This window comes from Andrographis paniculata, unplaced genomic scaffold, assembly GCF_009805555.1.
Source record: "Andrographis paniculata isolate CXL003 unplaced genomic scaffold, ASM980555v1 Contig32END, whole genome shotgun sequence".
NCBI classification, from domain to species: domain Eukaryota; kingdom Viridiplantae; phylum Streptophyta; class Magnoliopsida; order Lamiales; family Acanthaceae; genus Andrographis; species Andrographis paniculata.
Window position 1 is genome coordinate 4,295,880 of NW_026137565.1, and position 141,348 is coordinate 4,437,227.

Sequence of the window (141,348 nt, forward strand, 5' to 3'; positions counted from 1 at the left end):
GGACGGATGAAGTATTATTTAGTTTATGAGATCCACTTGTGTTAATATAAGCTTTATACCAAATACTTAATTTTATCCAAAAGTAACATTTGAAAAATTATATTACTCCGTCCGGCTCTAAATGCCTCATTTACTTTTTGCGTATTGATTTTTGAATATTAATTCTTGTATCAAAACATAGTATAAATTAAGAAAAAAAATTATAAAAATACTTCTATTATTAAAAAATTTTAAAAATACTTCTATACTGACTATAATTATTGCAAAAAATTCTGATCCCATAACTTTAATAAATCATTTAAATAAATGTCCTGTGTATTGATTATAAAATTTGATTTTGGAGAGATATGTGAGTATGTTGAGGCGAGAGCTAACCGAATGAATAGAGCAAAAATTATTTTTGATCTCATACAATATCATAATTATTAATTTTAGTTTTATTTAAAAAAAATTATTGATTTTGGTCCAATTCAAATAAAAATTTATCAATTTTAATGCCAAGATGGTTGACTGGGACTGAATACACGGCCGTGTTAGATGACTTATAAGGGTGACTGAGCGTCCCAGGCAACCAACACGGCAGTGTAGATTACCTTGCATTTGTGAATACGGTCGTGTTCTTGTCCATGTTCACGCCATGTTCTGAACACAGTGATGTTCCTACCCATGTTTTAGTCCATGATCACGACTATTTTTTCAACACATCCATGTTTTAGGTCATGTTCACGACCATGTTTTCAATATAGTTATATTGTATGTCATATTTATTATTATTTCAACTTCTTGGTTAAAATGATTTGATATATATTTATAATTGAACAAAAATATTTTATACAATTATTTCATAATATAAAGAAAAATCAATTTTTAATATTTTAAAAAAATAATTGTAAAAAAAGTATAAAAAAATAATATATTAATATTATTTTAAATAATCATCATTATATAAATTAATTATTTTTATAAATTATAAATTAAATTTATTTTTAAAATAAAATTTTAGATTTTTTACTATAAAATTTTTAAAGATATATTTAATAATGATTATTAAAAATATATATTAATATATTATTTTTAATACTTTTTTTTGCAATTATTTTTTCAAAGTATTAAATTAATTATTTTTTATATTAAAAAATATTGTAAAAAATATTTTTGTTGAATTATAAATATATATCAGATAATTTAACAAAGAAGTGAAAATAATACTCCCTCCGTCCACTAAATAAGTATACATTTACTTTTTGCGCGGAGATTAAGGAATAATAGCATTTTAATTATAGTAGGTAGATAAAAGTAGTGAAATGACATTTTTGCCCTTACTTTTTTGGTATAAAAGTAATGATGTGATGTAAAGTAGGGGTATTTGTGAAAAAAATGGGGTATTTAATGAAATGATTACTTTGAAATTGGACGTCCCAAAATAAAAACATGTATACTTTCTAGCTGGACGGAGGGAGTAATAAATATTGAAAACATGGTCGTGAATATGGCATAAGACATGGTTGTGTTGATAACAGGGTCATGAACATGGGTAAAAATATAACTGTGTTCAGAACATGGACATGAACATGGGCAGGAACACGGCCGTGTTCAGGAGTGCAGGGTAATCAAAACGGTCCTGTTGGCTGTCTGGGACGTCCAGTCACCCTTCTGAGTCATCCGATACAGTTGTGTTCAAACCAACAATGTCGTGTTTTGTCTCAGTCAACCATCTTGGGACTAAAATTAATAAATTTTCATTTAAGTTGGACCAAATTTGAAAAATTTTTTGAATGAAACCAAAATTGATAATAACAATATTGAATGAGACCAAAAATAATGTTTGCTCAAATGAATACTTTTAAAAAGATTTTGTGATCTATACAAAAAATTACATGTTCAGTATTCGCATAACCTTCAATTGAATATTGTTGATGTATTTTTTCAACAAACAAAAAGTAAAATTCAAAGATATGGAAAATATCTTTCAACTTGATTAATTAGCGTTTGAGATTATGAATCTCTAAACACTGTACGGTACATAAAGAAATTAACTGGAAATTAAAATGCTGGAAATTTAAAGTGGTGATCCCCGAATCTGACTTTGCTTTGTTGAAGTTGATTGAAGATGATAAAAAATAAAAAATCTAAATCCTTAAATATTCCTTGAAAAGACATTTTGGAACCGTCGCCAGCAACCGCCGTCAACCGCTATGACGAAACGCTTTGAAACGTCGTCTGGTCGGTTACATCAACCGTCCATTAATTCCTCATTTATTGACACGTGTCTTGCACCGTCTCGCCAAACGCTTCCACCAGTTCCAGAACTCAACTGGCCCGACCGACCATTCCAGAGACCAATTGCTAGACCAGCCGACCTACTTTATCCGACCGCAGACCATCAGACTTGTCTGTCCGACTTGCTGACCATCAGACCTGTCTGTCCGACCTGCTGACCATCCGACCTGTCTGTCCGATCTGCTGACCATCAGACCTGAGGACCTCCCGACCTGAGAACCTTCCGACCTGCGGACTTTCCGACTTTAGGACCTCCTGACCTGAGGACCTTCCGACCTGCGGACTTTCCGTCTTGAGGACTTTCCGACCTGAGGACCTCCCGACCCGAGGACCTCCCGACCTGAGGACCTTCCGACCTGCGGACTTTCCGTCCTAAGGACTTTCCGACCTGAGGACCTCCCGACCTGACCTCCCGACCTGAGGACCTTCCGACCTGCGGACCTCCCGATCTGAGGACCTTCCGACCTGTGGACTTTCCGTCATGAGGACTTTCCAACCTGAGGACCTCCCGACCTGAGGACCTTCCGACCTGAGGACCTCCCGACCTGACCAACCGACCGAGGACCTCCCGACCTGACCAACCGACCGAGGACCAACCGACCTGAGCGCAAAATTTTTTCCTTTTCCACCCGACTTCGTGTCTAACTTCTTTTAAGATTCTGCTATCCTTATTTTTATTATTATTATTATTATTATGATTTGTACTTTTAAGATAATCATTAAATAAATTTAAATAGATAAGAAGTAAGAAGTTGAAGAAAATTCATTGGTATAAATTTTATAGAGAAATAAAGTAATATTTCTTAAGTCTCAATTTAAAGTATTATTTTTATTATTTTCATATGTCTTATTTCAAAATATATTTTTCTTATTTTAGAAGAAATATTTGTATATTAATTTCAAAATACTCTTAATTTTTACTTAAATTACAAATTTACTATTATATATAAAATTAATTTATGATAAAATCAAAGAGCAGAAATGTCAAAAAAAAATTTATGTACTCTAACTAACTAATAAAATACTAATATTATATTTTAATCTACTATAAAACTCCAACAGACCATTTGGTACGGAAAGAGTATTATATATCAAATTACTATGACTAAATTTATTGATTTGGTTAAATTTTAAAGTTTATAAATAAATATATATTATTTTTTAAATAAAATCAAATTAAAATGCTATTTAAACTAAAATCATAAACGCTAGTCTCCTCAAAGTATACCAAGGCTTCTTGAAATAGGGAGAGGGAGTATATAGTAGTAATAAGTTTGAATTCAAAAGTTGGACGTTGATTGATGTCAAAATCTGCATATAGGAAATTTAAGACAAATATATATATATACATGTTTTAATTATCATGTTAACAGAGTCAAATCAGTATAGCGTTAATTTGATTTAATGAGCACGTATTCATAAAAAAAGTAATATAAATTAATTTAACATATAAATATATTTTGATAGCATGTTATGCAATTATATATAGTATAATATATTATGATTTGCGTATAAGCGATATTTAACTCATACAATAAATTAAATATTAACACAAATGAATTTCATATAAGCAAAATGGACAAAAGAAGCATTGTAAATCTTTGTAGATATGTACAAGATGTCATCAACAACTAATAAAGTTTACTTGTTATGATGACTTTTAAACCTTAAAATATCGAAAACTACAATTACAACCGAATACTTGTATAAATTTAATTTTATCAGATTATGGTTGGTTTTAGTTATTATATTTGACGAAGATTAAAGCTCTAAATCTTGTTGTCTATTTATTAGAAAATTGAAGAGACATTATCACAAAATATACGGCTTCATCGGGAAATAATGAGAAATTAAAACTTCGACTCCATCGGTGAGGAAATTCACAAGAGATATAAGTTAGCAAAATTTAAGTCGATGAATCGAAGCAGCTGAAAAATGAGTTGAGTCATATCATACACTATAATTGTAAGAATTCTAGCATTAGCAAAAATAGTGCATTACCATTGAAGAAAATTATAACAAACAACAATTCACTCGATGTAACGATAAAAGATATAAAAATATGTTATTATTGTTAATGTGATTAATAATTTAGAGTCAATGATTTAAGGAAAATAAAATATTACAGCTTTGAAGATTTTAGAATTATTTATCTTACAATCATTAAAAATTATCAAAAAATAAAATATTTCGACCAAAACTTTGAATAGATGTAAGTGACAATTTAGCTATATGCTGGATGAAAACTGATTGACATCAAATGCATCATACAAATATTTTCCATCTATTGTTTTTTTTTTTTTTTTTCCATCTTAATTTAGCTATATGTTGATCAATTCTAAGGATGTCTTTAGGGATTTTTCTCCAAAAAAATTGAGTATGTATGATTTTAAATTAAATTTACTAATCAACATAAGATTTTTTTATTTTTTATTTTTTATCACAGTACATCATAAAATATATGAAACTTCTCAAGGTAATGTATTTTTATTATTAAAATCACACGAAAGTTCTATTGCATGGAATTAATTATAGTAATATATTTTTCGATTTCATAAAAAATAAATAAAAGTATTACAGCAGTTTCAAAAACAACGAATAAGAAATCTCAGTCTCAGAAAATAATTTAAGATCTATGTTATAATAGTTCATAAAAAATAATATGTTCTATTTGGTTTGTGGCGGAAGAATGGATAACTAAAAAGAATTTTAAAAAGAATAAAAATAAAAAAAAATAAAAATGAAATGATCACAATCTATTGAAGGGACCAAATGCAAGAAGATGGAAAATATTAATAAAAATGATAAATATATAAATATAATTAATAATAATGAAACATCCCAAATTGGGTTCATGCTCCAAGCCTGTACATGCTTATTTTATATGCCATTATTCATGGAACTAATTAATTAAATCCCCAACAGATAATTTATTTTAAGATTATTTAAAAAATAAAAAAATTAATCAGTGGGCCCAAAGCCACGTGAACACAGTTGGTCTTGCTTCACAGAAGTCAGCCCACCTACATATCCATCCCTCTCACTCCCTTTCACTTCTACTTTCTTATAATAATCAATTTATAAAAAATAAATAAATAATAATAATAATAATAATAATAATAATAATAATAATAATGATAATATAGAACGAGTCATGTATATTTATAGCATCAAAATTTCAAAGGCCCTAAATCAAATAGTCATAAATTTGAGACATTTCTAATAATAATAATCTAGAAATGTTGCATCCATCTATATATAGATACGTACACACACACTCCAAATTCCACCTCCACCATTATTATTTTTCCTAACTTGAATTAATACTACGGTTGGTTTCTCTGTTTCTATTTTTATTTATTTTTCTTTTCAAGAAATAAAAAATATATATAAAATATTTAAAAATGAGCCTTCCCCAAAGTGCGAAGAGCCAGCCGTCAAAATTCCACAAGAAACGGCTGAGCCAGGAGCAAGTGCGGCTCCTGGAGGCTTGTTTCGACGCCACCAAGAAGCTCGAGCCGGAGCGAAAGTTCCAGCTGGCGCGGGAGCTCGGCGTGCCGCCGCGCCAGATAGCCATTTGGTATCAGAACAAGCGAGCCCGGTGGAAGAACCAGGCTCTGGAAGTCGACTACGGCGCCCTCCAGCTGCGCCTCGAAGCCGCACTAGTCGAGAAGAAGCAGCTCGAGAGGGAAGTCGACGCCCTCCGGCTCGAGCTCAAGCGAGCCGAGGACATGCTGTTTGGGTCCTTCAGAGAAGCCGCTCAGCTGAGCCAGCCGAACCACGCCGGTCCGCAGGTTTCGTCTCTGTCGAGCTGCTGCGACGAGGGCGCCGCCAGCTCGAGCCTGAATGAGGACGTCGGCTGCTCAGTTAAATGGGGAGCTGCCGCCGCCGCCGGGGGGGAGACGTTGCAGTATGAGGAGCTTTATGCTTGTTTGATGCTGGGTGGGGCCAAAGGATCCAACGGCGGACAAATTCCCGAGGGGATGAACTACGAAAGAGATTTTTGGGTATAAAATTATTGAATTATTGAAATTAATTATCATGGTCGAGTGCAAAAATTAAAACTTGAATTATTAGTGTTATATATATACATACACATAATATATGTATTTGGGTGCATGAAGATCATCAAGGGTTGATCAATAAAGTGTTTAGTTTGATAATTTAATAAATTTTGTTGTAGCCTCATCACTTTTCATCATTTTATTCTTGTAATTTCATTATTTATTTATATAATTTTCTTCACAAATCACATATCATATATATAAATATATATGGGATATTTTTGGAATTATTAGAATTAAACTCATTTTTTTAAAATTACATATAACTGTTATTCTTTGTTTTTTAATGGGATTATGTATAGTTTTTATTCTTCATATTGAATTTTTCTTTTTTTTTCTTTTTTTTTTAAAGAAATTGAAGTAATAAGAGGAAACAATAATTATATTTAATTATAGTTGGAAAAAAGACGTATATGCTTGCATTTTCCAACCGTATGTAGGACATTAGATGAGCTTTAATCAAAGTAACACTACTAGAAAAAAGGTTAATAATTGCGAAAATTTGTCGCAAATTTTAATCCGTAACAATTAAAAGTCACGGAAAGTAATTTCGTGAATAATTTATGACACTATTTTTTGCTTTGACTATTCCGTAAGTAATATTTGCAGAAAAAGCTACAAACAACTTTCCGTGACTATTTAAAGTAATGGCTTATGTAACGAAAATGTCCAAGATATTTCTATTCCGTTCTTTTGACTATTTCGTCACAAAAATTGTCACAAAATTTTTTCTTGACTATTTTAAGTTGCGGAAAAAATAACCAAAATATTTCCAACATTTTAAATTATTACAGTTATCGTCATAATATAATTTTCGTGATTTTTTAAAATCAAATGTCACAACATAAGTAACGAAAACAACTATAAATTTTTCTTATTATTGTTCGTAGCTATTCAAAGTAATAACAAAATAATAAAATCATCTTCAATATCTTTATTCAATATCGTTCGTAGCTATTCAATTTTTTTGTTAAAAATTCATGATGATATATTAAATAAATATGTATATATTTTTAAAAGATAAATTTATAATCAATAATATTTATATAGTTAAAATATAATGACAAACAAAAAGTATTACTTTATAGTAGATAGCTAAGTTGGCATGGCAGGTCATAATTCCGAAAAAAATAATCGTGTGTGGTTGCATTGAACAAAAATTATAATATAATTATATTATTTTTCAAAAATATAAAATCACGGAATTGTTACAACTTTCGTTAACATAAAGTCACAGAGGTGTAATGGTATTATTTTGTAACTTATTGTCACGAAAATGTCACCATTATAAAATATTCACGAAATTTTGTTGCAGCTTCTGTTAGTATATAAAATCACGGACATATCATGGTATTATTCTATAACTTATTGTCACAGAAATGTCACAACCTAAAAAAAGTCACCAGCAAAATTCCACGGAAATGGTTCCGTATATTTTTCCGTGACTTTTTGGTAAAAAGTCACCAATTTGTATTAAAACCGTGACTTTTTTTACCGCAACTATAGCCTAATTTTCTGGTAGTGTAATTGGTCTAACCGACTAATATAGCATAATTAAATTGGATAATCCAATATTATTGATTTTTTTGTAGTAAGATTAGAATCTGATGTTGAACTAGAGTCTTCATCATCCTCCGTCACACTCCCTTCCTGGCTCAAGCGCAAGCTTGGATAAAAATTGACCGAATAAAGAGGGATCAAGAGCCATCGCAAAAGGCATCAGCAATTTGGAAAATGGTAAAAATATAATAAAGTGTAAAAATCCTTGAGTGAAATATTGATGAATAAAGTAACAATTAATGTCAATATGTTTTGATCCTTCATGTGAACCGAATTTTAAACTAAATAGATTGTAGAGAGGTTATCACAATGCAAAAGTATTGAATTGATAACTGACATGACATGTGAAAATTCTAAAATATATATGTAATTCAAAGAAGTTTAAAAACAAATACAACCAACACAGTAAATTCTCACTTTAGTGGAAGGGTAGAAGACACTTGATTACTCTTTTTTATTTTCATGAGATTAAATAATTATCCAAGATCCAATTAATGATATGTGAACATCTAGTCATCAATTTCAATCAACATTCCAATAAAAATATAAGGAGAAAGTAGAAGAAAAAAATAAGAATAGTTTAGCACCAATGGTACCTCAAAGATGTTTCAGAAATCGTTGGGTGGCATTCCAATATTGAGTTATGGGTTTAGCCATGAATTGCAAGATTTGTTGGATAAAAAATATAATGTTTAGCCCAGTCATTGTAAGATATAATAGTCAACCAATTAATATTCGAAAATGTGAATGTTGATAATATGATAGAGGAAAATTAACTTTAGTTTAAAGCTTAATCCCAAAATAATAGGTGTGAGAACAAGATTATAGTTAAATATTTCAAATTTCGTTAAATATATTAAAGAAAAATTTGGTATGAGTGAAAATTAAGCTATAACAAAAATGTTCACCCTATATTCCTCCCAAAAAAAATCTATTGTTTCTAAGTTTTCAATGATATAAGTTTTGTCAAGATTATCTGTTATTCTTTTTATTATGAGAAAGTGATCCTTTGTAATGAGTATATTATCAAAATATACTACAGAAAAGATAATGTGAGTATCAAATGTGAGAGTGAATTAAAATTTTGAATTAATCTAATTAAGCGAAAAAAGATCAATTTTAATGAAAATCTTTTATACCACCGACAAGGGCCTATTTAGGATATAGAAAGAGCGTTTAAGCTTTCAAAGTAAACATAGGGTGCTCAACAACCCAAAAGAGAAACAATGTCTAATTCTTTAGTCAATCATTTTGTAAAAATACATTATTCACATCAAGTTGGTGGATTCACTATCTTCTAGCATAAATAAATGTAAGTAAAATTTGAACATTTATTGTCTTTTCCAACGGAGCAAAAGAATCAGTATAATATTTCTCTCGAACTTGGAGGATATTGAAAAATGAGGCTAAACCAAATCTCTTTCTAACACTAAAAAATGGTTCAACTCTTCGAAGCGTGGTTAACTCACAGTTGTAACAACCAACTGTCTACCAATTAAATACTAAACTTCAAAGTAATAAATGAGACAATGATTTGTTAACTCAGTTCAGTTATAAATCAATTTACTTATGGGAGATTCCAATTTATGAGTAGTTCAATTACAATTAGTCTCGATTACATAATTGAAACAACCACAAACTCTCTTAACTCATTTTTTCTATAATGACTAACCTTGCAATTCATACACAAGTACTAGTAGTCACAAACGTGTACTGACACCAATGTTTACAATAACTACAGAAAAATGCAGTTCAGAGCTAGTCATCTTCTTCAATTGGACCTCTGAAAACTTCTTCTTCCGACAACTTTTCCGGTGAGTTTATGTGTCAAATACAAGTTCAAAATATAGAGATAGAGAGGAATAGGAATGAGAGCTCGATTGATTAATTTTTCTCTCTAGAATAATCTCTCAAATTGTGTTCACACTCAACCAAAGTTGTCCTAGCTGTGTATACAGCTTCTTTGTTTTGTGAGAAAAATTGATCAAATTAATTCTCTTAGCATAAATATGGAATATGGTGTTTCTTCATGTATCTGAAAATATGTTGACGGTCATCATTCATCCAATTTATCTTGTATATGTATTTGTAGATATGAGACAAAATGGACAAATACAAATTCACAGATGTTGCAATATGTGTTTGTCTACAGCTGCCAAAGTCAATTTTGTTATTTTTGGATTCTATCAATTACAAGAGCATAAAAAAGTGGTTTGTTCATATGCCGAAAAAAAAATAAGAAGATATTTCTATTTAACAAGGAAAAACCTTAGTTACTAGTCAGGCTATGCAACATTGAAATTGTCCATTATCATTGATTTTCATTTTATAAATCTACTTGCAATGTTATTCCTTATTAGTTTGAAAATATATTGGGAGTACTTGCAAACTAACATAAAGTACATCATACCATAAATATAAAAGAATAGTAGGTAAATGATTAAGTGAGGAGCAAATGTTATCATTCACTCATGTTGGTTTTCTGATTTATCTTATAAACCTATTGTAAAACTCTAAAGGAAAGAAATATTATACTCCCTCCGTCCTATTGAAAGGTTACCATTTTCCATTTTCGTCCGTCCCAAAACAAGGTTACCATTTCCTAATTTAGTAATTGTACTACCTACTTAACATAATAAATACCCTTTCAACTTACAATATATTACACAGATGTCATCATTTTTATATTACACCATACTAATAGGGATATTCTTGTCTTTTTTACTACAATCCAATATAATACTAATATTAAAAAATTTACGTGCAAAAAGCAAACGCTACATTTCCAACGGGATGGAGGGAGTATTAGAAATGATGTGTGGAATAATTAATAATGGAGACGGAAGAGTAAAACACAATTAGAGTTGACATCTCTAAACTAAGATCTGAATAAAATAGAAGAATTTGTATAGATCATAGAATGTGACTTATAATGCGCAGAGATATAAAATATAGTAGTATAAAAAATGAGATGAGAATTTGAGAGTATTGGTGATTGTGGAAGAATGGTAATAATTGATAAATAGAATTATACTTTCATTAAAATATATATCTTTAATAATGAACACTTACTGAATATCTGAATTGCATAATTTAAAGTTTTTAATCTCTAGTTGTACGCCAACAAATATACATTTAGTTGTTTTAGAAATATTAGTATTATATTGGAATGTAGTAGGAATAAAGTAGAAATGACTAAAATAACTTTATTAGTATTGTATGATATAAAGGTAATGACATTTGTGTAATATATTGTAGGTTGTAAGGGTATTTATAATGTTAAGTAGATAGTATAATTACTAAAAATAAAAAAAAAAAGAAAAAGAAATTGATACATTGTTATGAGACGGATTAAAATGAAAAAATAAATACTTTGTTATGAGACGGAGGGAACATAAAAAGTGAAAATAAAAGTTGATTTAGGAGTTAAGTTTATAATATAAAAATTGTTTCCGAATTGTCCAACATAAATAACCTCTTTAGATGTTAGATTTGATAGTGATATTTGAGATAGAATTCAAGTTTTAGATGGTTAAGGTCTGCTAACATTATGATAAAATTGAAGATTGTATTGGAATGTATAACATTATTATGATATGAAGTGTAGACAAACATAATTAGAATGTGAAGGATATAGAATAATGTTATTTGTAAGAATGATTTGAGGTCTATTAAGTACATGTTTAACATCAAATAAAGTGTGTAATATTTTAAAAACATGGAATGATATTCTACTGTCAATTAACTTGATAAAGTTATAAAAAATAATGGTATTAGGAGAAGATACATTAACTAGAGTATTTTAAAATATCTACTGACCCTTCAAATGTTGTGTTCTTCGCGATGAATAATTTCTTCATAGTAACTTTAATCACTGCCTCAAAATTTTTTTCATTAGCACTAGTTCTGAGTTTCCTCCCGATGAATTAGTTATTGTCACAATATTGATATCTTTTCTTTTAAAATTCTTTTGCCCAAATAGTAAAATCCATGAAGTTTAAAATATGCATTTTTAGTATGACATTTCTTATTGCAATAAGTTTATCTTCTCTATTGAATATGTTTTTTTTATACATTTTATATGTAAAAACAGTATTAGATACATGCATTCTTGTTAATATTAGCAACCAAGGCAACATAGAAGTTTATCTATTAAAAAAATTGTAATTTCTTATGTTTTTTCAAATTGTACAAGTATTGAATAGGCTTTTGTAGAAGGTAGAGATCCATAACAATAATTTGATTTCTTAAACCTTCGTAACTCTCGTTCAACCTCTTTAAAAATTGAATAAACTAATTCCTTTGTCCATTATACGATGATATAGGTAGCAAAAGCAATTAGTAAAAGCAATAAATAAATAAATATTTGTCAGCTCAATGCCAGCAAGTTCTTCCCACATTCTTTGATGATTTAATATAGCAGATTGACACTGAATAATCTCATGTTTTAAAATTTGAATAATTGTCTTCAATTGGTAAATCATAAAACCATTGCATAGCCCAAAATTTTTATTGTATGTTAGTCCCACATCATCTCTGTAGCAGATTTGGAATATACAAATGCTTTTTGTAACTTAATGTTATTAAATTTCAACAAAAGTACTAAATTAATCACTTTTTATTTTGTCAATTTTGGACAATTACAAGTGATAAGTAATTATGTCGGATAAAATAATATTATCCATCGTAATCAGAACTGGCGCATGGTTGTTCATTCGATCACCACTCCCCGTCGAGTTCGCTATCAGCTGGAATGGCGTCGACAGAAAGATTTCACTCTCTCCAGCCCTTCTTCCAAAGCTGATGGCTCCACGGCGAACGTGATCCGTAGCCAATTCTTGAGTCCCACAGCCAGTCCTGCTAAACATAGACAATGTAAATCAAGGATAACGATGGCAAAGCGTGCAAGAATGTCGACAAAACTCAGTAAATTGGACCTGGAAGAACTATTACAGATTCCTCTTTCGCCAACTTGAAGCAGAAGTCGATGTCGTCACTGATATCTTTTAGCTGGGAAACATTCAGCTTCACCTAAGTTCAGGCAGACACTCATCAGGCAAATCAAATTTAAACGATTTAGAAAGGGAACAAGAATCCACCAATATATATATATATATATATGTTTTACCATGCACGCCATCGATCCTTCGGGTTTCTGAGGACAACTGATGCAAGGGATTCCGTTGATCTTTTCATAACAAATATCCGAAGCCTGCTTCAGTGTGCTAAGTGTCTTCGTAAAGAAATTATTCTGCGTTTTGTTGATGATTTCCGGGACAGCAGCCTGGCAAATCAAACAAACACTCTGATTGAAAAACAGATTGCATCGTCTTTAATCCTAAGTGCATCGCAACAATCTAACATAATTCAAACTAGGTGCACCGACACAGTCATGTAAGTGTTTTATTTCTGTCGTCCAAACAGTTCGTACAATTGTCAAACAAATGATCACGATGGACTCGATGAAATAATTTATCTCAGTTTAACCCCACCTGAATAAACGTTGCTGGCCCTCCGGAGATGTTACTGTATTTCTTAAGGCGCTCGACAAACTGAAAAAGATAGAGCCGGTTAAAAATTGAAGGGTAAAGGAACTAACAAGTTTGGCAGTAAAGGGAAAAATTTTATTTCAGAGTTAAAAGATCGATAATAAACCTTTGGGGTCTTCATATACCCGTAGGGATCATTTGTGACCAACCAACCAAGACGCCAACCCGGCACTAGCCACCTCTTTGATAAAGATCCGAGAGTAAGAACAGGCGTAATTGAGCTAAAAACTCCCATAGGCACAAAAGGATTGGCCCCGAAAGATAGATGGCCGTATACTTCATCAGCAATGACAACTATACCGAGCCTGTTTGCAGTTTCCGCAATCTGATTGATCATTGCAAACCATTAAGGTCTACATGGATCGTATATATCTATTAGCCGTAAAGTAGCTGTGAGCAAGATCGAATGCTTACCTCTTTCAGGTGTCGATGCGAATAAACATTCCCACATGGATTCCCCGGATTTATGATAACCACAGCCACCGTGTTTTGATCTGACAGAGCTTCTACTGCTCGGAGATCAACCTCCCACCCATTCTCGGGTTGAAGATCGAAATAACGAACTTCAAGGTTTCGAAAAGCTGCGCAGAGTCCGTAGATTGGGAAACCAGGCCTCGGCAGCAAGATATTTGCACCAGGTGCAGCCAAAATAGACAGAGCAAATTCAATGGCTTGTGTACAACCAGCAGTTATATAGACATCGTCAGGCGACAAGGTGTAAGCAAGATCACGAGATAGATAGTCTGAAATCGCTCTGTTCCAGAAAAATCATGACAATCGAAGTCGAGCAATGATCAGTGATGAGGATGGTGATAAACCAGGTGAATTAGTATGGATTAACTTCAACACCAAATCTAATAATCTGATTTCGCTAAGAAGTACTAGTATGAACAATGATGTTAAACTTCAAACCCTAACTATTGCGATAAATTTCAACGAAATTGGAATTCAAAATCCCCAAGCAACAATCGAATGAACACCAAATCGTTCCGCACAGCAAACAAAAGCAGGAACACAGTGCATGCTCAGATTAAAATTGAAAAAATTAAAAGAGAAATCCAAAAGCAGCACGGATTCGATTAACAGAGAAGTTACTTTCTAGTTTGGGGAAGCCCAACGGTGGGGGCGTAGCCATTGAATTTGTTGGAGCGGAGGGTTTCAACAACGGCCTCCTGCGCAGCAGAAGTGGTGCAGAAGCAAGAGTAGGCAGTCGGATCCCCAATCCCCAACGAAATTACCTTTTTACTCTCACCGCCATTCTCGGCGCCTGTACTCGCCATCAAAAGCTCCAGTATTCCTTTGATGGTAATGGTGTTGGGCGTCTCAATTTCACGGCTGCCACTGTCGCCATTCCGAGCATCCATAGTTGAAGCGAGAATGGAGGACAAGGTTTCTGGTATGGGTTTGGTTATGGGTATGGGGACGGGGTAAAGAAGAGGGAAATCGATATTTTGGATTGTAGCAGGCGTCAGGGACGAAGGTATTTGAAGGCCACAAGAATCGCGATCCATAGCTGTCTGTGCTGTAATTCATACGTTGGCGTTTTTGTGAGGTGCCAAACCCAAACGAAATATGGCCTCATTAATTTATTTTTTTTTATTATTATTTTTTTTTATATATAATGAAAATCAAATGGTGATCTTCCGTGTAAACTCCAAATTTACTTCTTTTTGTAAATATGTTTGTTATTACACGTGGCAGTTATTTGATCTTATCTAACATGTGTGCATTATGCATATAAAATATTATTTTAATTTTATAAAATTTTGAATGATTTAATTTGGATAAGCTAAAAATCTGTTAATCCATAGTTATGATAAATTTTTATTTGACTGATTAAAATTATCTATGTTGAATTTATGCCTCCTTTTCAAGCACTTTTTGGATCTAAGATATTAAATCTTTATTGTAGATGAGATTTTCTTGTGATTCTGATATTTAAAGATCGAATTTTTATCAATATAGCCTATGATTTAATATCATTGATTGGCGAGATATTTTTGCAATTGTGTATATTAAAAATAGTTTCAGTTCAAATAACAAAAATATAAAAAAAAATTAACATATTTTCACGAATTAATAAAATACTATTATTTTTTAATTTATTGTAAAAACCTAAAAGATCCCATTAATTTGTGACAGAGGCAAAAAAAAAAAAAAATCGTCCAACTTATATAATTGTTTTGTCATTTTTGTTAATCCAACTCAAATATATTCACTTTTTACTTTAATAAAAAAAAAAAATCTCTTATACTTTACAAAATATTACAAATAATATCATTAAAAATAAATAAGTTTAACAACAAAATTGACTTTTTTATCTATCTATTGTACTATTTACTATAAAATATTAATATACTAAAATTTACGTGCAAAAAGCAAATTGATACATATGACTCGAGTGGTGGAGTAAAGATACGGCATATTTAAATCCCAAAATACCTCTAATTTTTGCAAAAATATTTATTTTATTTGTATTTCAAGAATATCAAAATAATCTTAAACATTTTTGCTGACCAATAAAATATTACTCCCTCCAACCAGCAACAAATGACCTCTTTTTTTTGTCAGTCTAAAAAAATGATATTTTTCTATTTTTAATAAATTTATTCATGTTAAACATACTTAATAAATATAAATTAATTTAATTAAATTTATAACATCTTGCAAATAAGACCTAAAAAAAACTCCTTTAATTCTATCACTCTTCTTAATAAACAATTTTTTGTATTTATAGTTAAAACTCTTTATTTTTTTATATTATTATTTTTACTAATATATTTTTTCATATCATCCAAAAACATTGCATGAACACAATCGTAGCATCATACTAATACAAATATAACAAATAAAGATAAGTAAATATACGTACGTGATTGAGTTGGTGTCAATCAATTATTTGTTTTCAATTTTGCCGGGAAACTGTTTGATAGTTGTTTTTACGCAATATCATAACTATATATATTGATTTATTTAGGTATCAAACTTTTATTCCTTAGACACTGTTTATTTAAAAAAATATACATATTATATTAAATATATTTTTTTAAAAAATAATATATTAAATTAAATACTAATATTATATTTTAAAAGAAAATTTAAAATTTCAAAAATCTCAGTCTAAACGGAGCTAGAGATATGATATTTTTGTTAGCACATCGTGTCTTGGGTAATTGTATTAATTCTGACTTTGAATCTTCAAAAATTAATCACCTTCTAATCTTTTGAATTTCTCCTAAATACAATATTTATGGATATATCAACACAAAATTAAATTAAATGTACTGACTTTTAATTAAAAAGTAAAAATTGATTCAATAATTTTTTATTGTAATTTATAAAAATAAACATATAAATAACTAAATATATAATTTAGTTATTATGTTTTGAATATAAAACCAATATAATATTAGGTTTTTTTTTTCTAAATACAAAAGTATCATTTTCAAACACTTATGTATATATAAATTATTTTGATCTATATAAACATATTATGTCCAACTATTCTTTTTATATCTAAAAATATCACAATCCAAACAAAACACATGATAATATAAAATTTGTTATAAAATTTGTTTGGTTGTTGTTTGAAATTAATTTGAAAAAATAGTACTTTTTCAGTCCGCTTCTAAGGATTACATTTACATTTTACGTCATTATATTAAACATTAAAAATATTCTTATATTTGTATAATTATTTTCTATAAATATCATTATATTAGTATTATATGACACTAATATAAGTATTTTTGTCATTTTTCCTTATTTGTACTACTTTTTGATATGATAATTAATATTCAAATATCAACACTAAAAAATAAATATGACCTTTAGAGACAATGAAAATAATATATTAATATAAATTTGTATTTAAATAGTATTGAATTTGATGTTTTATACAAATAAATAATACCTATTTTTAAGAAAAATATCTTCACTGGAGTTATGTGTAAACTAATCTAATTCAGGGCTTGCCTACCTTTTGAGTGTTACTCTCTCCGTCTCAGATACCGTGTCTGCTACACTGTAGACACGGTATTTTAGAAGGGGTGTAATTAGTAGATAATTAAGAATATATTAGGGAGAATAATTATTCTATAATATAAATAATTATAAATTAAGATTAAAATAATTAATTAGTTTAATTAAAATTAAAAAATTTAAAATGAAATTAAAGTGTGTAATCATTTTCCAAAAAAAGAAAGTGACATAGTATGTGAGACGAACAGAAACGACAACGTGGACATGATATCTGGGACGGAGTTAGTATTTATTTATTTTTTATGATTTTGCTCATTCAAGCTAGCAATGCCTAAAAGTTGCCACAACATAATGTGCTTTATGCCTAACCTAAACTAAAACAAATTAAATGGTTTGAATTTATGTAATGATAGTTTGCTGTGAAATTTTGTAAGAAAAAATAATTTTATATATATATATAAGAGTTATTGATGGTTCTCCAATGAATTTGTTAAAAAAAATAAATAAATATACAAATCTAAATTGATGTAGCAATGAATGCCATCTATATTAAATAAAAATTTCATTATGGTTACAATGCCATCTATGGACAATAGTTACAATGTCAACTTAAGTAACTAAATTCACCCACCCTATTTAAAAATTAATTGATATCTTATAGGGCAATTTCATAATATATTCAAACTTGAAATTATATAGGTGTGTTGACATTGTATTTTTGAATAAATATATATTTTTTTTATATTAGGTACGGAGACATATGAAGTAAATATGTTGCGTCCATTTTGTGTTTTTGGATAGATGTGATTTTCTTATTTTAGATCAGAATAAAAAAAATAATACTTTGTATTTAATTGTTTAAATTTTTGTGAGTGAATAATGTGGATATATTATATATAGTATTATTGTGTGTGTATATTTTACATTTTTATAATATTTATAAAGAATTGTATCGTAAAAAAAACACAAAGAGAACAAATCTATTTTTTTGTTCTTATTTTACTATCTAGTTTGCTCCTTTCAAGTTTATTATTATTATTATTATTATTATTATTATTATTTTAATAGTACTCCCTCCGTCTCAAATATCTTACAATATTTTTTTGTTGTCACAAATTCTTTGCAATATTTTTAAAATAAGAAATAATTAAATATATTTAATCTTTACTTCACACTTTATCATCACATTAATCAAATAAAAAGTAAAATTACAATTCTCTCTCTCATTACATCACTTAATTCTCAAATTATCTTAGTTAATACTACTCACCCAAATTACTGTACCGAAATCAAATATTGCACGGTGAGACAAATCGAGCTAATATAATATTTTGTGAATAATATGAGTATATTTTAGTCAAGGAGAATCATGATTCTTGTATAGCAAAAATTTCAAACTTCATTTAAAAAATAAATAAATAAATAAATAGAGCCTTTCAATCATCTAAGGGCTTGTTTGTTTGGGAATTGGATTTTCAATTCACTGTTTATCCCATTTTTTCATTTAAAAATATTAAATTAAACACCTATTTTTTATTTTTTATATTATACTAAAAATCAGTTTTATATTCAAAACATCAAATCAACACATATTTATATCACATCATACAATTATTCAAATTCAAAACTTTTACTATTCAAATCCCAACTCGAAATTCAAATCCCCAAACAAACACACCCTAACTATAAAGAAACGTTGATTTTATGTGATCATTATTTCAAAATAAGGGTGTATTTATATAGTGATTTTTTCTTTTTCTTTTTCATTGTTTATTTAATAGTGAATTGGATTTTGATGTTTGAGAAGATGAAAGTGTATATTTTTAATAAGAAATTGTTAGAATTATACTTCTTCCTCCGTTCCTTAATAATTTATCTATTTTTTATTTTGATTTTTTTTTTATAAAATATCCATTTTCTTTTTTAGTAATTGTATTTTATACTGACCTTATAAATTACCCTTACAACTTACAATATATTACACAAATATCATTATATTTATATTACACAATACTAATAAGATTATTTTAATCTTTTGTACTTTATTCATACCACACCTCAATATAATATTAATATTTTTAAAATTTCATACAAAAAACAAACGAATACAAGAGATGGAGCAAATAGATAATTTAAAAAGTTATTTAAATGTCCTATTTATTTTCAATATTTGATCTAATAGTATATATATCCACCAACTGAATTTTAACGTTGTAACATTTACAAATATTATTCAAAAATGTTATTTAATTAGTGTGATATATAAACTCATGACTATAAAATCACAGAATTACATATATAATTAAAACTTAAATACGTTAATTGAAACCCATATATTATAATTTCTAAATTCATTAGTAAGATACTAATAAAAAAAAAATATCAATAATGTACTTATTTTTTAAATGGAATTATATCACCATTAAATAAATATTTTTATTTTCAATTCACCTTCAAAGGAATTAATAATTTCATAAGATAAAGATAAAATAGAAAGAAGGTGCCCCGACGCCTCTCCCAATAATCAAAACAAACAAAAACCAATAGTGTCTTTATATTACTTTGGATGAGATTTTTTTTTTTGGGAAATATAATGTATTTGAATGATTGTAAAGACAAATAGAAACGTTGACATAATTAATTTGAATTATTGTAATTAATTTGTATTTTATTTACTTAACACTTTAAATATTGTCAATATGAAATTCGTGTTAATATAATATAAATAAAACATATAAATCGAATGCATATAACAATAATTTATAAAACAAATACGATTCATCGAATGAGATGTGTAAAAAAATACATATATAAAATGTGGACTCATAGCACATAGTTTCGATATATGATGTGTTTTATTTTTTATTTCAAATTAATTTTTTTTTTTTGTTTTCAGTCCATTTAGTTCTCTTAAAAATAAATTATTATTTCAAAATATCATATCAAAATACTGTTAAATAATAGTATCTTCTTACGCCCTAATAGTCTCATTTATTTTTTACGTGTTGATATTTGAATATTAATTATTACATCAAAATGTAAGTACAAATTAAAAAAAAAAAATTGCAAAAATACTTCCATCAGTATCTTATAATACTAATAGAAAAAAAAATTGTACAAAAACTTATACAAATATAAAGATATTTTTAATATTAAGTATAATTATTACCTTAGAGGCGCACGGATACAGTATCTATCAACAATAAGCATGTATTATAGCATAGAATTGAATAAATTAGCATTCCCCAATTTATACACTAAATTATAAAGGTTGTCTTTACATAAAAATTTTGGAAGTTCGGTCATTTTAAATAGTATTTATAGTATATATTTTTCAAATATTAAATTAAATATTTATTTACTTTTACAAAATATTAATATTCTATGGAACCTTCCAACTCTTAGCTAAGTGATGTATTTGCCTAATCCTATCTTCTAGTTCACTATATACACCAAATCCTATTCATTCATAATCATTTTATTATTATTATTATTATTATTATTATTATTATTATTATTATTATTATTATCTAATTAAGGCTCTAATTGCATATGTTTCAAAATTACTCTTTTCGCGATTTATAATAGTTTTATTTTAAAATATAATCACCCGATAACTACTTGGTTTTTATTTTAAATGCCAAAACAAAACAAAAAAATATATATCTTCTATATAAAACATATTTATATAATAGTAAATATGTATTTTTGTTCGATTTTTATAACGATCAGAATGTATATAGCAAGATGATTTGTTAATCCAATTCGGATCATGAATATCAATTCAAATTGAATTTATTGTTACAATTGAAACTACAAACATACCATAAATTTCCACTAAAATTTTCTCACGATCACTCAACTTAAGACTCACAAACTCCACACACAAACTCGTGTCTCATGATTGCTCGGAATTGTCAGTCGCAAGGCAACTCCTCAATGCCGCAACATATAAATCTTTGTCTCGATCGTTTGATTTAATTTGCAAATTAGAAATTCTAAACTTGATCTCCAATCTTGTTCAATCTAATTTTAAGTTCACTTTCAAGAACAAGTTATAAAATCGCTCTAATACCATATTTTTAATGAACTATTAGTCTCACATAATCTATCAATCAATAGATGAAATTTGTATAATCCGAAACTCTTCCTCTTAAACTCTATGAATATGACGGTAGTTACCATACTGACATATATATAAAAGACGGACAATGTATTTTTTATATAACATAATATAATGTTGTATCATACAGAAGCATGTGTTATATTATATATTGTACGGTGTTGTATAAATCCACATACGGTGTTGAAACCAATAATATATTGTACTATATGAAATTATATAATGTGTTACCAAATATGTATAATATATTAGATTTCAAAAAAAGAGCTTTAAATATTGTTATATTCGAAAAATATGACTTTTTAATAAAGTTTTGATAAAAAAAAAAAAAAAAAAAAAAACTGAGCTCTCAACAGAGTTAAAATTGAAAATATGACTCTCAATATTGTTATAATCACAAACAAGGTAACAATACTATTAGAGTCGGAAGACGGCTATGAACGGAATTACGACAAATGATTGAATTTCGAATATAAACTTTATTGAAATTTAAAAGTAAATTTAATAAACAGTCAGCTACAAACATAGTGGAGGATCTCAAAATTGAAAAACCTCTTATACATTCTAAATTGAATATACCCGTAGAATATGATTCTCAATAACATGTAATATTTTGAGGTATTTCAAAATTGAAAAAATTGATAATCATAACATGATTCTATATCATTGTAGCATTTTAAACTATTTATTACTAATGTAATCAAAAGCTTAGAAGTAAGTGTGATACAGACCTAATAAGCTCAAATAATAATAACAATATATTCTAAGATAATAGAATTCTAATGTAAATCATAGTCGAAATATATTCTAAGATAATAGAATTCTAATCTAAATCATAGACAAAATATCTAGACTTCGTTTAGGCATAGAATTTTGAAAATTTGAAAATATGAAAAAAAAAATTAATATTTAAAATGATATTTTATAAATATATATATATATAATGTGATATATTTTTAAATTATTGTAAATAAATAATGCTAAAAGTTCAATGTGTAATAAGAGTCCTACAACATCTCAGTACTTTTTGTATAATAGAAGAAAACAATGCTAAGAGAGCATAAGATTTCTTACTTTTTAAGGAAAAATATATTTTTAGTCTTATAATTGATTCTTTTATCATTTTATTTCGTAATTAAAATTGAATAAAAATTATTCCGTCAGTGATGTTTTTTGCACAGTTGGTTCTCTAACTTTGAAGATGCGCACTTTGCACATGTTTGGCAGGCTTGGAACACACGTATAGGTAAGATATGCGCGACCTAGCAAACACGTGGAATATTTTATTATTATTTTTTTTTTAATTTAATTTATTTTATTTTAATTTTAAAAAAAATAACAATTATAATAATCTACGTGTCCATAAGGTGATGTCTATCTGGCATATATATGTGCTCCGGCGTGTCATACGGATGTCACGTAAGCATCTTCAATGTCAGAAGATCAATTATGTAAAAAAAAAAAAAAAAAACCATTTCTATATAGACTTTAGTCAACAAAGCTAAAATGATAAAAATGAATTAATTATGAAACTAAAAAAAAAAAATCCTCTAATTTTTAATGTTTGGATTTGAGTTTAGTATTAAAAAATAATAAAAATTTAAATACTTAATCATATTAAGTCCTCGTTGATGCTATATTTTGAATAATATTTTTTTCTAAAATATCAAATAAAAAATATTTAATTTAATGATTCAAAAAACAAATTTTAATAAGTAATGAAATATCATAACCAATTTTTTAAATAAGAAAATAAAAAATAATATGGATCGGGAGAATGAAAATAGAGTTGCAGTTTTGTGGATCCAACGTGAATAATGAATTAAATGGCCCATTATGATGAAAACATTATTCTTTTGATAATTTATTTATTTTTTTATAACATGTTCTTTCAAATTTATCATTTTCGCTGGTGTTTGTTTCTTTTGCACTAAATTCACAAATTTTATTATTTAGATTCTATATATATTTTTAAAAAAAATAATATATATTTTTTTACAAAATATTTTATCATAATTTATTTTAATATCAAATTCAAATCAAAAGCTTTCAAATCACTTTTTTTTTTTCTCCAAATCAAATTAAAAGAAACACACTGAAAATAACGCCAAAAAATTCACAACTAAAAAATGAGTTGTTTATAGAACGTTTATCATATGTTTTGTATTTAAGATGAATTTTGGTATTTCAAGAAAATATTTAGAACAAAAAAATATATATATATTAAAACAGGATTAGGACACAATCAAAACAACCAAATTGAGTCCCTGTAATTCAATCTTAAATTAATAAAGTTCAACTCATTTTTCACTAAATAAAGTTATTTTATTGTATTTTTCTTTATTTATTTATTTTTTTTTTTTACAGGTAATAAGTAATTTTTATGTAATTCTTGTAATTGATTGAAAATATAAATATATATATATATATTTATACAATTTGATAAATAACACTATTTTTATTCGTCCATTTTGATAGTATTTATTTCTCTTTTTAAAAAAAATTGTAGATTTTACTATATACTATGAATATTTTAAAATTTATATTTATTTATATCAATATTATTATATTATTTTATATATTAAAAATAAAATCCTTTTTACTTGTAAAATTCACAATTATTTTCAAACAAGCAAAAATAATATTGTATTAAATCAATTTATAAGCTACACAAAAAGATAATTTTCCACCCATAAAAATTATTTGAGAGTGTGAGGGTTAACTTGTAACTTTTGTCTAATATGATTTTCCTTATCGAATATAATTTACTGGAATTTCCAATTATTAAAAAAAAAAAAAAACCCTTTATCTCTATGTTTAATTCTCTCTTTCTTTATAAATATATATTATTTTCATTTATTTTATTTTGTGATATTAACTCCCGTGACAATTATTAAGGTCAACGGATATGGATATTATCCTTCCTACAATAGTTTGAATTTTATATCATATAAGAGTGCTTCTATTTGTTGGAGTACTAATTTTTACTTTATCTTTATATTACTAAATTAGTAAATTAAATTATATATTTAAATATTACATTTAACATTATTTTTTATAAAATATTTTAGCCAACATATGATTTTTATTTAAAAACATCCATAATAATTTTAAACACACTATTCAATTATTTTTTACAAAAAAAAAAAGAAAAAAAAAAGAAAAACCATAATATAAAACACTTAAAATTAATAATTAAATATATAACTTTTTTGTTTTTTATTTAACTATATAATTGTTTAAATGAATATAAACCAGACTCAATAAAATTTCACTAATTAAATGTATGTATGGAAGCATACACATTTCGGTTTTGTTTACTTTACATATTTTCATTCATCTGATACTATTAATTTTTCAAAAAATATCACATCAAATATTAATTTTTACTTTTTTTTCAAAGCTTTCTAATTTAAAAAAAATAAAAAATAATAAAAAAAAATTCTAAAAATCTCTATTTAAACAAAAACCGAATTTGTAACATATTTAATATTTATAGCAAAAAACAAAGGCTGGTAGGGACATTGCACAGTTCAATGATTTGCTGTAAAAGCTGTACACATCCCTGAATCTGATCTATCCATCATAAATAAGACACATTCAATCTTTGAGGATGATCAAGAAATAATATAATTTGTAATAATTAGATCATGGTTTCAAATTCGATCGATATTTATAAAGCTTCAGGTTTATATATGTGCTTTTTTGATGAAGTATCATATTTCAATAAATTATTTTGAAAGTCAGAAAATCTAAAAATATTTAATGTAAATATAAATAAATACAAATTTACGCACGTATTTGCTCATATATATAAACATATAGTGGACCATTAATATGTGTATTATTGAATGTATATTGGTCCATGCAATTACGTACTTTGCAGCTTTTACTAATACACACTTTCATTATTAATAATAATAATAATAATAATAATAATAATAATAATAATAATAATAATAATAATAATTTATTATGTTTTTATATATTAGGAATTGCAATTATTATTTTTCAAGTAGATAAAATTTTAGGCTAAACATAGGTCCCAAAAGAGAAAAAAAATAATAATAAAAAAATTTAAAAAAAAAATAATAATAATAATAATTGAACATGTATAAAAAATAATATATCTATTACATAGATGAGCAATATATAATATTTTAATTTGTTACATATATATGAACATGTGTTTTGCATTGTCGGCCGTGTACTGCAAAAAGTAACTAATGGATTTGTATTATCTCTGCAGGGAATTACGTTCGGCCGAAAATTTACTCTATTTTTTTGGTAATAATTGCGGATTTTCACGTCATAAAAAAAAATATGAGACTATGGTTTTAAATACCGATGCCTCCTGATTTTTCTTATTATATACGGTTCGTCTAGTATGACTATTAGATTCGGCCAAGGTTTTATCCAAAGCATACTTGTCTAGTAGCGACTGTGAATTTCCATATTATAAAAAAATGTTACGGAAGCCGGTGAGTCTATCACACATAGTTTGTCTAGTATAATTTATTTTACTAACCTAATTTATCGGCTATTAAACTTGGCTGGAAATTTATCCAAAATACACTTGAATAATAATAATTACTGTTTCTATGTATATAAAAAAAAAAAACAAAAAAAAAAAAAAAAAAAAACAAAAGTGTAAATACTTTTGGGTACCAGTTTTTAGTGTAAATGAATAATAATTAGCATTTTTTATTTTTAATAATCAACTATATATCAATATATATTATAACTACCGCGAAACTAATATCTCTTCTTGCAAGACACATTCTAGTTTAGAACTCTCATTTTTTGTGCATATCAGACTTAACTTTAAATCGTAACTAATATTATCCTCCTTGCGTTTCCCGTTTCGTATGTATTTATCCATTTAATTTTTGCACGGAGTTTTAGAAATATTAGTATATTAGGATGTGGTAAAAATAAAAATGAAAAGACTAAACTAACTTATTAGTATTTAATGATATAAATGTAACGATATTTGTGCAATATATTGTAAATTAAAAGGGTATTTATAATGTTAGTGTGAATGAATAAACTGTTTTGTTATTTTTGGCATATTGACAAATATATATATATATTTTTTCTTGCAGCTAAGTTTTCTTTTTTCAAATAGTCTGATGTTGCAGTAAGGCTGTCACTGCAATCGTGCTGCAATCTGAATCTGTGAGCTTGGCATTATTCATTGTGTCCAAACTTTAAATGTCTGCAAAAGTCAAATATGGTATTTTGGGATGGTCAGACTCGTGTAAATTCGTTGAAGAACACTCCATTTATTTTTATACTAAGAAAAATTAATATGAGGATGATTCTTTTTCAAGGTTGCATGATATATACAACCAAATGAGAAAAAGTTTGGTGGTGAGTAAGGTTTGAGAGCCAAAATTTAGAGAAAAAAATTATTGTGTGTGTTTTCACCCTTCCCCAATTTTTTCCATATTTTGAACTGTTGTTTAACACTGAAACCTACCGGAGAGATCGACGGAGATCGAAGATAATTGAGTTCCAACAGGAGAGGATGATCAAACTCTGAGCTGCTTTGTTGTATGGTCGTTGTCAGTACGCGTTTGTGACAACGTGAACCTGTTGAGGTATTTTCTTAGGTTAACCATGATAGTTTTTTGGGTTGAAGGAGTTGTGGTTGTTTTTCTCTTTAATCAGCAGCGCTGATTAGTAGAATATCTCCTGGATTGTTATCCCCGGATGTAGATTGGTTAATAATCGAACCGGGTCAACAAACACCTTCTCTCATTGTTGTTTTATGTTCTGCGTTGTCTTTCGTTGTTAAAGCGTTGTTATATAACTGTGAATCGTCTAAGTTGGCCTTTTAAAATGTTCGAATATGTTTATTCGATAAATCATTTTTCCAACAGTTAGCTAGATAGTACTGTTATTGAAAAAGAAAATAAATAATAATTAGTTAAGGAGCGGAAAAAGTATTGGACAAAATTTCGAGAGCCTAAAAAATCTCGAACGGAAGTGCTCTTTTCTACAAAAGCCACGAATTTCAGATATATCAAATGAATTCGTTATTTTTAATGTCTTGTATTCGACGTTATCTCAATTACCCTATCATGTAGCATGCATATTATTCAAATGAGAATTGTCACTCACATAGATTTTCATATTAATTCATCAGAGTATATAACAATGATCAGTTTCCCACAAAGGAAATGAGAAGGCACATAAAGTTTTTATGCAAAATTTGTGAGTTACTTTCGTAGCTATCTAAATACAAAGGAATCCAAGAAGGTGGTGAATAGTCTACTTATAAAATATAAATATTTTTATTTCGAATTGTTCAATTATAAAATACTCATTTTAAAAATACTCTATTTTTTTCACAAATACATTTACTTTCTCATCTTACTCCAAAAAAGTAAAAGCAAAATTTTATTTACACTATTTTTTAAGTACCAACTACAATTAAAATATACTCCATAAATTTATTTCTTAAACTTCGCATAAAAAATAAATATATACTTTTTAGATAGGCGGATGGAACATTCAATAAGAAAATAATGTGTTGTAAAGTCCAAATTAAAACCAAAGAAATATTGTACATCTAACTTCCCGAGAAATTTTTGGGAATGTTTTATTGGACCATATGTTAATATTTTGATATATACTTGTATATATATTTGATACTATTTATATTTTTTCTAAAAATACTAATAAAAACATTTGGTTTGACCATCCTTAAACATAGATCTATCTTGATTGAATTAAATCAACAATTTTTTACATCCTCGTGTGATTTTTTTTGTTTTTTCTTAATCTCCAAAATTTTGAATACAAAAACTACAAAATTTACCATCGAAATGATGATAATGTTTTCACAATGAGATGCGATAAGGGTAAGCATTAAGTATCTTTAAAGTCATAAAGTAATAAATATGCATGAGTTATACATGAATTATTCCAAAAGGTTTGAGCATATTACACTATAAAAAAATATCAATTTTGTAACGAGATTTTTTCGTTCTTAAATCTACTTTTTTCGATACTAATAATATTAGAGACGAAATTAGTGATGGAATTATGTTAGCTACGTGAACTTTAGAAACGGAATTCCGTTACAAATATACTATTTTTTGTAGTGTTAGTATTGCAGGACACATTGAAATTCATGATTGCTTTTGAATTACATTGCATTCAAACAATGTAAATATAATTTATTTAGATAAGGATTTTTGCAGATTTTTGAAAATTTGAAAGTTTGAAAAAAAAAAAAAAAAAAAAAAAAGTAAAAAGTTAGTATTTGATTTAATGTTTTGTGAGAAAAAAAAATATATTTGATGTGAATTTTTTTTAAAACTAAACAGTGCCAAATAGTTGAAAGTAGGTTATGTAAACAGAGATATCCGAAAACGTAGTTTTGCTAATTTTTTTACTGACTTAGTTTGCAAGCTACGAGCACGGAAGATCAACAACAGGTTTCAACATTATACTATAATATATATATATATATTTTTATATATAAACAAAGAATTGAAACTTTTTTTTCTAGCCATTCTTTCCCTTTTCCAAAGAAATTACTCCTTTTGTAATTCGATTCCAGCAAGTAGAAACTATATCTATGGCTGATGCTTATTAAACTAATTAATCTAATTTCATGACATAATTATATTTTTATTAAATGAGCTGAATGATTTGAATATAATGAATGAACTGATTTGCAAATAACTCAGTGACGTAGCAAAAATATTTCTATGTTTAATTTATTTAGGGTTTTCTGTATATATGTATTTAATGAAAGTTCCCTTAATTAGTCTGAAGTTCAGTTTTCTTTCTCTCTCTCTCTCATGGTGATGATTGAATGAGGGAGAGAGCAGATGAGGTTGAGATTTTGGTGGGCTCAAGAAACAATTCCCTGTAGGGTACAGACAAATTGAAACCAGAAAGTTACCCATTAATTAAGTTCAGATTGGTACTACTATAACTATTGTAGTTAGAATTAATTAAATCGTAAAAAATTCAATATTATTGAAAAATACTACTTTAAAATTAAAAAGAAGCAAGCCTAACAACTACTTTCAGCTTTTACATACCATTACGTCCCTCGAACTATTTTAGTGTAAACTGTCGAAATCACAGTGCCACTGATGGATTGATGGCTTATGCAGTCTAAGTGTTAGGTCTGTTCACACTTAATAATTGATTAATAAAACTACATACACTGCCATTCACTCAGACTTGCTGTGATTGATTCTTTCTGCTGCTGCTGCTGCTTATGCTTACATTACATTCTAAGTGTGTGCATAATTGATCATCTTAATTTTATTTTTTTATTTAATTTAATTGACCATCGTGCAATGAAGAGAATTCTGATAGAAAAAAGAGTCTCTTGAATCGAAGGTATCATCGTCGCAGGAAGGAAATCTTTTGTTTTGTGTTCGAGGGAAAGGTAATGCCAATTTTTGGGTGTGGGAAATAATAATAATAATAATAATAATGATATATAATCTTATAATGTAAAAGTCAACACTGATTTAACTTCATGATGGACAATACCCCAAACCCCACCCCACCCCACCCCACCCCACCCTCACACCCACTACTGTCTCTATAGTTTTGTTGCTATCATGCTCTCACTTCAATTATTCAGAAATACATACAGAAATAGATACGTGTATATTCTTAATTAGCTTCTTGGTATGCGATATTAATTAGTTTGATTTATTTATAATTTTTAGGTTTTGTTTGGTGCCATTTTCTTGCTTTTCTCTACCTTTTGCCTGAACACATATATTTGTATTTAAGGTAAAAAATGAGTGTGTGTGGAAGCCTGAAAAAGCAAAAGAAAGGGGTAAGGCATGATGTCATTGTAATGAAGACAAGAGAAGGCAGCAGCAGCAAAGCAAAGCAAAGCAAACCCCGGGGTGGGTTGGGGTGGGGTGAGTAATGGATTTACCTTGTCTCTGTCCACACGATTAATATTTAATCTTGTACTCTGCTGACACCATGAGATATTATTCAGCAGCTTTATCGATCCACGGTGGAGAATTCATCAAGCCCACCCCTACCCACCCACCACACCCCACCCCCTCGACAGACTGCTTCTGCTTTCTTCTGTTCCTTCCCTTTCATTTTCTTCACTGACATAGGAATACCTGCACACTTCCTCACGCACGCACGCATACTCCAACATTATTATTATTATTATTATTATTATTAATTTATTACAACAAGTATGTTATAATTCAATATATAGATATATATAGATACAGATACATACATCATCCCTACCAGCTACCTCTAGCTACCTCATGTATTGGATTGATATGATAAGGGACGCAGCACAGTGCTGAAAAATCAGGTCAGATCAGATCAGATCAGCCTGCAGAAATGCAGATATTTTTTTTTAATAATTTTAATTAATTTCAATCTCCAAATAATATGGCCATGGAGTATTTCATCGCCTTTCCCCCACCCCCTGCCACAAACACTCTCGATTTATCAAATCCCCATGAGTTGCAAAACCCACCACTGCACTCAACCCCTCATTAAAAATAACAATACCCTAATTTCGACCCCTCTTCGATCTCATTGGTTTACTTTTAATTTAACTGTGCTGTCCTTTTATACTCCCCCAATACTGTTGATTGATTTTCTTTTTTTTTTATATATTGAAATTAAATTAATTTGTCTGAGTACCTGGGATTTCGCTTCCGTGCTTCTCTCTTCCTGAAAATCATAACTGAACTATATATATATATACATACGTTTCTGTAGTTATTAGGTCATTTGTAAGAGAGGGGTTTTGGTTCCTGAACTTGTCCATGGAGAATTATCATCATCACCACCATCATCATCATCAAAGCTACGAAAAGCATGAGGCATTGCCTCCAGGGTTCAGATTCCACCCAACTGACGAAGAACTCATCACTTACTACCTCTTGAAGAAGGTTCTGGACTGCAATTTCACCAGCAGAGCCATTGCTGAAGTTGATCTCAACAAATGCGAGCCATGGAATCTTCCAGGTCTCACGATATCAATTAATTTATACTACAATATATATATAATATAATTTAGGTCTTAATTAAATCAAAGGTGTGTTGTGTTGTGTTGTGTTGCAGGCAAAGCAAAGATGGGGGAGAAAGAGTGGTACTTCTTCAGCCTTCGCGACCGGAAGTACCCGACCGGGTTGAGGACGAACCGGGCGACTGAAGCCGGTTACTGGAAGGCGACCGGAAAAGACCGGGAGATCTACAGCTCCAAAACATGCTCCCTGGTAGGTATGAAGAAAACCCTAGTTTTTTACAGAGGAAGAGCTCCCAAAGGCGAGAAAAGCAACTGGGTCATGCACGAATATCGCCTCGAAGGAAAGTTTGCTTATCCCTACTTGTCTCGAGACTCCAAGGTACCCTACCAACCCTAACCCATGTTATTACAACATTGATTTACAAAATTCGATTCCATCAAGGTTTTAATTGATTTAATTTGGTGTTATCCAGGGCGAGTGGGTGATTTCCCGAGTGTTCCAGAAAAGCGGAATCGGCGGCGGCGCCGCCACCGCCGGCGGCGGGAAGAAACGCCACTCAGCCGGCTCGACCGCCATTGCCATTTCTGAAGTGGGTTCTCCTTCCTCCGTTTCGCAACTGCCGGCGCTTCTGGAACCTTCCACGGCCTCCACCGACCGCGAGAGCTGCTCCTATCACGTGAAGGAGCACGTGCCCTGTTTCTCCACGCCAGCTCCACCCAGTTTCAGCCACAGCTCTCTCTTCGACCTTCCCCCGCCGCCGCCGCCGCAGAATTCACCTCTGAGTGCGCTGATCTACGGGCAGCTGTCGTCTGATTATTCGCGCTGCTCGAGGAGCAACATGGGAGTGTCGGCATTCCCGAGCCTGAGGTCGCTCCAGGAGAATCTCCACCTACCTTTTCTGTTCCCATCAATGGCGGCGGCTCCGGCCGGCGACTCTTCCGCAGGCGGCGGCGATCAGATGGTGAACTCGATTGCGCCGTTGTTCGGGCAGTTTCCTCCGGCGGAGTATAATCAGAAAGTGAACGCCACAGAACTCGATTGCATGTGGAGCTACTATTAGTTAATTTTAAAAAAATCGATCAATTAATTATCACTGGCAGCTGTTGTGTGTATTATCGTCGAATGTTGCTGTGTTGTGTCTGAATTATTAGCTGTGAGTGGCTCTTGCATTCTGAGTAATTTATTAATTATTATTAATTGATGATATATAATATATATATATATGTTTGTATGTATGATCTTCCTCGATCGAGTTGGGATGTTGGTTATTCATGTCTTGCTAATTTTATATGTGTTTTGATGCGTCGCTTTTAATATTTTTTATTTTATCATATTCTGTGAAGCAGATATTCACTTCTCTAAAGCTAATGTTTTATTTTCTTTTCAACTATATATATTCTCTATATTATGGCTTTTTCAAAATATTAATATAACACAATTTTTAATACTTATTTATTATTTTTATATAATTAATAAATTTCAATGGAAATATATGTGCATGCATATATATATATATATATATTAAGCTCTTATAGTCATATTTTGAATTTCACTTGTGATATTAAGTTTTCATAACATATAATATGAGTTTGTTTGTTCATTGTTTTTGTTCGAAAGAATTATATCTCGTTAATATAAAAAATAGTATTTATAAATAATAAAAAAAAAAATTGTTTAAGCTATGTTGTTGATTTATGATATTTATATATTGTCTGTTCATATTGAATGCGATGCCAATACAATGTTCAATGTTAAATAAATGTGTGTTTTATTGTGTAAAAGTATTGATAAAAATTTGGAAAATTTTATGTGCAATTCAAATCTATGTGAATTTAATTGTGACATATATTTCACACGGATTATTATGAATTTTTAAATTAAAACAGATAGTTTTTATTCTTTTATTAATTTCATTTTTGTTCAGTTTAAGTTTAGAAATATGTGTACAGCCATTCAAAATTTTAAGTTAAGGGTGATTCACATATATGGCTACAAAATTGGATACATATTTTGCATACAAGCAATTATATATAGAAAATAAAATTCGACTGTCTCAAATATTTGAGTATGAAATTTAATAAAAATCTTTACTTTTTACTATTTATAATAAAAGATATAAAAAATAATATACTTTTTACTAAAAATAAAAAAAGAAATGAGAATTATTTTTTACTATAACTTAAAAAAGAAAATAAATATTCTCTCCGTCTCAACTCAAAGTCCATTATTTATCATTTTCGTCAGTCTCACTTCAAAGTATCACTTTCTTATTTTAGTAAAAGTAATTATACACCAGTACCAAAATACCCTTTATTTTTTACCTATATTATAAACATATCATTACATATACAATTATTTTTTACGTAAAGTAAAAATATCAAAATCTCTTACACACTTTTACTGATAAATAAAATACTATTATTTTTTAATCTACTATAAAATCGCAAAAGGACCTCTTTGGATCGGGAACGGAGGGAATATATATTATGTTTGCTTAGTTACAAGATTTTTATTTATAGGAGTATTTAACTACTGTCTCACTATAGTCTATATATTCCTTTGGGTTCGATGATTTGGTAGTGTGACGGTGAACTCGTGATCGTGAGTTATATATTTAAATTTTAGATGTCTTCAGATTTATCTGTCACACATGGTTAGGCCGATGTGATTTGTTTTGTCGAATTTAATTTGCAAAATATTAAATTTGATCGAAAGTTTATCCAAATCGCACTCAATGAGTAGCAGCTGTAGTTTCACATTAAAAAAAAAAAATGTAATGTAAGGTCCAGTGTCTATGCATTTAATCCCAGCCACTCATCGATTTTATATTAGGAGTGCATTTGGCAATTAGTTGATAGCTTTTAGTTGTTAACTTATTCAATTAGTTGTTAGCTGTTAGTTGATTTAATTAGATGGTTTGACTAGCTAATTTAATTAGCGGTTTGTATTAAAGTGTTTGGTATAACAACTATTTGACATTAGTTGTTTATACATAAAATGACTATTAAGGACATTGCAATGTTATTTTCTAAAATATTTAATTTTGTTCATTTTGATTTGAAATTTATGAGAATTTTTTTTATTGATTATTGAAAATTATAAAAATATTATAAAATGTTTATTTTTATTTTTATTATTTAGATTTGAGAAAATTATTTTTACTAAAAAATTATAATTTTTTATTGAAATTATATAAAATATAAAATAATAAATCTTTTGTATATATTTTTTTATTATGTTGATTATTGTTTTAATATATATAAATAAATTAATAACCTTTGTTTTTTCTATTTGATTTAGTTTTAAATTTTGCAAATAAAATAATTTATATGTAATAATTAATAATTATTATTATTTAAAATTTACAAAAATAAAAATATAATTTAATTAATTAAATATATTAAAAATAAATAATAAATACTGCTATAAAAATATATTTATATGTATAAAATAAATAATTAAGTTTTAAGGGTAAACGAGGAATAATCAAAATTAAAATGAAAAATTCTTTCAAAACGTTGGGTATATGAGCTTTTCAGAATTTTTTTTTTTTTTTTTGTCCAAAAAACTCATTCAAAAAAAACTAATTTACCGAACATCTAAATTAGTTTTTTAATTGGTCAAACAGCTAAAAATTGTTCAATAAGCTAAAAGTTTTTCAAAAAGCTATTTCCCAAACATCTTCTAGTTTTCCATGTACATCATGTTATCTTCGTTTAATTGTTGTTTTTCACAAAAGTTTACTTTTTAAGTTATTCAGCTATACATTTTTCTAAAGTTTTATATTTAATACTTCTATTTCATATGAAAATAAAATTATTTATGACTCACTTGTAATTCTAAAAGTTTGCACAATATTTTTTTATGGTTTAAGAATAGCATGAAATTTTTTTGTATTTTAAAACATATTATTCAAAATTCCTAAAAATTGTATAAAATCCCTTTTGTATATTCGAAAATATTGCACATAATTTTCTAACAATGAATTTTGTGCAATATTTAAAAAATATAAGGAAGTCTTTAGACAATTTTAAAATTATCAGAGAAAATTATGCATTTTTAAAAAATATATGATAATAATTTTTTATTGAATATATTAATGTTGATTAATACAAGATAATAGCAAAACTTTAATAAGTACATACGAATAGCTTGAGTCTACATCGTTATGTTTGAAACAATCTTATGTCATAGAACAATTACAGTGTTAACTGAGTTAAATAAGCGTCGTAATATAAATACAATGCATATTTTCGTAACACATGATAATACAGCACATATTTTACAATGCATATATTTTAATTCTACCTACTAAAGTGTTTAAATTGCCCCTTTTTTAACATTTAAAAACATTTTATAAGAAAATATTAACAATCTTTTTGTTTAATATATTTTAATTTAATTTGAAATCTAAATTATCATTATTTTTAAGAATTGTAATCAATAATATAAAGTGATAAAATTTGCTATATAATATGTTACTAAAATATAATTTATAATTTTAAGGATAAAATTAAATATATTTAATAAAAAATAAAAATATATCAAATTATATATATATTATGTCATGACAATAAATTAATTAAATTTTAATATTGCTATAATTAGAAAGGAAGAAAACTATATAAAATAAATTATATTACAATCATTTCTAATAACATTATTAAGGATATTTTGGGTAAGAAAAATAATCATATCATATAATCAAACAAAGTAAATATAATATAATTTTATCTAATATTTAATCACACAAGATAAATGTTTTATTAATTAATCAATCGATTATATAATCTATTGAAATAATCTATTATTATAATACAATCATAAACGCAACCAGAGAATACTATTAATAATATATGGAATTATGATAAAATAATACTTATACGTAATATTTTATAGTATTATTTTATTCTATTGATGATTTAAAAAAAAAAAAATGCTTAATTTGCTTTAATCACTAATACACATGTTATTATAAGAAAAAACCATCATTTCCCTCTCTTGTTTGTTTCTTTGCTTGTAGATTGAAACTAATTTGAAATGATGTGTTATATTTGAATTTTCGTTTAAATAGTATTTTGATATGATATTTTGTGAGATAAAATAATATATTTTTATTAAAAATTATGCAATCTAGTGAGACTCGAGTGATTTTTCCAACATATCTCCGTCGATGTTGTTAAAGGTAAGACATATCCCAACAAGTGTATTGATGAATAGTGTAAGATGTCCGCTGATGAATTTTGAACAAATGGTGTGTCTGTTTGCAACATCGTGCTATGTCGGTAAGTACGATGGTTTGAGGTAAATTGTAGCGCCATTAATCGTCGTGTTTGGGGTGTAATAACTTGCTTTCTAGGCCTATGACCATGTTTATTTATGAGACTGTCGAGGGTTTGAACCGTTTTAAATGCATTAGTTTTATTGTGTCAACACATATTATGTGCATTCTTTTAGTAGATCTCTTTATATCTTTTTTTTTCTTTTTTCTTTTTTTTTTTTTTTGACAAATTTTCCTTTTTGGTTCAAGAAAAACACATCCTTAAATATTTTTATCTAAAAAACATCAAAGCTAAAATATATTCCCTCCATTAAAAAATAATAGTCTTATTTTGTCATTTTCGTCCGTCTCAAAACAATAATCTCATTTTTATTTTTGGTTATTAACTCTCCACTTTTTTATAAAACTATAAGAGCATTTAAGTTTTTTAAAAATATTTTTAGGTTCACTATCAATATAATACGATTATACTTTACTTATTGTATTCATCCCAAATGTCCTAAATATTTTGAGACGGATGAAGTATTAAAGAATAGGCACATTCAATAAAGTGTTTGATCATTCCACACAAGATTTATCTAATTTTAATATAAAATTCAAATGGTTAATCATCTCATATTTATTTAAAAATAATTAATTTATTTAGAAGCGCGCTAGATTTGCAAGGGGGTTGGATCTTCATTAATTAACGAGGATAGGGCAAGGATAGCGATGTCCGTAGGGGGACCAACCTCATGTCTGTACGACCCCCAATTATTAGTTAGGCAGCGTCACATTGAATAAGTAAGTATATACATATGTCTAGATTAAATTAAAGCTAAACTGTTTTTTTAGTCTCGTAACTGGACCTCTTTATCATTTTAGGCTCGTAAGTGGAGCCTGTCGCAAACTAGTTTCATAAGTGAAAAAATTTCGCTGTTTCAGTCCTCCGGCGCCGGAGATGCCCGCGTGGCTCGCCGGAGGTGACGTGTCCGTCAGGTGTCGCTGACCTAGCAGACACGTGGATTTTTTATTTTTTTTTTTCATTTTTTTAAATTTTTTTTAAAACTTATTTTTAATTTATTTTTAGTTTTATTTGTATTTTTTTTATTTGATCCAATTTAAAAAAATAAATAAATAAATAAATCCACGTGTCCGCCAGGTGTCGCTGACCTGGCGGGACACCTGGCGGACACGTCACCTCCGGCGAGCCACGGGAGCGTCTCCGGCGTCGGAGGACTAAAACAGCGAAAATTTTTCACTTATGAGACTAGTTTGCGACAGGCTCCACTTACGGGACTAAAATGATAAAGGGTTCCAGTTATATATGTATAAGGTAACAAGTAGCATACACAATATCACACATTCCCACAAAACTATAGTCATTTATTTAATAAAAACATAGCATTTGAGAATTATTTCACCAAATAATAAAGGAGTAATAAGAACAAAAGATCATGTTCTCAAATTTTTATTTCATCCACTAACCATATATCATCATATGTTCCATGATATTAATATAAGAGGTGTTCACATTGATCCATCCTCAAGCAGTAATAATAATCAACACTTGAGCCTTATTCCTCGACTTAAGCTTTTTTTTAAAAAAAAAAATGGTACTATTTATTTTTTAAAAAATATTATATTAAATATATTTTTTTCTAACAAAATATCAAATCAAATATTGTGCCTATAGTTAGGGGTTGAGTTATTGAGTTGGAAGTTGAGTTGAAATTGATTTATTTAATTAATTTGATATATAATGTAATATATATAAGATTAAAAAAATTAAGATTTATATTTATTTATTTTCATAATTATACTTTATTAAAATATATAATATAAATATTATTTTGTAATCAATAAAATTTATATAATAAAAAATAAAAAAATTATTTATAATTAATATAAATTACTTTTACTAATAAATAAGGAACTTTAAATGTATATAAATATATTTATTTATTTATTCATAGAAATAGAAAATCTTGAATGAATTTTGAGTGAATCTTATATGTATCTTATATGTAGTATTTTGGGGAGGGGGGGAGGAAATTGACAGAGCACACCTCTATTTTTTTTATTTTTTTTAAAAAAATTTTTTTAAAAATTTCAAAAATCTCAAAAAAAAAAACAAACTACTGTTTAATCGGATCGTTTATTTTTATAGCAGAAAATTATAATCGATAGATCAAAGGCAAGTTGGCATACTTTCAAAACTTCACTAACCTCTGGCTCTATGTTGCTGGTAAGCTTTGTCTTCCTTAGTGAGTAGCCTTGGGGAAATAGCCATAGCCATGAGTTCTTGGATCAAAAGCTTGCAGGCATAAGGAATATTCACCTGTAAGACCAAAACATACATATGACAATCAAATCGAACTAAACTAAATCTACTACTCGTTAGTTAATTAGTTACTACATACAATACAATACCTGAACAATGTCTGTCTTGTTCTTGCAGCCTCGGCACTCGAACGACGGTTTCTTCATACTCGCAACTGCGATTAGGCCACATTTCTCACAAACATGAACCCTGTATGCGTCGCTCTGATCGAACAGCCTCTCCTTGAGAAAGTGCGCAGCTCCGTGGGCGATCATGCAGTCGCGCTCCATCTCCCCGAACCTCAAACCACCGTCTCTAGACCGTCCCTCGGCTGGCTGCCTAGTTAGTATCTGCACGGGGCCTCGGCCTCGAGAGTGGATTTTGTCATCCACCATGTGCTTGAGTCGCTGGTAATAAGTAGGCCCGAAAAATATCATTGCGGACAGCAGACGCCCGGTGTGACCGTTGTACATTCTCTCGAAACCGCGCATTTGGAATCCACATTTGTGAAGAGCTTTACTAATGTTGTCTACCTGAATGAAGAAAATCGATTAACCGGTGAGTATATCAAGATATCATCGGGTGATAAGCATATTTAAAATTCAACACTGGGCAGAAAAGCATAGCACACAGCACATTTTATATGTTAATATAATACAATTACAGCCATTAATTAATAGTACTAGTTATAATTACATAAAGCATATACAAAAGTTGATTTTAGCACATACATACTCTTATACAACACACATATAATTATGAACAAACAGCACAAATTAGCATTGTGCTGAATTTTTCAAATCAGCACTAAAACCATTCACGTCGAAAGTAAGATGAAAAACTGAGCACATTTCTTACCGTAACATCGGTGAAAGGCGTGGAATCGCCTTCCTTGCCCATATGCGCCGCAACCTTGCCCATGATGCACTCGATGAGCTGGCCAATTGTCATACGAGAAGGTATGGCGTGAGGGTTAACTATGATGTCCGGCGTAATGCCTTCGATTGTCCACGGCATATCATCTTGTGTGTAAGTCATTCCGATGGTTCCCTTTTGGCCGTGCCGGCTGCTGAATTTGTCGCCGATTTGAGGTATTCGAACTGATCGCATACGTATCTTGACGAACCTTAATCCATCAGCGTTGGTCGTCAATAGAACCTAATTAAAGATGTCATAAATACAGGATATGAACTGACAGTACATAACAATATTTCACACAGACAAACAACATAAAATTTATGTTAATATAATACGATACATCATATGAACTGACAGTATATGACAAGCACATCCTATTCAAGCATACCTGGTCGACAATTCCACTTTCGCTGTGCCGTAAACTTGTGCTGTGATCCTTGTTTGTGAATCTAGCAGATTTCCCTTGAGCTTCCTCCGGAGAAATCGGCGTCGTCTTGCCAATAATAACATCGTCTCCGGACACTCTAGTTCCCTGATACATGTATAATTACGCTGAATGGTTCACAACTTCGCCATTGATCGACAGTTCAAACGAAAGCTAGCGAATAATAGTCATACTCACAGGCGGAGCGAATCCATCATCGTCTAACTTGTCATAAGATCCATGTCGCATACCCTGCAAATCATACAACATTTTTACACTTCTCTTGTAAGAATTACCAGAAAGCTAAAACCAAATTCGAAAAAACTCAGAGAACTAACGAGGGTGCTGTCTCTATTAGGACACCCAAAGTCCTCTTTAACTAGTGTTCCCATCTTCTTCTCTTCATCCCTACGAGAGAGACATAAATTCGACGAAATCGAATCTAGAAACTATGGCTGAATCGGAAAAAGTAGAGAATGTAACCTATATGACCGGAAGAATAAGGATCGAAAGAATCCACGATCAATCGAAGATTGGTTCATGATAATAGAATCTTCTTGGTTGTATCCAGAATAGCAAGCTATGGCAACAATAGCATTCTTGCATAAAAAGAACACACTGATTACTTCATCATCAACACATTAGAATAACAAAAAATGAAAGTAGTAAGCAATCCTTACTATGCCGGCAGGAAGCTGTCGAAAATGCAAATGTTCCATAGCACGAGTCGTGACGAGAGGCTTTTGGGGATAGTAAAGAACATATGCTAATGTATCCTGCAAAAACAAACATCGTATGATCGAAGAAAATGTAGAATTGAGCAATGTCGACAAAAAGTTTGAAACTAATCTTCACCATTCGTAGTTGGTAATTAGTAACATATATTCCCATCGCTTGCTTCCCCATTGCGGATTGATATGTGTTACGAGGGGACTGCAACGAATCGAGGGGTATAAAGATTAAGTTCATAAGAAACTCGAGAGCTATAACACAATGTCGAAGCAAAGAAACCTGATTGTGATCAGGAAATGGTATGATCGAAGCGCAAACGCCTAACACCAACGACGGATGGATTTCGCAATGAGTGTATGTTTCAGTGTAAGCATCGCCTGAACTTCGCCTCGAATTGACAAGATCCTACAAAAATTCAGCTGCAGATATTAGAACATTGGACCCTTAACAAGAGTGAATCGTAGGCTACTTACATTTATTGTCATCGATATCATTGTAGTCTCCTCTTCTGATGCATCAATGTATTCGACAAATCCTTTCCCGACAATATGATGCCAACTGTAGTCATCAGCAGACTCCTGAGAGACAGAGATCAACACCAGAAACAGAGTAAATCATCGACAAGGACATTGCAAAATCAAGCTTCGATTTAAACCCACCCGTTGCTGCAATGCAAGAATGTCCTCCTTCTGTATGAGCAGCATTTGGTTTTCGACGATGAACAAAGGACGGCTGCAGCGACCATAGTCTGTGTACAGCCGAAGCTCCCTAAGACGAATATCATGGATAATTCCAACCTCTGTATTCACATCGATCTGTAAGACATATACAAGCAATCAAATTTTTATTCATGGTGATATTCACTACTAAAACTAAACATCAAAATATGATATCATTAGATTGTAGAGAACCTGTCTTCTTAAGTTCCTCAGAGTCTTAACGAGTCGCTCGGGGTTACGGTGAATTCCAACCCAAGTACCATTAACGAATACTTTGGTAGCTTGAGGAATAACAGCTGGTGATATTTCCTTAAAAAAAAATAGATAGAATCAATATTGTGAGCAAAGAAGTTCAAAGAAATTCCAGAAATTCTTCGACCTCGAAACTCTCTGTACTCCATTCTTCCAAGAACTCCAAAATCGGATGTGCTGCTGATCCTACTGTTATATACACCATAAGTGCAAGATTCTTCACCAGTCCACAAGCCTGTAATAAAACCATCAAAAATACAAACACCGAGGAATAATCGAAACCATTTTAAACTGATAATGTAAGTATGTAACAGCAATCTTGCATAAAAACTATACTTGTCCCTCCGGCGTTTCTGCAGGACACATCATTCCCCAATGCGAGTTATGAAGCTGCCGGGGTTTAGCCAGTTTGCCTAAACACAAAAGATGATCATTAAAGGAAACACAAGATTTTTATGACCATTGCAACAACATGAAAAGGCTCACCCTCTCGACCAATAGGTGAGTTTAGTCTGCGTAGATGAGAAAGTGTCGATGCATATGTCAAACGGTTCAACACCTTATTACAGAGAAGCATGAATGTTACTGTAAGACTAATGTAGTAAGGATCGAATATACCAAGACAACAAAATCGAACCTGGGAGACTCCTGCTCTAGTACCGGCTGCATTCGCTTGTCCCCAGTTTCCTGTGGCAAGAGAATACTTGAGGCCACTAGTGATCGTTTTCGCTTTGATTGCGAATTGCAAATTCACATCCTTCCCATTATCAACACACTGTTTCATTCATATGGATCCATTAGTTATGCAATTGGAAACTTCATTCAGTACAAAGAACTAATTATACTAAAGTTGAGATGTTACTAAACCTTCTGCACATAAGATCGAACATCCCTCGTCAATTTTCTGAATAGCTGCATTCAATGAAAGGATGAACTCATTGAACTCTGTCCTCTGAACCAATCAATGGTATCTAAAAAAAGTGTAAACATTCGAACCATGCGAAATAAGCCTCCTAACAAGGAGCCAGCAAGATCGAGCCTCTTATTTCCATAGTGATCACGATCATCCTCTGCTCTTCTTCCAAGTGCACAAAGTAATAGTCTATTAATAACATACCTGCCGAAACCGAAACAAGTTTACTCATGATACCTAAAGAGGTTAATTGATCAAAGAAAAGGTTTAGTACCAACCCAAAATAATAAGCTTTCTTAGTTTCACAGTATTCCTCAGTACCGACATGCGGAAGCATCTCTCTTTGGAGAATTTCTTTCGCATACCTATCAATAGATACGACGATATTCATATTCCCCTTAAGCATCAGAACATAGTAATATGGATTCATACTTAATTCTTTTTTCTTTTGTAACGGCTACGGTAGAACCTCTCTTGCCAATGTAGTCAAGAGCAACCTACAGAAACAAACTTAAGATATCAATAATGAAGAACATTGTATCTTCTGCACTATGTCTTCGATAGAAATTATACTTGTTGATTTTGTATAACAAATGCCTCCTCCAAAGAAGGCCGGAGTAACTCCATCATCTGCACATCACTAAAATCATAGCAGATATGTTCTAAAATGTCTTTATCTGCCACAAAACCTAACGCGCGAAACACTATAATTATCGGTATCTCAGTTCGAATGTAGGGCAGTGTAGCTCGAATGTACTGACCAGAGGTTCCCTGCATTTTTAGCAAGAATTATGAAACAAGAGTGTATCTTAAAACATGTGATTAAGGTAATATAATATAAATACATATATATATGTATATATATATATATAACATGAGAAATATTAACAGAACAGATTGAAATTTAGATACCCCCTTTGCACCAGGTCTTGAAAGCATTCGAACAAACATGCCGCTAGGTGCCTTGTTTTGGAATTCGCCAATGGATCTAACTTCGGCAACATAAGCGTATTTGTTCGGCTGGCGCTTCTTGAAAACATAAACATGATTTGTGCTCATCTTCTCTTGAGCAATGAGAACTTTTTCACTCCCATTTATTATAAAGTATCCTCCCTGATCAAACGGGCACTCCCCCAAATCTGTCAAGTCTTTTTCTGATAGATTGTACAAACTACAATAACTCGAGCGCAGCATTATCGGAACCTACATAATTCAGAATACCATAAGCAAGATGTCTACATCCCTGGCTGTGATAATACATATTCAGCTCAAACTCAACAATAATATAGATAACCTTTCCAATGAAAACTTTGGTGAACTCTTGAGTCTCTGCAACCTCTTCGCATTCATGCCCTTTTCTCACGACTTTCTTCGTGACGTCCACGTACAATGGTGATGAGTATGTCAAGTTCCTCAACCTCGCTGCTTTCGGATACAGAGTGTTGGTTTCGCCATCGGACTCTGTCATCATAGGCTTGCTAAGGTATATCTGACTAAATTTGATTCTGTATACAGTCTGGAAAGCAAACATGGAAAGTAAAATTTAGCCCCAAATTAAAAGTAAACGATGAAAATAGGCAATAGACTACATGTTCAAGCCACGATTCTGTAGGAATTTATGATCCTCTTCATGGAATTCGCAAATTATAACACTTCAATTTTTTTACTATTCTCGAAACAATTCAAATCCCCAAAACAAAGCTAAACAAGTTCTACTGCAATTCGAATGGTTAATAGAGTAAAAGGAACAATTTCTATAAATTACCTCGACAAAATCGGATGATCGAGCGGGATTGTGCTGGGACTCGGGACGGATCTCGATGTGAGCGGACTCGTCGACGATCTCCTGCATTGTGTTCTGTATGAACTCATCGAAGGAATCCAATTGCTGCCTCACCAAGCCCTTCTCCTCGAAATAAGCACTGATCACAGCCCATGCATCCTCCTGCGATATCTGTTTCGATTCCATGTCTTCTTCTTCCTCCAAATTCTCATCCTCATCATCTTCATCCTCCTCATGCAAATCCACCACGTGATGGCCCGGATTCGGGTCCGAGTAGTTATACGCACCTCCATACATTTTCGAAAAGCCAAAAATGAACGAACGTATACTCAAAAGAAAACTTAATCAGCCTGGAACTTGGTGAATAATCAATACAATCTTTCTATTGATGATGAATGATTGATCGATCAAAACCCTCAATCGGCGGGCCGTATTGGTTTTGAGTGATGAACCCTGGCGGCTTCAGTTCAGCACACAATAAAAGTATTAAGTAGTACCTGTTGCATGAGATGATCCAATTATCTATTTAGCAAAGCCCTAGAATGAGTATTAAGATTAAGCTTTGGATTATGAACTATCATGTCAAATACGTTAGGGAATTATAAATTTAATTTATAAAAATAAATACTTTTGATATTTTACCACAGTAGAAATATATATATTTATTATATTAATAAAATGCAGCACATAAAGTAACAAGCAGTAGTACATTTTAAAATATTTTATTGAAGCACTTATATTATTTGGCGAAGTAGCTACGATTACATTACAATAAATATAAATGTAATTAAAATTTAAATATCTAATCTACTTTGCAAATAGAAGTACAGTGAAAAACAATTAAAGAAATGCAATGAAAAAAAATAAAAATAAAAAATGAAAAGCAAGAAAAAACTGAAAGAAAGAATATGGTGTGTAGCGGCGGCTGGTATGTTAAATTGTAGGGTTAGATTTTGTTTTTAATGTATATAATATATATATATATATATAATATTTAAAATTAATATATTATTATGAAAAGTGGTGAGGCAAAATTAAAATAGAGGCGGACAAATAATTGGATTTGAATTAATTAATAAATTTGGGGGGCAAATTTTCTATGTATTTGAAAATAAAAATAAAAAACTTTTACATATATAATAAAAAAAGAAAAAAAAAGCTTCGTAGAGGTGGCAAAACAGACTGGTACGATTTTTTTGTTTCGGACCGACCCAACCCGATTATATATTCAAATTGGACAGGCACGGTCCAGTTTATAGTCATGACGGGCCAAGCACGGCCCGAATTATTTCGAATCTATTTTTTTTAGGCCTAAGCACAATTCTTTTTGAATCAAATTTTCATGTTTATGCTTATTTTTTTGCCAACTCTAAGGCTTAGGGATCATTATTATTTTTATATACTCCTTTTGTCTCAATACAACAGTTCTGTTTACCATTTTTTACCATCTTAAAATAATAGTCTCATTTTTATAAATAAATAATAGTATTACTATAGAATTACCCTTACATTTTCATTATTATTCCACAATTGCCACTATTTTTTATACTAATACACCACAAGGATAAAAAATCTTTTACCTATATTTTTTATCTACTATAATATAATATCAATATTTTTTAGATCTCGTGCGAAACACAGGGGACTGAATGAGTATTAATTAAAAGTATCAACATGATACTGATTTTTCGATCAACACTATAATCATACAGTTGTACTTTAAATAATTAGTTATTCATTATAATAATGAATGTAAGATTGGATATTAATTATGAATATTAGTATAAATTCTTCGGCTTCTTAGCTTCTTTCTACTTCTTTAAGTAGTACTATCATATAAATATTAATTTACGTAAAAAAATAAATTAGACTTTAGAACTGGACAGATATAATACAATTACTCATATCACATCCCGAAAATCAATTCATTCAAAAATGAAGAAAGTCGAAATCTCTGACTACTACAAAATGCTAGAAAATTAAAAAATGCAAAAAAATTAAAGTGACGAATCCAAATAATTCCCGAAAATTTGTATATGATTGAATATCTTTTTTCTTGTGGTGAATTGAATATTTAAAGGAGATCAGTTGGGAGGTATATATGTTATTTATTATGTTTTGCAATAATATTTATTGTAAATTGTATTAACAATAAATAAAAATTGGATGAACATGTAGAATATTTATGAATAAATATGTATAAGAATTTCAGAACCTTTTTTATATTGGTGTGGAGATCCCATCCTTAGCACTAAAGTAGTTAAGTCTGGTGAATAAATGAACGCAGAAGCAAGAATAACTTGATGCAGGAGATTTTAATTTATTCTCTTTTATTTTTACCTCATTTTAAATCATATATAATTTCTTAATTTTCATTTAAAAAATAATAACCTCAAGACACTGTGTGTGTAAATATATAATGTAAAGTATACCCTTTGTTTATTACTAGCATCACTTTGCTTTTCTAATCAACTCACTCCAAGAACATTAAATAAAATATAGCTCAATTTAGAGAGAGATTTCTATAGTTTAATAATAATAATAACAATGATAAATATGGACCACTCAGATTAAAAATAAATAAATATTTTATTGAAAAAATTAAAGATAGTTAAAGTATTTTTAGAAATTTAGATAAAAATCGAAGTAAATGAAAAAAAGACGGTAATAAAGTTAGTGATATTTGTTATAAATAAGTGTTGAATGCAAAGTAGTGTATTTGTTGTGAATAAGTGTTGAATGAAAAATAGTAATTAAATATTGATCTGTTGATTTTTTACCGCCCAACCTAAAAAGAAAAGTGATAATAAATTTTACGGAGGAGAAACTACTAAAATTTTTAAATAAGAAGTTGTCAATATAAACTAACAACAATAAATAGAGATTGATAGATGACATAGTTAAGAAAGCATTCCTACAAAAGAAATGAACCAAAATCAAAGAGGACCTAATCACGATGCACTCTTCAAGCTCACCATGGCCAAGAGGTGGCGAGAGGTGGCCGAGATCTACCGGCGGCAGCCGGCCGCGCATACTGCCAAGCTCACCAAATCCGAGGAGACGGCGCTGCACATTGCCGTCTCAAGTTACCACTCGAAGCACCCCTCAAGCTCGGCGCACGTCGAAGAAATGATCGATCTCGTCGAAGGCCAAGTGTTCACAATGCAAAATGTCAAAGGAGATACCCCACTCCATCTCGCCGCAGCCGTCGGATGGGTCTCCGTCTGCGCACGAATCGCTGCAAAAAATCGCGAGCTCATTCACATACGCAACGAAAATGGTGAAACGCCATTGTTCGTCGCAGCGCATCATGGGAATCTGCAGTCGTTCCTCTGTCTCCACCAGGAGCTGATCAGAAATTCCGCAAACAATGGCGAGCTGTCGGTCGAGGCTCTACGTCGACGAAAAGATGGGAACACGGTTCTCCACTCGGCCATTTCCGGGGAATATTATAGTAAGAGTCTCAAATTTGATGCTGATCTGTTTTAGCTTAAGCTTTTAGGTGAAACGATCGTGAAACTGACTTATTTGACGAAATTAATTTGTTCTCATCGCAGGATTGGCTTATCAGATCATCATCTACTACCCGAAGCTTGTGAATTCGATAAATGTCGAGGGAGAATCGCCACTTCATGTTTTGGCGAGGAAGCCTAATGCATTCAAGAGCTGCAGCCATTTCGGATTCTACGACTCCTTCATCTACTATTGTAAGAATGTCTGTCGTTTACGCGCGAATTTAGCATTTTTTGCGACGTCATGGTGCTAATGGAAACCATGATTAATCATCCAGGCGTCTTTGTCGATGAGCTGAAGGAGGAGAAATATAATCCCAGCGCACAGAGTAGTTATGTGCCGGGAGGCGAAATCAACCTCCCGGAAAATTACAGAACCTGTGTGGACATCTTCTTTCTTCTTTGGTCGCCAATTATGAAAAGCTTTTTAGGTAAATGAAGCAACTTTTGCAGCTCCCTTCGCTTATGTTAGAGATTTTTTTCGACGTGTCTTTTTTCGTTGAAGCTGGTTTTCCGAGATTCAAAAGACGAAATAGCGATTCGATTGATGAAGAGAGGCAGAGACAGAATGAAAGTATGTACATTAAAGTTCTTTAATAGCTTTTAAATTCATGTCTGCATCGAGAGCTCAAAGATTGAGTTCTTCGATTGGTTTTTGGGCTTATGTTTCCAGGTGAAGAGATAAAACGAGAGAGGAAACACTCGTATCCTCCGAACTACACGACTTGTGTCCTGATTTTCAAATTTGTGACGAAGGTCGTCTTAACCATTGCTGGAGTAGGTTAGTAGTTACAAGTTTTCTCGACTTTTGTCGATAGTTTCATCGATTGTTATTCGCTCGCTTAAGTTTGCAGGATTTTGGAGGATAAAGAAGATTCGGGACAAAAAAGAACGGTACTCGCACGCATACCAAATCATGAGAAAAATGATCGAGAACGAAGCGGGATACATCTACGAGAACACCGGGGAACGCCCACCGGAGAGAGACGAGCTCGATCATTTGGAAAGCATTCCGAATCTTTCCGACGATCACAAGGAACAGAGTGAGTGGATTAGTTTAGTAGATATATATTCATTCGAGCTTGTCAATCGACATCTTTGTAAGTCGGGGAAATGAAATTTTCGATGCAGTTAAGGACACGGCATTGTTAGTTGCAGCAAAAATGGGAATCCCGGAAATGGTGAAGAAGATAATCAGCAAATGCCCGGTGGCGATCGAGGACTTGGACGCTAACAAGAAGAACGTGCTGATGCTGGCGGCCGAGAATCGACAAACTAGCGTCCTCGACTATCTTCTATCGATCAATCTCCCCGAATACATGTTCCATCAGATCGACGACGAGGGTAACAGCATCCTTCATCTTGCCGCGATGATGGGAGCTCAGCAGCCGTGGTCGATCCCCGGCGCTGCTCTGCAGATGCAGTGGGAGATCAAGTGGTACAAGGTAGTCAAAATCAATCATTTTTTTTTTCTAAAAGAAGGATTAATTCAGTCGATTATTGTTAATTCGATCCGATGCAGCATGTGAAGCGATCGGTTCCTCCCATGTCTTTCACGCTAAACTCGAAGCGCGAAACTCCAAGAAATGTCTTCACGAGAACGCATCAGAGTTTAGTGAAGGACGGCAACGAATGGCTGATAAAAACATCCGAGTCGTGCTCAGTTGTCGCGGCGCTTATCGCAGCCGTATCGTTTGCCACGGCTGCAACTGTGCCCGGCGGCCTCGATCAAACGACGGGATATCCGATCCTATGGTATCAAGAGGCGTTCCATATCTTCTCCATCGCATCGTTAATGGCGCTTTGCCTATCTGTTACAGCGCTTGTGTTCTTCCTCGCGATCATCACGTCGCGCTGTGAAGAGCGCGACTTTAAGAAGAGCCTCCCGACTAAGCTGTTGATGGGGCTGACTTCACTCTTCGCCTCAATTGCTTCGGTCCTTTTATCTTTTTGCGCAGGACATACTCTTATTCTTAGTGAGAAGCTTAAGTACGCAGCGTGGCCGATTTACGCCGTCGCCAGTTTTCCAGTGACATTTTTCGCCGTTGCTCAGCTGCCTCTGTATTTTGATCTTCTTTGGGCTGCCTGCCGGAAAGTTCCCCTTCGCAGCTACAAAGTGTTCTATTAAAGAACTCATTTTTCTTTAAATTTCAAAAATCTCCAAAAACTTGTATTTAAACGAAGCCGAATTATTCATTTCGGATTTCTTTGGTGTTGAATTGTTTATGCAATGAAATAAATTTGTCATTGAATTGCAAGAGAGTTAAAAGAAACATTTGAAATTGGATGGCAAAAGCACTAAGCTACTAATTGATTAGGTATACAGTTTTTTTCTTCTTTTTTTCAGTCAGGCATTTCGTCGAACACCTTCAATACAATCTTTTCCTCGACAGCCGCGGCGACTTCCTGGCGGCGACGGCGGCGGCCACCACGGCGGCGCCAACTCTCAGGCCGCCTCTAACCAATTTCCCTCTCCGTTTCGGTTCCTCGCTCGTCACACTCCGACCAATTCCGTCGTCGTCCACAGCCATCCCGCTTTCAACCGCGACCTTATCAAAATCGTCTCCCAATTTCCTCACCGGCCCCCGCCTCTTATGCTCCACCGCCTCATCCGCATCCTCATCCAAAACCCCAACAACACGACGCCGTTTAATCGCCACCGGCGCCGGAGGCGGAGACGGAGTCTCACTAACCTCGCTACTCTCCTCCCGATCTTCCTCAGAAATCGACGGCGGCACACGCTTCGCCGATTTCGGGCGTCGCCTCTCCGATTTCTTAAAAGTTTTCTCCCTCTGCACTCGGAGTCTATCGACGTTCCCCTCGATGCGACCCTGGAGGCGGAGGCGCTTGAAATTGAGACCCCCCATGGACCAGTGGGCTTCGTTCGCCCACTGCATGAGCGGATCCATGACCGGAACCGGCGGATCGACTCTCTCGCTGTTCAATTTGACGTCGGTGTAGAACCGGGGGCGAGGCAGACTGCTGCCGTAGAATTTTCCGGGACCCAAGGCGACAACCATGGCTGGAATCGTTGGTGCAGAAGATGCAGATCTGGTTTGGTTGGTTTGTTAGGCGGTGAGTTGTGGTTCAGAGTGGCGGCTGCGGCGGGGGTTTTGTAGGGGGGAATGGTTGGAGACGTGGCGGGAAACTTGGCGCCATTGTAGGTGAAAAAATCGAGCCCAAATTTGATGGTGTTTGAAAAGGAAAGAAATATGGCGGAAACTACACTAGGCGGGGGCGGGAAGGGTTCTGAAATCTAAGCCCGTGCGCCACAAAATGGGTTGTGTACTTATTTATTTTTTTATTTAATTGTTTATTATATTCACAATCAAAATTTTTCTATATATTTCAAAATTCATATTGTAATATATTCCTACCATTTTGGTTGAATTCAATCTCTTTATTAGTGATACTTTATTTAAAAGTAACGATATTATTTTTTTATTTTTTATATAATTAATAATATTGATAGTTTTATAATAAAAGTTAATTGTATATATATGATTAAAAAAATTAGAATATGTATTTAAATATTTTAAAAATTATTCTCTTTGTCTCAACGATGTTCATTTTTCTATTTTCGTTTATTTTACTTATTCTGTCAATTTTTTGTTTTTGAAAAGATAATTTTAAATTTTTAAATTTATAATTTTTTTTCTATTTTAATTATACTATTAGTTATCTTAATTTTAATTTAAGATTATTTTTATTATACGATAATTATTTTCACTAATATATTTTTAATTATTTATTAGTTATACCCCTCCTACATCACAATAAAAAAAAATATATTCAATATGAACATTATTTTGTTGAAAAATAAATTATTCTATAATACAAATAGATAAATAAATTTATAATTAATATATAAACTAATTTTAAGTAGAGAGATATAAATAAATAGGTTTTTAATAAATTCTACATGATGTATAATATTATATGTTATGTACTTAATTAAATTGTTAAATATGTTTCAATTTAATAGTAAATTTTATCCAAATTAAAAAATAAAATGTGTGAAATATGTTGTACTCCCTCTCTCTCAGAAACCGTGTCTGCTGCTATAGACACGGTATTTTGAAAAGTGTGTAATTAATAGATAATTAAGAATGTATTAGTGAAAATAATTATTTTATAATATAAATAATTATAAATTAAGATTAAGATAACAAAATAGTTTAATTAAAATTTAAAAAAAAATTAAAAATTTAAAATGAGATTAAAGTGTGTAATCATTTTAAAAAAAAAAAAATGACATAGTATATAGGACGGACAGAATCGGCAACGCTTGACATGGTATCTGAGACGATGGGAGTAAAACTCATTAAGTACAGATGTACCTCAGTAGACCTAAATAAAATGACGTGACATGACAATATCTAACTAATAATTATTGGCTTAATAGATCTCAATAAAGATTAATTTAATTTAACTGTATATAGTTTGGCCCAATGGGTTGATTGTTTTCAAAGGCTTTTGGCAAATATGGCACTAAACTATAGGTGTGTTTAATTGGAACTTGGTTTTATGTACTTCCATTCTATATCTTTTAATGCATGTATTTTTATATTAGGTACGAGCTGTATAAAAATTAATATTTGTATTAAATTATTAATTTGTTGTAAATGAATAAAATATATATTATATTATATTTTTTAATACTAATATTTATGAAAAATCGTATCAATTCACAAACACAGAGTGAACAAATTTAATTAAATTTTTATTTAATTTTAGATTTAAATATAAATAGTAGTTAAATTTATATTTTGTAGGGAAAAATAATTTACAAACTTAGTAGGAAAAATCAAAAGAAGATTGAATTAATAATAACTCTTCAATGCACCAACCAAACTGAATCTGTGGTAAAAGGTTGTGAGATAAATCTGTGGAGACATCTTTAATAAAGAATTAAAATAAAATCAGAGAAAATGGATCTACAGCTTAACGAAAATTTTTACCGTGCTGACGTCACAATTAATATTTGTTGATAACACATACTATTATAAACGGATAACGCATACAGTAATTTATAATAATATAAATGTAATAAATAAATTAACAATATTTGATGATAATCTATATAATAATGGAATTCATGTGACATATATTTAATTAACACAATAATCGGCGGCACAGCGTCTGAATCAGCACATGCTATAGTTTTATACAACACAAATACTAATTGATTTTCAGCACACCACATACTGCTATACAGTACGCTATAATTATGAAGTAATGTTACATGTCATTATTATACCCAATACGTATTGTATATAATAAGATTACGTGTTGTTTGTACGTATAATGCGTAGAATACTGTTTTTCTATGTACTATGTATTAATTAGGACTAATTAGTCCCAACCAACTCCCTAATCCTTCCGGATTTCTTGATATCCATTTGAAAAAAAATAAAATAATATATATATATATATTCGTGTCCGTGGCTTAATCAGGTCAAGTCGTAACCACTATTACCAACCTTTTTTTTTTTTTTTTTTTTTTCTAATATGCAAATAAAATATCACTTTCAAGCCATAAAATAGGGTCATCTGTCAATTTTTTAATTAGTTCAACAGAAGTGATAAATTTGTTTTAATTAATAATAATAATAATTATTATTATTATTATTAGCTGTGAATTTGAATGAAGTTTCTGACTGTATGTGCAACCGACAGGGATTTGCGAAAGGTATGTGAATGTCGTCCACGTGCACATCACGTGACAAGGGCGGTGATATCTCGGACCAAAAATGTGTCGTCATTATTCCCAAACCCCAATTTCCTTACGATATTATGAAAAAGTTTCGACCGTACGGCGCTTTCTAATTCTAACGAATTTTATTTTTAAGCGTGTCTCTAATTTGAGTGTTATATTATAATTAGAATAATTTTTCATTTTAAGACGTTGTTCACTTACATTTTTAATTTATTTTATGTATTGTTTTATTATTATAAAATGATATATTAAATACTCCATTGGTCTTGTAATAGATGATTTTATTTTTTTTACGTCCCACAAAAGATAACCTATTTCCCTTAAAAAAATATAAATCAATTTAATTAAATTTTTAACATATTACATATAGGACTCATTCAAAATTTCTTTATTTATATATTTTTTTTAATTAATAAATATTTTTATCGATCTTTAAAACTCTCATTTTCTATAAAACTAATTTATAGTAATGATAAATAAATAAATATTTTTATTTATTTGTATTATATAAAAAAAAAATTATCTACAAAATGATATCATATTGCATATATTTTATTGAGATATAATTCTAAAAATATTTAGGATACCAACAACACTATACATATAAAAAATAATAAAATATTATATTAATTTATTATTAATAACATACACTACCTAAAATACCGTGTCCCTAACAAAAAGCTTCATCTTTCGCGGGACGGAGAGAGTACTTATTTTTTAAAAAATATAGTTTGGGTTGTGTTTGGCACGGATAAAAAGTACGGGTAAAAGACTTTTTTGTCCTTGTGATTGTATTAGTGTAAAAAAATAGTGGCAATTGTGTAATAATAATGAAAGAGTAATGATAGTTTTATAGTGATATGATTATTTATAAAAAAATTTTGGGAGGGACGAAAATGATAAATAAGACTATTATATTTAACAATTTATCCATTTTTCTGTTTTGGTCCGTCTCATAACAAAATATCTATTTTTTTATTAGTAACTATATTATCTACCTAATGTTGCAAGTACCCTTACAATTTACAACATATTACACAAATGTTACTATCATTATATTATACATGTTAGTTTAGTTATTTTTATCTTTATTTATATTAAAATATATTATTAATATTTCTAAAATTTTGGGTAAAAAATAAAATAAATAAATAGATATAAGAGGAAGAGAATAATATTTGCGAGAAACCGTAACATAAAATTTTAAAAAGTAAATAAACCTACAAATATTGTACGAATTCTATAAAAATTATTTATACATTTCATTAGTCTTTGTATGATTTATTTATAGTCTTCGGGTACAGTAACCAAAAGATCAAAGGTCTTTTTGTGTGGATTTTAGATTTAGATTTTAAATAAGTTAAACTATAATTGAAATAGTTTTTAATATAACATAAATTATTTTTCAATGTAATGTCGAAAATGAAAATAATTATTTGATTTCATATATTTGATTTTTTTTAAAAATTTTACAAATAGTAAAAATGTTGATAAAAATTTACAAATAAATAAAGGCAAAGTGAGTCGAGATTTTTATATTACTTCACACTTCCTTATAATTTAACTCATTCAAAATAACAATAACAACAAGGGTGTAATCAATTACAATAAATACATAAGTCTAACAAAAATAGATAGTACGTCATTATATATTCCCTTATTTCCATAACAAAATATTCATTTTTTCATTTTAGTCCGTCTCATAATAAAGTATTTATTTCCTTTTTTTAGTAATTGTATTGTCTATCTAACATTATAAATATCCTTAAAACTTACAATATATTACACAAATGACATTACCTTTATATCACATATACTAATAAAGTTATTTTAGTCATTTCTACTTTATTCCTACTATATCCCAATATAATACTAATATTTTCTAAAATTACGTGCAAAAAGCAAATGAATACTTACTTTTGGGACGGAGGGAGTATAACATTTTTACAATTTCATGTATTTCATAACAAAAAATTATACTATCTCTGTCCGACTCTAAGAGTTTCATTTATTTTTTTCACGTTGATATTTGAATATTAATTATTATGTCAATAAAAAAAAATTACAAAAATATTTTTATTAGTGTGTTATAATATTAATAGAAGGATATTTGTATAGAAAATTATACAAATATAAAAATATTTTTAATATTAAATATAATAGCGCAAAAAATAAATGTAACACGCTTCTTGTTTTGTTTGAGGTTATTTTCTTCAATTTTGTACAATACAACTTCATAATTATTTCTTTTATGAAAATAGACCAAAATTTACACAAAACATTACATCCAATTCAAGCATTATTTTATTGGAAAAAAAAAAACACATCAAAAGAACTAACCCATTTGTCTAACAACAAATCATTTTAGAGATGATTTAATTTATTATTAATATGAATATCGAATAATTGTTTAAAGTAACAATTTTTAAATATTTATCTAAACAGATAAAGTTCAGTTAGTTACAAATGTAAATTATATTATAAAATCTCAATTTCTATAATTGGAATGACTCCACCTAACTTAACTCACAAATTATTGAGCAAATCATAAGGAAACATTACAACGAATGTATATACACATTGCCGTTGGGACATCAATTATTAATCATTACAAAAATATAATGTTTATTTGGTTGTATTTTTAAATTTTTTTTTTGGATTATTTGTTATATATATATATTTCTTTCTATTTAATCATTACATAGTAAATATTCATTTCTATCTAAAACGGTCTTTTATCGGACATATAAAATGTTACATTAGAAACTTATTAATGTTGTAATAAAGATATATCTTAATTTTTTATTTTAATATTCTTAATATATAATCCTAATTGAAAGTAACATTTTAAATAAAATTGAATATTAAATATAATAAATTTATATAAAATATTATATTGAAACAAATAGTTTTTTTTTTTTAAAAAAAATTTAATTTTTTTTTTATACAAAACATCATGTGCATACTCTAATTATCTTTTTATATTTGTTACTTTTTTAATAAAATATTAATTTTTTTTTTATTTTTACATCGGATTCAAATAGACTAATTTTAATAGACGAAAAAATATAATATTTATAAAGATATATATATATTTATTGAATATAAAAATATTAATTTATTTTTTTTAACAAGTACTATGAAACATTTGTGAACAAATTCGAACTCACTCGTGAATATAATGAATCAAAATTTATGTTTATTTCTGATTCATTTAACTTACCTGAACAAATTTTTAACGAATTTAAACTAAGGCAAGCAAGCAAACAAATTGTCCTAAAATGTTGGGAGTGAAAGAATAATAAAATATGTAATATGGCCTAATTGTCCTTGATTCACGCAGGAAGATTCTTGTTGGAACTCTTCTTCGTAATAAATTGATTTATAGTTTATTTATTACCATTTTTTAATCAAATTTGATCCGTGATGGTTCATATTCATTTAGAATGAAATGATAAAAAAATGAAAAAAAAAGAAAGAATGCACTTTATTTTATTCACACGGGGAAATGAATACTTGAAGAAAAATCTTCAACACTAAAGATGATTACATTAAACCTAATTTAGCATAATCATAATGGGCCCAGTAGACCTGAAATATTTGTATCCAGGAAGATTTCTCAGTCATTCCAGGGCATCTTTTCTTTCTTGAAATAAAAAATAAAATAAAATTTATATGTGTGAGTGATGAAGGGTCATCAAGAAACAGTAACAGATAAATAAAGGTAAAAAGAACCGACCCTTAAGACAAAAAATTATTTAATAATTGTATGAGCTTGGAAATGACAGAAATAATTTCATAGCAAATAGAGGAGAGAGAGAGAGAGAGAGAGAGAGAGAGAGAACAAGCAGGAAGAAGAAGAAGATGGCCCATGTCTCTAATTATTGTAATTTAGTTGAAGAAAGTCTGAAATAATGACTTCAAGATGGGAGATCTCAACCCCGCATTCAACACCTTTCGTGTAGAATAAAAATGGCTGCCGAGTTTCCTTTGTTACTACAGTCGCCTTCTTCGGTGTCCCAATATTAGGCCTTCTTTCTCTCTCCCTCGCCCTTTAATTTGGGCCCTGGTTTGCTCTCAGTCTCGCCATCCACTTTCATCTCAACCGTCGGCGTCAGATTATCTCCGATTTTGGCATTATTGTGCAGTGATTGGTTGCGCAAACCCGCGGCGGCTGCGACTCTTTTGCAATAACCGCCGTGACGCTGTTTCCATTGTGGTCAATTCAGAAAAATTCGAAGCCCCTCATTGGGCGTTTCTCGGATTCAATTTGTCATCCTTTCAACTGATTTTTCGAAACCCTCGCAGAAGGGGATCTGACTTGGCCTTGAATGTTTTTGTCGTTTTCCGGTAGCCATACCTTCTGAAGGTCGTCGTATAGATCCAATTTCAATCGGGACTCGCGTCTGCATTTATTGCCCTTTGCTGCGCTAGCTAGCTCGCTCTCGATTCGATTTTGGGGCTGGGAAAGGGATATATATATATATATGTTGTTTATTTATTTATACTTCGTATAATCCTTTATTCTGTCTGATACAGTTATACTCTTTGTCGATCGACGATTGATGGTTAAGAGCAGAATGTTGTGTGGGAATGGGGTGTTCTACCCCATTGTTGGATTCGCGTCGTGTGTGGCTTTTATATACTTATCTTTTGGGGATTTGTGGATCGACATGAATGCTGATTTGAACCTGAGCTTTGTGGAGAGGAATGGAACTCAGCTTATAGTGGATGGGAAGCCTTTCTACTTTAATGGATGGAATTCCTACTGGATGATGGACCATTCCGTCGATTTCTCTACCAAACATAGAGTCAGGTCGATATTCAAAACTGGTGCCAAAATGGGTCTTACTGTTTGCAGAACTTGGGCGTTCAATGATGGTGATTACAATGCTCTCCAAACTTCTCCTGGTAGATTCAATGAAAGAGTCTTCAGAGTAAGCTAAACTGTTTTCCTTTCTTACCTTTTTTTTTAAAAATTCTTGTCTGTTTGATGATTGTTTTAGTGTTTAGTTGATGTGAATGTTGTTTCTCTGTGCAATCGGTGGAAGATTCAAAATATTATCCAATCCCAAGAATTACTCGAAACTATAGCGTTCTTTTCGTGTATGTTTTTAATCAAAAGAGGTGTGAGTAAAAGATAATGTTAATCTAGAATTGATTGTATGTGATCAAAGTGATATTGGTTCATTAGATTATGGGCAAGTACAGTTCTTTTTTGATTGTTCAGTCCTATTTTGTCGATTTTTGAACTAGTGGTGCATGTTTTTGCATTGCAGGCACTGGATCATGTTATTGCAGAAGCAAGGTTACATGGTGTAAGACTATTGTTGTGCTTAGTTAATAACTTGCAAGCATACGGAGGAAAGACTCAATACGTAAAGTGGGCGTGGGAAGAAGGTGTTGCTTTGAGTTCTTCGAATGATTCGTTCTTTTATGACCCGTCAGTGCGGCGCTATTTTAAGAATTATGTTAAGGTAACGTTTCTATTAAATGCGTTTCGGCTAGCATGCGAATAAGTCTGCATTACATGACCCTGCAATTTCGGATTATCTTTTTCCTTATTTAGGAATAAAATATCTTCGTGTCTCTACATCATATAGCCTACAATTTTTGAAGATCATGGATAAATATGTCTTGACCATCTTAATATGAGTATTAGCAAACCCCTAGCCGATAATTATTGTTGTTTTCTCTAATGTTTCTACATAATATAGCCTACAATTTTTGAAGATCATGGATAATCATGTCTTGACCATCTTAATATGAGTATTAGCAAACCCCTAGCCGATAATTATTGTTATTTTCTCTAAATCCAAATTTGTATTTGTGAGAAGGCAAAAGCTATTTAATGTTCTATATTTGGTTGGTAAAACATTGATGGCCGTAAACGTGTACATAGTTTTTGGAGAAGGGACGAAGCTCGTAAGCAGGCTGTGTTTGTTGGCATCGTATTATCGAGCAACTTTCTTGATCTTGCTTCCCTTCAAACCAGTCAATGGAAGCCTCTTTGCCTTATTTGCTGTTCCATTTTTGTTGATTTTAGATATGTTAGTTGACTCTAATTTTATCATTTGACACCTATAATTTAGAAAGTTGAAGTGATAAAGTCTTTTTTCCAGTAAAAGGAAATGTAATGATCGAGTCGGCATGATTGTGGTGAAGCACATTTTGGGAATTTTCTGAAATGCTAACTGAGACTTAATACTGAAAGAGTAAACTAACTTGCGAGGCTTTCAATTTTCCACTTGATGCTTGAAAAAATATATAAGTCCTTCGGAAACACTCTTCTTTTATTGAGATATCTCACATTAGATTTTTTTTTTTTTTTATCGGAATCTTATATTAGATTTTATTTCTTGAGAAACTTGTACATTTTTCTAGTTTTCAGCATACTACAATTTTATTGCAAAAGCAATTCTTGCCATGTATCTTCAACTCAAAATAGAAAACTAAATATATTAGTTGCCTTAGGGAAGCCTAATCGGTAGTTTCTCCATCCCGGTGAAACTCACTCTCTTTTCCATGTCACCATTTTTACAATTTAAAAAAAAAAAAAAAAAACTTATTTGAATTTATTTATAACATACTATCTTCATCCGGCTCTAGGGGGTCCATTTATTTTTTTGCTTGTTGATTTTTGAATATTAATTATTATATTAATAGTACAAATTAATAAAAAACTGTAAAACTACTTCAATGAATATCTTATAATACTAATAGAATGACATTTTACAAAAAATTATACAAATATAAAAATATTTTTAATGTTAAGTACAATGACCTAAAAGTAAATGTGACCCTAAACCCTAGGCGGACGGAGGGTATTTATTTTATTTTTTTATATTTTTGTATTATATAAAATTTTATTCTTTAGACAATGATACTCATTTATATATTTTTATTAAAATTTAATTTTAAAAATAAATCATATTAATATAAATATATATGTATTTTTTTATTTAGATTCGAAGAAAGAAAGTGTGATGTGGATGAAAGAGAGTGTGACATGGAAGTGATGAGAAACTCGCAGAGGATTTCTTCATGCTGGTGGTCTTAGAGCACCAAATGTATAAGCTGTGCAAGATGATTGATGATTTGGGTTAAAATTAACAAACCTTACGACATTAGAGATAATGTTCTTGGTCACAAGATGAATTATTATTATTACTTTTTTTGTCGATGTTTTATTTAGTACCGTAAGAATGCCGGCATTCCTGGGCTGGTGTGAGAGTATGCATGTAAAGTGAGTTGGTTTTGTTCGATCAATGTTGTCCCCCGCGGTTGTTTTACTTCAGATACTAATTTCTTACCATTTTTAACTCTTTGAGTTAAGAAGCATAGTGAGGCTTATCACAGTGATTTTCTTATGTTTTACTTATAGCAATTTTCGTGCAGTTTGTTGTTGCATTGTTTATTGGAATAGTTTTTCCGATTCTTCATTATAATCTGATGGAGTGAAGATTCACCGAATGCTTATTTGGCAGACTGTTCTAACAAGGCGGAACACATTGACTGGACTCGAGTATAGGGATGATCCAACCATCTTAGGCTGGGAGTTGATCAACGAGCCCCGTTGTATAACTGACAAATCCGGCGACACACTACAGGTAAACAGCTAATTCACCCACAAGGTTTCAATTTCACCGAGCCAGTAAGTAAGCCCTAAATAGATTATTGATGTTTGAGAATCCATGTTTCGAAAATTGACTGCTTAAAATAACTGCAGGATTGGATCGAGGAAATGTCAACTTTTGTGAAATCTATCGACCCCAATCATTTAGTAACGGTGGGGCTCGAAGGCTTTTACGGACCTAAAAGCACTAAAAGATTAACCGTCAATCCCGAGTGGTGGGCAGCTGATGTCGGCACTGATTTTATTCGCAATTCGAAAATTCCAACTATTGACTTTGCATCGGTTCATATTTACCCCGATCATTGGTGAGCTAGCTCTACACCATCCCAATTTATCATCATCATCATCATCTAATATGTGTCGATATATCAATCTCTTTTGCAGGACCCACAATCCAAATTTCGAGTATAAGTTGAAATTCGTCGCCAAGTGGATGATATCCCACATCGAAGATGGAGACAAAGAACTGAAAAAGCCCGTCATGTTTACCGAATTCGGATTGTCCACGGAGAACAAAGACTTCACCCCCGAGCAACGCGACAGGTTTTACAAAGTCATCCTCGACATCATGTACAAATCTGCCGTGAAAAAAAAGGCGGGCGCCGGATCTTTAGTGTGGCAGTTCCTCGTGGAGGGGATGGAAGAGTTTAATGACGACTTTGGGATTGTTCCTTGGGAGAGGAAGTCGACGTACAAGCTGTTCACCGAGCATTCGTGTAGGCTGGCGAGAGTTCAAGGTGCGCTTCCTTCTCAAATTCGTTACTTGAGTCGACTGTGCACGCAAAGTTAGCTGGTTAAGGTGAAATCTTGTGAAGATGACGACGTTGCAGTTTCGATCGGTTTCTCGTCGTATATGCGTCTGAATCCTTTTTTAGTTTAGATTTGTCGGGGAGAACTTTGATTATACGTACGTGTATTTGTATAATGTGGCTGGAATTGGATGCAGCTTAGTTCTGGGAATCTACACTGAAATTAAATTCCATATTTTTGAGATGGATGAATTTGAAATTGAGATTTTAAATGTGAAAATGAAAGTTTTCTGCCATGGATGAATGATCGTATAATCAGCAGCCAATTGATGATAAATTAAAGTCTGCATGTAATATTGTGGCGTAATTAGTGGCTATATTCGTGCAGCTTCGTTTCTTCCCATGTTTACTTTCATGTTGTCGATTTGGAATAGCGTTGCAGTACTTTACGGGGATGATCTCATGTTGTTAGTGGACATGCAAGAAATCAATTATTTATAATTTTCCTACTATAATAATAATAATAATTATTATTATTTTGCAATCAAAATTTAAAATACCAAATTTTGATGATTTTTTAAAAATAATTATGAAAAGCATTTTAGTTGAATTATTAATATACTCCCGCCGTTCCATATATCGTGTCATTTTGTTGTAGACACCGGAATAAGTGTATAATACCTTTTCAAAAATGAAAAATGACAGAATAAGTGGGACACACGAAAATAAAAAAGGAGATACGGTAAGTGGGACGGGGGAATATATAGTAATCAGACTAAATAGAGTGATGAATATGACAGATTAAAATGATTATATTAGAAATAAGACGTGAACATGATCATATTAGAAATAGGACAGTAAACATGACATTTAATACGTTAATGATAAAAACAAGACATTCAACATGATCTTCAATACGCAATATTAGAAACATGTTAGTAAACATAGCCTTCAATATGGTCGTGTTCAAACATGGTCATATTCAAACACGGCAACACAACTGCGTTGCCTGTTTAGAAAGTTTGATAAGCTTTCTAAGTAATTTAATACTGCAATGTTCAAGTCAATATGACCGTGTTCAGTCCGTATTAGTTATTATGTCCTTAAAATTAATTAAATTTAATTTGAACGAGACCCAAATAGACAAAAAAAATAAAAAATGCAATGGAACTAAAATTGATTATTATAGTTTACAATAAAACAAAAAATAATTTTTTTCCCAATTTTAGGTAAACATTCAAAAAATGGCATAATTGTTAATGTACTAGTTTTCACATTCTTTGAGTAAAATTTTGAGTGCATAAGGTTCAAAATTAACATTTTCATTTATAAACTTTGGTTTAAATATGTATAATTTTGTTAAATTAACATTTAGGTATTTATATACCACCTACACCCTGAACCTTAAACAAGATATATATGAAATCTTACATAGGCTAAATAAGAACAAAATATTTAGTGTCTAACTGCTTGGTTTTTTTTTTTATCGGTGAGCAAAAAATAAATTATACTTCCTCCGTCTTATTTCAAAGTACTCATTATACAATTTTCGTCCGTTTCATTTTAAAGTATCAATTTTAAGTAATCATATACATTAGTATAGAATACTATTAAATGACAAAAATGTCAAATCTTTCTTACACATTTTTACTAATTAATACAATACTATTATTCATTGGGTAGAGACAATGGTAGAAAATGAAATTTAATTCATGATCATATTTGACAATAATTTTAAAACTTAATAGCCATGTGTTTCTTTAACAAAAGCTTTTTCAAATTTCATCATTTCAATTTTAAATTTTTGAACAGAAAATATTTTTTCTTACAAAATATTCTATTAAATAAAAAATCTAAATTAAATTTTGTAACCAAACCCAAAGAATAGGGTGTGTTTCTTTGAATTTGATTTGAGAAAATTTGGTTTAAATTTTGTATTTAAATAATATTTGATGAAATATTTTGTGAGAGAAAATAAAATTGAAATAGTAAAATTTGAAAATATTTTGATAAAGAAAAAACTAGCAATTTTTTTTTTTGAATTATTTATTTAGATATTTATAATTAATTTTTTAAAAATATTATTAAAAGGCCCGGGAATTACTTTGCGTAGTTTGCTATTTGGTCGATTAAATTCTGATTCATCCTTGATGATTGTGAGCTATATTGATTGTGTTCTTATTACTTTCTTAGTACTTGTGTTGTATTTGTACTGTATTTGTGTTATGTGTTCTTAGTATTTTTATTTTATTTATATTATATTGATATAAATAATGTATTATTTAAACTCTTTATTGGTATTTTCCGAACTCTTAATCAATACTATTCTAAAAAATCAATATGAAATTGATTTGTCGATAACCAAACTTAAATATTTTATATCATGTCCTAAGTGAAGTGTATTAACTGTTTTTTCCATTTGGTGTAATTGTATAAATGAAGTGTGTCAATTATTTTATTTTAATTGAAGGAACTTCAATTAATATTGTATGAACTAATCATCTATCTAAAAATTAGTGTACATATTCACAATAATATAATCATATTATATCGATGAAGTTGTGAACAAGTACCAATATGCCACTCAAGAAAGAGCCCATTTTATTCAAAAGGGTAACAAATCAAATGTCACAATTGACTACAAAAGACAACAATGCAACTACATAAGTTGTGCCACAATTACAAAATGACGATTACTAACACACAATATAGTAAAAAATATATATAAAAAATGATATAATTTTTACTAAATCAAAATTCCAAAAAAAAAAAAAAAGCTTAAATAACAACTGAACAAATAACTCTACCCACAAGTACAATCCCTCGTCGAATCTACAGCTCATTCACTATTGTTGAAATAACCCAAATTAGAATCCAATTCAAATTCAAATAAAATTTTCTTTATATTTTATTTAATTGATTTATATTAAAAAAAAAAAAAAAAAAACAAATCAAATCGAAATAATTGAGGTAGGTGGGGTTCGGGCGGGCGGGCGGGCAGGCTTAAAGCATAAGCTACACGTGGCTCTGACACGTGTCCTGTCAACGCGGAATTAGAGGTCTTTCGTAGGCCCCACCACTATCAAGACAGCCGTCACTCTGTCGGCGCCTCCCATCTTTTTTTTAAAAGAAAATTTTTTTGACCACTTGTATTGCATGCGGTTCTATATTTATTTTGTACTACTGTACAGTCTAATTTATTATTTAAATTTCATTCTAATTGTAATTTTAATTAATTATTTCATTTTCTATTTGTAATCCCATCCTAAAGTGTTATATTTGAACTTTTATAAATCCAAAATAATTTAAATATAGAAAACCACGTGTACACCCCACTATTGGATCTGACGTCTGGGGAAAATACATATACATATTGAAGTAAAAAGAAAATGTTGAAATAAAATTTGACTGGTCTATGGTTGAGGTTTTGTCTATTATAGATTTTCAAAACAATAAAAGCTAAAATTTTACAGCAACGTTACATGACAATACATTACAGGCCGATAAAAAAGACATTCAAATTAATCTGGCTTTAAACCACGTGCCACGCACGTGGCAAGTTCAATATCGGAAATCGGATCTGGAGTAATCGAAATTAAGTAAATCAAAAGACTTCCCGTCGTCTTCTTTCATCTAATGCCGAAATCAATAGTACAATCATCACTGTAACAACTAGAGAAATTCCTCCGAGCTGCAAAAAATTAGAATCTAAGCCCCTTCCAATAATATTTACAAAATCACTTCAACCGCCGTTTAATCCTCCGGTCGACCGGAGACAGTCAAGATTCCACCGGCGGCGGAAGATTCAGATCAAACCCGACACCTCTCTTACCATCAGAGCCCTCGAAATTATTCTCATCCACCACCGACGACGTGTCCGATTCTCCCTGCACCGCGCCGCCACCGCCGATATCGACCCGGTTCATCCGGAAAGCCGCCATCGGATGCACGGCCGGTTCGAAGAAATAAACCGGCTGGCCGTTAGGCAAGACCGCAACAGTCGGTTGACGGCGGAACACGTGGCCATACCCATTGACGGTATTCAGAAAGCCGCTGACGTCGGTGGACGCGCCGAGGCGGCGCGTGAGATCGAGCTCGACGGGGCCGCGGTCGGCGCTGGAGGACTCGACGGTGCTGCTCTGGCTGGGGCTGCCGCGCGCCGCCTCCGCCGCGGCGGCGGCGGCGGCGGCAGAGTCGAAAGGTAGAGGGAAATTAGTCTTGGCCTTCGCCCCACGGAACTCCCGCGCCGCCGCGTCGTATGCACGCGCCGCCTCTTCCGCGGTGTCGAAGGTCCCGAGCCAGACCCGGCTTTTCTTCCCCGGGTCGCGTATCTCCGCCGCGTACCGCCCCCAAGGCCGCTTCCGTACGCCTCTATAGTGCGCCTCCCTGCCGGCGGTAGCCCTTTCTCTCTCCCTCTCCTTCGTCATTTGATTTATCCAAATATACAGCAGAAATGAAAATGATTTTATTATTACCGAAAAAAAAAATAAGAAGGGGCGAGGTAATAAATTGGGGTGGGAATGAGGGAAGGGGAAGGACCGCAGTATAATGGGGTATTTATATAGGGTGGGTAGGGTAGGGTAGGGTAGGGCGTGGTCAACGAGAGGTTTGACTGCGCCGCGCCGCGCCGCGCCGAAGGAGACAGGAAGAGTGTGGGAAGGGTGTAGGAATTTGTGTGCGGTTTCGTAGGCAGGGGATTGGTTTACGGGCGCGTGAAGTGCACGGGGCGTGGGGGAGGGTGACGCGTGCAAAAGGGACAAGACAAGGACGCCCGAGGCGCAATTGTGCCGGCTATTATAACATTTTTTGCGGCCGTCGTTTCGCGATGATTTCGATGCGGACGGACATACTATTTATGTATTGTTTTTTATTTGTGCATTTTAAATTATTATTATTATTATTATTAGCTTATTTTTGTCCGGCATAGATTTTGAAATTATATTTGTAATATTAATGTAATATGGTGTAATATATTAGTCATATTTTAGAAATATCTATAATATTTTAATATAATACAAAATATAACGCAAATATGTAGAAAATATATGTATATGAAAGAATAATTTTGCCCAAGTTTTTTATTATTTTTTAATTTATATTATTTTAAAATTGTTTAGTTAGGGGGTGTTTGTTCGTAGTATTTTCCTTCAAATTCATTACTTATCTAATTTTTATTCTAAAAAATATCGAATTAAACACCTATTTTTTATTTTTTATATTATACTAAAAATTATTTTTATATTCAAAATATTATATCAGCACATATTTATATAACATCATACAACTATTCCAATTCAAAATTTTTACTATTCAAATTTAAACTCAAAATTCAAACCCCCAAACAAACACACTAATTAGAAATAATTTTCTCTTTTATAGTGATACCACATAGTTGAATAGAGATAAGTCAAAGAAGATGTGATATTTCGATGTCGATAAGTGATTTAAAAAAATTGAATAGACTATTTATGTCGATAATGTGCATGTATATATATTTTTTTTTTTCGAAACCCACGTAAGAGAACTCTAGACCGTAGAGAAGTCTCTTAAAATGCGTGTGAGTGAGGACAATAGTGATTGAAAGAGTTATGTTGATCTGTAGAGTTAGTCTTATCCGAAATGTCCGGCATAGTGGCTTGCAAATAAGAGTTTTACATTTATATACTCCATCTATTTCACATATTATGTCACAGTTTTTATTTATATCTATTTCATTTCATGTTATTTTTTCTTTTTTAAAAAATAATTATATGCTATAATAAAATATTAAATTTATGATTTATAATTTTAATTAGTCATTTAAATTTTAATATACTACATCTGTCCTGCAATAAAATTATCATTTATTTTTTGCACTTAAATTTTTTAATACTAATATTATATTAGTTTGTAGTAAAAAAGACAAAAATGACCCTATTATTATGATGTAATATAAAAGTAATAATATTTGTATATTATATTATAAGTGGTAAAGATATTTATTATGTTAGGTATGTAGTACAATTACTAAATTAGAAAATGATACCCTTATTTCGGGACGAACAAAAATAAAAAATTGTATCTTTCTTATGGACGGAGGAAGTATAATTATTTGTATTATATTGCAATTCATTTTACTGATACATCCTTAATTATTATTAAGTATACTTCGCTTAAATTTTTATTTTTACAATTTTTGTAATATTATATCCCGAATGAAGGAAGTAATTAATAAAGTTATTCAAAACAAAAATTACTAAAACCTACTCACTTTATTATGGATGTATTTATCCGTTAATTAAAAACCGAAAAGAGAAATAAATAGAAAAAATGATTTTACTAATTCTCAAAAGAAAATAAAATATAGTATAACTATAACATTCTTTGCAACATGAGCAAATAAGTCGTGAAAATATTTTTCATACTTTTGAGTTCCTCCGCTACAATTCAAATCTTATATTTGTTTACTATGTTATATGGATTGTACTTTATCCTTTAAATCAATCGACAACCAATTGGTTTCTTGGATCCAAAAGTTTTAACCAATTTTCAGGTGTGATTTGATATAAGGGCATTAAGTTCTTCATCCATTGCTCGCTACTAAACTGCATATTTACATACTTTAGTGTAATTGCGGGGCAGGGTAGATTAAACAACTTGCATTACATAATCTTAAAATTTTGTAGGTAATTTTTTTATCCTCTCATATTTGCATAATGGTCCTTAATCATTAGCAGATAGAAAATGATATGATTGACTGACTGACAAATAACCATTAAGAGAATCAAATGATGGTGCATCACGATCAGCAACCATAAGAGGATATTCTACTACAACATGAAGAAATATTGATTCATGAGGGTTAAGAGGTATTATTGGAAGAGAAAACTCAGTGTTTAAGAGTGGAAGCCTCATCTTAAGAATTATTCAAGAAGGGATAAATTGAATAATGAAATAGCACATCCTGTGAAATACATATCTTATGAAAGACGCAATCAAGAATCTTATACCCCTTTTGTGTGTTGTTGTAGCCCAAGAAGATCCATTTAACTTCTCTAGGATCAAGTGTTCTCAACTTAGAACTGTAATCTTTCGTAAAACACAAGCAACCAAAGACATGTAGATTGCTTAAGTTAGGGTCCTTGGCAAATCAAAGAATAAGGTGACTTCTACCCCAATTTTCTAGAATGAGTTCTGTTGATTAGATATATTGCTGTCAAGATGGCTTTATTCCAATAAAATTTAGGAATATTTGAATGATACAACAAGCTTTTAGTCACTTCAATAAAATATATGCGGTTCCTCTCAACTTTGATGAAGAGTTATTCATAGTTACGATTGCAAAACTATGTCCCATTGTCAATCCTTACCACCTTAACCTTTCTGCACAATTGATTTTTAACATGAGTGAAGAACTTGATAAGTATCGTTATTGTTTTAGATTTGTATATAAAAAACTACTCCCAAGCTTCCCTGGAATAGTCATCAACAATGATTAGCATATATGTAACATTTGTAGTGCTGAGATGAGAAAATAGACCCCAAAGATCCATATACACCAGATCAAATAAAGCACTAGCACGAGAGTCACTTTCATTAAAAAGTAAGAGGAATTTATAACTAGAACAAGTATCATATGGAGTACTCTTTTTAATAGCAGAAAAATGAATTCTGATATGTTTCATAACCGTCCAAGAAGGATGATCAAGCTTACAATGTCATAACACTGAGTTTGTCTCATCTTTATATAATAATGATAAAGTCACATTATTATGTAAAACTGTATCATAAAGATATAAAGTGGAATTTAGAAAAGCCACAAGCAGAGTTTGTCTAGTTTTCAAATCCTACAATAGAAAATGCTTGGAGTCAAATATCATTTTATATTTAAGATCCATAATAAGTTTGATGATAGAGACAAGATTAGAAATCAAATCAGGTATATAAAACACCCCTGTAATCTCTACATATGAGTTTAACAAAAGATTTCTAGTAAATTTTCACATTTTAGATGAAGTATATGGCAAAAGTATAGCATTAGGTGTATCAACAGACTTTGTATATGTCATGAGGACAAAATGGAACACAGATGACAAGAGGCACCTATGTCCATTATTCACTCGATAACACTCAATGGGTTTACTATAAATATATCTGCATAGGTGAAGGCACTAACAACAAAATTCACAGAAGATTGAGAACATATTCCTTCCATAATCTTCCTAAACAATTCCTCAAATCGTTCTTCAGTGAGATAATTTGGAGATGAAGCTATTGCTCAAACAGAAACATTAGTTACTATTTTACCGTTTCTTTTCTACATCATCTCTATACCAATTTAGTTCTCCATACAACTTAAAACAAATTTCCTTTAAATGACTAGTCCACTTACAATGAGCACAAACTATAATAGAATTCTGTCTTATTTTCATAGTCTTTAGCTTTGGACCACTTTTAACAGCAATAATAACCAAAACATGTTCAACTTGATGAGTATTACTCATAGTTTTTTTCTTGCATCTCAACATTACACATCATACCATATACTTTGCATATAAATGGAAAATGATTCATCATCATCACTTGGGTGCAAACATGCTAAAAAATATAATTTAAACCCATAAAAAAAATGTAACAACATATTGACATCATTTAGTTTCAAAATTTTCAATGTATATAGATCATTGCATTTAGAAAATGGCATGGCAACTCTAAAATCACTCTATAGTGATTTCGAATTACTAAAATACTCAGTAACCGTAGAGTTACCTTGTGTTAGGTCATAAATTTTCTTCTTTGAAAGAAGGATCTGAGGGCTAGTAATTGACGAAATATGTCCTCGATCTCAAGCTAAAGATCTCTAGTTGTAGATATAAGCACAAATGACCTTACAATAGCAGGATCAATCGAGTTTTTCAACCAAGATAATACCAGGTTAATAGCACGTTTCCAGTACTTCAAATCTGGATGTGAACTTGACAATAGTAAAATTCAACCATTAATGAAATTATCTTTGATTTTACAGCTTAGGGCAGCTTATATAACAACTTTCTAGGCAATCCAATTGTTGGAATCCAGCTGAACTGATACGCGCGAGAAAGACCTAATTGATCACTATCACTGATGATGAATTCCGATCAAATGGACTACGCCGGAGCTCGTACGAGAGATGAGGGAGTAATATCAAAAGAATCGATACACATGACGAAAAAATTAATTACAATAAGAAACGTACTCACTCTGATACCATGTGACGATTAAAGCGAAAAAAGAAAGAGAAATAGAAAAAATGATTTTATTAATTCTAAAAGATAAATAGAATATGATGGACATACACAAAGAAACAAAATTGTAAAACAAACTTTATAAATATAAAATGCACTTTTGATAGTATAATAAATATATTAGTCAATTATCTTTTATTCTACTGCTTCAATATCTTTTGGTTTAACATAAATACATTTTTATAAATATATGAATAAACATATAGGTGCATATCAAATGAAAATAACAGTGACTGAATAAAGGTGTTATTTACTATAATTTTTTTTTTCTTTATTATGATTTTTGAAATATTTAAAACTCGAGCAATCACATTGTTAACAATTCAAAGTGTGCACTCGTCTATCATTTCACTATTTTTACTTTTAAAGTAAATAATTAAAAATAATAATATTATAATACTATTGTCATTGCTATATTTATTACTTTAATCTTTTTATTGAAAAATATTATATTTAACTTTAAAAATATCTTTATATTTGTATAATTTTTTGTCCAAATGACATTTTATTAGTATTGTAAGAAACTAATGGAAATATTTTTGCAACTTTTTCTTAATTTATACTACATTTTGATATAATAATTAATATTCAAATATCAATATACACAAAATAAATGAGATCGTTAAAACCAGACAGAGATAGTACGTAATAATAATTTAAATATAAAAATAAATAAACACACCCCAAAATTTTACATAACAAATACAATAATTATTTTCAGCACAAAAATATATATATCTATGCAATACATTTACACAGTTTTTTCGTATTAACTAAAAATATTTTTATTATTTTCGTATATCCAACTTAAAAGTATTTATTTATTTTATTATAGTCAAAGTAGTCACGTACTAATAATAAGTTAGTATTTAATTTAAAATTTTATTAAAAAAAATATATTTGATATAATATTTTTTTAAAAAATAAATAGTATCAAATAAACGATGATATATTGTGTAACCAGAGCGCAAATGGCCAAACAAACACACGCAATATGTACTTGTTTAATGCGTAGTACTGAGTTGAATAAACCCGAATTCTAACCATCCCGGTTTAGTTTGGCGTGTCATTTGACAGGTGTGTGCCTCAGACAAAAGACAAGACATACATTATACATACACGATAGAATAAAATAATAATAATAATAATAATAATAATAAAGATGAAGAGTGGGGCCCACAAATATCCTGATGTAAGCCAAGGACAGCGGAACGTGTCCGCCGCTAGCCGCCCTCTACGCGTTTCTGCCGCCGCCTTAACTATCTCCATATATTAATTAATTATTTATTTAATTATTCGATATCTTTTTCCATCAAAATATAGACCAAATTAATTCATAAATTACAAGGAATCACACCCCAAAAAGCGAATCAATTTTTTTTTTTTATTATTATTAAATATTGATTTTGGAATCAGCGTTCGAGCGGATTCACTTCTACCAATTCGATGATTCATACTTCAATGTTTCTTGACACATAAAAAATGGATGAAAGAAAAAAAAAAAAAAAAATAGAAAAATAGTAGGGTGTTAAACTTACCATTAAAGGGAGCAATTTATCATATAGTTATGTATAAAAATATTTATATATTTTACACTAAGAAAAAATATTTTGAGGGATGGAGGCTGCCCCTTCGCTAAAGCTGACAATAAGTCGATTTATATCGGGTTGAATATTTTAAACGGGTTAAATTATTCAATCCTAATCCGATCCGTTTATTATCGTGTCGGGTTCGTGTTAACCCGTTTATTATCGTGTCGGGTTCGGGTTGACTCGTGTTGACCAGTATACATAATTAAGTCGAATTTCTTGATTCAAATTAAATAATTTTTTGTTATGTTGTCGTATTATGTTAGTTTTTATTGGTTTGAGTGTAAATTAGATTGAATGATTTAAAATTGAACTTAGTTTAAATTAATTTATGAGAAAATTATTAAATTATGATTATTTTACATATATAATAAATATATTAATCAATATTAATATATTATAATGAGGTTGTCGTGTCGGATTCGAGTTGAAAGCCTCAACCCTAACCCGACCTGTTTATTATCGTGTCGGGTTCGTGTCAACTCGTATACATAAACATGTTGAAATATTTGATCCAAACTCAATTATTTCGTATCGGATCGTATCAGGTTATCGTGTCGGGTCAATTTTTGCTAGCTCTACCCTTAACCTTACATTTAGATCCGCCTCTAATTGTAATATTTTGGAGAATTTTAAGAGACTAGGAGTAAAAAAGTCGAATAAAATATACAAGTAAAAAATGTATCATTTTTTTTTTTTTTTTTTACATATAAAAAATTGTGATATTGTATGGCAAAAATTGAGTATTGATTATTTCTAATTGAATCTTGATTCTAAAGCTACCAAAATGGGTATGGGTTGGCATATGACCAATTTCAAAATTATATTTAAGTGGGCTGAGTTTAGAAGGGATTGTCCGCAGACCAAATTTTTAATCTTATATAATCACTAAAGCATTTACTTATAATATATGGAATTTTTTGGGAAGGTTACGGTGCTAATTTGAGCACTCTTAAAATTAAAAACATATATCTTTATTAAAAATAGCACGTGTTGTTTGTAATAATGACATGTGTTTTTTGTTTATAATTACAAGTGTGCTGTACAAGTGTATCTCATGTACTGAAATGAACTGATCATGTTCTATGTGAGACTATATCATGTGTTGTTAGTTCATATATTGCATTTGTATTATATGAATATAAATGGTTGTGCTGTCACTAACATTACCGTGTGTTGTTTGCTAGCTATCTGTTTACTGTTAGTTATATGTTGTGGTTGTATTAGATTAATATAAACGATGTATTGTAAGTAATATTGTCGTGTACTATTTGCTTGCTATATATGTATGCCGAAATGTTTATATGATGAATTTGCATCAACCCCTGGCTCCTTTTTTTTTTTTTACTAATGTTTGTTTCATGGGTTTCGTCTCCGATATTTAGGCCCAGTCAATAAAACAATTTTGAAAGTTTTGAAGTTTCAAAGAATTTAGAAATAATAAATTTTTTTATATATCTCGGTTCCAGAAACAAAACAACCATATTTATAATGCCTAGTGTAATTAAATAAAACAAAAAAAAAAAAAAAAAAAAAAAAAACAGAAAAAAAGACAGCCAACATATGCTTGAAAAATTGCTGCATTGGCTACACATGCACATACTTTAATGTAACTAAAACATATTCATGGCGATTGATTCCACATTTTGAAGGTTTGCAGAAATTTACACTAGGCCATACATATATATATATATATATATATAAATGTTACCCTAAACAAACACAACACAGAAAGAAATATGTCGACAATTACACAAGATCGATCAATGAATCCTGACGACGATGCAAGAGATATCGTCTTTGCTCTTCCTCGACACCGCCATCTCAATCAGATGCTTTGCAGCTGATTCTGGATCTTTGATGTTCTTGATCGAGTCGACAGCCTCTTGGTTCGACATCACCTATTATTTATCAACACGAGACGATGATGATGATGATCGTGTATGTAAACAAGATCGAGAAAATGTTAAGAGCAAATTTGAGACGATCTCTCTCACCTTCCACAATCCGTCGCTCGCCAAAATGAGCAACTCAACATCGTCATCCATGATCTCGACTGCTACGTCAGGTTCTGAACTAAGATGTCTCTTCAAGCTCTTGTCGCCAAATGCGCGGGCCACTGCAAGCTGGCCATCGACTCGAGGGACATCACCTGTAAAAGAAATTGTAGCCAAAAAATTTGAGAATAGTAAAAATATTAGCATTTAATGTGATGTTTTGTGAAAAGAAAAAAATAGATATTTTTGAAAAAAATTTACTGTCGATAAATAGCACAGAATACTCGAGAATCTCAGCAAGATTTCATAAACCAAAAACAGTGGTTGCCGCCTTACCGGGAATGTTCGATACAAAGCCACCCTTGCTCTCGATTAGCTTCTTCTCTTTGCTCGGTTCATGATCAATCGAAAGTTGCTTAGCGACGCCTTTCCTACTGATGATTGCTCGAGAATCACCAACATTTGCGACAACAAGCTTGTGTCCGTCGATCAATATTGCAGTAACTGCTGTCGACCCGCCTTTTCCCAACTGAAACGATTGCTCTAAAATTTCCTTATCTGTCGCCTGATACGCCTTCTTTAGCGCACTCCCCGTATCGGTCCAAAATCCGTCCTGAAGAATATCCAGAAAGATGATGAAATCAGCTAATGACAGGTAAAAACTTCACAAGAAGGGTAAAAAGTGCCATCGATTTAAGGGACTCATGCCTGCTTTAGAATATTGTCGAACAAGTGTTCTTTCAAGTAATTCGCGACATCATGTCCCATATGCCCATCGAAAATGGCGAATAGACCCAACTCGTACGAGTCAACTATCTTGAATTCAGAAACCAAACAGTCTTCCATGGCATGAGCTGCTTTTCCCTTCACAAGATGGAAGCCATGAGAAATGCGCTTCGAGAATTTACTTTTTCCCTTTCCAGCATCGGGGGTGACTGGAGTCGAAAAGCAAGCCTTTTCCTATATGATTAATAGGAAGTATAAGAACTTCATATATGCAAAGTACATTTGGCGATGAAATACTACCCGAGCCGCACAAACATCAACCACATGTATTCTCCAATTACACATAATGTTTAAGCAGAAACAAGTATGAAATCAGACAGTCACAAATGTAAGATTTGAAGCAGAATTCGCAGCTACGATCATCATGTAGCAAGATATGCAGCAACATCTAATGCAATGAAGTTCTCCAAAAAATATGATCAAAGATTCAAGCCAGCCAATGCAAACGCAAGCTACTTCCAATCCATTTCGGATTATACATATTCGAGTGCACACATTTTCGCCTACTGCTATAATAAATGTTATTTCTGTTTACTATTAAAAGAAGAAAATTGGAGAAATTGCTGGCTAAGCCACATATAAACCACTACAGATGATTCATAGATTACTCCTAAAGACATCAAATGGCATTGTACAATTAATTTTCATTTAATATATTACGTCAAAAATATATTTTACCTATTTACACCAAATTTGAATAACTATTTAAATTCAAAATTTTCACCATTCTCAAAATATGAAAATACAAAAACACAAACAAACAAACCATTGTGTTCACTTGCATTTTTGTTTTGTACTTTTGGTAATGATATATTTGAGATAAAAATAGTAGTTGAATGTGATATATTTTTTTAAAAGGAAATGGCAAATTCAATAAGAAAAAATCGAAAATAAAAACACAAACGAACTCACATTTTCTTTTTAATTTATAATAGTATATGCTGGGAAGAATAAGTGCGGCACCAATATACTTTCGAACACTTATTCAATGGCCAATTTTTCTCTCACTACACACGCTCTCAAAACCACCACACTCCTTCACTTCCCCACTCGAGCTGAGTAAGGCAACCACAACAACCATTATGCTAACACGGAATTAATTTCCTTGGTACAAAAAAGGAATGGTGTGTATCTATACACTTCTGACCACAAAAGGACAAACTCAAAGTGTCCATTTTGTCTTGAGAAACCACCATCCTAGGAAAGACAAATAAATACAACTTGATGAGACTGTTATGGGTTCTGACAACAACAACAACAGAAAGATGATTTGTCAATAATGCAAAAATAGGTGATGAGGGTTTTTCAACTTAACCGTATATAGCATAAGAATCAATCTCATATAATCTTTTTCAAGAAGAACATAAAGCAAGAAGGTGAACTATGAGATAACATAAGCCCTTAAGCAAGAATCTTTTTCAAGAAGAACATAAAGCAAGAAGGTGAACTATGAGATAACATAAGCCCTTAAGCAAGAATGCATACTCATATACAAAAACATATGCGATTGAACCATATTGTTTCGCACAAAAACACTGCGACATTCTTTTTTCTTCCGAATATTCTAAGAACACAAGATAAGGAATCAAAACCATTTGCAAGAAAATAAAAGAACAGAGCAAACTATGGCCCGGCCGGGATAGCATAGCCACCGTATAGTTACTTAACTACACCCTTTTTCGGAAAATGGCTTCATTCCTATTTCCTACCCATCACTTAATTATAATAATTAGAGAAAATTACTTATAATCTATCTGTAGTTTGATAACATTACACAAAATCCTTAAAAATAGAATTCTGTACAATATTTGAAAAGAAAACCAGAGAGTCTCGTACAATTTTTTACAAACTTTCCAAACCATGTGTGTTATAAGTTATTTTGTCTAATTATTAACAAGGCATCAAGCATTTCTATTCTATCAATTTTGATCAGATTTATCAGAAAAAAGAAAAAACTTAGATTCACCAAATCCTAAAGGATGAACCATAAACACCTCAACAACAATAATAAATCTCACAAAACGTCACTATAAGAAAAACATTGCTTTAACACAAAATTTTCCCCTAAAACAGATAATCTACATATCAGCAATAAGTAACATTTCTGGTCCTCTTTCACAAATTTGAACCAATTTCTGTTCCCACAGTTCTTCCGTTAACGAAGCTCAACAACCGTCGATTTAACCTCTTCTGTGCTCTAAACATTAAAAATTACAATCAGATTATTGATCAACTTTATTCAATTTCATTAACCTAACCAAATATTTACGAAACCACACATAGATCTTCCAAGTTGCAGATCAAGCCACAAAGGGAGCCATGGAGTTCAAAAACTTTCTGAAGAAGTTAAAGCCAAAAAAATCTTATCTCGTAGAGAGAAAATAAACGAAAACGAAGCAGCAAACCTTCATCTTGTTGAGGATCTCTCTTCCTCCTGTCATTATTAGATTTTTGTTCCTTCCAAAATAAAAATCTGTATCAGAAAAGCACAATCTTGACCTGACTGACGCACACAAAAAATGACTCAATTATTTAGGCTTATTGGTGGGTGGGAAAATAATTGAACCTAAATTATTTATAATAATAATAATATTATTATTATTATTTGGTTCCATTTTTCAATACGCGTTTTTGCTCTGTACATTTTATGTAGTCGTAAAATCTAATGCTAAAAAGCGCTATTCGTAGAATCAATAAATGTAATTTATTGCCTGAATAGATATACCTCAGTGCAGATCAGTTGCAATGTTAGTACTGGTTTTATCAAATATTCCCTACTCTCGATACAATAGTTTTGTTGACTATTTTTGTCCGTTATAAAACAATAATTTTATTTTTATAAATAATCATATTACTGTAAAATTATTCATATTTTTTATTATTATTATACAATTGTCAATATTTTTTACATTAATACTCACAATGACAAAAAAACATTTATCTTTACTTTTTACCGACTACCAATATAATATCAATATTTTTTAATCATATGCCCAACGCAACAATACTATACTTTTGGGACAAAAAAATATTATAAATACGCTTGTTCTAAATTTTTAAATATTAAAGACTTTGTTCATACAATTTATTTATTTTTTACTGGTTCTAATATATAATATACTGCCAAAAGACTTATATTTATTTTTAGCCCGAAAATTAATAAATATTGTATTATAACTATAATAGATGGTAAATTTTGAAGGTAAAAGACAAATTTATCTTTTTGTCTTTATTTGTAAAATAATAATATATATATAAATAACTGCTATTAAAAAGATATTTATAATTTATAATAAAAAGATATTTAAAAAAAATATATATAACTCTGTTATTGTTATCATACAGCCAAAAAAAAATATATATATATATATAACTCTGAAAGGAGTATGTTATATGCTACCCAAAATAATAATTTTTTTATATTAAAAATATTCACTCCGTCTCAAAATTATAGTCTTAATTGAGTTGAACACGAAATTTAAAAAATATTGATATTATATTGATAGTTGGTAAAAAGTACGAATAAAAGATTTTTTTGACTTTGTAAGTGTATTAGTGTAAAAAATAGTGGCAATTATGTTATAAAAATAAAAAAATAGGAGTAGTTTTATAGTGATATGATTAATTATGAAAATAAGATTATTATTTTGAGACGGACAGAAATAATAAACAAAAAAATTGTATTGTGACAGAGGGAGTACTATTTTTTATATCTACACAACAAAATTTTTTCAAATTAAAAATACTAAAATACACAATCTTTTATGTAGACAAATACAAATTTTTAGATAAAATTGTATGAAATGAATTAATTTCTTTGGAAATATAATGTTATATACTTAAATTTGGGGATTCTTATTATAAGATTAGGACAATATGATGTTATAACTTGTTCCACTCTTATTAAAAATCAGACTTCATATTGTTCTACTCTTATATAAGAATCCTCAAATTCAAGTATATAACATTATATCTCCGAAGAAATTAATTCATTTTATACAATTTTATCTAAAAAATTGTATTTGTTTAGAATATGATATTAACCTAAAAGAGAGATATTCAATTTAAATTTCCTTGCAAAATCCATTAGTGAAGGAAGTTGCGAAGAAATAAACGCATCTGCTTGCTAATTTGGATGTGAGAAAAAATTCCCGCACAACAGTTTGCGAGGGAAATAAAATTTCTCACAAATTTTTTTTGCTAATTCGTAATTTTTTTTTCTAGTGTTTGTAATATTAATTTATGTTAATTATAAATAAATATTTATATTGTTTTATATATATATTTGTATCATATAATATTTTATTCTTTTATAAAATAATATTTATATTATATATATTTTATTTAAATAACTTTACATATATTCAAAATTTTGTTTATCTTTCTTTGTAAATTTACAAAGAAAGTATTCTCTTCTTCATCTCACATAAATGGTTCATTTTGTATTTATGTCTGTCATACTTAATTTAACATTTTTTTTTTTATAATTATATATTTTAATTATATTTTAAATTTTATAATTTATAATTTTTTAAATATTAATTAAAGTATTTAATTATTTTTATCTTAGTTTATAATTATTTTTATTATACAATAATTATTTTAATTAATACATTTTTAATTACTTAATAATTATATTTTATCTAAATTTTCGTATCTACGCTAACATAGGTCAATTTATTTGAAACAAAAGAAGTAGCATAACTATGATAGGCGGAAGAAATATTAAAATTATAAATTAAATATTATTTAAATAAATTACTTTTAACCCATCATCCAACGAAAAAATTCAACTGGTATCAACGTTTAACTTTCTCCATTAACAACGAATCGATTGACTATTAAAATGACCCAACTCATAAATAATTCATATTAATTAAGAATTAGAAAAAAATGTATACTCCCTCCGTCCTATAACAAAGTATCTATTTTTTATTTTAACAAAGTATTCATTTCCTTTTTTCTAAGTAATCGCTAACATTACAAATACCCTTACAACTTACAATATATTACACAAATGTCATTACCTTTATATCACACATACTAACAAGGTTATTTTAGTCATTTATACTTTATTCCTACTTATATCCCAATATAATACTAATATTTCTAAAACTACGTGTAAAAAGCAAATGGATACTTCTTTTTGGATGGAGGGAGTAAAAGATTTGCATGGGAGAAATGACATTCTTTCTTTCTTTTCTAACTATCGAATTTCTTATCATTAAAACTTAGGTATTTCAAGAGCTCTATTTATTTAGAGTTTGATTTCAATTTTCTTTTTACTATGCAATCATCAAAATATTCTATAAAAATATACTCAGTCTGTTCACTTATTTTTATTTAATAAATATAAATCAATTTAATTAAATTTTTAATATGACTCATTCAAAATCTCTTTTATTTTTTATCTTTTTTCAATAAATAAATATATGTATTTATATTTAAAATCCCTTATTTTTTATAAAATTAATTTTAAGGTAATTATAAATAAATAAATTTTTGTAGTAAACAAAATTCTAATGTTAATGAAACTTTGGTGGGCTATTTATAAGAAGAACCAAAGATCAAAATTAAACAAAAACGATATCGAATGCTTTTAGAATATTATATATATATATATTAACTTCTTCGAAATCATACATTCTATTCAAATGGCTAAGATGATTTGGATACACTTCCTTCACATATATATAAATCCCTTCCCTTGTCTTATACTCCCTCCGTCCCAGATACCGTGTCTGCTACACTGTAAACACGGTATTTTAGGAGGGATGTAATTAGTAGATAATTAAGAATGTATTAGTGAAAATAATTATTCTATAATATAAATAATTATAAATTAAGATTAAGATAACTAATTAGTTTAATTAAAATTAAAAAAAAAAGAAAAATTTAAAAATTTAAAATGAGATTAAAGTGTGTAATCATTTTCCAAAAAAAGAAAATGACATGGTATGTGTGACGGACAGAAACGGCAACGTGGATATGGTATCTGGGACGAAGGGAATATATTTATTTAAATTTACATACAAAGTTGTTTTTACCTATATTCTGGGTTATATATAATTTTGATTCTTATTACATCCTTATGTATATTCATTTGTATCTTATCCATTTATTATTTCGATCCACTATTAAAAACATGTATTAATCTCTCAAGTTACAATTACATACATACGTACATATAAAATTCATGTCTTTTATGCATCCTTGATTTCAAACTCCCAAATGTTCGATCCTATTTCATAATCCCATACACTCAATCGCGATTCCGCGAATTGTTCGTTGCCGCCGACGGAAGCTCCACACACTAATTCCTTCAGCTTTCGCGACATCGTCGTCTCGCCTTGGCAGCATGAATCAGACTCAACAACCTGACAAAAAATAATTAAATTCCAAAATTCAGACAATTTGTTCAATGTGAAGATTTGAACCCAATTAATTAATTAATTGCGGCGGATTCAGCACTGTACTGAATAACACAATGTGTGTTACCGGATAACATATGGTATTATCATAGACAACACACAATATACGTTAATGTAATACAAATATAATACATGATATAGTCTCATACAACACATGCAATATTTGATTTTAGCACATGATATACTGTCATACAGCACATGCCGCCGTAATTATGAACAAACAACACATGTCATATATAATAAAGACGTGTCTTGTTTGTGTATTTTACGTGTGATGATTTGGAAAATCAGTATGTTGCTGATTTTTCAAATTAGCACCGTAACCTATTAATTAATTGATGATCATGACCTTATCTTGAAGAACTTGGATCGTCGAATTTCCGTAACGGTTGAAGCTCGCGCTGACTATGTCCCCACCATTTTGATTCATTAGCCTAATCATGTCGTGGAACTTGGAATAATCTTGGAGACCGTTGGCTAGAACAACGTTGAGGTTGTGATGATGATCCATGGCGTGGATTTCGATTAGAGGTGTCGTTGTTGTTGTCGTGGTGGATGTAGTAATGCAGGAATCGGAAGTCTTTTTTGTCTGTAATAAGATCTCCTTCTTCAACCTGATCTTGTCGAGCTTCGTGTTCAAGGTCTTGATGTAGCTTTCGGCTTCCTCGATCTGATCGGGCAGTGGCAAACCTTCCATCTGCATCCATGGAAATATAGTTATTTAGCATTATTGATATATGATTATATATCTTGGAGAGAGAGAGAGAGAATTGAGTGACCTTGGAATGGTGGCTAGGGATGAGAGAGATTAGGTTGAAGTAGAGAGTCTTCATCTTGTTCCTTCGATTCTTCTCGATGATTTTCCTCTCAATTCTTGGAGCTCCGCCATTAATGGAGGAACTGCAATTACGAGCCTTACCCATTTTTTTTCCTTTTTTTTATTGTTGAGTTGTTGATTTGAGGACGATGATGATGATGGAAATGAATTTAATTTAAGGTGCAGAAGAGGTGGACGGACACGCGCCCATTTATATACTAATAATGAGACTGAGAGAGAGAGAGAGAGAGAGAGAGAGAGAGAGAGAGAGAGAGAGAGAGGGATTCAATTCAAAGTCAAAAAGATGAAGGTCGTCATTATGTTGACGTCAGGCGGCGTGTTGGAATGTTTGGTCACTCTGCGGTAATAATAATAATAATAATAATAATAATAAATATGAGAATCAGATACTTTACTGTTGCCGCGTGGCGACTCGATCGATACTGCTGCGATTCTACAATGAAGCTCAGCTGGAAGCAACATGTACTATCTGTATCAATTTATTATTTTGAATATTTATAATGAATATATTATTTTTTTAATATAATAAATATAAATACATTTTTATTCATTTGATATTATTTATTTTTTAAAAAATATAATATTAAATATATATATATATTTTAAAAAATATCAAATCAAATACTAATTTTTTATTTTTTTTAAACTTTTAAATTTTAAAAAATCTCCAAAAATTCCTTATCTAAACAAATTTGTAGTGTTATATAACAATAAGATATCCTTACATACATACTCATATACGCTGTCAATCACAAAAAAAAATATTAATGGGTAAAAAATTAATTTTGGTCTCAATATAATTAAAATTTATCAATTTTGGTCATAATATAAAAAAATTCATTAATTTTGGTCTCAATATAAAAAAACTCATCAATTTTAGTCATAATATAAACAATTTTAATCAATTTTGGTCCAATTATAAACGATTTTAATTAATTTTGGTCTCACCGTTAAAAAACCAACGGAAATTGCTGACGTGGACATGACGGAGGTGACGTAGCAGTTGACCTGGAAAGTACACGACCATGTACAATTATACACGGTTATGTTGTTACATGACCATGTATATTTCAGTGTATAATTATACACGATCATATTGTTACATGGTCATGTATATTTTAGTGTATAATTATACATGGTCATGTTGTTACATGGCCATGTACAATTTCACACGGCCATGTTGTTACATAATCATGTATATTTCAGCGTATAATTATACATGACCATATTGTTACACGGCCATATATAATTCTACACGGTCGTATACCTTTTTGTTTCAGTCTAAAATTTTTAATTTTTGTTATATTTTTTAATATATATTTTTTTAATTTAGAATAGTTGATATAGTTAAAATAAAAAAAATTAATAATAATCATAATATATTTAAAATATATTAATTTGAGTTCAAATATAAGTATTTATCGAGTGTGTTCTTTTGAAAAATTTTATTTAAAATTCTACTATTTAGCAAAAAAATTTCTCTTACAAACATCCAATTAATGTATTGAAATAATAAATTAATTTTTAATACTACTATAATATAACAAATTATAAAATAGTTGTGTAATTGAATGTTTGTAAGAGAAATTTTTTATTTATGAATAATAAAATTTTAGACAAAATCTTTCAAAAGAATATATCTTATAAATTTTTATATTTGTTTAAAATTAATAAATTTTAATTATATTATACTTACTATTGATTTTGTCATTTTAACTATATCAACTATTTTAAATTCAAAATATTTTTTTTAAATAAAAATATAACAAAACAATAAAATTTTAAACTAAAATAGAAATGTACATGACCGTGTATAATTGTACATCGCCGTGTAACAATATGACCATATATAATTATACACTGAAATATACATGGTCATGTAACAACATGGCCGTGTACTTTCCAGATCAACTGCCACGTCACCTCCGTCATGTCCACGTCAACAATTTCAATTAATTTTTTAACGGTGAGACCAAAATTAATTAAAATTATTTATAATAGGAACAAAATTGATTGAAATTGTTTATATTAAAACTAAAATTGATGAGCTTTTTTATACTGGGACCAAAATTGATTTTTTTTTTTTCCAAACATTAATATTCATAACACACTTGAGAGGATTCGCACAAATAAAATATTATTACACGGTTAGTTTCAATAATAATAATAATTTGTAACACACTTAAATGCCGAAATTCATACAGATTCATTGAATGAAATAAAGGACTCGCACAAATTAATTGAATAAAATAGTAAACGTTGTCGGAAATGAAATGCTCAACAGAACAGAACATAGGTTGTTCATGTGGCGGAAAAAGACCCGACACGGGCGTGTCAAAATTCATACCTCATTCTACGAAAGATGTGTTTGTTTGTAAAATTGAAATTTGAGTTGGACTTTTTTAATAATAAAAATTTAAATTTAAATAGTTGTCTTATCAAATATAAACAAATTTTGATATAGTATTATATTTTAAATGTAAAATTAATTTTTACTATAATATAAAAAAAATTATTTTATTTGTTATTTTTTTTAAAAAAAAAGAGTTGACTAATAATTTTTTTTTTAATAAATTCACAAAAGGACACAATTTATATAATTAATAAAATCAGCATATTGTTGTTTGATATAGATAATCAAACATATATTATATACTATCATACATATTTTCTGTTGAGATATTTTAGATATTCAAATTTAGTAGATTTATATCTAGATTTGATCTTATTTATAGATTAGATTACTTAGATTTGAGTCTCTTTTTTGTATAACCTATATATAGGCTCCTTATTTTGACGATAATAAGAAAATATCATTATTTTCCCTCAAAATTTCTAACATTTACGATACAACATATGTTATGTTATGACTCAATATGATATTTTATAATATAATAAATATTGTGTTATATAAAAGTATTACAGCCTCCGTCCCAATACAATAGTCTTGTTTACTATTTTTGTCTATTATAAAATAATAGTTTTATTTTCATAAATAACCATATCACCGTAAAACTATCCCTACTTTTTCATTTTTATTATACAATCGCCACTGTTTTTACACTGATACACTCACAAGGACAAAAAAATCTTTTATCTATTCTTTTTAACAATTATCAATATAATATTAATATTTTTTAAATCTCGTATTGAGCCCAATTAAAACTATAGTTTTGAAAAGCATTGTATATCTTAAATCAATCAAGTATGCAAATTGATTGGGGCAAAAAAATTAATATGATTGATAGGTAACGTATTTAAGGTCGGTAGTTAAGAAGGAAATGAAAATAGTTGACATATCCATCAGATATTTATATTCAAAAGTAAGTAATAAATAAAAAATGGAGTTGCAGTTAGAGTGTAAAAGCAGTCAAAACAAAGCGAGGAAATTAAAAGGGACCCAAACTAGAAACCCTGCCACCCCGATACTTCCACTTACTTTCTCCAGTTACATTAATTTTAAATAATAATATTATTAATAATATAAAAATATTATATATAATGAACAACAAGAATAATAATTTCATCATAAAATTCAGGTAAAATATAATTAATAAATAATTGAGAAGTATATTAGTAAAATTAATTACAAATTAAAATAATTAAATAATTTAATTAAAATTTTAAAAAAATATATAAAATATAAAATTTAAAATATAGTTAAAGTATATAATTATATTTTTTTTGAAAAATAATAAATTATGTAGAATAAACAAAAAATAAAAACTATGGACAAATTACGTAGAACAAAGAAAAAAAAGAGTGCAAAATAATTTTAATTAAAATCCATACCTGAACTGATATTATATTTACTCATAAGTTATTGATCACTTTTTAACCATGCCTATTGCCTATTGCCTATTGCCTACTGAGGATGCACTTATTACCTATCCTCACATAGATTAGGGAAGAGAAACTGTTGTCTAAATAAGTAAAAAAAATAATCCGACATCCTTTTTATAATTTCTTTTTTTTTTTTATTAAATAATCCGACATCCTTTTGAATTGATTCTAAATGAAAAATTAACAGATAATGAAATTGATAAAAAAAAAATATAATTAGATTGGTGAATATGAATTGATTCTGTTTGGTAGAATATAAGCTAATTGTTATTTATTCAAATAAATATATAAATTAATCATTTAAAAATATGTTAGTTTATTAATTTTTTATTTTTTTTTGTTTGTTTGTAAAATTCTATGTCAATTTACAGAGCTTGCAATTCCGGCTAACAATGCGATGACGAAGACGATAAGTATATATATATATATATATATTAAAGATGGCCTATAAAAGACCCTTAGTGGAGTATTATTTTGGCCTACAGCTCCTAAATGCACAAGGACAATATTACGCAGCCATTATAATTTCAAATTTTCAATTGTTGAAAATGGACAGACATCATGACAAAGAGATAAATTAATTAGTACTTCTTTCTTTCGTTCACTTCTAAGGATTACATTCATCTTTTACACCATTGTACTCAACATTAAAAATATTCTTACATTTGTATAATTTTCTTTTTACAAATGTCATACTATTAGTATTATAAAAAACTAATGAAAGTATTTTTACAATTTTTTTTTAAATTTATACTATATTTTGATATAATAATTAATATTAAAAAATCAATACGCAAAAAAATAAATGAGACTATTAGAGCCGAACGAATATAGTATTTGACTATAATATTTCAAGAAAAATGCTTGGCATGTCTTATTGCTTACCAAATTTGTAGCGTTGCAAATTATCAAAAACCTATAGTGGACACATTATAACAAAGAAAGACCTTGACTATAATTTCTGAATATATATATGATCAATTTTTTTATTTTTTTTTTAACTTTTTATTTTATTTTATTATTAAGTTTTCTTTTCCTAACTTTTCTTCACCTCTTTATTTTTATTTTCATTTTTTCTTCTCGGTTTCTTAAGCTTGTTACTTTTGTAGTGTCTCAGTCTTTTAAATACACTCCATCCTAAAAGAGTTTGTTTTATTTTAATATTTTCGTATGTCCCAAAAGAATTATCATATTTTCTTATTTAGTAATCATGGTCCTCATTTTATAAAAAAATTATTCCTATTTTTCTATATTCCTCTTAATTATTGTTTTAAATTACTTTTTAATATCCTTAAAAAAGTAATGACATTTTAGTCTTTTATATTTCAATTTATACTACTTTCAGTGAAGTACTATAATTCTTTAATTTCCGTGTCAAGTTCCAACAAAACACCTTTTTCCAGATGGGAGGGAGTATACATTTATTTGAATTGGATACAAATTTTTATAAATATAATATTATTGTAATATAAAATAAGAGTATTTTGAAAACTGTAAGATTTTATTTTATTTTTTTTAATAGATTGAATATGTAAGTTATTGTGATATTTCTATAAATAAGTATAATATTGAATGTATACATTAAAGAGGGTGTAAAAACTTTTTGCTATAAATAAAGTACATATCTTTTGTAAAAAAGAAAAAAACATACATAGATTTAGTAGCCGATGAAGTGTTATATTATGTAGGGTTAATAGTACTAGTTTGTATGTTTTGTATTTCAAACAAAATACTTACTCCCTCCGTCTATTTACAAGATTTATATTTATTTTTAGCGCGGTGTTTAAGAAATAATAGTAATTTAATTATAGTGAGTAGTTAAAAGTAGTGTAATGACATTTTTACCCTTACTTTTTTTGTGTAAAACTAATGATGTGATATAAAGTAATGGTATTTGTGGAAAAAAGTAGGGTATTTAATGAAATGTTAACTTTGTAATTGAACGTCCCAAAATAGAAATATGTAAACATTATAAGTGAACGAAAGAAGTATTATATTTCATCCGTCCACTAAATGTATATTCATTTTAGTTAGACATGAGTCTTAATAAATTTAAAATTGCATTGGTTGATTGTGACATGAAATAAAAATATTTTTGAAAGTCTTTAAATCAACTAATTAAGTGGAAGAAATTTTTTTTTATAAATTGAGTATGTAACCAGTTATAATATTTTTGTACATAAATATAATATAAAAAAATATAAATTAGACAAATAAAATTCAAAAGTAATATTGACATACATACTGTATATATTGGCAAGTACTATTATTTATGGAAATAGTCATATTTAAGTAGTGATGACAACTTAAACATGAGCTACTGCTATGTGTACGTAATTAATACTTGGAAGTTGTTTTAAACATGGTAATAAATGAGAAGAAAAATAAAAGTTTATTTTCCTTGCATTTATCACTATTATTCTCGTCCTCCCTTTCATAACGATGCTACATAAAAGTTTATGTGATATACAATGGAACATTTTGGGGTAACATCTATTGGTATCAGAATTGACTTACGACAGTCCATAGTCGTTGACCGGACAGTTGAAGAGCCTAAGAGTTAATGAATCCTTAGGGTACGACAGACGTTGCATTATTAAGTTAGAGAGGTTGTGATACCCCGAAATTAAATAAAACTTAAATCAATTGAATAAATTACTAATGTCAACAATATATATATATATTTTTTAAGAACCCACTTTAAAGAATCAAAATGAGTGTGAGTGATAAAAAAATACGGTAAAAGGGAAAAAAAATTTATAAATTTAAAAAATTTATCCCCCTTCCAATTGTATCCCGATTCTGCCCTTATGCCTCACATAAAAAAATTTCTTCGAAGATCTAATAGACTCTTTTGTTAAAAGTATTACTCCCTCTGTCCCACGTACCATGTCCAAGTTGTCGTTTCTGTCCGTCCCAAATACCATGTCACTTTCCTTTTTTGGAAAATGATTACACACTTTAATCTTATTTTAAACTTTTTAATTTTATTTTTTTTAAATTTTAATTAAACTAATTAGTTATCTTAATTTTAATTTATAATTATTTATATTATAAGATAATTATTTTCACTAATATATTCTTAATTATCTACTAATTACACCCCTATTAAAATACCGTATCTACAGTGTACCTTATTATAACAGTACAGACTGTTCCTAACATTCATATGCGAATAAGCGATTTTGGTAGAAATGGATAAGTATCAACGGAATTAATAATGACCACTAATTAAAAAATAAATCAAAGAATTGATAATTTAACTAGATTACACGGTACACTTATATATTTTTAAGGGAATATTTATTCTTAATTATAACTTTTTTATTATTTTATTATTTGTTTATTTATTTATTTTTTTTTTATCTGTAGTAAAAGTTTATTATTATAATGCTTAAAGTCAAAAGTTTCTTATTGAAGTCGGGTCGTGCATTAGTGGTTTGGCCTAAAATTCAGATTATAATGACATCCTTATCTTGTTGGATGCTGATTTCATTAAAGCCACATTTCCTTGTTTTTTGTTTACTTAATTTTTTAAGACCATCTTTTATATCAGGATGGATCCAGTGCTAAAATAATAAATTCAGTACATATGCTGACAACTAAAACTTAATTATTTTTAATTATATTAATTATATAATTTAATAATATAAATTAACATAATTTATTTTTACACATTCAGCATACGTGTTAAAATTATTATTTCAGCATTTGATCTCCTACCCTTTTATAATTTATCACCTTTTTTTGGCTAATGTAATTTGCAGAATATTATGCTAGTTTTAAGAATTTTTCTATTCTTGCCAAAAGTATAGAGGTGGATTCATCAATAATTCATGCTGATTTTTTTTTTTCTTCATATATTAGTTGTTATTAGTACAATATGTTTTAAATTTTCTTTATGTATTTTATTTATATAATATATTGAATATTTTTTTATAAAATATTAATTTAAGAGATACTCCATATTATGATATTATTAGTTGATTTTCATATATTTTTATAAATTTAATTTTTAGTTGCAAAGGACATTGGACCTCATTTAATATAGTATTAAAATAATAAATATTTCTCCAGGGAACAGTTAGGATGTTGATTTGAAAAATTTAATACCGTGCTAATTTTTTTAAATCAGTATCTGTAATATAAATAAACAGCACATAGTTTTATTATAAATTGTATATGTTGTATAGTAAAGACATGTATTGTTAGTTTATAATTATAAGTGTACTATATAATAGTATGTGGTGTGTTGAAATCAACTATTATTTGTATTATGTAAGAATACAACATGTGTTGTTAGTTCATGTATTGTATGTGTTGTTGGTTCATAATTATAAGTGTGTTGTATAACAATACGTGGTGTGCTGAAATCAACTATTTTTTTTTGTGTTGTATAAACTAGCATGTGTTGTATTTGTATTATATGAATGCATACGGTATCTCTTGTTTGATAAAACAGAGACTTCAAAAAAATGCAGATATATGAATGATCAAACAAAAATAAATGATTAATCCGATAAAAAGAGAGTTTTAACGAATGAGAATTCATAAAAAATATTTTTGGTAAATTCTTTTTTAAAAAATTATAAATTATATACGATATTTTTTTAAGATTATATTTTAGTACAATTTCTTAAAATATCGTAAAAATTAAATAATTTAAAAATAAATTAAGTTCGTTTTTTTAAAATTAATATAATATAATATTTAAAAAATTATAAAAATTAAATAATAAAAAAAATTTAAAAATTAAAAAAAATATATACTACAACATCATTTCTCTCCATTTGTCTGCATATGGGAGAGAAATTAAAATAGAGAAATGAAAATGATTTATTTCTCAAGTTTTATTTCTCTAACACAAACAAACAAGAGAAATTATACATTTCCATTTCTCTGGTCTTATTTCTCTGTACCAAACACAATCTTAGGTGAGACAATAATTTAATACTCCCTCCGTCCACTTACAATGTTTACATTTACTTTTGGCGCGGTGTTTAAAAAATAATAATATTTTAATTATAGTGAATAGTTAAATGTAGTGTAATCACATTTTTGCCTTTACTTTTTTCGTGTAAAAGTAATGATGTGATGTAAAGTAAAAGTATTTGTGGTAAAAAATAGGATATTTAATGAAATATTTATTTTGTAATTCGAACGTCCCAAGATAAAAATATATATAGACAGTGGACGGATGAAATATTATTTTAACTTATATCTATGATATGTTGCTTTTATGATATCAAAATATTATTATTCAATATAATAACTTTATAATACTCCGACCCCGGCAGACCACATAAGGTACATTTAATTTAGGATTCTTTAAAATAGACTCAATAAAAAATACATATGATTGCTATAACTAATCTAATCAATTTTTTTAAACTTTATTCAATATCACAAACTTATATCTTAAAGATTCAATTATTGATATAATCAGTCAGTTATATATTATACTAAAATAGAGAAAATATTTTGAGTTCTTGTATAAGTACAAGATATATTGAGTTTAAATATTCTTGAATATGTATATATACATATATATATATATATTATATTCTCTATGATATTTACAAAATATTGTATAAAACAAGATTATTTATTGAATACACTCTTTTTTTTTTTTGTTTTTTTGTTTTTTTTTTTTAAAAAAATCACATCGAAATTTAATTAAATTATAATCACAATCAAACAAAATGAATGAATTCAAAGCTCAATTTAGTTTATTTTTAAATACTCTTATTATTTAATCTTCACTATATTCTTTTGAATACATATTTATTTGCATAAAACTTTATATTAAATTATTTTATAAATAATAAAATTCAAATAAAACATAAATAGAAATTTAAAAGGTGTATCTTTTTAGTCTAATTTTAAATTTTATAATATAAATAAATATATATGTGAATAATGGAGCTCGAACTAAACTCTTTCGAACACAAAAAAAAAAAAAAAAAAAGTCAACTCCCTAAAATGCACACTAACAACAATATTCTATCAATAGAGTAAATACTGATGCACCAAAACAATTAATGACATAAGTGTTTCTTGATCATGTACCATTATAAACCAACTTACATATAGGAATACCAATTTATGAATAAATTCACTATAATCAATATTAAATATAGTACAAAACAACTACAAACTCTTCAACTTATTTTCTTTACAATGGCTAACCTTGCAATTCTTGCATAAGTACTGATTGTTACAATTGACACCAATGTTTACAACATCCACAGAGTAATGCAACTCAAGAGTTGGTCGTCAATTCCGATTTACTCTCTATTAAACTCTTTCATCCAGAGATTCTTCCGTAGAGTTTGAATGTTAAACAACAGTTTATAATATGAAAATAGAGGCAGACATAAGTGATAGCACTAACAATAATTTTTATCTCTAAATTGACTCTCAAATGTGCTTACTAAACAACAAATTGCCAAAGTTGGTTATACAACCATATTGTTGTCTATGTAAATCAAAGTAATTAATTTCCTTTCGCACAAAATTGGTATGGGTTGTTTTTCCAGGTTTCTAACTTAATTTGACTTACCTTATACATCTATTTTTTTTCTTACATATCTTTGAATCGGTGAGATAAAATAGTTCAAACTCAGGTATGTCTATTTGTAACAAACATAATCAATTTGTTGTATTTATGTAATTTATGAAATACCTTTCAACAGAGAGAGAATCTAATATGCCAAAACAAGAAATGAGAAACAATTCTATTTATCAGTATATATTGTAATAAAATTTTGCATTCAAATAAGTTTCAACAAAACGGGATTAAGTCACAAATCCAAAATGACCATACAATTAGGAATGACAACAGCTCAAATATGGGACGGATTCTGCAAGCCCCATAACCCGCCTTACTAAAAAGTTATAGGTCCTAAAACCCACTTTGCCCAACCCCACCCCAAAATCCGTCCTGCCTAAACCCCTCAAGTGTAGGGCTAATCTGAAAAATCCATTTTATTTTGCAAAATATATTTATCTATGATTTTTTTCCTGCGCGTTTTATAAATTATATAATAAAATATTTTTATACTATATAGATTAAGCATTTTAAATATCAAAATGTTCAATAACAAAATTATAATTTATTTTTAATTGAAAGAATAATGAGTTGAAAAAATAATAGGCTAAAAATACAATACAACTAAAATTTATAAAAATAAAAAATAAAAACAATAAAGATGATAAAAGAATGTAAATACAAATTTAGTTAATATAAATAATATATAATATTAAAATTTATAATTATTAATTTAAGTTTGGAGAGAGTTTTTTCTTTTTTTTTTTTAATCAAAATAGTAATTCGACCCAAACTCAAATCTGTTTAAAATTTCAAGATCAGTAGCCCGCGCCAACTATAAAATCTTGAACCAAAACCCGCCTCATTAATTCCGAATCCTAGACTCGCCCCAATTGTCATCCCCGCAAGTGTCTAATAAATCGAAATCTATTAGAACTTCAAAATATTAGGCCGTGTAAGGATGAAAGTAATCCTAAAATGGATTAATCTTCCTATTATCCTGAAAAAAATAAAAACGAAAATACTAGATGACTATTGGAAGTTGTTAGAAATTTTAGGGAAAATAATGAAATTGTCTGATCATCAAATAAGGAGCCTATATATAGGCAATACAAAACAGAATCGATAAATTCAAATCTAAGTAATCTAATATATGAATAAGATCAAATCTAGATATAAATCTACTAAACCAAAAACTGAATATCTAAAATATCTCAACATCCCCTCAAACTCAAGTGGTATAACAGAAACCAACTTGAGTTTGATGAGAAATTTGAATATAAACGCAAAAAGAAAACATAAATAAAATTAGCAGTTGACTCTCCACCCACCGGAGCAAAAAATGAGATGACTCTCCACCGGAGCAAAAAACAACAGGACTCTACCGGAGCCGAAAACGAGATGACTCCACCGGAGCCGAAAACGAGATGACTCCACTGGAGCAAAAAACGATATGACTCCACCGGAGCAAAAAAACGACAGGACTCCACCGGAGCCGAAAACGAGATGACTCCACCGGAGCCGAAAACGAGATGACTCCACCGGAGCCGAAAACGAGATGACTCAACCGGAGCCGAAAACGATATGACTCCACCGGAGCAAAAAAATGACATGACTCCACCAGAGCCGAAAAACGACATGACTCCACCGGAGCCGAAAACAACATGACTCCACCGGAGCCTAAAATGAGATGACTCTTTACGGAGCCGAAAACACGACATAACTCCACCGAAGGCGAAAAACAAATAGATCGCAACACTAAACAGATCGCACGCAAACAATAGACAAGCAATGGATATATGGCAGATCGTAGACAGATTTCCGGCAACAAACAAGCAAGAAAGATGGTAGATCGCACGACAGACAACAGACAGGCAACGACATATGGCAGATCGCATGCATGAACAGATAGACAACGGACATATAGCAGATCGTTCGCAGGCAACAGACAAGTAGCGAAGATTTCAGATTGCACACAGGCAACAGACAAGCAGCGGACAGATGACAGATCGGAGACGAAACGAGACAGATTTGCAAAAAGATAACTTGCAAAGACATGATCTCAAAATCACAAAACCTCCGGTACAATCCATGTTGAATGTACCCGGAGAAACACGGGTTGGTAGGCTATATCTACGGCATGAGAAAAATAGGCTCTTAGACCATCTCCAACCCATTCCATCATTTTTGCAGTAGCTACAGTAAAAATCAAGTTGATCTACAGTAATCTTACTCCAACCGTAAACTTCAATTTTTCATTCTAAAAAGTATATTCTATATATATTTCTCTTTTATATTATTTTACATAATTTTTTATATTTATAAATTACACCCCAATTTTAATTTATTTTTACAATATAACCCAAATACATATAATTACACATTATTTTTAAAAAACTATATAATTATATATCACTTTTTGAAAGGTAAAATTATATATCACTTTTAAAAAAAATAAAATTATATATTATTTTTAAAAAATAAAATTATATCACTTTTCAAAAAATAAAATTATACATAATTTTTCAAAAAAATAAAATTACACAATATATCGAAAAAAAAATAATAAAATTACACAAATACCACAAAACACAACACAAACTCCACTGCAAAAATGGGGGTTGCCCTTATACCATGTTAAAAATTTTGGGGGAAAATAATGAGATTGTCTTATTGATCATCAAAATAAGGAGTCTATGTATAGACAATAATGGACTCAAATCTAAGTAATCTAATATATGAATAAGATCAAATCTAGATATAAATTTACTAAATCAAAAACTAAATATCTAAAATATCTCCAAGTACTGAATATCTAATATATTTCAAAACATAAGTAATAAGAATGGATAGGAAAAGACAGCCTCATCGATCATCATAGTGGGCGTTTGTATGTATGTATATGTACGTATCTGTCGTACGTTAGCTGCGTTTGCAATAATATTCCTATTACTAGCAAGTGGTCAATTTCAATTCCAATTTAGTGTAAATTCACTGTACAAATTTCGGCTCTAAAGGGCGTATAATTCGACGAAGACTTTGATTTCGTTGTCAACTTGACTTTGAGGTCAAAACACCAACACATAATACAATATTTATTATATTTATTTATTTTATATTATGTGTGTAAAAGGGGAAACTCTTCCGAAAAAATTAACAGAAATGGTTGGCGGGATAAACCCGAAAAAGTCACGTTAGGCGAACTAGGTGTGACACGAGACATGATTCAGATATTTAATTATTTTATAGATATATAGCATAATATAGTAGTATATAGTCTGAATGGTGCTGATTTTACTGAAGCAGAATATATTATAAAGATCGATCGATATATTTATAATACATCATATACTATATTATTATAATTCAACATATGTTTATATTATAACACAATATATGCTGAGATATATATACTAATACGGTCAAATCACAGTATCTGCAATCATAAGGTCTAGTTTACTCTTGAGGTTAGATATTAAACAAATAAGAACAATAAAATAAAACATGAAAACTTTTGATATTTAATTAGGAAATATTTTTACTAAAACAAATAAGAAAAAAAAATATATAGATATTTTAACACCGCGGCATGTTAAGTCTTCGCTTGATTAGGGTCTTTGCTCGACATTGCTAGATTTTGCTCGATGCTTCTAGACCTTGCTTGATGTTGTTGGACTTTCTATTGACATCAGTTAGACCTTTGCTTTTGGGTCGATCATCGAACTTTGGGACTTCTCTATTGAGTCGAGTTGTGATTATTTTTATTACTTGAGACTTCATTCATGTAATAATATTGATTTAATGTTCTTACAATAGAATGAGTACATAATTAAAATTCTGAAAAAAAAAACCCAAAGTAAACATAAAAAGTGTGTTTGTTTGTCAGATTTTAATTTTGATTTTGAGTTTGGATTTTGAAGAATAAAATTTTAAATTTAAATAGTTTTTTTATATGTATAAATATGTATTTATGTAAAACAAATTTAATATAAATTTATATATTATTATAATATAATAAAAAAATTTATTTGACTTAATATTTTAAGAAATTTTTTTGAAATAATAAAAAAAATTAATTCAAATTCTCACTAACAAACACACACGTATTTATGAATTTGTTGTTGTTTGTTATTACTAATGATAAAAATATTTATTTTATTTTATTTAATTATTCTATAAAAAATAATATATATTTTTTTTATTTTCATTTAAAAATATATGCATGAAAAATAATAAAAATTTAAATCAAACACACTATTATACATACAAATAAATAAATCAATTGAGGTCGAATATAAATATACTCCGTTCTACATTCGTATAAAAAATTGAAAACATAATTTTTTAAGAAATATATATTTAAATTATAAAAAATAATTATTTTAATTTAAAATTTTATTATTTATTAATTAATAAAAAACGACAAAAGACAGCCATAGAAATTCACTAGAAATTCATTAAACCATTACCATTTGACTAGGGACACCGTAGAATGTTTAATTAGTTAATAATAATTAGTTATGATATTATTATATTATTTTTTTGTATAATTAATAATATCTATATTTTAAAAGTAAATTTAATATATATTATTAAAAATTAAAATATGTTTAAATATTTAAAAATTATATAGCAATTAAAAAATATATGCAATATGGATATCATTTTGTAGAATATAAAATTTTCTATTATACAAGTAAATAAAAAAATATATTTGTTTATTTATAATTAACGTAAATCAATTTTATAAAAGATGTGTAGTTTTAAATATAGATAGAAATATTTTTTTTTTTTAAGAGAGATGTAGAAATAAAGGGGTTTTAAATGAGTCATTCGTCATAAATCATTTATGATGTTGTATATTATGTAGTTAATTAAGTTGATTTATATTTGTTAAATATGTTTTGATTTAATAATTTTTACCAATAATAGAAAGATATCAATTGTTACGAACAGATAAAAATAAAAATAGTGTGAATTGTGGTGGGACGGAGCAAAACTATCTTAAAAAACACACTCAGACAATATTCAAACATGACATTAAGGCTAGCATTCGACGATGGCGAGGTTACACGGATTGCCGAGGGAATAGAGATGTATGACATCCCTATAAAATCGGGAATTTAATCAGACTGACGGGAAGAACTTGTTGAGATTTAAAGGTAAAGAGTAGAACTCTTCGCTTCGAGTATCGGTCTTGTAAGACCGAAACTTGTCCCACCAATGCATCCCCCTGTCCTTCCTCGTCGTGCTGTCCTTAGGAGGCACCGTGACATCCATAACGAGCGCCACAACCCCGGCCACAAAGGCCTTCGACGAAAAGGGAACATTGATCATATCGTTAAACTGCTCGATCAAATTAGCCAACATTAATCAAACGATCGATCCAACACATGCATACACTACAAATGAATCAACGAAATTCTTACCCATCGGGCGTGCGTGTGGACAGGCGCGTAACCCTTTATCGAGAGATACTCGTTGAAGTACTGTGGCACCGATAGCCCCATAAAGATCGAGAATGCAAGAATAAACTTTGTCCTAAAGCTATTCATGTTGCAAAATTGAAGGTATCCGAGTCCTCCAACACCTACATTGCATCGTTACGACATATGTTTAGAATCTTCTAGCATCTTCTAAAACATTCTAGAATCTTCTAGTATCAAGAGGATATGTCATACCAACATACGCGAACAAAAGACAATAGAGAGCAGCCACAATTGGTGCAGGGATAGAAGCAAATACTGCTCCAAACTTCCCTGAAAGTATATTACTGTTGATGAATAGTGTAAAAAATTATTTAAAAATACACGTAGACAAAATAACGTAAAAATGCTTGCCGAGTATTGAGAAAAATATCATGAATCCCGCCGATATTTGTATCACTCTACGGCTACCAACTCGCGTAAGTCCCAACAATCCGGCGTTTTCGCTGCACAAGAAACGACAAAAAATAATCTGAAAATGGATTCGAGCTTTTTTGTCCAGAGGTGAAGGAAGATTCATCTTACACAGAGACAGATGATCCTGTCCCGGTCCCGAAAATTCCCGAGAACAGTATGGCCACACCCTTGTAAGAACCAACATCAAAGGTTGTCTATGATCATTACATTTTTCGACGAAAACCAGAAGTGATCGAGAGTCATCGTACGTACCTGCCAGCCGACTCCGCGGCTTAGGACAGAATGCGGGGTGGGAGTCGCACTAGCGTATCGCGCCACAGCAATGAAAGCACCTGTGGACTAATCGAACATCGACAAAAGATTATTGTTTTGCGAAACGAAACTTATTTAGTCAACAGAGGTTTAAGGATGTTCCGGTTCGTTTGTAAGAACCTCGACGAGAGTGACGAAGGTAGTCGCCATCATGGCGAAGGATTCCCCGGCGTCAAACGATGGAGCGCCCCATTGAAACGGATAAGGGACTCGAATCCTGCAAGAGGTTTCGAAGAAGATAGCAACCGTAAAAAATTCGAATGTTGTCCAAGACAGGACATACAATTCATCTTGTCTGATTCTCACCAAGGCGCCGCGCCAATAATACCGGCACGATCAGTTCTACATGACAGCTGAGTTGTCTGCCCCGTGTTCTTGTACGCTCCCCCGACAGTCAGCAAGTGAGCGTAGATCCAAACGATAACAACAGTGAACAGCACCGCGAATCTGTCGAAGACATTCCTCCCGCCCTTCATTACATACGGAAGATACTAATACAGGGGCAACATTAGTTAACGTTAGAAACTCCGAAAAACAGACAACCTTAAAACTCCCCGAGATAATATGAAACTGCACCTGCGAAAAGATCACGAGCAAGATAAGCTGAGGCAGCCCGATCTCGATACATTTAGCGAGCTGGCATTGTCGACAACAAGTGAAAGTGATTAGCGTCGAGCAGACATCTCGAGCGAAAGCTGTCTTAAAAGATCGGTGTAAGGACTACCAGAGGAAAGCCTAATTCGTACAAACCGAACCCTGTAAGAGCCACCAGTGGAGCTGTCGAAAGAGGGCTCATAAACCTGGTGACATTGCGCCATAAACCGCTAAATCCGATGACAATCTGAAGTGTCGACGCCACGATCATCGCGCCTTGAATCGCCTTCATGATCTTCCTAAATTTCTGTAAAAATTCCGGGATCAGATGGAAGAAACTAATACTTACAACAGGGATTATTACAAGATCCTCTGAGGTCTGATTCTTTAACCTCTTGAGGATCCAAAACATCGCTGTATCGACCCGCCAAGACAATTGAAAGAGTCGCGGGGACGAATGTGTAAGAGCCTCCTACGACTGCCGGAAGACGAGTGCCAAAGAGTGTCTGAGTTAATGTGTTAAGACCAGCAACAAACTGCAGTGTCTGAATCATTAGAGCTTTCTCTACCTAACAAATGAAAACAGGGGAAATGAATTATCTTTTTATTACATGATGATCATCTAACATCTTCGACGAAAATTAATATCGTATAAATCGAATGTGACGACGACTAACTTTTCCGCCTCCCATTTGAGGAGCTAGAAGGGAAGGTATCATAACGGTTGTCCCGAGCATGACAAGATAGTGTTGGAATCCAAGCAGTATAGCCTCAGCTGATACATTCATTCGAAAAAACATCGATATATCAAATCGAGCAAAAAAATTAAAGTAAGGCATTGCAAGAACAGAACAAGAAATCTCCCTTAACATGCAATGAAAAAGACACATTCAACATCAAGACATAAAGGATCGAACATGTGTAAGAAAATTTAAATTGAAGTACTAACGCCATGGCGGGGGGCTGGTTATGCAGTAAGAAACTCCGGGGAGCTGATCTTTCACCGGATGTGGCTGAAGTTCATCTTGTTTCGGCGGCGGTGCCGCCGCTCCACCTCCGGCCATTAATGTTTGCAATTAACTAAAAATTGCAGAGGTTAAGGATTCAAAACTATGGAGTGAAAGGGGAAAGTGATGTAAGAATGCTGCAGTACAGAAATAAAAGCTTAAAAGTTAAAAACCCTCTTGAAGAAATCAAATAAAGCAAGAAAAAGAATGAAGAGAGTAAAGGGAGTTTAGAAAAAAAAAAAAAAAAGTGGGAATTAAAACCAAGAAATTAAACTATATGCCTTCCCAGGACAGAATCTCTAATTCAAAATGCAGAAAGAATATAATAATTATTATTATATTTTTACACTGCCTATGCATATATTTTTCTTTTGGTTATCTTCTTGTTAAAGATAAAGGTGTACAGCATCTGCAACTTTTTTCCTTAATGCATGCATGCCATGCATGCATAGTGAGACTTGTACTTTGTGCTTTAGCTAGTTGTACCTGGGGAAAACAAAATTCGAATCTAATTTGGATGGTTCAATTTTGATATTCCTTGCTTCACATATACACTTCACCAACTTCTGTTTTTTTAAATTAGCATTTCAAGAAAATTCCAATATGGGGAATCAAAAACGATGAGCTCTACCTGGACGTAGAAGTATTTATATAAAGAGAAGAATTACCTAAAATTAAAAGATACTTAGCTGCCTGACTATATAAGTTTGTATGAATATATATATATATATGTGTGTGTGTGCTCACTTAGGCCTGTGAATTAATTATCTGACAATTAATTATATTAATTAAATATATAACAGATGCAATAATCTTCGTTACTTTTTCTGGAAATTAACAAATTAAATTACTGACCAATTAATCGACAGCTTCGTTCTTAATGTCGTCGAGACTGATGGGTTGCTTCTCACGAAAGCCTTACAAAACTCAAAATTGCACTTCACACCTAAGAGAGAGACAGAAGGAGAGAGAGAGAGAGAGGTGTAGAGTGTAGTGAGGGAGAGAGACAGAAGGAGAGAGAGAGAGAGAGGTGTAGAGTGTAGTGAGGGAGGGTGTCTTTATTTATAAACCTCCCGAGATTTGCAGGTTTAAGAAGAAGAGGGTTTGCTTCTTTAACCTCAAATTTAAAATTTTTATTATTTAGACTCTGTATCTTTAGAAAAAAAAAAAGAAAAAAATTTCTCTCATAAAATATCATCATACATTATATATTAATACCAAATTCAAACTAAAATTTTTCAAACTACATCAAAAAAATATATATATATACCAAAAGATAACAAAATTAATGAACAATATATGTATATGTGTGTGAAATATGGGAACTAAAAACGTATATTTAATAGTATAAAATATTACTTTTATCTTATCGACACATTTCTTATATCTTCTGATTCTTATATTAAGTATGTATATTGTTTAGAAATAATAATTAACATCAAATTAGTGCTAGCTAATTTGACCTAAATATAATTAGACATACAACACATATGTGATAACACATGATATAATAATATATATTTTAGCAGCACATAATATAATTTTACATAAAACAATACTATATTATTGATTTTAGCATAATAAATATGTTTAACCAATACAATACATATATAAAACTTCACGGCATATGCTTCTATATTATACAAAATTGTTCTGTGTTATATAGAACATGCTTTTTATTTAACATTGATTATGTGTGTTATTTGAGTCAAATTAGCATAATAGTCATTTAACCCAATAGCATCAAAATTTCTTTCTTTTTATTTTTTATTTTTTATTTTTATTTTTATCATTTACATGCAACATTGGTATATAAGATCAATACGTATCGAAAAGATGTCAAGGGTTTTAAACCTATCTAATTTATTATACATGTTTTAATGATATATATTTGTTGCATAATATAAGTTTAAAACAAATAAAAAATTATTTCACATATATATGCATATCTTTACGAGGAAGGATCATGTGCTGATGTTATAGTATAATTCAACATTGCTGAATGATATCTTAACCATTCATTATAATCTAACGACTGTAATTAGTCAATGGTACTTTAGTCTTTTCATTCCATTACTTTCTTCTCCTTTGTTTGTAATCCTTGTGCGCTTAATCGATTCTTGCCCTTTTTGCAATCCTTGTGCGCTGAATCGATTCATTGCCTTTATCATTCAAATTCTCACAACCGGCGAGTCCTCTGCTGCGAATCCAACATCAAACTCTCAATCTGATTCTGTTATGAGCCCTAGACATTTTGATTCAAAATTTCTTGCTGCGAACTCTCTCGGCCAACACTTCGATTCAGATTTCTCGCTCAGACTCAGGTTGTGTAATTTGTATAATGTGTTTCTTGTGTTTTCTAATGTGTTTCAATCTTAAGAAAATTTGGAAACTAAGTTTGAGTATCTGAGTAACAAACTCAAAGCAACAACTAACAAAAATATATAACATTTAGACAGATAGTCCCATCATTGGTCTTGAGATGTATAATTTATGTTCCATCTATTGATTCAACTGAAACTTCATCCATATGATGCATTGGAAGTCCATTCTTACATTGAAATTCATCAATGCGAATTAATTGTGGCTTTTCCTATCAACACAAGTCACCAACATTGATATTAAAATTTTCTTATTAGTGCACAAATATGTAAAATTTAGATAGAAGAACTATTAGCTATAAATCAACATTCAAATTTCATTTATTTGGGGCATGACAACAGGCAGACAGATCTTCCTCAATCGCTATAACCAATTTCACGAGCTTACCAGCAAATTTTCCTTTTTGCCATTCAAATTAAACCTCTCCTCAACCCCCAATCCTAAACCCCAACACACATGTATTCAATTAATCCCTTACCTGCCTTGCCTTGCCTTCTTTTTCCCCAAATTTATGTATATAATTTACCGTAATTTACTTATTTGAGTTGTATAATTCAATTAATATTTCATAGTGAATTGCATTGAACTCGAATACTAGAAAGATTACAAAGATATGAAAAAACAGCTATATTGCAGCTACCTAGATATTACAACAGATTAGTGAAATTGGAATGTAATTTGCAATGGAAAAAATTAGGGCAGAAATAGAAACTTTAAGAAAAGGAAGATGAAATAATACAAGAAAATATTCAAGTGAAGCTTTTTCGACAAGGCAAAATGCAATCGCAGTTCATTGGTGTCGAAGATCTCTTCTTCTTCTTCACCGTTTTAGTCTGAGTATCTGTGAATTGAAAGCGATTAGAAGCTTTTAGTATAATATATGATTTATTATAAAATTACATTATTACCCTTCAATTAAATCTCCACCATTAAAAATTAAATACAATTAATGGTGGAGATTAATTTTAGCATTGCTGAAATTAAGGTAATCAGCACCGGATACGAGTCCTATCTTTATCAATGTTTTCAATGTGACATGCAATAATAATGCCAATTTACCTTTGGTGGGTGAGGATCTCGTTCTCGTTATCAATGTTTTCAATGTGTGAAATAATTACGTAGCCAAATACTGCCGATACAATGGGACAAAAGTATCCGAGATTGAGCATGTGATGTTTCTCTTCTTCTAGTTAAATAGGTATATGTGTTATATTGCCTTTTTTTAAGTGCGTCGTATTCACACACTTAGATTTAGTCATTCATTAGCTTCACGATATTATCTAGCTTAGGACAACTTTTTCTTAGTCAACTTTTTCGAAGGCGTACCCAAAACTAGCAAGATTACAAACTAGACGCAGCTGTGTTGGGTCCATTTTGGTTTTTAAAACTTTGGTTTCGATTATACTTTTTTCACCTATTCTATGGCTGCCCCCTAATTATATTGATCCTAGCCATATGTTAGATTTGACTCTCCTTCGTCTTTGCACCAAAAGAAATGATTTCCGCAACTCTCTTATTGCTATTTAAGAGATCTTAGAATTTGTCCGCTCCAATCGCGAGATTTCTTTTGGTACCATTTCCTAGTCGCGTATACCTCATCTAATTCGACGTCGTTTTGCATTGATAGGGAAATCTCAAGTATAGGCACATAGAGTTCTTGCATTCCACATTCCCATCGTTTTGCATTGATAGGGAAATCTCAAGTATAGTCACATAGAATTCTTGCATTCCACATTCCCTTCTTGTAGGATTCCACTAGAAAAGAAAAAATTGAACTGTCAAATTCTTGTAAATCAAGTTGTAAAATATTTTTCATATATGTATATATATAAAATAGAGCCAGGAGATATATTCAGCATTTATCCACTAATGAATATCGAAGAAAATTAATTATATATTTTTGAAATCAGATTAATAGTGATAGAGTAGTGAACAAACATGCTTACATAGAACAATTAAATAATTAGCAATTTAGCACATATTAATAATATTAATACAATACTAAAGACAAGGTAAGCGAAGAGGTCACATCAATTCCATCCATGTCTGAAAAGCCATTTTGATTTAGTTGCTCGATCTGCTCACGCATTAGTCAATTAATTAATATAATCAATCCACCCTATGTGCATTATCCACATTTCCATTCCCTCTTTACTACATATATATAATTAATTCCCAATGGAGGATTATCTCATCGATCAATATGTATATATATCTTCTTCCCACATTGTCTGGCCTCAACTTAAATATATAACTAGTAGGTATTATTAGGTCTACTTTATTTATTTATTTATCTCCTCCTGTGTAGCCATCTATTCGGAATCCACTCGCCTTTTGACTCTTTGATGGCGTTTCGAAAATTTTGGTAGAAATTTAAGATTTTGAGACACCCTATGTATCTATATATCTATATATATATATTCTTTAATAAATAAATTAATTAATTAATTTTACCTTTATCCTTTAATCAATTAATTAATTTTACCTTTGCCTACGCTTTTCCTTTTTGGTATATATATATATATATATATATGTTTGATTTTAGACCAAACGCGATGAAGGGAAACAACTGTAAATGTGTTCTTGCCGGGATAAAAAAGATAGTTTAAAGTTAAAGTTGGTTTTTTTAATTAGGTCGGCGTCGAAGAAGTTTCTTGGATATGATTTAATTCCAGCTACATAAAGCCTAAAGGGTATGTTCTTTTGTGATTTTGCTTGTATAAAAAAGAAGAAGAAGAAGAAGAAAGCACAAGTATATTACTTGGGTTTGCTCTTATGTCAACTATTTTTTTTTTTTTTATATCTAGTATTTTTCGATAAAAATATTTTTTAAATATTAAATCACATTACTATTTAAATAAAAAATAAATAGATAAAAAATAAAAATAAAATTACAAACCAAAACACAACTTATGTTTTAATTTTAATTGAGTAGAGAGAACAAACACAAAGACTTACATCGTCATCAGGTTATGACTTCATGTTCAATTTGCTGACTAAATTATGATTTATTACTTCTCCATAATGAGTATGATGATCGATCGACCTTCATGCATGCTGTATATCTAAGAAATGTTGGAGATGCAACCATGGCTATTAATTTAATAATAATAATAATAATAATAATAATAATAATAATAATAATAATAATAATAATCCTTTATTTATATGTACATTTCGATTTATAGAGTTGTTTGATAATATATGTGGACCACATGTTTATTTATATTTATATATATGTCATGAATCACTCTCGACATATATATATATATATGTAGGCTATTTATTCCATCGTCGTCATTTATTTGACACTCGATGCTTGAAAAGTACTCATGAAAAATATATATATATATATGTGTAACCTAGCTAGCTATGCATATATATTATGTATTTTTTGGCATATTTGACACCGTTAAACAATGAATCTTCATGCATAAATAAATTTGTCGTACTATTTCTTGCATTCGTTAGGCCAAATATTTGGAAAATGTGAAGTCCTAGATTTTATAGTTGCCAAATTTTCGCGAAAGGTAATCTCCCAAAAAGTTTTGTTGGGAGAATAGGTGTTGTATCAAATCACCTTCGAACACTTATTCAAGGGCCAATTCTCGAAGCGTAGTTATCACAGTTATAGCACCCTACTGCCAACTAAATGCATGCATAAATACAAATCAGTAAACGAGATAAGGTTTGTTTACCTGGTTTGGATATAAACAATCATATATCCGGGGATACCAATACGAGAGAAGTTCACTAATCAGTGCTGACTATGAACAAAGACAACTACAGCTCCTTCAACTGTCCTAGCATGGCTAACCTTGGAAATTCCCTCGGCTTATGTTGTCACAAACTCGTGCTGACAACGACCACGGAGTAGAGCTGCTCAGAATTTGGACGTCTCCCCTGATCGGAACTCTGATTTTTTCTTCCTCCAACGAGGTCTCCGGCGGATATAAGTGTCTAACACTCACTCAATACGTCAGAAGAAGAGGGTTGGGGTTTAGAATATTGAACACACTTTCTCTCACTATACTCCACTATCAAAACCCACACAACAACTCTCTCACTCCACACTCCAAAAATAGATTGAAGGATTTCTTGTTCCAACAAGTTTCTCACAGCGCAAGTTAAAACAAAATGTATTGGAAGAAGATCAAGATTGGTTGAGATGTTATATATATACTCATATTTTCGAAAGAAGTATTATTAATTAAGAAAACATATTAGTTAAAATGCCTGACTTTATCAAATTCTCATCTTTTGTAGGATGTTTTTACCAATTTTCTAGATATGAGATTTCAAACAATCGGTTTAATGAGCCGTTTGAAAAATGCATACAAAGATAAATAGTCCCAAACATTTCAAAGGGTGATAAATATTTTATAAGAGGAAAATGAGCGAGATTTAGAGCAGTCAAAATGGGTTAAGAGGGTTGGATTGTAATTTTTTAAGTTGTTAAAATGCGGGCCTAAACGGGCCAACCCTAGTGAGCAGTTGGTTGAGAGTGGATTAGCCTGTAGTGGGGCGGGTTAGCCCGCGGCCAAATAAATATAATATTAGCACTCATTCATTCGTCTCAACTAAATGTATTTTTTTTACTGTCACATTTAAAAATTATAATATAAGTAGTCAAATATTAACATCAAAGTTATTTTAATTTTATTTAAATTACAAATATACCATTATAAATACAATTAATTTATAAATAACGTACAAAGAGTAAAAAAAATATCAAAATCATCTTGTGCACTTTATTTAATAAATAACATATTATTATTTTTAATCTATGAAAATAGATATTTTTAGTTAAGATAAATAATATAAAATTTATATTATCATTAACTTAAATAAATTAATGAATATTATCTACATATTGCTTTTCTTTTTTATCTTATTTATTTCGATTTTTCACCATTTGTTTTGTTCGTCTTCCATTTTATTATTTTATAATTATTTTTATTCTAGAATCTATTCACAAATTCATAAAATTAATTATGATTTATTTTAAAAATAGTTCTTATTATTATTTTTTAAATTCATTAACTTATACTAATATTTAGAATTGAAAATTTTTATATTTGTTGTTTATTTTAAAATATTTATTATTTAAATTCTATAATATAACTATTTTTTAGCTATTTTTAAATATTAATTACAAAAAATATTAATAATATTAATATTTTTAAAAAGCCCATGGGCTAGCCCGCTTAGCTCGCCACACGCAGGTGGATTAGGTTGGATTGATGAAAGTTTGATTCGCTCCGCCGCGACTTGGTCCGCAATCAACCCGCTTATTTGCGAGTTATAATGGATTGTGGATCAATCCGTCGCACTAACATGCAGTGAGATTAAGGGTTAATTGCCAAAAGTATATTAGTATTTATTTATTTTTGTGTTATAAGATGAAATTGTTGATGGTGTATAAGCTGATCTGCTTCTTAAATCTACATATAGACCAGACCAGACAAATTATTCAAACTTCATACTTCTCTTTGCTTGCCTAACTTTTTCTCCCACTTGCTCACAATGAAATCATCTGTCTGCATCGTCATTTTCATTAATGAAAGTTGTTTCTTAACAATTTTTTTTAAATGAAAAATAAAATAAAATAATATTTTCCAGGCTGACGTCCAGTTGTTTGGCTTGGTTACTGATACTATAAATAAATATGCTCCTAAGGTTCAAGCCTTCGTCATAAGCAATCCAACGAACAAAACAAAAAAAACTTGCTTTTGCCATTGGAGGTATGGTTTGCTCTTACATTTAGTTGTTAAGATTAGAGGATAGAAGAAAATGGATTAATTGTAATAATGGATTGGTTCGATTTAGTACCATGTTATGCTTTCAGGTGTATATCTTATCTTGTTTCTTGTTCAGGCGATGCAGACCGACGACAAGCTCCCGAATGAATCATCCATACCGCCGTTGATCATAGCAATAATTTCAAATGAAGTTGCAGGTTTCGACAAAGAGCGCGATGATTCGAAGTCTGATCAGATCAAATCAGCATCATGCATTCGTCCTATCAGCATTTCCTCGGTTAGTTCTATTGAAAAACTATATATAACATATTATTATCAATATAAAATTTAAATTTTTAAGTAAAATAATCATTTAATAAGTTCTATTGAACAACTATATATAACATATAATAATCAATATATATTTAAATTTCTAAGTGAAATAGTCATTTAACAAATGAACTACAAATTTTTTGATTTGAACATGTCTTGTATATATATACTAATTTTTGTTACCTTATTTACCCCTGTCGTGTTTCGTCCACATCAGTCATCGGAGACGCATTCAGTGTCCATCAGCATGCCGTCGTCGCCGGCCGAGGCCGCGGCTCGATCACACCACGGAAACAGAGTTTTCTTCAAAGATGAAGATGGCAATGGTCGGGAAACAGCTAAACCGAAAGACAAACGATTCGACAATTTCAAGACATGGTCGGGAAAGCTCGAGCGACAACTCTCCAATTTACGCGGCAAACATGTCGCCGAGCCCCCCGAAGAAGAAGAAGATCGACAAGATCATCAAACTCATACGCCCCCCGATTTCGACAGATTGCCCGCGGATCGCTACTTCGCCGCTTTAGAAGGCCCCGAATTAGACACACTACGGGTGCGCGAGCGCCGTACTTATTATTTCTCATCGTATATTTCCTTTATAAGATCTTTCATCACACGATCGAACCGGTTTTTTTCAGGCGTCGGAGGAAATAATCCTTCCGAAGGACGAGAAATGGCCTTTCCTACTACGATTTCCGATATCCTCCTTCGGAATATGTCTCGGCCTCAGCAGCCAAGCGATCATGTGGAAGTCGCTAGCGTCATCGGATTCGACAAAGTTCCTCAACATCGGCCATGGCATAAATCTAGTGCTCTGGTTCGTCTCTATTGCCCTCGTCTCTGTCGTCGCTATTACATATACTTTCAAGATAATATTCTACTTCGAAGCCGTTCGTCGCGAGTACTACCACCCGATCCGTGTCAACTTTTTTTTTGCCCCGTTCATCGCGCTTTTGTTCTTAGCGCTCGGAGTTCCTCCGTCGGTGTCCCCGGCATTGCCCCCGCCGCTTTGGTATGTTCTCATGGCCCCGTTTCTTTGCCTCGAGCTTAAAATTTACGGACAATGGATGTCCGGGGGACAACGGAGACTATCTAAGGTTGCGAATCCTTCGAACCATCTTGCCGTCGTTGGGAACTTCGTGGGGGCTTTGCTCGGGGCGTCGATGGGGCTAAAAGAAGGCCCGATTTTCTTCTTCGCCGTCGGTTTGGCTCATTACATCGTGTTGTTTGTAACACTTTATCAAAGGCTTCCGACCAACGAGACGCTTCCGAGAGAACTCCACCCGGTTTTTTTTCTTTTCGTCGCTGCGCCGAATGCCGCGGCGCTCGCTTGGGCGACGATTCATCGGTCATTCGATTACGGTTCCCGCATCGCTTTCTTCATTTCCTTGTTCCTATATTTCTCACTGGTTAGTTCTCCCTGACCACCAGCATTCAAAATATTATATTCAATATTTATTTATCAATAATAATTTCTTATATTTAGAAAATTGTTCTAAAGTATGATTTTTTATTTTTTTTTCCAGGCCGTTCGGGTTAATTTTTTCCGAGGATTCAAGTATGCATCAATATTATTACATTAATAAAACGCAATCCTTTACATTGCATCTAAGTTCGATCTAAAATTAAGGTCAACCTGATTTTGTTACAGGTTCTCGCTAGCATGGTGGGCATACACTTTCCCGATGACGGCCGCGGCCATTACAACAATAAGATACGCGAGTGTGGCGCCGAGCATAGTGACTAAATGTCTAGTCGTCGCCCTTTCCACCGTGGCTATACTTACCGTTGGAGCATTGCTCGTTACTACAATCATCCATGCCTTTGTGCTTAAAGACCTATTCCCGAATGATATTGCCATCGCCATTAGAGAGAGGAGACCCAAAAAATCGCGAAAATGGTATTATAGGAACTCGGGTAGCCCCGATGCAAGCATACTACGGTACCTTAAGTACACAAGTTCAGACAGCAGCGACATCTTCGACGATAAAAAACTTCCAAGCCTCGGTGACCAAGACGAACCCGATCATTGTGCCAAGGTCGTCGAACCATGAAACTTTTTTTTTTTTTTTTTTTCGATCCCCATTATTTTTTAGGGACACGTTAAACTCTATGTGGTAATTATAGAATGAGGTTGAGAACGTTTTTAATCATCTCATAGTTGATTTGATGTAATATAATACGTATTTTACTATAACAAAACATCGTATCGAATACTATTAAAACAAAAATTCTAAGTCTCCAAACTCAACATGAACTTAAAAAGAAATACAAACTTTGTTTTATTAGATATCATTTTAAAATTTTTATTATTAACTTTAAAAAATTCTTTATAAAAATTTATTATTTTATCTCCGTAAAATATTATATTCAATCATCGAACATAAAATACATATACTAATTACATACTATACATACACTACTTAGTAACATTTCTATGCAACAATCAAGTGAGATAAAGCTAACTACATCATTACAATAAAAATAATTATTATATTAAAATTAAAACAGTTAATAAATTTAATTAAAATTAAAAATATTTAAATTAAAATGTAATTAAAATATATAATTTTTTTTTTAGAAAATGGGATTAAATATAATAGTAATTATAAGATAAGATACATAACAAGATTATGAAGTAGGCTATAATGTTTTTTTGCATGTATAAAGGCATTATTATTACTAGCATTATGAATTCAAAACACTGTTTAAAGCCAATAAATGCAATTAAATTATTAATAGTAATCAAATTCAATGTACTCAAAGAGCATGATTTTTTCTTGATTGATTTAAGCCATGCAATGTGATATCTTTTTAGGACTAAATAGTGTAGAATAGGAACATAGCCTAAAGAAAAGTTGCACCCATATATACCCAGCCGTTCGTAAACTCGGCTCGATTCGACTCGATTCGGTTCGATTAAAGCTCATTCGCGAACGTTAACAAGTCGAATCGAACAACATAAACAGAGTCGTTTGGTTAATGAATGAGCCCGAGCTTTGTTCGCGAACGTTTGCGAACGTTCGTTTAAATAATATATTTATTATAAATATTATATATACATATAAAATTATAATTTATAAATAAATAAAATATTAATATAAAATATATAAATAAAATAATTTTAAATTTCTTTATGATTTATATATAAATTTAAAAAAATAAGACAAACGAGTTCGAACGAACTTAATCGAGCCGAACATGAACACGAACTCAAACAACAAAAATTCTTAACGAGCCAAGCTCGAACACTACAAACGAGATCGAAAGTTTAACGAACGAACACGAGTCTTGTTTGCGAACGTTAATGAACACTTGAAATTTGGCTCGACTCGGCTCGACTCAGATCAGATCGTTAACTGCTATATATATATATATATATATATATATAAATCTTCATGAAATTATTGGCTATAATATTATGTATAATTAATGTAAGTATTCTTCTTTCTCCACAGCCTTGGAATTAGTGGAGGTTAGGTTAGGTTAGGTTTGGTACCTATTTTGTGTGTGTATATACATATTTGAAAATTTTGTGTTGTTGGAATTTTGGATTATGATATTTTAGGATAAAAATAAATAAATAGTATCAAAAGTCCAAAATTATTGTCATGGAACAAAGCTTGAATTTTGGGTTTGTATTATTTGAGGTGATAGAAATAATATAGCCCAATATGCTGGGGGACATCTTTTGTTAGTATATTGGGCTGCAGCCCAAAAGAAGAAAAGTAATAATTAATTTATTTTTTTTTTAATGTGTGATATAGAAAATTGTATCCAAATGATAAAATATACTATTATTTTTAGTTAAATATTTGATTTATTGTAATGAATATTTTAAAAATAAAATTTACTTTTTTATTTTTGTAAAAAGTATTTTATTTTATTTATTATTATTTTTAAAAAATCACAGTTGAAAAATATTGTTAAGAGAATAGAAAGCTCCAAATTTTTAATTTTAATGAGTGAATTACAAAATATTATTAAGCCAATAAAATGTACTACTATTCAATGAAGAAGAGAAGTAATAATATGCACAAGCAATAGTGGAATTTCACAATTTCCAGAATTTTGGCTTTTCCTTTTTCTTTTTTTTTATTACTTAGATTGCATTTTTTTTTCTTTTAAATCACAAAATATCACAATTAAATATTATTTAAATAAAAATACAAATTAATAATTATTTTAAATTAATTGCAAACCACTCCCAAAATATCAAATCAAACACCTTTTTTTCATTTTTTATATTATACTAAAAATCAATTTTGCATTAAAACATCACATCAGAATTTTTACTATTCAAATCCTAATTCAAAATCCAAAACTCTAAACAAACACACCCGAAATGTTTAATGCTATTTTTTTAAAAATATAAATATATATATTCGAAATATCTTTTCGAAAATTTTATTATTAATCAATTGGATTAAAACTTTCCAAAAATATACATATCACTAAAATCTTAGTTTTGTTTTAGTAGAAATATATATTTTAATATTTTTAAGTTGAAAATAATCATTAAAGATAATGTTTTATATATGTATATATAACAAAAATAAAAACATATTGTCCATCAATCACACTCAGTCCCAACTAACATCATGACTTACAACATAGCAATTGATAATGAACCAAAAACTCCTCTGCACTAAATGAGATATTAAACATTTACGTTGACTTTTGAAATTGCATTTAAATCAGATCCCACTCAACATCACTATCTCAATTGCCTGTTTTGTTTGTAGATTTTTATTTTTAATTGTAAAAATTTAAGTTTTAATAGTTATTTAATGCGCTATCAATATATATTGATATAATTATTTGAATGTAATAATTAATTCTTAGTATAATATAAAAAAATATATATATTTGATTGGTTACTTTTTAATAATAATAAATAAATAAAATTGAATAAATAAAAATTTAGTAAAAATTCACAGAAGAAACCTGTGTCTAAGATAATATAGACACTAGAATTTAAAGAAAAAAATCTGATTGGTAAATATTAAAAATCTAGTACTAAACTTAATTACAATATAATATAAACAATTATAAATTAAGTTAATTAATTAATCTAATTAAAATTAAATATAAATTTTAAAATATGATTAAAATATATAATGAAAAAAAAAAAAAAAAACCAACATAAAATATAAAACAAACAGAGAAATAGAGAATGTGACACTATATTGTATGTCTATTTACAATATACAATCCTTTGAAATAAACCAAACCTTGAGACTAGAATTTATGAACCAGAACCAAAATATACACAGGGGAATATATTTTTGCATCTGTATACGTAAATGTAATGTGTATTTTTGTATGTATTCAACAATGTAGCACAACATTCTAATGGAAGAGAAGAGACATACACTAGATGGGATGTTGAATGTGTCGTCTCATGTAGGTCGAATTCTACCACCTCTACCTTTCTCATGCCGCAGCCGTCGAGCAGCTTCTTGGATCCGGCGATCATGCTCTTTGAGCACCTGCTCGATATTTCTTGACGGGGCAAGTAAGGGACCCGAAAAATGGGGCTGTCTCTCTTTGAGGGCATGACCATTCTGATCAGAAGAAAGGTTTGATACAATGTAGGATCAAAATATGTTAGCTAGCGCACAATACAATGAAAAATCGAGAGAATTCTTGCAGTAAAAACGATAATATTCAAGAAGGGCAGTTGTTACAATGCGACTATTCAGAGCTGTCACATAACACATGAGTTATATAGTAAATAAACCATCAGCAAGTGACAATAATCCATATTAATCTCGGCATATGAGAGATATGTTAATACTACATAAAATTTGTCTGCCTATCTTCTAGAAAGCCATCGCCAAGTAATGTTTTCTTCAAAGAATTCCAAAATAAATTTGTCTCAGACTCACCACACATCCCAAAAATAGGTGCTGATTTGATTAAAAAAACACCCTTAGGTATGAGCACAATTTAGAATATAATGGCGTAAAATATTGTCCAATTTTTCCAATACCATGAATCAAATAATTTTCTGTGGTGAAACAAAACATCTCTCGTCTCCCCCTCGAATAGATTGTGTTGACATCTAATAGTTTCAGTAAGGCATGAAAGAGATTCGAGGCTCATCGTTGCACATAAAACCAAAGTAGAGAAAACATATTAAGAATGCATGTGTTTCAGGAAACTTACCACAATGGGTTCTTTCATATTATTTCTTCCAGTTTCAGGCTTTTCCAAACCAGAAATTAGTGACTTGTTTCCTATGTCCTGCCTTCCCATGGTATTCCGAAAAGTCTCTGAAAAGCGACCTACTTGATTTGAAGCTTCTGCATTTGAAGAAACAAATTTGCGCTGGGACTCCACAGATGATAAAACCCTTGAGGACACCAGGCCTGGTTGTGAATATAAACTGCTTCTTGTCGAACCAATGGAAATATCATCGTATTTCCTGCCCGACAAATCTAAACCGACCCCTGGAGCTAGAGGACCTGAATGGGAAATTCTCACTGGGGGGTTATGCATGTAATCTTTGTACATTTCTTTCAAGTTGTGTGTAATCCTCTGTGAATCATTGAGAATACCCGAAGCCATCCCCTCCTTTCGCGTGTTATATGATTCGTGTCCATCCTTTGGATTTGCATACCCATTCTTCCTCTGTCACATTAACCAAACTTGTAAACGACATCATTTTGGTATGTGCCTCTATAACAACGAAAGGTAACAATTGTTCTCAATACAAGGCGACCTAAGACAATAGTAGCTTTCTAGTTGATATACTCAAGTTTGTTTATTCTATTACTCGTTGTTTGGAGTTCAATTATGCACAAAACATAATAGAGAGTTAATATGTCTACAATCAGCGGATTAAAACCATTTATTATTAAGCGTTAACATTTATACATAAGAAGATACAATTTATATAACTCAATACCTGAATGCAAAAGAAACACATACACATCTTACTACAAACCTTGAGTATAATAGAACTATTTCATATAAAATCTAGTAGGTTATCAATAAATGACAATAGAAGAAACAGTCCCAACAAGAAATTTCTAGAAAGACCTATTCAATTTCAAAAAGAGGATCGAGAAACCATTTTCAGTATGAAAAATAATTCTCTGGGTATGCCTCATTCCCGCATGCATTAAATCCTTCATCATAATATGGGAGATTTTTGTACTTTTTACTACCAATGGCAAGGCAATGAAATGGAGATTCTTACACACGATGCTCAAAGACGGTAGCAAACCTAACTAACCACCATGATGACTTCTGAAAGTTTGTGGGCAATGAAATCATGCCAAACAGAAAACTCAATCTACAGTGATCTTAATTACCCAGTTCCGAAAAACCAGGCAGAAATACTCCTTTGCTCATTAGAGCTTGACATACTTTACATAGACAACTGTTCAGGACATTATATCATATATAAAGAATACTTATGTTTAATTTGAGAGAATAGAAACTATTGATAAAAATTGACCATTGGATAAAAGACCATGAACAGAATGGGAATATAACTTGAGGAATTGGTTACTTAAAATTAAAAATCAAAACATATTAATTTTGGAAGCCAAGGGATGATATTGATCTGGAAGAAATTTGCACTGGCAGAAATTATGAATCCAACTAATAACCGAACACTACAGGTTTCATTGGTACTTGAAGGAGCTAACAAAATAGGATAGCACATCCTAGAAGATCAAGTAAAGTCTTCGATAAGATGCTAATGAAAGAAAGACAAGGCTCACATAGGCTATAATGATATACCATGTACCAGTTCATATATTAAAGTTTTGGCGTTTCAAATTAGAGTAGATTCAAAATTTTAAGGCAAAATAAGCAATTTCAAGAGTATCTTTGAGTGTTCTTCAAGATTAAACCATGTAACGCCACATTACAAGTATTGTTGAAGTAAGTATTGAAGCAATCTTACATGTGACTTCATGGACTTCGTTAAGTCAGCATAAGCATCAGGTGCATAAGCAGCCCGCATTTGTTTAGATCTTTTTGAAATATTGTCACCCTTCTGTCCTTTACTTTCTTGCCTGTAATATCGGTACAATAATACTGTCAAAAAAGACTACAAAACAAGAAGTTATTTGAAACCTTCAGCAATATCCCCACAAAATATTCACGAACAAATGCAATTGCCAAGCTAATACGGTTACATGATCATATCAAGTAGTTGGCATTTTTTTTTTTTCTTTCCTTTTAAGTGTGCACCTATAAAAGCATAGGTTACAAGGTGTTCATTTCAAATTTGAAATATATAAAAGTGAAGTATTATAAAGCAACACAAAAATTGGAAACTCATAAATACGTTTCTAAAAGAAAAGATAAAAGCTCTAAGTACGCACCTCCTTCCTTCCTCTTCTCGCAATTTTGCATCTATCTCTTTGCTTGGAGGATACTTGGGCAAACTTGATGGATCGCAAGCAAGTGGTTTTGTTTTGAAGAACTATAAAAAAGATTATGAATAACTTTTACATACTGTTCTCCAATGGATGTGGATAGATGATCTTAAGCAAAATAATTTCTGAATTTCTATATAAACAAATACTGAAAACAAGCAAAGGGAACAATGAAACTCACCTCTAGCAGATGCACAAACAGTTATTTAGTTTTATATTTATAACCTAAGATATAGTTAGTATCACTGATCATTAAGCAGTATAAATGTACAAACAAATGCCTTCATTCATAATTCAAATGAAATGAATTATTGAATACGAGCTTCCTACTCTGCTTTGTCACGCCAAGTAAATCATACATGTTATCTGTACTCTGCATATAGAATTTTTCTTGAATAAACTACAGGCAAGAAGGATTTTAGAAGGAGCATTTTAGAATACGCAGTGGAATCACAGAACCGATTGCATTTTTATCCATCATTTCAATTTGAGAGAAAACAAACTCACCTCACTCTTAAGAGCACTAGATGCAGTTCCCCTATCTAAAGGATCAATTGCAAGTAAGATCTCCAAGAGTCCAACAGCAGCAACAGGAAGATCCTTAAAAGTTTCAGAAATTCGTCGTCTGTACGACTGAAAAGGCTTAAATACTGGTGTATGAGGTAACTTCGACCTCCGCCAATAATCCTCAGAGGGAGATCCACAGAGCTTGAATATTTTATGCAACTGCTCAACCTATGTAAGGAAAAAGATAATGTCATGGATTCCAGTGTCATGAAAGATATTGAGAAAATTAACATTGAAGTTCATTTAGAGAATTAATCCCCGACAACTACAACCAAAAAACTGCAACTATTACTGGCCTTAGGTAATGTTTTTAAAGTCCATTTAGGCAAATGTAATGTAGAAATTAAAAAAACATGACCAAGCTACTTCCCTACAAGGTGAGAACAAATTCTGAAAAAGAAAGAAATTCAGACTCTGACAATCAAATTGAACTTTCCATGTACTGATGCATTAAATATATCAAACAAATCACATAATGGAAGTGGGTACAAATAATACCTCAGTTCTTCCGGGCATGATTGGTTTGCTAGTATATAATTCTCCAAGAATGCAGCCGGCACTCCACAAGTCCACTGCCACTCCATACTGAGTTGCACCGAGCAGCAGTTCAGGAGGCCGATACCATAAAGTCACAACACGACTTGTTAGTGGAACTTTCTGGTTGTTGTCAAAATAACTTGCTAATCCAAAATCTGCAATCTTCAAGATACCGTGATCGTCAACTAATAGATTGGAACCCTTAATATCTCGATGTAGGACACCATGAGCATGACAATGATCAAGTCCACTCAGTAATTGTTGCATATAACACTTCACCTGAAAGATGCAATACAGTGATACAGAAGGCTATGCATTAAGTTTGTGCTGCTCGTTATTTAGGAATAACTTTAAAAGAACAACTAAAAGAATTCAGCAAAGCATACCTGTGGCTCTGTAAACTTGATGCCAGGAAGTGATGCAAGTCCAGTAAGATCATGTTCCATATATTCGAAGACAAGATACAAACTCGTAGATGTTTTTGAAGTCACTAGCCCTTCTAGTTTAATAATATTTGGGTGATCAAGACGTCTCAAAATAAGGATCTCCCTTGCCATAAACTTGACACTTTCGGGATCCAAATTATCAAAACGTACTTTTTTCAGAGCAACAGATTTATTGTGCAGAAGATCACGACCCTTATACACACTGCTGTAAGTTCCTTGTCCAATCTGCAATAACAACTGGCATCAATAGTGAACCAAAACAAATACAATAAGGATATACACACACTCAGTTAAACATCTTTAGCCTTTAAAAGAATAATGTCTGAGAACTTCAAAGAAGCTCAAAGTAAAACATTGTTCACTGATTTTTCTCTCTTTTAAGGGTACATACTACTGTTCTGATTCAAATAGTTCCAAGATTACGAAAGACTAATTAACTATCTTACACCTAATTCTCGCTAATTAATGGTGAATTCCTTTAACAACAAGCTTTAACACATTCAACATATGTTATGCAATAACTGAAGAATCCAGATTTCCTACAAAACATTCAAGAAGCAAGATCAATAAAACTACCTTATCAAGTTTTTCAAAAGTATCGGCTTTCCGTGGAATCCATCCCCTGATAGCTTCCCCCCCAACTGCAACTAGCCACGACGGCCAACCCGCCGCAATCTGTTCTCCTTCTACAGCTCTGGGGAGCCTCCTAATTTCTGGAAAATTACTCAAACCTTCAGAACTCTCCACTTCCTTATCACAATAGTCATCCCACACCCTTCTAGACCCATTAACTTTCTTATCATGTTTTACACCCTCATTTTCCAACCTCTCCTTCAAAGCAAAACTCTGAACCCTTCTGGAAGAGATCGATTGAGCCAGGCGCAATTCAGACGTCCTCCTCAACAATTCTCTCTGCTTTGCACATTCCTCACCATTTTTAACTGCTGAAGAAGGTTTCCCACACACACAGCCCATAATTTCCCCAATTTATTCGCCCAGCAGCGAACAAATCCAGCCAATCCTCTACACTTTCAACTAACCACACCACAGCAATTTCCACATAAAACAATCATGATTTTCCACAACACCCGCCATCACTAGTTCATTCCAATCAAACACATATGCATACATATACATACAAACACCATAATCCAGTAAACTACACAGAACTCAATAAAATAAATGCAACCCTAAATTTCCCCAATCAAACGGTCAAAAACGATCAAACAAGAAAGTAAAACCCAATAAAGCGCTTCTAAGAATGAATTCGTTCATGCACAGATAAGATGCAGACTTTTCGGCAGATGAATCAAAAAATTAAAACACCAAAAATAGCCCGGACGGCAAAAGGGTGAATCACAAGTCAGAAGAGGAACAAATGATGATTGACGAATTCTCCCATGAGATTAAAGACAAGACCTGGTCGTCAAGAAAAATTCGTTAAGCTGTACTCAATTTATATTTTTTGACTGTTCAACGCGCTTATAGTCTTATTCCATTTAATGAACAATAAATCTATATATATATTGATATTCTTACTTGCATGGTTATCCGTATACTTCTTTCAAATTTTTGTATTTTATAATTACTAATTATTTTATTTTATTTTATTTTTAAAAAATTTCAAAACTTTAAAAGCGTTCCAATACATAAACACGCCTTAAGATTAGTTGTAATATTTTATATCAGTTTAAATATTCTATATATGTGAAAAAAATATTAAATACGACTTGAATTATTTTACTTGAATAATAATATGATTTCGTTTTTTTAGGGTAAAAAAATAAAAAAATGAAAAGGCAAGAAAATATATTGTTTAGCGTAGTCAATAAAAATACAAAGCCAAATGGGGTTTTACGTAAATATTTCAAAATAAAAATTTAGACGGTCCACTCAATGAATTATTAATAAATAATATAATCATAAGTTTACTTTGCCTCGAAAATAACATAAATACATACGTATAAATAGTATAATAAATTCCATAAAATAAGTAAGTCAACAATTTCCATAAATGACTCACTAAACCCGTTATACTTATACATAAAAAAATAATAATAATAATAATAAATAAATAAAAAATTCAAGGGACCAATACACTTAAGTATTGTCTAACAAATAATTAAGGTTTCTTGTTTTAGTTTTAATGATTTATTGGAATGGTTATTGAGAATTATAAAAATAGTCTGAAATGATTTTTATAATATTTTTTTATAAATAATATATTTTTATTAACAAGTATTATAAAGAATAGCATTTAAGTAAAGAATAGAATAGAATTTAGACTAGTATTTATTGTACATTCTTCCAAATATAAAGAAAACAAATTGCTCCATTTAGAGGTGCTCTTATTTTGCATGAAGAGTAATTTTGTACGATATAATATGGTTATATTATATACTATCATAACATATTTATATATAATATATGTGATGTTATTATTCAATATACGACATCTTATAAAATTCTATATCAAACTAAATAATCAATAGTAAAAGAAAAAAAAAACAAATAAAGAACTTAGAATGATTATTTTATGTAACTTTTTAATGAAATTCTAAATTTTTAGTATATACTATTAAAAAGTAAAATATAAAAATTTAAATTAATAGTTGTTTTAAGGATAAAAATGAATAAATAGTAAAAGTCGAATTGAAAATTGAACAAAGAGGGCCAAGGTGTGTTTGGGTGTAGATTTGGGGTTCAGTTTTGGGCTACAATTATGGGCTTGCTTAGTGTATTGTTTTAGAATGCAAAAATTGGGGTTTTTATGGATCAGACTTGGACTGTAATTTGAATTTGCTTGGATCATATTATTATTACTATTATTATTGTTAGAAGTTTTGGTCGTTTGAGACTTAACCCGACAAGTCACTCGATAAAAGAATAGTTAGCCCATTTCGTAGCATGGTCCACCGGATCGGCTCAATCCAATTACCTTTACCCAAGCCCTAAGCCCTAAGCCCAAACAATTATTATTATTATTATTATTATTATTATTATTAAAGTTGAATGATGTGTTTTGTGGTTGTATTATTTATTTGTATGATAATTTGATATAATATTTTTTCTAGAAAACTAGATAAGATGGGATACATACTAAACTAGATTCTTTTATTATTATTATTATTATTATTATTATTATTATTATTCATGAATATTATATTTTCTCTATAAAAAATATATCATATTCATCTCAAAGAAAAATTGGTATTGATATATAGATATAGTTGAACTCTCATAAATTTAATATATCAAGTTAGCGAACAATCATTGAAAGAATATTAATAATAAAACAATGGTTATAGTCACCGCGCTGATATAATAATATATCAGGCATCATCGTCAAATTTTCAAAAAGTATCGTTTAATTAATAGTTCATATAGTACCGATTAAGAGTTCAAATAGCATAACAATATCTACACTAATATTGATGCTATCTGGACATCAAATCTTTGTTTTTTGGGAAAATCAACACGATATTAATTTTTCCAAATCAACATAGCTAGTAACGAAATCCTAATAATGATATTGAAAATAAATAAAATTTAAAATATACAATTAAATAATGTATAGTAATTAAAACCGTAATTAATACAACAATTGATATCGGACAATTATTTTTCATATTAAAATGTATCAAAATATAGAATCAAAACACAATTAAAACACCGGTAAACACTCTCTAATTTACTATACATATGTATATATACTCCATCTGTCCTTTAACAATCTATTTATTTTTTCATTTTGGTCCGTCCCATAATAAAGTATCCATATTTTTTTTTAAGTAATTGCATCATCTACCTAACATTATAAATACCCTTCCAATTTACAATATATTACACAAATGTCATTATCTCTATATCATACAATACTAATAGGGGTAATTTAGTCTTTTTATCTTTATTTCTACTTTATCCCACAGATTGGAGTATTTTTAAAATTTCATATACTATATAATAAATGTAATTTTGCATTTTTTAAAAAAATATGTAAAAGTATACTGCAAATAATTATCTATGGATCCCCACAATTGAACTTTTGTCTGTGAAATGCACACAAACACACACACATATATACATATATATATATATATATATATATGATGCTATCACTATGCATGGTATTATGAGGATGGGCTGGTGATGGAATTAAAAAGCATGAATGGTGCGGTGGGGTGGGGTGGGGGGGTGGAATATGGTTGGGGGACCTCCACCCTCCATTGAAGCTAGCCATACTTGAGCTTCAGCATGGGCAAATCATAATCATAATATACATATATATATATATATGTATGTATAAATGTTTGTTTGTTACATGACACCCCACAAATGGACAGGGACTTGTGGGTTGGGGTTGGGGGGGTAGGGGGTACCTAACCCCACATGGACATGGTGAATGATCGTATCTATATATATTATCTATATCTGTATCTATATCTATATCTACTCGCCTGCTGCAATGGATAATTTGTTTGTTAGATAATAGAGATAATACATAGATGGCATCTGCCCTTCTGCCTTAATCCAGAATTTCGTTTAGACAAAGGTTTTTGAAATTTTAAATTTTTTTAAAAATAATAAAAGAATTTTATACCTGATATAATACTTATAAAAAAAATTATTATTTTAAAAAAAAAATTAGTGTTAATCAATAAATTGTATTAAAATAAAATAAAATAAAAAAGATGTATGTAAAGAAGTAAGTATTTGGTTTTATACCTAACCTAAGTGGTAATGAAATAAATTGAATTCCCCTCCTAGGAAACACACCTACTCCTTTCAACACATTAGGGTTTTGTATTCTGCACTTCACTGACCGTACACTTGGAACTCCATTATTATCTTCCACACACACATATGTATGTATGTATATATATATATATATATTATATTAGTCACAAGAATTTTAATGAGACAGAATTATTTGCTTCTATTTACGTAGATACTATTTAAATTTTGGACAATATTTATCAATAGTATTTTTTTTTAATATATATATATATATGTCAAGTTCAATAGGTCTTTTTTTTTTTTTAACAAAAAATCATCATATTAAATACTCAACATAAATTTTTACTATTTTAAATTATCTTTTTTCAAAACTTCACACCCCTCTTCGTAATCAAAGCTTTTAATTTTTTATATATATTTATTTTTTATACTACTTAAACTATTTGGATTCACTAAAGTATGGTGAGATAATTTTATTTTATTTTTTTTTTAAAAGAAAATCTTTTATTTATTTATTTATTTATTGTTGTTTGAAGTTGCTAGTCATCAAGTACCTACTAAATAAATTGAAATCATCAAAGGAAATGCAATATTTATCTAATTATATATAGAAATATTTGTCTTGTTAAAGAATATTTATAGTGATATGTTTTTATATTTCATCAAGAGATGTCTAGGGAAAATATGATGTAGAATCATAAAATATAATTATTTTTATATTATCAATATAATTTTTTATAATAAATATTAAAAATTATCTCAAACTAAAATACTAGATGAACACAATCATTGATTATATATGAACAATATACAAGGATAGTACATATTTAATCATATCAAATATGATAACAAAACATATATTTGTATATATAATTTAAAATTTAACTATATATATATATATATTAATATGATTTTAGAAAATAGTACATATAATACTTATATAAATTCATGGCATTTTTTTCTTTACTCAACAAAATGTTCTATTTTAAATGACATTGTTTAATATTGAAGTAAATAAAAATAAAAAATCAAACAAATATTTTTTTTTAATATTATACATAAAAAAATCACATCAAACACTAATGTATCTTCATACATCTACGTGTTACCATTTCACAAGCATTATTTAAAATAATATATATATATATACATTAATTTTAAAAAAATAAAAAAAAAATCCTTACATAATATCAATAGTTAGATGAGTTTTTCTGTCTTGGCATTCTTCACACGTACACATATTCATATAATGCATTCGATCAATATAGATACAGCTATATATGTAAATATACAATAAACAAGTATATCTTGAATACATTGTATATATACATATAAGTTTATACACATCGATGTAGATATATCTATAATTTTAATTTAATTAATTTTTATTTTCTATATATAAATTAATTAAATGAAGTAAACCTTGTTAATTAATCATTGTCATCTCTAGTTAATCCAATATTTTATTGTTATTTTATTGATTTCACATTATTTATTATATATTCCCTCTTCTCTCGGGTATCATGGACTTTTAGCATGTTGATTTTTGAATATTAATTATTATTTTAATATATAATACAAATCAAAAGAAAGTGACAAAAATATCTCTGTTAGTCTCTTATAATATAAATACAATGACGTTTGTGGAGTAAATTATACAAATATAAAAATATTTTTAATGTTAAATAGAAGGATGTAGTATATTGTTTAATTCTCCGTCCTCTCTATTTGCACTTTGAAAATAATAGAGAATTTGAAGTAAATATATATATATAGTGTAAATAATAAAATGTATATTGATTTTTAAAATAAAATAAAATTGAATAATGCCAAATTCTAACTTAGAATTAGCATGGGCAAGGGTGATGAGTATTTTCCCATTACTCACTATACGAAATGACATTTTTATAATAATGTTTACATATTAAATAAGGCTCTGTTTATTTTTTATTTTTTATATTATCAAATTAAATAAATATTTTTTATTTTTTGTATTATTATAAAAATTAATTTTATATTCAAAATATCACTTTAAAATCTATTTATATTACACCAAATAACAATTACAATTCAAAATTTTTCTTTTCATATCCAAATCCCTCAGTGCTCAGTCCCGAATATTTTACAGAATTTCTAAAATAAAAAATAATTAATTATATTTAATCTATATTCCACATTTTATCCTATCACATCACCCTAATAAAAAAAATAAAATATACATTTCTCACTCTATTATATCATTTAATTTTTAAATTATCATACTTAATACTTCTCACTTAAAATCTCACGTGAAACTCAAACGTTACTCCTTTGTTTGGGACGGAAGGGTATCCAATATTTATTTTTTAAAAAAATTAAATTAAATTAAAATAATTATTTAATATGATATTTAATTTTTAAATATAATATATTAAATATATAATATAATATTTAAAAATTAAAAACCCATATTTATTGTACTATATGAAAATAAAGAATAATAATAATTTAGGTATATTGGTATTGTTCATATTGTATTTTTACGTCCCATAATTTCTCATAAATATTATTTAATAATAATAATATATAATATATAGTACGATATATATTTTATTCATTTACAAAAGTCAATTTTTTAAAATAAAATATTATTTGTTCTATTAATGATATAATTTATCATATTTAATCTAGAAAAAAATTAAGTCATCTAAAAACACAAAGTGAACAAATTCATTATTATTTCTTATAGGTAAAATTATATACTCCCTCCGGTCCAGCTAGAAAGTATACATATTTCTATTTTGGGACGTCCAATTACAAAGTAACCATTTCATTAAATACCCCAATTTTTCACAAATACCTCTACTTTACATCACATCATTACTTTTATACCAAAAATGTAAGGTCAAAAATGTCATTTTACTACTTTTACCTACCCACTATAATTAAAATACTATTATTCCTTAATCTCCGTGTCAAAAGTAATTGTATACTTTTAGCTTGGACGGAGGGAGTATCATTTTTTTGTATTTCAGTAAAAATACAAAAAATATTATATATTTTATTTATTGCATGAGAACTTTATACTAATTTAAAATTTGCACAAAACACTCTTTATCCAAAGCTGATGTTTTGTTTTAAATAAATATTTAAATTATGCAAGTTTTATACAAAACAGACGTAAAATATCTTAAATAAAATTTTTGAATAAAATAAATAAGTAAATAATTAATCAATTATTTATTTTTATAATTTCTGTAAAAATTATTAACAATTCATTTACAATAAACTATAAAATAAAATATTAATCAATTATTTATTTATTTATTTATTTTATTAAAAAAAATATTTAAGATATTTTATCTACTCTATTTGTATAAAACATGGATATTTTATATTTATTTTTTTAATTATATATTTCAAAATTGCAAACATCCTCTAAAAACATATCTAAATAGACAATCTTTCATGATCTCACATTCAAAATTAGATGGGAAAACTTAATTATGTATAAAGATAGTGGCCAGAAACTGCTTCCAAATATATCTGCATAAAATAATTTTGTATTAATACACCAAATTAGTAATGAATAGGTGCGTTTGGTTAGATATTTCATTGAAGTTTACTATTCATTAATTTTTATTATTTTTTAAATATTAAATTAAATATTTATTTTATATTTAATAGTATACTATCAAATATTAGTTTTATATTTAAATATCAAATCAATATATATTTATATCGTATGATACAATTATTTATATTAAAGTTTTTATTATTTAAAACTTAAATCTAAAATCCAAACCTTCTACGCAAAGGTCCAAACGCACTTTATTTTACATTTTTATTTTTTGATTTTATTTTGAATTTGAATTTTGCATGGTTAAAATAATATTTTATGGGAAAAATTAATAATAACAATGATATTTCACTTTGTCCACTTTAATTGAGGCACAGTTTTATGTATAATGTAATTAGTAAGTAATTAAAAATTGTATTAGTAAAATAAGTATAAATTGGGATTAAAATAACTAAATAATTTAATTAACATTAAAAAATATTAGTATAACTTATGAATTTTAAAATGTAATTAAAGTGTATACTTATATTTTTTTTAAAAAAATGACAAATTATATGACATAAATGTAAATAGAATTAGTAGACAAATCAAGTATTAGGTTTGATCAGGGGTTTATAGCACTCTTAGAACTACTATAGCTGATTTTCACATGCCAAAACGAAAACAATAATTTTATTACTATAAATAATTATATTATTGTAAAATTATTTTTATTTTTTATTATAAAAGATTATATTATAATTTAAATATGGCTTGAAAAGTTTGGTGTTTTTGTGAGAAATATAAAAATAAAGACAAAAATATTTTTATTTATCTTGTTTATACTAATTTCTCTTGCATATAAATTGAGAGAAATAAAATTATATACTTAATACATATTTTTATTTAATTTATTGTTTATCTTTTATAATCCATTTAAGAAAATAGCTTTTTCGATTTCATAAAATTTATATCAAAATAATAATATTATAATAATTATTATTATTATTATAATTATTATTATTTAAAAATTACTAATTAAACATGACCATTTATTAACAAAATTTTAGTTTATTGAAATCTTTTTTATTTATCAATTTTTAATTAATTAATTATTTTATTTTATTTTACTTGCAATATGCACTCTAATTTAAATTAATTCATCTAGTTTTTTGTATATTTTTTTACATTTTTTAGCATAAATATAGTGTGTTGTAGTAAATAGAAAAATTAATTTTTATTATCTGTTAATTTTTTTTCTCTATAATTCTTTTTTTTGGTTATAATTTCTTTTCAATTTCATTATCCATATCAAATGCGTTTTTATGATTTAAAAATTGCACGAGCCTCCATTATTATTTAAAAATATTGTACAAAATTTTGTAAATATTGCATGAAACTTCTTCCTATTTTTTTTTTTTTAAAAAAATCTCATTTAATATTTAAATTATAAGGAAGAATAGTACATATTTTTTAAACTATGTAAGTAATTTTGTCTTTTTATTATTATTACACAAAATTACATCTCATTTTGTTGAGAATGTAATAAATATATTCTTATTAAAAACTATACGAAGTAATTAAATAATTATATGTTTTTATTAATATATATCTAATTTTAGGGATTGTGCTTATAATTTTTATTAATATATATATATATTTAGGTATTGTGCTTATAATTTTTATTAATATATTTATATATATATATATATTTAGGTATTGTGCTTATAATTCCGGTCCTGTACAGAGTAGAGGCTAAGAGGCTACAATAGATTACATATGGTGTTATTATAAATGAAACATGCCCCCCACCAAAACGAGCTATAAATATTTTTCCATTATTTATATATACTTAATTAAGACAACTTATCAATTGTCGCCGACCCTACACGTACATATATATTTAGGGTGTGTTTCCGGGTTTTTTTTTTTTTAATTATTATTTATAAATATTATAAAAAAATATAATAAATATTAATATAATATATTTTTCGAAGAAAAAAAAAGTCATTGATTCAATAAAATATATTAATCTTTTATCTCATAAAATATTTTGTTTCAGTACGGACATTTAGACAGGTAATATTAAATAGATTAAATAAGAAATTAAATGACGTGACTAGAGAAATATGTACATTTATTTTTGGTAAAATACATTTTTGGTCCTCTTTATTTACATTTATGTCCATTGTAGTCCCTATATTATAAAAATGATGATTATGATCTCTTTTATTTATATTTGAATCAATTTTAGTCCCACAATTTTTAAAATGATAATTTTGATTCCTTGTTGATTAATATAGTTCAAATTTAACTTTTAATTATCATTTTTTTTTAAAAAAATAAATTATTAGATATACTATTTATATGTATAATCATACAAATTGACCATTTTTAAAAAAATAGTTTACAAAAATTGTTAATCTTTTATATATATATATGTATATGTTACACTATATTTAATATTGTGTTCCTATTCACAAAAAGAAAAAATATATATAGTTTGTTTTTTTATGTCAATAATTTAATTAAGACAAACAACTAACTAACAACTATGTTGCTTTAGACGAATAATTTTAAAAAATAATAATATAAATTAATGTAAATAATTAATGAGAATATGATTTTGGATAAAATTAATTATATATAAAAATAGGCTCATGACTTTTGAGGATGAGTTCAATATTGTGTTTACTTTTTATTACTTCTGTTTTTTAATTAAAAATTAAAAAAATTATATTTTTATGCAACAGAGATAGTAATAATTATACTACATTTATTAATTTTTATTGAAATAATGATTAAAGACTAAAATTGTATTAATCTAATGAATAAGAGATCATAACTGTCATTTTTCTAAAAAAATAGAGGAACTAAAATTGAATAAAAGGGACCAAAAAAAAAATATTTTACTTTTTGTTTTTTTTTATTTGAGCGATGTATGAGATAATGTGTAGTTAATTATTTTTTATTTTAGAAATATTGCAGTATTTGTGGGATGGACCAAAAAAAAAATACGAAATAGTATGTGGGACTAAGGGAGTATCTTTTTTATTATCGATACAATCTTCATATTTAACATAAGAATATATATATATATATTCATAAAAAATAAAAGGTCACAATTTTACACTTGCATTTTCATAAAATATACTTTTTCCGTCTCAACTAAAAGGATCATTTTTACTAATTTTATTTGTTCTAATCAAAAGTATTTTTTTATACTACAATAATAATAATAATAATAATAATAATAATAATAATAAAGGTCGTGCTACAAATTAGAGTCTATCTAAATATTAAAAGCCATAAATATCATCACAACTTAAAAAATTAATGAGCCAATTTCAATCGGTTACATTCCTAGCGGTACACATTTAAAGCCATTTTATTCATCAAATAATTGTGGATTTGTTTTGCTACTTGTGTTTCCCTTATCTTTAGTATTTTGCAAATAGTAAATATTATTACATTTTTATTTAATGTAACATAAATAAATATTTAATAGTATAACATTTTGATTAAAAATAAAACTTGCATGTAAATATTAAAAACAATAAATTATTTTAAGATGCATGGTAAAAATAAAACGATTGAAAATAATATCAAACAAAAAATAAGTTACTCTCTCTCTCTCTTTAAAAATATTTTACTTTTTATATATATTTGTCTATTTAAACAATACAAATGTGTATATATATATATATAATATAGTCGCTAGTGCTATAGTTATTTATCAATATTTGTAAAATTTTCAACAAAGGTATATATTGTATATTATGACAATATGTTGACCAACCAACACTATAAATAAATTATACTCTTTTCGTCATTCAATAGTGTGTTTATTTGATCGAACATGAGTTTAAAAAAAAAACTAGATAAAATAAAAAAAAAATTATTTTTTATGTTAAAAAAAAGTATAAAAAATGGGGTATCTTTTCTCATAAAAAGAAAACGAAAATAAATTTCAATATCAACTAAAAAAAAATAAAAATCAATTTGAATGACAATGGAAGTATTATTTTAAAATATTAAAAAATTAACCTCTCTTCTTCGACAAAGTTCTATTTTCACAACCAAAAAAAATATATATATCATATTAATATTTGTGCCCAAAAAAAATTCACTTATTTTTAAACTAAGGAGACAGTATTATAAATAAATGGTAAAATGTTATTGTTATACTTCAAATTTTCATCAAAAAATTAATACTATAATATAATAAAATATTTTAAATAATATTTATATAACATTTTAATAAAAATAGATGTTAAATTTTATTTAAAAAGAAAATATTTTTAAGAAAATAGCACAGAAAAAAAGGATATATTCATTACCCAAACAAAACATATATAAATATTTTATTACATTGACATAAATGCATAATTTGTATTGATGCTTATTGAGAAAATAGACATGACATTATTGTGTTTTGTACTTTTTATTTTTCAGATAAAATATAGAATCAAAATACAAGTGAAAAAAATAACCAATAATTATATATATATAATGTTTTGCGTGTTGAGAAAATTTGGAAAAAAAAAAACACACACACACACACAAAAATGCAAAAAATTTGGTAATTTAATTCGATATTTATGTCTGAGTACGGTCAAGCCAAATATATACAAAGTACAAGTTATAGAAAAATAAATTAAGGGTGTGTTTGTTTGGGGGTTTGGATTTTGAGTTGGAATTTGAATAGTAAAAATTTTGAATTTGAATAGTTGTATGATGTGATATAAATAGGTGATGATGTGATGTTTTGAATATAAAATTGATTTTTAGTATAATATAAAAAATAAAAAATAAGTGTTTGATTTGATATTTTTGGGGGAAAATTTTGGATGAACAGTGGAATTTTATCCAAATTCATCAAACGAACACACCCTAAATATATATAGAAGTTTAGGCTAAATTCTGGCATTCGACCCAAAATAAGACCATCAGTCGAAAATAGAATATAATCTAGCCTATACCGATTGGGTTAGAGGCATTGTCCTGGACCCCCAAGTCGTGATGTTGGTCCTGGACTACACTCGTTGATCGGACAGCGAGACTTCGTATAGGCAGGGTCGTCCTTGAGTTTTTACGGACTCTCTGGCCAAAAAAAAAAAAAGTTTGTACTTATTAATTTGTTTATATAATTAATATTTTTAAATTATTTCTTTTATTATTTAAAATATTTTGAATTTGTTTGATTCTATTTTCAATAAAACATGCTTATGTATTGTTCAAATTTTTTTATTTTTTATTTTTTATTTTTGTTATCCAAAGTTATTTTTGTTTCATTTTTTTAGTAACAAAATATTACTTTTTCTACTTTTTATTTATAAAAAAAAATGTAAAATGTTCTATTTTTACCTATTTTTTTGTACTCGGTCAAATGAGCACACGATTGAATAATGGATGGAGTACTATTTTTTTCATAAATATCATATTACAATATATATTTAAATAAAAAAAACTTAAATTTAAATACAAATAAATGGATTTTAATATATATTTTTCTATATTATACATATATCTAAATTTTGTTTTATATATATTGTAAAAATAAGCCCCTAAAGTGACCACAAATTTTGGAGGTGTGGGTGTGGGCTTATATAGCTTGTGCCACTCTAAATACAGCTTAGGTAAATAATAAATAAATTATATTTAAAGTGGTTGTTATATATAATTTTAAAAGTTTTGATATTAATAACTAATTAAAGAATTGTAATAAATAATAATTTTCATGTCCGTCAAATTTATTTATATAGGAGTATATTTTTTTTATTCATCCATTGAATTTATCTTATTTTTAAATTTAATAAAGCAAAAAAAATATATCAATATTTAAATATTATTATTCAGTAAATCTTTTATATTTACAGGAATTGTTACTATTTTTTCCATAAACATTTTAATTACTAATTAATTTTTCAAAAATATCTCTAATTACGCTTTCATTTTTGTTATTTTATAATAAGATAAGAATATTTATTATTATTTTTTTAATTTTTTGCGGATCAAATAATCTAATTTACCGGATATAAAAAAAATATTTTTCATAAAATATCGTATTAAATACTTAATTTTTTATTATTTTAAGAAATTTTAAAACTATTTCTTATTAGTTTGAGAAGAAATTTAATATAAATTTGGTATTAAAATAATGTCTTACGAGATGTTCACGAAAAAAAGAAAATTTATTTTATTTTATTTTTTTAAGAAAACGTAGAAATCAAATTGTAAAAAATTAAAAATTTCATCCAAACGGAGCCAAACGTATTCATGTCAATATATATATATATGTATGTATGTATAGCTGGCGGAGGCAGTAGGAGAATAATACAAAAATTTGATGGCGTGGGCAAACGCAGTAGATGCGTATAGTCATCCATAAACCTCTCTTGCATGTCTGCCACGTGTCCACGATTTGCATGCCGTTGCCACCTATTGACGTTATCTTCTACGAACTACCATAATGCGTTTCAGCCTAATTAATTATATTATACTTTCTTTTTTTATTATTAATATTTTGTCCACCTTGATATAATTATTTTGAAATTTGTGTTTCTTTTGTCGTCATTTGATGCTTATTTTTGTTTTTAATATTTTTAGTAAATAAAAAAAAACCTATTTTCTAGTGTACAAAAATTAAATATCTATTTTTATGGTTTATATTAATTAAAAAAATTAATTTAATATTAAAACATAACATCAACTTTCTTTATATAAGATTAGAAATTTATAGGAGTATTAATTTAAAAAAAATTCATTTCAAATTTTAAACTCAATCTTACTTTTATATCACACTGAACAATAATTTTATTTCTAAAAGAATATATCAAAGCATCTAAGATGTGTTTGGCAAAAAAACGAATACAAAAATTCAAAAATAATTTTATTTCTCTTATATATTTAAGTCAGAAAATTAAAATTTAAAAATAATTTTTTTTCTCCAACATACAAAAGGAAACAAAAATTTAAAACCTTGTGTAGCATTTGTTTATTTTTTTTCATTTGTTTATTGTTTAATTTTTATAATTCTTTTAAAAAAATATTTATTTTAATCAAATAAAAATTGTTCAAATTATTATTCAAAATAGAGATTACTAACTAAATATGGCAGTATTTTTTCAAAATTCTGATTGAAACTCTACCTTTTTACCTATTCAAGCAAATTCGATGAAAGAGATGAGGTCACAATATTTTAAACACGTGCATAATTAAAAATAATGGTTTACTACCGCATAATCTCAATATAATTTATAATTGTCAGACAAAATCACTGACATAAAAATGACTATTATTTAAATTAAAATTCAAATAAAAACATTAAGGGTATGCGTGTTTTAGGCGAAATTTTCGAATAGCAGCTAAACCGCAGCTACGAATTCTCATGTTAAGCTCAGATAGTTTTTAATTTAAATTTTTTATCAAATTTTTTAATAATAAAAGGTTAAATTTAAATAATTGGTTAATGAAATATAAATAGAGATTATATGTAATATTTTAAATATAAAATAAATTTATAATATAATATTAAATAAAAAATCCAAAAATTTCAAACATCAAACAGACCCTCAACTCGCACTAATACTCGGAATAAATAAAAACCCACCAAAGTTGATGTAAATAACGACAAATAATAAAATTTGTAAACTTTATGGAACAAAATTCAATGAAATTGAAAGAGCAGTAAATAATTGAAATTCCAGAGGGTTTGAGAGTGGTCAGATTTGGTTGCAGCTGAACATCATGTCGATCAACAATAATTTATTAATTTAATACACACAACATATGAGATACTAAAGATCATTATTATTATTACAATTATTACCCACACATTAATAATAGTATAACATTAATTAATAATAATGAACACAAAAGGACCGATCGACTTAATTAAAATAACAATATTCAGGAAATACCCAAAAAGAAATTAAAAAAAAAAAAAAAGTCATTACCAAAACAATCTGCTGAAAAATAATAATCACAATCACCACCTATACATACACTTGGATTGTGTATGTATATATTATATTACCATATATCTACACAGAATTCGTCGAATCTCCGACCGACGTTTATTTGAGGAGATCATTGACCCATCCAAGATCAGGACCCGCCGAGCAATCGCCGCCGCTGAATTCGGCATCTCCGGCGAAGAATTTTCCGGCGCGGCGGCTTGGGGCAGCGACCGGAGTCGAAGGGGAGAGCACGAATTGGGGTTGCTCTTCAGCCGCGAAATTCACATCCAGCCATGGCAGATTAACATTAACACCACAATTAGGGTTTCGCGGCGTCGCCGGCGGCGGAAGCTCTTGATTCACATTCATGGCTTCGAACGACGCCATCAGCTCACTCAGCGCCGCCTCCTTGTAGCCCATCCCGCCGCCGTGGCTGAACTCCGGCAGGATCCCGGAGGGATCAATCCCATACGATTCGAACCCGCCGCCTCTGTAACGGTCGCCGCCGTACAGCGCGAACTCCGGCGAGCACGCCGGCGAGATCGGCGGAGATACAGGCGGCGACGCACGTGACACGCTCGTGAGGGTCGAAGTCGGAGAAGCGGTTATAGAGTGACAGAAAAGGCAGCAGTGCTTCAACCGGCCGCCGTCGAACTTCTTCTCCGGCGGCGTCGAAGATCCCAAATTACTCATCTTCGGCGAAGGCGCCGCCGCCACCGCGTCCGGCACAATCCGGAGCTGCTTCGACGAGTGAGCGAAAAAACAAACCTTCCTCTTACAGTTCTTCCCGTCTTTACAGGCCTCCGTCCGGTAACGGCTAGGATGCAGCCAACACTCAAAAACGCCATGGGAGAACTCACAGTTATCTCCTTTACCGCAATGGCCCTTCCGGAAGTCGGCGCAGACGGTGCCGGAGTAATGGTATCGTCGGGGGTCTCTCCGGCGGGCCTTCTCGCCGGGGTGGGCGAAGGGGCAGTCGGTCCAGTCATGGCTGCGGCTGCGATTACATTTTCTGACCTTAAATTCGTAGATCCGGAAGTGGTCGGAGGAGTAGGGATCGTCGTCGTCGTCGTCGTCGGAATCAGCGCTGTTGGTGGGGAGAAATTTGGAGAAGACGCCGGCGCCTTCGGCGGTGGGGGAATCGAGCATGAGGTGGTCCCGGCGGGCGGTGGCGGCGGCGGCGGCGAGGAGGAGCTTCCGGGGAGGGATGTCGATGGAGGAGTTGTTTTTGCAGGGTAGGTAGAGATGGTGGAACTTGTGTTGTTGCTCGGCGCAGACGCCACCCATCGTACCGTACGATTAATTTAATTAATTAAATAAAGATAATTAATTTTTTATAATTTGGGGGAAGAAAAAAAAATGGAAGAAAGTGATGGGGGAAAGTGAGGGATGGGAGTGAGGTATAAATACAGGAGGAGGGGGGTGGGGCGGGGGGGATGAATCTGTATGTATCTGTATCTATATGTGTGTGTGTCTGTCTCTCTCTATATAGGAGAGAGAGGGGGGGGGGGGGGGGGGGTGTGTGTGTGACGAGGATGGAATGGGGTATGGGCAGGGAGGTGCGTGGCTGCATAGTATTAGGGTTTTTCATGCAAGGGGAGATATGTGGCAGCTCGACATCACACTACACCATGCATATGCATACAATATGTAATATATATCATATATAACATTATATATAATTCTTTACCTGGTGTGAAAGGCAGTCAGGGCCACCCCACCTCACCTCACCCCCACCCCCACCCCACCCCATTTTTGTATGTTTCTTCTTCTGTCTGCATCTGCCGCTAAGACTTATGACTCATGGGCTCTGTCACTAGAAATCATGTATAACAAAATAACCATTTCTTGATTCTCTCTTTCTCTCTCTATCTCTCAATTTTTTTGCTTTAATTTTTTTTTTTGTTGGTTTACCACAAGCATACCAACAACAATTTTAAACTTTCCCTGTTCACCCATAATCAATTTACTTTAATATTATTATTTATAACTGAGCAAAAATAAAAGTTTGGTCCCAACGTCACATTAATTACTATTTTATTAATATTATTCTTATAGATATATTATGGAATTCCATATACTGCCATATGAATATTGCACTAACACGCCCGTGTTTTGATGCAATTTAATATAAGAATGTAACAATATGCTATATTGATCTTAAAAAACTATCTAAATTCCCAATTAATATGTCTTATTTTAGATTTGAGTATTTTTGTTTTGTAATGATTTCATATTGGAATCACCATTGTTCACTTCATATGATATTTAACAATATTTAAACAAAAATTCAAATCAATACCTAATTTCAAACCTCAATCCACCAATGTAACTAATAACAATTAATAATATATTGCGCACCCTACATATATATTATTAAATTTCTTTCTTTCTCTTTTTTTTTTTTTTTTTTTTTTTTGGGGACATATGACTATATATAGGCCCAGTAAAATTTAATTAAAGATGTTTAAAGGAGCTCAAAAATTGAAGGAAGAAGGATCAAGATATTGTTCAATTAGCATGTAAGAAATGGCATGTGAAAGGAAAAGATTTCGAATTACTTGGGAATGAAGCTATTCATGTAAGAAGAAGACAATTGTTATTCCAATTAGTGTATTAATGAAATTGTTAGTAGTGTTCATTTCCTTTTTTTTTTATAGTAGTGTTCATTTTATTTTTTTAATGACGTGAAAATTCGCAGCCACTATCCGAAAGTGTGCATTGGGTAAACCCTCGTCAAAATACCTTGCAAACTAGGTCTGGTAAGACAAATTACACTAGGCGAATTATGTATGACAGGTAACCTGGAGGCGTCGGGGATTTGAATAGAAGTAAACTTGATGTTCTTTCTTTCTTTTCTTTCCTTTTTTTTTTTTTTTTCCCAATATGATTAAAAGGTTTTGGATTTAATTTTATGCTAACATTTACTATAAGAGAAGACCATGTCATCAAAATAAGAAAAGTTGTGATTTTATTTGTCTAAGTATGCTACAATAGATTTTTCTACTTGGAGTTAATTAATCAACTATGTTTTAATATTTATGCGTATCATGTTTTAATTAGACTTCCTATATAACTTTTATTATTTATAATTCGAAAATTAAATAAATTATTTTAGTCTTTAAGTAAATCTCAATCACATCAAAATTATCATAACAAATGTTTAATGATTCTCAATGTTGCTAGAAAGCTATTTTATGCTAGCCAATGATACTCTTATATGTATGTTGATAAAAATTAATTAGTTATATTAAATATGAACTCCAATCTTCATTTAATAAGCATCATCATCAACATCATCTTCTCCAATTCATTTGGATTTGCCCCATACTTTTTATTTGATATATATATATATATATATTTAGGTGAGATAGGTTTAGGGTTTAGGGGATATAATGTTTTATACGAACGTAAGATAATTTGACTCTTGTCGATCAACCGTTAAATAATCCATTTCTAACGACCATGTAAGGGAATGATGGTAGCACGAATCCAAACGTTTTTCTTAATTAAAGGAACAACTAATAAAACCGTAGAAAAAAATGTGATGTTACGAAGATATTTGTCATGGGATGACGACGAAGCTTATTTAAGAATTTGGAAGACGACAATGAAGCAAGCGAAAAAAAATGCAACGTTGGAGAAGATAAAGACAATAAATGTGAGAAGAAGCCAGAGGCGAATAATAAGACAACTTCCTCGAAGACAAATAGAATGTTAAATTAAGTATAAAAATAAAGAAAAATTAAGAGGTTGAAAGTTGATTATAATTAAGATTAAGTTTAGAAATAAATAATACAAAAATAATATTAAAAAATAAATGAATAAATCAATATATAGAAATAATAAGAAGAGACTTAAGAAAAAAAATAATAATAATTAAATTAAATAGAGTCCTGTGACCTACTTCATCTCAAGTGCATCCACCATGAAAGACATATTTTGAACTATATATATTATTTATTGTTTAAAGCTAATACTATATTTGTTTTTGAAATATTTACTATAATAATAAAATGTTGTTTTTATATTGATGCAGTAAATATATCAATGTGATGTTGAATTTATTAGGAATCATTAGATTAAATATAACGTTCACCTAACAATTATGTAAATATTCCCTCCGACGCATATCTATATATCTATTTGATTTTTGTACGGAATTTTAGAAATATTAGTATTATATTGGGATAAAGTAGAAATAAAGATAAAAAGACTAAATTAACCCTATTAGTATTATATGCTATAAAAGTAATGACATTTGTGTAATATATTGTAAATTCAAATGATATTTGTAATGTTAGGTGGATGGTAGAATTACTAAAAAAAAATAGATACTTATTGAAAAAATAAATAAATTATTAAGAAACGAATGGAGTATAATTTTGTAATTACATTTACACCTAATTTTCTTCCATATTAGTTAGAGTTCTTATTGGAAATTTATCAGCATCATACTAATAGTCTAAGTAACAAATGAAACTATTATAAATATTATATGGAAGTATTACAAATAATACATAATATATAAAATATTAGTATATATTGTATTAATATGTATTTTTTATTCTATTTTACATATATATTGTAAATTCATATCTAATGTACTATCTAGTATATGTTACTGTCTTATGAGTGCAATGTTGATTATATTTAATATTTTCTCCGTCGTATAAGTAAGTATTTATTTGTTTTTTTCACGTAGTTTAAGGTATATTAATATTATATTGATATATAATATGAATAAAGTAAAAATGACTAAAATAACCTTATTAATATGGTGTAATATAAAGATAATGACATTTGTGTAATATATTCTAAGTTACAAGGGTATTTGTAGTGTTAAGTAGATAGTACGATTACTAAAAAATGAAATAAATACTTTGTTATGGAACGGACCAAAATAAAAAAAATGGATAATTTGTTATGGGACAGAAGAAGTATATTATATATTACTTTGTTATGAGCGCAATGTTGATTATATTTAATATGTTGACTGGAATGTATTCATTAAGACTCGTAAAAATATATTATCTCCGTCCGGCTCTGAGAGTCCTATTTATTTTATATGTGTTGATCTTTAAATATTAATTATTATA

The 141,348-nt window shown here is 29.5% G+C and overlaps 14 protein-coding genes across 17 annotated transcripts; 5 read left to right on the top strand and 9 right to left on the bottom strand.

Annotated features, from left to right (window-relative positions):
* The first annotated feature begins 5,495 nt into the window (after nucleotides 1–5,495).
* Nucleotides 5,496–6,503, top strand: LOC127247803 (homeobox-leucine zipper protein ATHB-52-like). Its single transcript, XM_051269833.1, has one exon. It carries the CDS (start codon nucleotides 5,685–5,687, stop codon nucleotides 6,291–6,293), a length of 609 nt encoding a protein of 202 aa, XP_051125790.1. The 5' UTR covers nucleotides 5,496–5,684; the 3' UTR covers nucleotides 6,294–6,503.
* Nucleotides 6,504–12,448: 5,945 nt separating this feature from the next.
* LOC127248078 (probable aminotransferase TAT2) lies at nucleotides 12,449–14,979 on the bottom strand. The gene is made up of 7 exons (XM_051270247.1): nucleotides 14,549–14,979; nucleotides 13,868–14,207; nucleotides 13,560–13,778; nucleotides 13,397–13,456; nucleotides 13,033–13,188; nucleotides 12,842–12,935; nucleotides 12,449–12,761 (listed from the first exon to the last, which is right to left on the bottom strand). The coding sequence occupies exons 1-7, from the start codon at nucleotides 14,962–14,964 to the stop codon at nucleotides 12,649–12,651; spliced, it is 1,398 nt and encodes a 465-aa protein (XP_051126204.1). The 5' UTR covers nucleotides 14,965–14,979; the 3' UTR covers nucleotides 12,449–12,648.
* Nucleotides 14,980–30,554: 15,575 nt separating this feature from the next.
* On the bottom strand, nucleotides 30,555–45,176 carry LOC127247374 (DNA-directed RNA polymerase II subunit RPB2-like). Its single transcript, XM_051269204.1, has 26 exons — nucleotides 44,862–45,176; nucleotides 44,391–44,612; nucleotides 44,009–44,299; nucleotides 43,670–43,867; nucleotides 43,529–43,593; nucleotides 43,375–43,461; nucleotides 43,180–43,300; nucleotides 43,051–43,095; nucleotides 42,821–42,958; nucleotides 42,670–42,742; nucleotides 42,520–42,596; nucleotides 42,311–42,418; nucleotides 42,124–42,240; nucleotides 41,872–42,027; nucleotides 41,686–41,790; nucleotides 41,492–41,617; nucleotides 41,336–41,413; nucleotides 41,161–41,256; nucleotides 40,964–41,079; nucleotides 40,819–40,888; nucleotides 40,679–40,732; nucleotides 40,445–40,588; nucleotides 39,997–40,296; nucleotides 39,249–39,671; nucleotides 39,070–39,156; nucleotides 30,555–30,662 (listed from the first exon to the last, which is right to left on the bottom strand). Exons 1-26 carry the CDS (start codon nucleotides 45,174–45,176, stop codon nucleotides 30,555–30,557), a joined length of 3,720 nt encoding a protein of 1,239 aa, XP_051125161.1.
* On the top strand, nucleotides 31,306–32,680 carry LOC127247811 (protein CUP-SHAPED COTYLEDON 2-like). The gene is made up of 3 exons (XM_051269839.1): nucleotides 31,306–31,553; nucleotides 31,650–31,933; nucleotides 32,028–32,680. The coding sequence occupies exons 1-3, from the start codon at nucleotides 31,352–31,354 to the stop codon at nucleotides 32,613–32,615; spliced, it is 1,074 nt and encodes a 357-aa protein (XP_051125796.1). The 5' UTR covers nucleotides 31,306–31,351; the 3' UTR covers nucleotides 32,616–32,680.
* Nucleotides 45,177–47,796: 2,620 nt separating the features above from the next.
* Nucleotides 47,797–50,618, top strand: LOC127247155 (uncharacterized). The gene is made up of 8 exons (XM_051268892.1): nucleotides 47,797–48,333; nucleotides 48,437–48,586; nucleotides 48,670–48,822; nucleotides 48,897–48,965; nucleotides 49,065–49,172; nucleotides 49,246–49,434; nucleotides 49,523–49,836; nucleotides 49,914–50,618. Exons 1-8 carry the CDS (start codon nucleotides 47,805–47,807, stop codon nucleotides 50,517–50,519), a joined length of 2,118 nt encoding a protein of 705 aa, XP_051124849.1. The 5' UTR covers nucleotides 47,797–47,804; the 3' UTR covers nucleotides 50,520–50,618.
* Nucleotides 50,619–50,654: 36 nt separating this feature from the next.
* Nucleotides 50,655–51,622, bottom strand: LOC127247156 (uncharacterized). The gene has a single exon (XM_051268893.1). It carries the CDS (start codon nucleotides 51,409–51,411, stop codon nucleotides 50,761–50,763), a length of 651 nt encoding a protein of 216 aa, XP_051124850.1. The 5' UTR covers nucleotides 51,412–51,622; the 3' UTR covers nucleotides 50,655–50,760.
* A 6,294-nt stretch (nucleotides 51,623–57,916) lies between these two features.
* Nucleotides 57,917–62,739, top strand: LOC127247698 (mannan endo-1,4-beta-mannosidase 2-like). Of its 2 annotated transcripts, XM_051269666.1 has the most exons (6): nucleotides 57,917–58,479; nucleotides 58,650–59,047; nucleotides 59,390–59,587; nucleotides 61,598–61,720; nucleotides 61,840–62,051; nucleotides 62,131–62,739. In XM_051269666.1, the coding sequence occupies exons 2-6, from the start codon at nucleotides 58,676–58,678 to the stop codon at nucleotides 62,534–62,536; spliced, it is 1,311 nt and encodes a 436-aa protein (XP_051125623.1). In that variant the 5' UTR covers nucleotides 57,917–58,479; nucleotides 58,650–58,675; the 3' UTR covers nucleotides 62,537–62,739. The 2 variants fall into 2 exon arrangements, with proteins under 2 accessions (XP_051125623.1, XP_051125622.1); XM_051269665.1 differs by having other exon boundaries at nucleotides 57,917–59,047.
* A 3,238-nt stretch (nucleotides 62,740–65,977) lies between these two features.
* Nucleotides 65,978–67,030, bottom strand: LOC127247983 (ethylene-responsive transcription factor 4-like). The gene has a single exon (XM_051270102.1). It carries the CDS (start codon nucleotides 66,920–66,922, stop codon nucleotides 66,275–66,277), a length of 648 nt encoding a protein of 215 aa, XP_051126059.1. The 5' UTR covers nucleotides 66,923–67,030; the 3' UTR covers nucleotides 65,978–66,274.
* A 7,866-nt stretch (nucleotides 67,031–74,896) lies between these two features.
* On the bottom strand, nucleotides 74,897–78,671 carry LOC127247872 (probable protein phosphatase 2C 58). 3 transcript variants are annotated; one of them, XM_051269933.1, is made up of 5 exons: nucleotides 78,536–78,671; nucleotides 76,053–76,304; nucleotides 75,681–75,957; nucleotides 75,345–75,499; nucleotides 74,897–75,248 (listed from the first exon to the last, which is right to left on the bottom strand). In XM_051269933.1, exons 1-5 carry the CDS (start codon nucleotides 78,569–78,571, stop codon nucleotides 75,111–75,113), a joined length of 858 nt encoding a protein of 285 aa, XP_051125890.1. In that variant the 5' UTR covers nucleotides 78,572–78,671; the 3' UTR covers nucleotides 74,897–75,110. The 3 variants fall into 3 exon arrangements, with proteins under 3 accessions (XP_051125890.1, XP_051125892.1, XP_051125891.1); XM_051269935.1 differs by lacking the exon at nucleotides 78,536–78,671 and adding an exon at nucleotides 78,389–78,521; XM_051269934.1 differs by lacking the exon at nucleotides 78,536–78,671 and adding an exon at nucleotides 77,043–78,365.
* A 3,471-nt stretch (nucleotides 78,672–82,142) lies between these two features.
* On the bottom strand, nucleotides 82,143–83,547 carry LOC127247868 (transcription factor bHLH162-like). The gene is made up of 3 exons (XM_051269928.1): nucleotides 83,341–83,547; nucleotides 82,911–83,258; nucleotides 82,143–82,507 (listed from the first exon to the last, which is right to left on the bottom strand). Exons 1-3 carry the CDS (start codon nucleotides 83,482–83,484, stop codon nucleotides 82,334–82,336), a joined length of 666 nt encoding a protein of 221 aa, XP_051125885.1. The 5' UTR covers nucleotides 83,485–83,547; the 3' UTR covers nucleotides 82,143–82,333.
* Nucleotides 83,548–98,817: 15,270 nt separating this feature from the next.
* Nucleotides 98,818–101,812, bottom strand: LOC127247065 (nucleobase-ascorbate transporter 7-like). The gene is made up of 13 exons (XM_051268760.1): nucleotides 101,551–101,812; nucleotides 101,279–101,376; nucleotides 100,994–101,170; nucleotides 100,732–100,908; nucleotides 100,584–100,643; nucleotides 100,314–100,498; nucleotides 100,128–100,224; nucleotides 99,948–100,034; nucleotides 99,804–99,862; nucleotides 99,633–99,724; nucleotides 99,474–99,551; nucleotides 99,222–99,382; nucleotides 98,818–99,138 (listed from the first exon to the last, which is right to left on the bottom strand). Exons 1-13 carry the CDS (start codon nucleotides 101,663–101,665, stop codon nucleotides 98,920–98,922), a joined length of 1,605 nt encoding a protein of 534 aa, XP_051124717.1. The 5' UTR covers nucleotides 101,666–101,812; the 3' UTR covers nucleotides 98,818–98,919.
* Nucleotides 101,813–109,635: 7,823 nt separating this feature from the next.
* LOC127247832 (S-type anion channel SLAH2-like) lies at nucleotides 109,636–112,261 on the top strand. Its single transcript, XM_051269868.1, has 6 exons — nucleotides 109,636–109,734; nucleotides 109,868–110,029; nucleotides 110,282–110,617; nucleotides 110,703–111,473; nucleotides 111,591–111,622; nucleotides 111,716–112,261. The coding sequence occupies exons 2-6, from the start codon at nucleotides 109,871–109,873 to the stop codon at nucleotides 112,116–112,118; spliced, it is 1,701 nt and encodes a 566-aa protein (XP_051125825.1). The 5' UTR covers nucleotides 109,636–109,734; nucleotides 109,868–109,870; the 3' UTR covers nucleotides 112,119–112,261.
* Nucleotides 112,262–115,230: 2,969 nt separating this feature from the next.
* On the bottom strand, nucleotides 115,231–121,467 carry LOC127247574 (probable serine/threonine-protein kinase At1g54610). Its single transcript, XM_051269478.1, has 8 exons — nucleotides 120,590–121,467; nucleotides 119,954–120,238; nucleotides 119,529–119,846; nucleotides 118,971–119,198; nucleotides 118,410–118,510; nucleotides 117,986–118,097; nucleotides 116,236–116,700; nucleotides 115,231–115,631 (listed from the first exon to the last, which is right to left on the bottom strand). The coding sequence occupies exons 1-8, from the start codon at nucleotides 120,986–120,988 to the stop codon at nucleotides 115,467–115,469; spliced, it is 2,073 nt and encodes a 690-aa protein (XP_051125435.1). The 5' UTR covers nucleotides 120,989–121,467; the 3' UTR covers nucleotides 115,231–115,466.
* A 14,713-nt stretch (nucleotides 121,468–136,180) lies between these two features.
* On the bottom strand, nucleotides 136,181–137,631 carry LOC127248142 (zinc finger CCCH domain-containing protein 2-like). The gene has a single exon (XM_051270359.1). The coding sequence runs from the start codon at nucleotides 137,534–137,536 to the stop codon at nucleotides 136,367–136,369; it is 1,170 nt and encodes a 389-aa protein (XP_051126316.1). The 5' UTR covers nucleotides 137,537–137,631; the 3' UTR covers nucleotides 136,181–136,366.
* Nucleotides 137,632–141,348: the final 3,717 nt, after the last annotated feature.

Coding starts and splice junctions, on each gene's coding strand:
- LOC127247803 (XM_051269833.1), top strand. CDS start 5,685: ATGAGCCTTCCCCAAAGTGCGAAGAGCCAGCCGTCAAAATTCCACAAG.
- LOC127248078 (XM_051270247.1), bottom strand. CDS start 14,964: ATGGATCGCGATTCTTGTGGCCTTCAAATACCTTCGTCCCTGACGCCT. Junction 13,189..13,396: donor GGCCAGCAACGTTTATTCAG/GTGGGGTTAAAC, acceptor TTGATTTGCCAG/GCTGCTGTCCCGGAAATCAT. Junction 12,936..13,032: donor AAGGATCGATGGCGTGCATG/GTAAAACATATA, acceptor GCCTGAACTTAG/GTGAAGCTGAATGTTTCCCA.
- LOC127247811 (XM_051269839.1), top strand. CDS start 31,352: ATGGAGAATTATCATCATCACCACCATCATCATCATCAAAGCTACGAA. Junction 31,554..31,649: donor CGAGCCATGGAATCTTCCAG/GTCTCACGATAT, acceptor GTTGTGTTGCAG/GCAAAGCAAAGATGGGGGAG. Junction 31,934..32,027: donor ACTTGTCTCGAGACTCCAAG/GTACCCTACCAA, acceptor GGTGTTATCCAG/GGCGAGTGGGTGATTTCCCG.
- LOC127247374 (XM_051269204.1), bottom strand. CDS start 45,176: ATGTATGGAGGTGCGTATAACTACTCGGACCCGAATCCGGGCCATCAC. Junction 43,594..43,669: donor TTGTTATACAAAATCAACAA/GTATAATTTCTA, acceptor TTGTTTCTGTAG/GTTGCTCTTGACTACATTGG. Junction 41,257..41,335: donor CTAATTACCAACTACGAATG/GTGAAGATTAGT, acceptor TTGTTTTTGCAG/GATACATTAGCATATGTTCT.
- LOC127247155 (XM_051268892.1), top strand. CDS start 47,805: ATGAACCAAAATCAAAGAGGACCTAATCACGATGCACTCTTCAAGCTC. Junction 48,587..48,669: donor CGACTCCTTCATCTACTATT/GTAAGAATGTCT, acceptor TTAATCATCCAG/GCGTCTTTGTCGATGAGCTG. Junction 49,837..49,913: donor GGGAGATCAAGTGGTACAAG/GTAGTCAAAATC, acceptor GATCCGATGCAG/CATGTGAAGCGATCGGTTCC.
- LOC127247156 (XM_051268893.1), bottom strand. CDS start 51,411: ATGGTTGTCGCCTTGGGTCCCGGAAAATTCTACGGCAGCAGTCTGCCT.
- LOC127247698 (XM_051269665.1), top strand. CDS start 58,676: ATGGTTAAGAGCAGAATGTTGTGTGGGAATGGGGTGTTCTACCCCATT. Junction 59,048..59,389: donor TCAATGAAAGAGTCTTCAGA/GTAAGCTAAACT, acceptor TTTGCATTGCAG/GCACTGGATCATGTTATTGC. Junction 62,052..62,130: donor CATATTTACCCCGATCATTG/GTGAGCTAGCTC, acceptor TCTCTTTTGCAG/GACCCACAATCCAAATTTCG.
- LOC127247983 (XM_051270102.1), bottom strand. CDS start 66,922: ATGACGAAGGAGAGGGAGAGAGAAAGGGCTACCGCCGGCAGGGAGGCG.
- LOC127247872 (XM_051269933.1), bottom strand. CDS start 78,571: ATGACAGGAGGAAGAGAGATCCTCAACAAGATGAAG. Junction 76,305..78,535: donor AGATCCTCAACAAGATGAAG/GTTTGCTGCTTC, acceptor TTAATCATATAG/GAAAAGGCTTGCTTTTCGAC. Junction 75,500..75,680: donor CTTTGTATCGAACATTCCCG/GTAAGGCGGCAA, acceptor TTTCTTTTACAG/GTGATGTCCCTCGAGTCGAT.
- LOC127247868 (XM_051269928.1), bottom strand. CDS start 83,484: ATGGGTAAGGCTCGTAATTGCAGTTCCTCCATTAATGGCGGAGCTCCA. Junction 83,259..83,340: donor TCCCTAGCCACCATTCCAAG/GTCACTCAATTC, acceptor CCATGGATGCAG/ATGGAAGGTTTGCCACTGCC. Junction 82,508..82,910: donor TCCAAGTTCTTCAAGATAAG/GTCATGATCATC, acceptor ATTTTTTGTCAG/GTTGTTGAGTCTGATTCATG.
- LOC127247065 (XM_051268760.1), bottom strand. CDS start 101,665: ATGGCCGGAGGTGGAGCGGCGGCACCGCCGCCGAAACAAGATGAACTT. Junction 100,644..100,731: donor ACGAATTAGGCTTTCCTCTG/GTAGTCCTTACA, acceptor CGACAATGCCAG/CTCGCTAAATGTATCGAGAT. Junction 99,139..99,221: donor TCCACACGCACGCCCGATGG/GTAAGAATTTCG, acceptor TTGATCGAGCAG/TTTAACGATATGATCAATGT.
- LOC127247832 (XM_051269868.1), top strand. CDS start 109,871: ATGCAGACCGACGACAAGCTCCCGAATGAATCATCCATACCGCCGTTG. Junction 110,030..110,281: donor GTCCTATCAGCATTTCCTCG/GTTAGTTCTATT, acceptor CGTCCACATCAG/TCATCGGAGACGCATTCAGT. Junction 110,618..110,702: donor CCGAATTAGACACACTACGG/GTGCGCGAGCGC, acceptor GGTTTTTTTCAG/GCGTCGGAGGAAATAATCCT.
- LOC127247574 (XM_051269478.1), bottom strand. CDS start 120,988: ATGGGCTGTGTGTGTGGGAAACCTTCTTCAGCAGTTAAAAATGGTGAG. Junction 118,511..118,970: donor CTAGTGCTCTTAAGAGTGAG/GTGAGTTTGTTT, acceptor TCTTTTTTATAG/TTCTTCAAAACAAAACCACT. Junction 118,098..118,409: donor CGAGAAGAGGAAGGAAGGAG/GTGCGTACTTAG, acceptor CCGATATTACAG/GCAAGAAAGTAAAGGACAGA.
- LOC127248142 (XM_051270359.1), bottom strand. CDS start 137,536: ATGGGTGGCGTCTGCGCCGAGCAACAACACAAGTTCCACCATCTCTAC.